At 36.7% G+C, this 136,263-nt stretch overlaps 21 protein-coding genes and 1 long non-coding RNA gene across 59 annotated transcripts in view; 9 read left to right on the top strand and 13 right to left on the bottom strand.

Annotated features, from left to right (window-relative positions):
- The window catches only part of LOC107272946 (mucin-17), a 172,351-nt gene extending 160,065 nt beyond the window's left edge, over nt 1-12,286 (bottom strand). For 5 of the 6 annotated variants that reach the window (XM_015750644.2, XM_015750645.2, XM_015750647.2 and 2 more), the window contains exons 1-2: nt 10,657-12,286; nt 8,332-9,780 (exon numbers count right to left, since the gene is read on the bottom strand). In XM_015750644.2, the coding sequence (XP_015606130.1) occupies nt 8,332-9,686 (1,355 nt within the window). In that variant the 5' untranslated portion in view covers nt 9,687-9,780; nt 10,657-12,286. Of the gene's footprint in view, nt 1-8,331; nt 9,781-10,243; nt 10,427-10,656 lie in introns of those variants that run through there. The other variant, XM_025090265.1, reaches the window with a different exon arrangement.
- Nucleotides 12,287-13,212: 926 nt separating this feature from the next.
- LOC107272948 (dnaJ homolog subfamily A member 1) lies at nt 13,213-17,188 on the bottom strand. 2 transcript variants are annotated; one of them, XM_015750655.2, is made up of 5 exons: nt 17,030-17,188; nt 15,748-15,936; nt 15,369-15,657; nt 14,950-15,289; nt 13,213-14,870 (listed from the first exon to the last, which is right to left on the bottom strand). In XM_015750655.2, the coding sequence occupies exons 2-5, from the start codon at nt 15,877-15,879 to the stop codon at nt 14,441-14,443; spliced, it is 1,191 nt and encodes a 396-aa protein (XP_015606141.1). In that variant the 5' UTR covers nt 15,880-15,936; nt 17,030-17,188; the 3' UTR covers nt 13,213-14,440. The 2 variants fall into 2 exon arrangements, with proteins under 2 accessions (XP_015606141.1, XP_015606140.1); XM_015750654.2 differs by having other exon boundaries at nt 17,034-17,187.
- Nucleotides 17,189-17,337: 149 nt separating this feature from the next.
- On the bottom strand, nt 17,338-21,617 carry LOC107272947 (protein regulator of cytokinesis 1). 5 transcript variants are annotated; one of them, XM_015750650.2, is made up of 12 exons: nt 21,534-21,617; nt 21,422-21,474; nt 20,433-20,565; nt 20,174-20,272; nt 19,948-20,088; nt 19,738-19,854; nt 19,333-19,650; nt 18,986-19,209; nt 18,718-18,862; nt 18,486-18,644; nt 18,189-18,407; nt 17,338-18,122 (listed from the first exon to the last, which is right to left on the bottom strand). In XM_015750650.2, exons 2-12 carry the CDS (start codon nt 21,457-21,459, stop codon nt 17,715-17,717), a joined length of 2,001 nt encoding a protein of 666 aa, XP_015606136.1. In that variant the 5' UTR covers nt 21,460-21,474; nt 21,534-21,617; the 3' UTR covers nt 17,338-17,714. The 5 variants fall into 5 exon arrangements, with proteins under 5 accessions (XP_015606136.1, XP_015606139.1, XP_024946037.1 ...); XM_015750653.2 differs by lacking the exons at nt 21,422-21,474; nt 21,534-21,617 and adding an exon at nt 21,013-21,161; XM_025090269.1 differs by lacking the exons at nt 21,422-21,474; nt 21,534-21,617 and adding an exon at nt 20,941-21,157.
- A 745-nt stretch (nt 21,618-22,362) lies between these two features.
- On the bottom strand, nt 22,363-24,522 carry LOC107272954. 2 transcript variants are annotated; one of them, XM_015750663.2, is made up of 6 exons: nt 24,340-24,522; nt 23,972-24,206; nt 23,765-23,894; nt 23,121-23,605; nt 22,670-22,820; nt 22,363-22,586 (listed from the first exon to the last, which is right to left on the bottom strand). In XM_015750663.2, the coding sequence occupies exons 1-6, from the start codon at nt 24,378-24,380 to the stop codon at nt 22,462-22,464; spliced, it is 1,167 nt and encodes a 388-aa protein (XP_015606149.1). In that variant the 5' UTR covers nt 24,381-24,522; the 3' UTR covers nt 22,363-22,461. The 2 variants fall into 2 exon arrangements, with proteins under 2 accessions (XP_015606149.1, XP_015606148.1); XM_015750662.2 differs by having other exon boundaries at nt 23,121-23,894.
- A 185-nt stretch (nt 24,523-24,707) lies between these two features.
- Nucleotides 24,708-29,174, top strand: LOC107272953 (DNA replication licensing factor Mcm2). Its single transcript, XM_015750661.2, has 15 exons — nt 24,708-25,087; nt 25,262-25,437; nt 25,532-25,695; nt 25,764-25,846; nt 25,923-26,105; nt 26,179-26,390; nt 26,498-26,690; nt 26,797-27,000; nt 27,080-27,311; nt 27,392-27,642; nt 27,734-27,898; nt 27,998-28,303; nt 28,376-28,558; nt 28,634-28,789; nt 28,878-29,174. Exons 1-15 carry the CDS (start codon nt 25,085-25,087, stop codon nt 29,004-29,006), a joined length of 2,640 nt encoding a protein of 879 aa, XP_015606147.1. The 5' UTR covers nt 24,708-25,084; the 3' UTR covers nt 29,007-29,174.
- A 176-nt stretch (nt 29,175-29,350) lies between these two features.
- On the bottom strand, nt 29,351-31,535 carry LOC107272958 (zinc finger CCHC domain-containing protein 10). 2 transcript variants are annotated; one of them, XM_015750669.2, is made up of 3 exons: nt 31,347-31,535; nt 30,809-30,952; nt 29,351-30,633 (listed from the first exon to the last, which is right to left on the bottom strand). In XM_015750669.2, the coding sequence occupies exons 1-3, from the start codon at nt 31,379-31,381 to the stop codon at nt 30,351-30,353; spliced, it is 462 nt and encodes a 153-aa protein (XP_015606155.1). In that variant the 5' UTR covers nt 31,382-31,535; the 3' UTR covers nt 29,351-30,350. The 2 variants fall into 2 exon arrangements, with proteins under 2 accessions (XP_015606155.1, XP_015606156.1); XM_015750670.2 differs by lacking the exon at nt 31,347-31,535 and adding an exon at nt 31,192-31,325.
- Nucleotides 31,536-31,705: 170 nt separating this feature from the next.
- On the top strand, nt 31,706-32,419 carry LOC107272957. The gene is made up of 2 exons (XM_015750667.2): nt 31,706-31,854; nt 31,949-32,419. Exons 1-2 carry the CDS (start codon nt 31,723-31,725, stop codon nt 32,366-32,368), a joined length of 552 nt encoding a protein of 183 aa, XP_015606153.1. The 5' UTR covers nt 31,706-31,722; the 3' UTR covers nt 32,369-32,419.
- Nucleotides 32,420-33,173: 754 nt separating this feature from the next.
- LOC107272956 (keratin, type I cytoskeletal 10) lies at nt 33,174-36,879 on the bottom strand. 2 transcript variants are annotated; one of them, XM_015750664.2, is made up of 4 exons: nt 36,468-36,879; nt 35,602-35,767; nt 34,268-34,508; nt 33,174-34,153 (listed from the first exon to the last, which is right to left on the bottom strand). In XM_015750664.2, exons 1-4 carry the CDS (start codon nt 36,498-36,500, stop codon nt 33,745-33,747), a joined length of 849 nt encoding a protein of 282 aa, XP_015606150.1. In that variant the 5' UTR covers nt 36,501-36,879; the 3' UTR covers nt 33,174-33,744. The 2 variants fall into 2 exon arrangements, with proteins under 2 accessions (XP_015606150.1, XP_015606151.1); XM_015750665.2 differs by having other exon boundaries at nt 33,179-34,153; nt 34,268-34,493; nt 36,468-36,868.
- A 7,500-nt stretch (nt 36,880-44,379) lies between these two features.
- LOC107272939 (RYamide receptor) lies at nt 44,380-57,362 on the top strand. Of its 2 annotated transcripts, none has more exons than XM_015750634.2 (10): nt 44,380-44,877; nt 50,465-50,588; nt 51,507-51,709; nt 51,766-51,914; nt 52,804-52,925; nt 54,190-54,407; nt 55,146-55,246; nt 55,569-55,659; nt 55,758-55,876; nt 56,005-57,362. In XM_015750634.2, the coding sequence occupies exons 2-10, from the start codon at nt 50,480-50,482 to the stop codon at nt 56,264-56,266; spliced, it is 1,374 nt and encodes a 457-aa protein (XP_015606120.1). In that variant the 5' UTR covers nt 44,380-44,877; nt 50,465-50,479; the 3' UTR covers nt 56,267-57,362. The 2 variants fall into 2 exon arrangements, with proteins under 2 accessions (XP_015606120.1, XP_024946024.1); XM_025090256.1 differs by lacking the exon at nt 44,380-44,877 and adding an exon at nt 48,105-50,391.
- On the bottom strand, nt 51,992-52,865 carry LOC107272945. Its single transcript, XR_001539092.2, has 2 exons — nt 52,693-52,865; nt 51,992-52,076 (listed from the first exon to the last, which is right to left on the bottom strand). It is a non-coding gene; the product is annotated as an uncharacterized LOC107272945 (long non-coding RNA).
- Nucleotides 57,363-57,648: 286 nt separating the features above from the next.
- LOC107272943 (protein aveugle) lies at nt 57,649-58,788 on the bottom strand. 2 transcript variants are annotated; one of them, XM_015750640.2, is made up of 4 exons: nt 58,377-58,788; nt 58,210-58,287; nt 58,010-58,123; nt 57,649-57,921 (listed from the first exon to the last, which is right to left on the bottom strand). In XM_015750640.2, the coding sequence occupies exons 1-4, from the start codon at nt 58,485-58,487 to the stop codon at nt 57,745-57,747; spliced, it is 480 nt and encodes a 159-aa protein (XP_015606126.1). In that variant the 5' UTR covers nt 58,488-58,788; the 3' UTR covers nt 57,649-57,744. The 2 variants fall into 2 exon arrangements, with proteins under 2 accessions (XP_015606126.1, XP_015606127.1); XM_015750641.2 differs by having other exon boundaries at nt 58,373-58,783.
- A 512-nt stretch (nt 58,789-59,300) lies between these two features.
- Nucleotides 59,301-61,218, top strand: LOC107272942 (PEST proteolytic signal-containing nuclear protein). Its single transcript, XM_025090263.1, has 3 exons — nt 59,301-59,452; nt 60,043-60,245; nt 60,381-61,218. The coding sequence occupies exons 1-3, from the start codon at nt 59,416-59,418 to the stop codon at nt 60,624-60,626; spliced, it is 486 nt and encodes a 161-aa protein (XP_024946031.1). The 5' UTR covers nt 59,301-59,415; the 3' UTR covers nt 60,627-61,218.
- An 81-nt stretch (nt 61,219-61,299) lies between these two features.
- On the bottom strand, nt 61,300-62,334 carry LOC107272944 (40S ribosomal protein S26). The gene is made up of 3 exons (XM_015750643.2): nt 62,212-62,334; nt 61,455-61,763; nt 61,300-61,382 (listed from the first exon to the last, which is right to left on the bottom strand). The coding sequence occupies exons 1-3, from the start codon at nt 62,212-62,214 to the stop codon at nt 61,350-61,352; spliced, it is 345 nt and encodes a 114-aa protein (XP_015606129.1). The 5' UTR covers nt 62,215-62,334; the 3' UTR covers nt 61,300-61,349.
- Nucleotides 62,335-63,585: 1,251 nt separating this feature from the next.
- LOC107272938 (protein FAM102B) lies at nt 63,586-89,492 on the bottom strand. Of its 6 annotated transcripts, none has more exons than XM_025090253.1 (11): nt 89,182-89,492; nt 88,310-88,349; nt 84,296-84,943; nt 71,901-72,021; nt 71,060-71,250; nt 70,749-70,954; nt 70,434-70,653; nt 68,961-69,608; nt 67,684-67,833; nt 66,623-66,828; nt 63,586-66,532 (listed from the first exon to the last, which is right to left on the bottom strand). In XM_025090253.1, exons 3-11 carry the CDS (start codon nt 84,439-84,441, stop codon nt 66,411-66,413), a joined length of 2,010 nt encoding a protein of 669 aa, XP_024946021.1. In that variant the 5' UTR covers nt 84,442-84,943; nt 88,310-88,349; nt 89,182-89,492; the 3' UTR covers nt 63,586-66,410. The 6 variants fall into 6 exon arrangements, with proteins under 6 accessions (XP_024946021.1, XP_015606115.1, XP_015606114.1 ...); XM_015750629.2 differs by lacking the exon at nt 88,310-88,349 and having other exon boundaries at nt 84,296-84,502; nt 84,584-84,943; XM_015750628.2 differs by lacking the exon at nt 88,310-88,349 and having other exon boundaries at nt 89,182-89,485.
- Nucleotides 89,493-89,642: 150 nt separating this feature from the next.
- LOC107272937 (rab GTPase-activating protein 1-like) lies at nt 89,643-100,629 on the top strand. Of its 4 annotated transcripts, XM_015750625.2 has the most exons (17): nt 89,656-90,106; nt 91,148-91,326; nt 91,601-91,772; nt 91,873-92,071; nt 92,150-92,333; nt 92,417-92,782; nt 92,851-93,126; nt 93,195-93,363; nt 93,445-93,686; nt 93,752-93,940; nt 94,017-94,142; nt 94,211-94,396; nt 94,476-94,650; nt 97,578-97,768; nt 97,853-97,912; nt 97,989-98,180; nt 98,265-100,629. In XM_015750625.2, the coding sequence occupies exons 2-17, from the start codon at nt 91,156-91,158 to the stop codon at nt 98,481-98,483; spliced, it is 3,117 nt and encodes a 1,038-aa protein (XP_015606111.1). In that variant the 5' UTR covers nt 89,656-90,106; nt 91,148-91,155; the 3' UTR covers nt 98,484-100,629. The 4 variants fall into 4 exon arrangements, with proteins under 4 accessions (XP_015606113.1, XP_015606112.1, XP_024946020.1 ...); XM_025090252.1 differs by lacking the exon at nt 91,148-91,326 and having other exon boundaries at nt 89,652-90,106; XM_015750627.2 differs by lacking the exons at nt 97,578-97,768; nt 97,853-97,912; nt 97,989-98,180; nt 98,265-100,629 and adding an exon at nt 95,713-96,155 and having other exon boundaries at nt 89,643-90,106.
- Nucleotides 94,163-106,244, bottom strand: LOC107272936. Of its 3 annotated transcripts, XR_001539091.2 has the most exons (8): nt 105,870-106,244; nt 105,087-105,334; nt 104,796-104,978; nt 102,199-104,729; nt 101,870-102,118; nt 96,086-96,375; nt 94,543-94,735; nt 94,163-94,413 (listed from the first exon to the last, which is right to left on the bottom strand). XR_001539091.2 is itself a non-coding variant. In XM_015750623.2 (6 exons), exons 1-5 carry the CDS (start codon nt 106,122-106,124, stop codon nt 101,916-101,918), a joined length of 3,420 nt encoding a protein of 1,139 aa, XP_015606109.1. In that variant the 5' UTR covers nt 106,125-106,244; the 3' UTR covers nt 94,610-94,735; nt 101,870-101,915. The 3 variants fall into 3 exon arrangements, 2 of the variants coding, with proteins under 2 accessions (XP_015606109.1, XP_015606108.1); XM_015750623.2 differs by lacking the exons at nt 94,163-94,413; nt 96,086-96,375 and having other exon boundaries at nt 94,610-94,735; XM_015750622.2 differs by lacking the exons at nt 94,163-94,413; nt 94,543-94,735; nt 96,086-96,375 and having other exon boundaries at nt 100,756-102,118.
- Nucleotides 106,245-106,311: 67 nt separating this feature from the next.
- LOC107272940 (uracil phosphoribosyltransferase homolog) lies at nt 106,312-113,770 on the top strand. 8 transcript variants are annotated; one of them, XM_025090257.1, is made up of 8 exons: nt 106,313-106,561; nt 106,806-106,848; nt 107,692-107,841; nt 107,996-108,140; nt 108,393-108,523; nt 108,968-109,031; nt 113,027-113,123; nt 113,201-113,770. In XM_025090257.1, exons 1-7 carry the CDS (start codon nt 106,422-106,424, stop codon nt 113,107-113,109), a joined length of 756 nt encoding a protein of 251 aa, XP_024946025.1. In that variant the 5' UTR covers nt 106,313-106,421; the 3' UTR covers nt 113,110-113,123; nt 113,201-113,770. The 8 variants fall into 8 exon arrangements, 7 of the variants coding, with proteins under 7 accessions (XP_015606123.1, XP_024946025.1, XP_024946027.1 ...); XR_003061368.1 differs by lacking the exon at nt 108,968-109,031; XM_025090259.1 differs by lacking the exon at nt 113,027-113,123.
- On the bottom strand, nt 107,887-117,571 carry LOC107272941 (SH3 domain-binding glutamic acid-rich protein homolog). Of its 3 annotated transcripts, none has more exons than XM_025090262.1 (6): nt 117,257-117,571; nt 116,645-116,827; nt 116,350-116,496; nt 116,160-116,197; nt 115,865-116,076; nt 107,887-108,712 (listed from the first exon to the last, which is right to left on the bottom strand). In XM_025090262.1, the coding sequence occupies exons 1-5, from the start codon at nt 117,299-117,301 to the stop codon at nt 115,869-115,871; spliced, it is 621 nt and encodes a 206-aa protein (XP_024946030.1). In that variant the 5' UTR covers nt 117,302-117,571; the 3' UTR covers nt 107,887-108,712; nt 115,865-115,868. The 3 variants fall into 3 exon arrangements, with proteins under 3 accessions (XP_024946030.1, XP_024946029.1, XP_015606124.1); XM_025090261.1 differs by lacking the exon at nt 107,887-108,712 and adding an exon at nt 112,928-113,222; XM_015750638.2 differs by lacking the exon at nt 107,887-108,712 and having other exon boundaries at nt 113,620-116,076.
- A 326-nt stretch (nt 117,572-117,897) lies between these two features.
- On the top strand, nt 117,898-123,319 carry LOC107272951 (ATP-binding cassette sub-family B member 7, mitochondrial). 4 transcript variants are annotated; one of them, XM_015750658.2, is made up of 11 exons: nt 117,898-118,217; nt 120,215-120,466; nt 120,554-120,761; nt 120,841-121,007; nt 121,086-121,364; nt 121,428-121,602; nt 121,670-121,827; nt 121,902-122,065; nt 122,141-122,270; nt 122,332-122,607; nt 122,682-123,319. In XM_015750658.2, the coding sequence occupies exons 1-11, from the start codon at nt 118,041-118,043 to the stop codon at nt 122,931-122,933; spliced, it is 2,238 nt and encodes a 745-aa protein (XP_015606144.1). In that variant the 5' UTR covers nt 117,898-118,040; the 3' UTR covers nt 122,934-123,319. The 4 variants fall into 4 exon arrangements, with proteins under 4 accessions (XP_015606144.1, XP_024946039.1, XP_024946041.1 ...); XM_025090271.1 differs by lacking the exon at nt 117,898-118,217 and adding an exon at nt 118,734-118,868; XM_025090273.1 differs by lacking the exon at nt 117,898-118,217 and adding an exon at nt 118,749-118,766.
- LOC107272949 (lebercilin) lies at nt 123,227-127,510 on the top strand. Its single transcript, XM_015750656.2, has 9 exons — nt 123,227-123,362; nt 123,439-123,668; nt 123,783-123,892; nt 123,953-124,107; nt 124,186-124,404; nt 124,481-124,600; nt 124,671-124,906; nt 124,974-125,028; nt 125,219-127,510. Exons 2-9 carry the CDS (start codon nt 123,607-123,609, stop codon nt 127,130-127,132), a joined length of 2,871 nt encoding a protein of 956 aa, XP_015606142.1. The 5' UTR covers nt 123,227-123,362; nt 123,439-123,606; the 3' UTR covers nt 127,133-127,510.
- Nucleotides 127,511-127,516: 6 nt separating this feature from the next.
- Nucleotides 127,517-130,445, bottom strand: LOC107272952 (decaprenyl-diphosphate synthase subunit 2). Its single transcript, XM_015750660.2, has 6 exons — nt 129,731-130,445; nt 129,512-129,640; nt 129,218-129,419; nt 128,871-129,137; nt 128,614-128,769; nt 127,517-128,525 (listed from the first exon to the last, which is right to left on the bottom strand). Exons 1-6 carry the CDS (start codon nt 130,042-130,044, stop codon nt 128,370-128,372), a joined length of 1,224 nt encoding a protein of 407 aa, XP_015606146.1. The 5' UTR covers nt 130,045-130,445; the 3' UTR covers nt 127,517-128,369.
- Nucleotides 130,446-130,758: 313 nt separating this feature from the next.
- Nucleotides 130,759-136,254, top strand: LOC107272950 (transcription termination factor 2; the record flags this gene model as incomplete). Its single annotated transcript, XM_015750657.2, has 10 exons — nt 130,759-131,181; nt 131,267-131,445; nt 131,523-131,812; nt 131,877-132,324; nt 132,415-132,537; nt 132,619-132,836; nt 132,916-133,414; nt 135,530-135,873; nt 135,953-136,120; nt 136,201-136,254. Coding segments are annotated over exons 1-10 (2,508 nt in total), but the record flags the coding sequence as incomplete, so codon positions are not given.
- Nucleotides 136,255-136,263: the final 9 nt, after the last annotated feature.

Here is a 136,263-nt window from a genome sequence, read left to right as displayed (position 1 = left end):
GCAAGGGGTTGCTTTAGGGATACTTGCCAGGTGGACAAATACCAAAGGAAACGCAAACCTTCCAGAGCCTCGCTATACAATAGCGTATCCAGGACACGCGTTAACATAAAACAAACATAATTATTACCCGAGCGTTTGCACCACTGCCTAAGTACACACCGTTAATGACAGGATTGCACTGAACCAACACACAGTGAAATCGATACAGTAAACTCAAAAATCCTCTTTAGTACGTATTTCGGATGAACAAAAAAAAGATAGACGGCGCCACTGTGCAGGAATGCATAAGCGTAAGCGCCAAGCATATCGACGGCATTTCGATAAAGAAGAGAAAGTGGAAAAAGCAGAAGACGTGTACAGAGAGCAAGGAAGAAAAAAAAAAGATAAAAGCTAAAGAATAAACGGGCAAGAAAGTCTGGTTATCTACGTAGAAACAGACCGTCGTCGTGCCAGTAGCCCGAGTCGCGTTCCTAAGATAAATAAATTAGTCAAGAGCGACCTCTCTCGGGTAAAACGGTGAACTCCCGTAGCCGAGTTAGGAGCGATGAGAAATAAAATTAAACAAGACACATGTAAATACATCTTCCTCGCATTATATCGGAACGTATAATCGTTTGGCTTCGAGACACGTGAAAGGATGCAGAAGCATCATAGTACATCAATTTCTTAAAACGTATCGCGAACGTAGTATAAAATCCATACCCAGTTCGTTCACTTCTTGGTTCGTACCTTCGTTCAGTATGGATTATGTTTACGTGGGTGGCTCGTTATCGCCAGAAATTATCGTGGCTCCTACGCGTTTAATTTAGTCCGTCGCTGACTACGCAATAATAACGTTCGCCTCACTCGTGTTTCGACGTGGATCGATCGCAATGGCCGGCCCGGTACGTCGTAATACCATTTCCCTTGTGTTCCCTGTTACGTCCACGCAAAATAGATTATTGCAGTAGGAACGACGATGAAGAGGTCACGCCACGGACAGTGAAACGTATATACCTTATACAGTAGGCGTTATTGGAAGTATCATGAAAAAGTACTTTGTAATTTTTTCTTCATAATCATAGAGAGTAACGAGCCTCGTCGTTATACAATTATAAAAGGCACTTGAGAAAAAAGAAAAAGGCATTCGCGCTCTGCTCGTGACGCCATTGTTTATATTGTATAGTTATTTAATCAGAGCCAGGGATATAATCGCGCGGCAAATACCCAGGTGTGTACTCCCGATGCTATCTTCGGCTGAAACATGCCACGCAGCAACTCTGTACAATCTGTACGCTCGTAAATTACCTGCGCCAGTGTCGTTCTTGCAGGTACCTTACCTACCGACAGACCTACCAACCGCTCCGAGACGCGGGTTCCTAGTAATGTCAGGAAACTCATATAGGAAGTATACTAGAGTCGGATATATGTATAACCTATATGGAGTTGACGATACGCGAATCCGCATATACGTATACTATACGTGTACTGTACGTACAGCGTATAGCGATCAATGAAGCCGATGCATTTGGGAACGCACAAAAGTAAAATTAGCGTCGATTACTCAATAGGGAATGTTTCGAAAGTAACCCAAGGTCGTAACGAAAATAGCAGACAACTGGGCAAGCTGGAGACGAACGATGGTTCTTTCGTGAAGATATATCTATTTTACGCGTGATTTTAAAATCGTGACTTGTTTCACGATTCACTGATTTACGAGCAGCCATATTGCGTCAGTGTGCTATACGAAAATTATATATTGCATGTACATCCTCCTAGTAATTTAAGTCTGAAAAGAGCGCGTCGAGCGACCTAATAATTGCGTTAACTAATTGCATCGGTTTGTTAGCACAAGAAACGCCGGATCAGTGTTTCTCAACCGGTGCAGAGACTACCACGTGTGACATCCATGTACGTAATTATCTTATGACACGGTATCATGAAACGTCACGAGAGATTTATGATTTATCGTAGTTTACGTCCATCGCGAGTGCGTTAGAAATAAGCTTGACGATCTCGAAAGCTTTAATTCTGAGACCCTCGGGCGTTATCACGTTACACCAAAGTAATCTATTTCACATTCCATCGTATAACTCATTCAACACGACAATGCGCCTGACCTACATCCTACGATTTACAGTGAAAACGAGAAAGCGAAAGAAAAAAAGCCCTCAGCACTTACGGGCCAGAGTCAGAATAGTCTGAATTGAGTTCCACTCCGTAATGCGAACGTAAGTCGCATACAGTGTGGCTTGCAGATTGTACTCAAATAGCGAGTCACGAGAGTTTCCATCGGCATACGTGATCGGGCGCCACCTCTGCCAATCCTCCAAGAAGGAGGACGCGATAAACACGCGGCTTCCCAGGTTGAAATAGCCCGATCTCAGAGCCGCTATTTCTGGTTCTCCCGCACCCTAACCTAGAGGGTCACCCTTCTAGAGTGTTCCTACAGGACCTTATCTCAGACCTTCCCGGGGCAGATTCGTCGCGGTAACCAAGTACCCTTTGCACGTATGCCCCCCGCTGCTAGGTTGACTCTGGCCGCTTTTCCATCATCGGGCAACAATACGGTAACGAAATAAACCCCCAATAACAGGATTGTGGTGAATTTTTTTTCAGATTCGAAAATTCCCCGAGCGGGAATCGAACCCGCGACCATCGGGATCGTAGGCTCGAACGCTAGCACTCGTACAACACGACCCCGTAAATTATATCGAAACTCAGTCCCATTAAACGCTGAAGTATATAAAGAAAAAGAAACGAAATAATTCTCATACGCGCAACACGCACTCCGGCAGTGCAAAACGCAATAAGTCTGCCGACGCATCGTAGTCTCTGCACGCTACTCTTAATCTCCGCAAAACGTCATACTGTTTTATGTGGAAGTCCACTTACGCGAGACTCGCTTGCACTATAGGCGTCTCGGGATGTTCTGATCGATTGACGTATTACGTGCGCGGTGGTACACGATCGTCGAGATAATTATGACACCTACGCGCAATCGCGTTTACGTAATATTATAAAAAAAAAATAATGACAGGAAAGAGATAAAAATATAGCGAGTACATTGAAAAATGGTAACAGGACTCACGGTTATAATTTAAGAACGCGATTGACGTTGCGCCATCGCCCAATATCTCGACCAGAACTTAACCCAACGTTCGCTCAACGCCTAACAAACCGTCTTGCAATACACCGAGAGGATTCTGAAACTTCGAGGTACTCGTTGGCAAAGCAGTTGAGAAGTTTTGAGAGGACTTACTCTCGCTCGAGATTGGACCCGATCAGCGAGAAGCCAAGTCCAACTACCAATCCCTGTTATCTAACCGATTCCTCAACGTCCATTAGGACAGCGTCTTAGCATCTATTCGTCGATAAGACCGGCGGCACGATAAACAGTAATCCGTTAACCTACCGCGATTTCTACGCAAGAAGGAGCTCGACGAGCAAGCGCACCTACCGGCACATAGCGTAACGTCCATATACGGAGTAGATGCCACCGCGCTATCGCCAGCAATTATTCACAGAGAACAGGTACGTCGGAACAGGCAATTTAATGGAATTAAAATAGAAGATAAATATCACACGTTAAAACGGCCAGGTAATTTAATAATTCCTGACGTTCCACATGTGATCGCTCTTCGAAATTTAAATCATCCAGAGATCACACCGGATGCGCTTTCCCCGTTTATCCTCGCCGAGAGCCGTCGCCTACGTGAAATCCTCGTGAAATATGAAAAATTCTTGAAACGACAGAGCCTCGACGATGACGATGCACCGTTTTCTACAAGGTTGGTATAGGTTACGCAACCGTAACAAATTGTCAGTTTAGACACGCGGCTATGAGGCACCTGTAGCGATTTCCGTGACGTGTCCAACGCCCCGGCGTATTTAGCGAACGACTTGACGAGTCATTAAACGGAGAACACTGGCAATTAATTATCGCGTTTGCGTAATCGCGGCTCGGCCGCTTCGGCGGTTGGGCAGCTTACGCAACTATCGCTCATTCTGCGAGAGTTTCCCCGTCCCCCTTCGCCTCCCCCATTCGTACGCCTATAAGCCTCTTCCTCTCCTGGTACCGGCGATGCGATGCCACGCCGTACCCACACGTGCTGGTGACCTTATTTTTCTGACTGTCCCCGCGAACGAGTTCGCGGTCCTCGTTACGTAACCGAACGTAAGACGCGTTACGTCGTCGGTATCAAATTCCAAAGACCGTCCGGCTCGATCGGCAGATCCCTCGTGTGGTAGCGCATCGTACTACCAGTCACCGCAGAAACCAGAGATAATCTAGCGTTACGAAGCTTCATTCCCAGCGCCATGTAGATCCCAGCACATATGCAGATATATATATATGTAAATGAATTTTACATAGGGATCCGGGTGTAAAGACCCCCGAGATACTGCACTACTCTGAAATCGTTGTCTGGGACGTGTTTACGCGTCAGATATAAAAGTCATGGGATAAATCGTAGGCAAGAGCGACGGAGGCTTCGCACCGGAAGAACGGGGGGAACGGCGGCCGGCGAGAGACGGACGGAAGGTATACGTATAAGAGGAAAGCACGGCTGGCTTAAAGATACGAGGAAACGCGATGCAGGGAGACAAGGGAGGGCTCTGGGTATTATAAATCAAGGAGGGAGCCGTGAAGGAGGACTCGGTAAAGGCTACGTCGGTGTCGGAGGATGAGAAGCTGGGGGAAGAGGGAAAATAGGAGAGGGGGGACGGTCATGGTCGTACATCACCGCTCGTATTTACGACGTACCATCGTAAATCAATGATCGCACGGACAGCACGGCTCAACAAAATTCCTTCCCGTTCCTTTCCATTCCGTTCCGTAAGTTTCCTCTTCTGTATTCGGTCTATATGGTTCGCACGTGAGACGTGCTTGTGCGATTCGAGCCACGTCAGGATTTATTCGCCACGGGACGTGCAGCCGCGTACTCGATAAGAGAGTACGATAAGGCGAAGGAAAATCTTTAAAAAACAGTATACAGTATAACACAGGGAAATCGAAGTAGCCAAACGAGGGCTACCCGGTAGTTCGAGAAAGACGAAGAAGCACGAGGGAGAATAAAAGCAGGTCGAAAGGGGAGCAAGTTGATGTCGCGTCGTAGAGGGGATGATAGTGCTGTTTGTCGAGGATAGACAAAAAAAATGGTCCAAAGGCAAAAAAGAATACGAAGTTGTACGAGGGACAGCCGGGGAATTCCCGTAGTGTTTGGGACTCGTCGCATCCTCGGGGTATCGGAACGCGTCAATATTGTCTGGGGTAAAAAGTGAAGCCAGGTTTTGTTGATTCAGTCCAGAACGCGGAGCGTCGAGGAACGTGGGGTCGGGTCTTGTCCGAGAGAAGGCATTGTTTGCCGGGCCTTTAAACGTCATTTAAACCGTGACTCCTGACTCCTGGATCCCTCTTACTCCGGGCTGCCCGGAAAGGATCTTTTTAACGAGGTTTAGGCATAGAGCCAGACCCCGGACCTCCGGGATCCAGAAGCCGTCGAATAGCGTGAGCGCTACGTGCCATTGCCCTTTACGCTTTATTATGAGGGGGCTCAAGATCGAGGACCCGATTTTCTCTGTCCCGGCTAAATACAAAAGGACGAAGGACCCACCCGGCAGCGACTGATCCTTCCTTGATCCGTGGAAAATCGTGTTACGTAAACGAGGGGCTTCCGCACGTCCTACCTCGTGACTCCAAGTAGAGCAAGGTGGAAGGTAAATTCAAATTATCTTACGAATTAATCAGACTACTGTGTAACGTTGTTGCTCTATATCGAATTATCCGTAATGTTCCAGCGATCATCGATAACAAGAATCGCACAACGAAGGAGCTATCGGAACACCAATAAGATAAAAAGTATCCGACGTACCAAAATCCTTTGGCTAAAGAATCCAGCCAGAGAGAAAGATGCGATTGAGCTTTAAGCACTGTGAAAGAATATCCTATCCTCCGTCGAGGAAGCCAGTCCAGGGCTCAAGTATTGGGAGAGGAACCGTGAAATTCGGGAAAGTCAGGCGAGCCAGGAAGCGTCGAGCAGACGATCGACAGGCCAAGGAGTACGGGCGGGCGAGCGAGCAAGCTCATAGACGGACAGACTCAAAGTCGACTTGCCAATAAAAGTCGTTCCGCAGCCCGACTACAGAGAGAGAGGAGGAATATCTGGAGAGAAAGGAAGCGCGTTTCGGACAGATTCCCGAGAAGAAAGAGCCATAAAAGTACAATGAGAGGTTAGAGCGTCGAGGGTGGAGAGTACGTCGTATGGCGGGAGGACGGCGAGTGCCTCTGGCAAGCAGAAAATCCGAGTTTTCACTCGCCCGAACTCGGTACTGTCTGCGTTACGTTCATTTCGGTGTCGTAAGCCGATGGGGGGAACAGGAAAAAAAGGAGGACGAGAAGAACCAGGGTAGGTTATAAAGAACAGACAGAGGGATATGGAAGCCCACGAGACCTTTTACAATCTTCGCGTAACTGAATAGAATAGAGCGAGGAGGAAGTGAGGATGTGAAGACTGAGAAGGAGGATGAGGGTGAGCAGAAGACCCTTGAACTCTCGGACTCACACGCACGTACTACTGCCGTTCTGTTCTCTCTCTCTCTCTCTCTCTCTCTCTCTCTCTCTCTCTCCCTCCTTTTAGTGAATGCCTGAGAATGTCAGAGCCAATACGATCCTCGCCTCTGTCTGCCTGCTCACAACTCTTGGTGTGCCGAACGAGTTTTGGGAGTCGGTTGTCTCACCGCCATCTGCCAAATGCCGAACCAGCCGCAGCTATTTCTGTCCGATTTAACTCGAACCGATCTTTGTTTCCGTGATATACGACAGGGAATTACTGTCCAAAATGTATCCCTCCCACGGACGCGAGCAATTCTTTAAGCGTGATAAGCTGTCCTCACTGAATTTCTATCAGTCTCCTTCGTGTATACTTGTCTCTTTTATACATATAAGTATATTCCAACCAATTGTGCTACTGACAGATTTCAATTTAGATAGGTTCGTCCGATTGAATCTTTATGTATGTTACTTATCATTGTACTCTTATTATTCGTATGTAAATTGTGTAGCCGACCTAATAAATAATATATACACCACGAGAGAAAGACTGTTGTATCGTTTCGATTGCCTCGTCTCGAATGGAGAACCACTGCTCGGAGTACGATACGACGAAGGTCACTTTCAAATTCGAATCTCCTCACTTCCCCGTTTCAATTACGACGAATAGTTTCTTGATCGAGCAACTTTTCGATTGACTCGACAATTTTTTACGGAACCACACCGATTCCACGTCAAATTATCGTACCCATTATTCCCGACACACGATATGCATGGACTAATTCCCTCTTGATTTGCCAAGTATACATATATATATACGTTCAGTATCATTCACGGTAAAAATTGAACGCCGACGTTCTCTAATTTTTTACTTTTATTTTTTTATTATTTTCTTTATTTCTCTTCGTTTTACGCAACGATAGAATTAATGTTTACCAGGAAATCCCGATTAAGGCTCCCTATAATCCAATCGAGTAACGCGCAGCCATTGGCGTACGCACGACATGGCTATTTACGGAGGCCCTTCTTCTACTTCGCTCGCTCTTTCATTTTCTATTTCGAAATCTCATCCGGGAAGCTCTTACCCGATTTCACGAGGCCGCGGGATACTGAAATTTTTGGCAGGGCATATACGCAGCACGTGGGTCGAGATCAAAGAGTGGAAGCCATTTGGTTGGTGCCACGGATACGACTCTGATACAGCTTAGAAGTTCGGTCAATAATAGGAATACTAAATGGGCAATGACGCAATGGTTGCGATAGAACGTGAAGTTAGACCAAAAAAATTTTATTTCTAATTTCGCATTTTACAGGGAGATCTGGACGATAGATACCCCTGAAGAATTTCAATTCAAAGAAATATCAAATCGACTGACGGTCGACCAAGAGTACTAGGAAAGATGCACAAAAGGTGTGACGGATTTTAAAAAATTTGCTTGCTCAAGTAGAGACGTTGCTTCGTATATTACTCATCGATTCGCGAACCTTAAGAATGGCGCCATCTACAGGAAGAGACAAAATCACGTCTATCCGTGAATAAGAGCGAGACACGTCTGACGCGTGCCGAACTCTTCTGTCTACGAGAACCGCGTGAAGGCTATGGTAAAAAATGAGAACCTCTGGGAACACAATAGTTTTAAGTAGTGTGAAATCTGAGTAGGAAATACCGAACAAAATATTATACGATCATATTGAGAGATACGTAAGCTCGTTAAAAAAAAATAAATAAATAAAAAATAAAAAAATTAAAAAAATTTAAAAAAAACTATAAATCAGATAACTGAAGGTTTAAGTATTTTTACCTGATATATATGATGACTCCGTTGGTACATATCCTCTTCCATCCATGCGGAACTGATATCGATGGCTGCTGTTGCTGTTGATGTTGTTGCTGCTGCCTCTGCTGCTGGTGCTGTTGCTGTTGCTGCGTAACCGCACTACCGTTCATAGTTAACACAACATTATGCTGCAGGTTGCTTTGCGGCAGGAATCGCGCAGCCTGCTGCGCGCACACGCTACCAGACGAGCTCGTGTCCTGCGAGTGATTCTGACTGTCAGGACTGCTGAGACTACTGTAGCTCGACTCCGCGGTATCGGAACGTACAGAGTCGCAACGAGTAACGGACCCGGAGCCTTGTTGAACATCAATAATGTCCTGCACCTGATGATTCACAGCGTTCGTTGCCTCGCACTTGACACTAGCCCCGTGTATCTCAACGGGATTCCCGGAGTAGAGTCCGGCGCTAAGGGTAGTCGTGCAGGTCTCACCGGTTTGCTGAACGAAGGTTATCCTCGCGTTCTCGTCGAGGATCCCGACGCAACCATCCGCCGGTGCATTAGACGGCGCCAGAGCTATCCTGTTAACCGGTGAGTATGCCTCGGGCATCCGTGCCACCGGATACGCTGCTGTCGGACAGGACGCTTCACCGGCGAGTCTCTGCGGCGCCCTCATGGGAAAGCCCTTTCCTAAAGCATCCAGGGCGGCGTTCACTCGCGACGTACCGGCGTCGTTAGCAGCGAGGCCCTCCACGTCACTCTGAGGAGCAGGACTCTTGCCATCCTTGGTATGGCAACTTGTGAGAGTCCCGAGAGTCGCCTGACCGTTTGTCAGAGACGTCTGACGATAAAGAACACCGTTACTGCCTGTAACGATCGTTCCGAACCCGGTGTTCTCGACATCCTCGTAGATTCGGGTACGCGTGGTGCCATCACTCGCACGACCAGGAGTGCTTGGGTTGCTCGCCGAGAACTCCAAAGACTTGACGAGAGCGCGATTGACGTTAGCGGTGACGTTAGCGGTACAGTCAGCGTTACCAGTGGCGTAGGTCTTCGTAGAGAAGGCTAACCCGGTATCCTGTTGCAGTATACCGCTGTACGCTGTTTGCTGTTGTGGGGTCTGTTGCTGTTGCTGCTGCTGCTGCTGCTGTTGTTGTTGTTGCTGCTGCTGCTGCTGATGTTGGGTTTGGGACGGTTGTTGCTGAGACTGATATTCAGACGTCGCGGCATTCTGACCGATCGCAGTCGCGTACGCGAAGTTCTCCCCCGACACGTAGACTAGAACGCTGTTCTGCTGGATGCCTTGCGCCGGCTGCGGATGATGATGGTTGTGATTCGGGGGAGCAGGGTGAGAGGTTGACTGCTCAGACTTGCCGGCCATGGTCCAGGTCCAGCAGTGCAGGGCGCCGCGCCACCGACATCACTGGTACACACAGCGCACGCCTCCGACGCTCCTCTAGCCCGTGCGGCATCCTCTGCATATAGAAAGATATAGCCACGTCATTACTCCGATTTATCCTCCGACTTAACATTGATCTTTCCCGTGACTCCGTATACGATCTGCGACCCTATTTACTGTACACTCGTTCGATATATTAACCTTCCGCAACTTTTAGTACCTCTAATAATTTCTTTAGAGACGCAGACGCGTCGCCGGGACTGAGTAAGCGCACTCCGACGAAAAGACGTATTTTGCACACTAGGATTTTCTAAAGAAAACTTTCACGATACAAGGAAATGAGTCAGAAAACAATAGACTTTCTCGCACTCGAACTAAACGAGTGAAAGCAATATTAACATGAGCGCAAAGTAATGTCGACTATAAAGTTTAAAAAATAAAAAGAAGTACAAAGAATATAAAGAGTAAATTTAGCAGAATATCGCAGGTCGTATAAGCAATTCTAAAGTTACGCGCTATGCTAAATTGAAAATCGATACCGTATAGATGTCAGAAAGCATCAAAATCAACCTAATCCCGGGCTGCCTCAGTTCACTAGCCATTATTTCACGGTAAACGGTTTACGCGCGTAGGCCGTCGTGACGTTAACGAGCAAACTGCGTCTCGACGCTCTTACGGGCGTCGTCGATCGTTCGCAAGGCCAAGACTCGAGGCGACAGGTCGCTCGTTCAACTGATCATTGTGGAAATCGTATATTCCATACAAGCCATGTACATACAGAACATATACATATAGAACATATACATATAAACAATATTTATAAAAATGCACATGAGTCAAACTAGGAACGCCTAACGATACTGATAATTTCAAACAAAAAGTGGACTGCTTAACAAGTACGTAGTAACTAGTAGTAGATCAATAGTAAATATGACATGAAACGTGTAACAACCTGAATTGCGCATTTGATGCATATGTACAAACTGGTCCGCGAATAACGAATCCCGTTGACATCACACACGAGGATAATTTAACACGATGCACGGCACTCGATTAAGCCCGACCAGCACCGGTAGTAATAACAGCAGCAGACGTTACGATGTAGCAGCAATCACCAATACACTTGAGATACTCGAAAGAAATTCGAGGATGATAATAATGCGTTTTACAACGTTGTACTCATGACGATGTTAGTGCCGCCACGTTCCAATCTAACACCGCACTACGTCAAACGAAGATAATCGAGTCCTGTAGGAACAAGGACTAGTATGCCACACGATGCTCGCCACAGGAGCAACACTGGACCACAAAAGGAGGCCAGCACAAGAGACACTGTCACAGCCGAATGACAATTGCGAATGTCGAGTTGTCGTTTTGTCGCCTACTCGTTATGTCATCGACGTGCAGCGACACATCACACACTGTCACTGAGAAATACGCCGATTCGATCTCGTGTTACGGTTATGTTGTTACAATAAACAGCAGTACCGCGAAATCGGTTAATTGAATCACGAGGTCGATGTCATCTCGTCGCGTTTGTTAATGCACGAAGGAAGGAACAAGGTAAAGACGTAAGTACGGAGCGGGAGGTAGAAAGGTAGAGCAAGGATATATCGCTCGGGCGTATACGCGTATATGTCGCGTATAGAGAGAGACAGAGAGAAAAAGAGAGAGAGAGAGAGAGAGAGAGAGTTAGAGAAAGAAAGAGATAGACAGAAGAGAAAGAGATAGAGAAAAAGAGACCGAGCGTTGTTTTATGCGATCGTAGTAAATCGTGTTGTTACACCGCTTTTAAAATCGCTTGTAAAATGACGCGCGCGGTAAGACTCGCGTGTAAAACGCACGGACGGACGAGTGTCGTGTTATGACATCGGTGTCATCGTCGCACCACCACTTCCACCAGCACCACCACCAACCTCCTCGTCGTCGTAGGAACTCGGGTTAAGTTAACTAACCCCCTTCGAGTCGAACACCTGCGCGGGCCGCGCTCCCGTTTTCACCGAACCTCACTTCTCAATCGCGGAGAAAGCCACGAATATCGCCGATAAACACTGGCGCGTGGCTATCTTGCACCTCGTACGCGACACGCGCACGTCTTTACACGCGAAAAACTGCTTTGTCGCGGGCACTCGATAAAAATTCCATCCCGCAGATGCTACCCGTACGCTGTGTTTTCGCGTAACTGATATTGGAAAAATATGGCTCCCTCTGCATACCCAGAAACCTTTGCGGCATCTCGACGGCTGGCTTTCATGGATCCATGATGCATTTCACAAAAACATTGGCCCATTCGAGCGATCGCATCGCCATCTGCTTTCTGTTCAGTCGTACGATAAAGACCGACTCACATGTGTACTTTTTCCTATTGAGGCAAATTTAACGTTACACTTGAGACGCGAGCTATTAATCGTCTATATCTCATTACAATAGCGAGACCTTTTTAGATGAATTCTATTTCATTACATCGACTTATTTTTCTTTTAATTATTTTTATTACTAAATGTGTTATTAGCAACGTGATGTTTCCAATTATTTAGAATCTCCTCAAGTACTGAAAGCAAACGCCTTTGTAACATGTTTATCGATTACTTTTGAGTACTTGGTAAATTGATTTTTTTCCTATTACGCATAGGAAATCGAAAAACATGCATTCTAATAATTTAATTGTTTTATAAATATTGAGAATGTATAATGAGAGGACGGATAAAAAGGATTCATGATGGTATCTGCAGTCACGTATATTTTTGCTAATTTTATTTAAGGTGTCTAGGAGAGATAGACTAATCGATTACCAATTTATCTATTATAATAAATTAAATTGTATGATGAAATCCAGCTGTTACCATGCTTTTATAACCGCGGACGAGTACACGGACTTTCTTATTATGACAAACAACACAATGATGAAGACTAAACAACGAATTATTTTACCCAATCACTGGGGAAACACAATTTCTGCAATACACGTACTAATTCAATTGACATATCTATAATGTGAAATCACGATGAAGTCAACACACTGTATATGCCTTGAATTTCGGAAATATATTCTATAATAGATCTAATGAAAATCTTATGCAATTAAAATTTTCAATTAGATGCGTACTGTCCATTATCCGATTAAAAGCCTTCTCCCTTTATTTGAAACACCAAATACTCATGTACGTATTATGCTCAAAAATTTGTAGCACATGTACCGAAATCATTTTTAAACGCGTACAACCGTCCACACATGATACCTTCACTTGTTTTATTTCTACCTTACCATTTAATTCTTTTCAATTGAATTTCTAATTGTACCACTGCGCGTTACGAACGTAAAAATTATATTGATACAAATAAATAATTACTGTGTATATGGAATAGAGCTTATCTCTTGCATTATCGCCAATAATAAAATGAATTTCCACCTATTTCTTTTAAGTAAAGGATAAAATACAACTTGTTATCGCATTGTTAAGAGTGTAATATATAAATGAAGGTCCATCAAAGATTGAGTACTTGAAAATATGAGCAATAATTTTGAATTTATTTTATACGTCAGTCATCAATGGTTAGGGACAATGATCAGCTTTTTGAGATAATTTATATCATCAAGAAAGATATTTAGCATTATTATTATTACATATGAAACCCAATTAAAATTGTTTGGTTCATATGTTCATTATAATGACATTCTTGCAGGAACTACTTTCGTAAAATTTATCGCGAATAGAATTTTCGAATGGGTATACAATCAATATTTCTTTAAATTTCATAGATTATAGAGACAATGTTTGTTCGTAAACAATATTTTAAAAAGTAGTTTTAAATGAATACCAACTGTGACTAACACGCTCTCGGTAGAATATTCAAAAATGTCTTTCTGTATGAATACGTTATGTTCTGCCGTATACAACAAATATCTATGAATCATACTTTTCGAAAACTTTGTTCAAGTCAACTAGCGGTTAACTTATCAGGCTATACCCCTCGTGAATGTTACTTATATTATTTTCTAGGATGAAAAGCATTCTCTCATTGAACATGCCACTAAGCATATGAATATCGAATGCGTAAACAATTAAATCAAGAAGGACCATTTTTCAAAAATACCAGTCAATCAGAAAAACGCAGTGTATCGTACCATAAGAACGGACATTTGACCGCGAGTCAAATTTCGTTATGTAATAGTTAAACTTGGCTGAAATTGTATAAAAGCCCTGTGAGAAAGTTGCCTCCATACAGAGATAAGAAAAAAAAGCCGATTTATTGATCCAATTTCAAGCATAGAAACAAATCAATGATAAAAAGAAAAAGACCAAAAACGTTATCGATTCATGCTGCCGATATAGGGTGCGGGAAAGTCTTCTCTCTTCCCATTTCTTCACATGCATTAAGTTTTACAAATTCTCGCTATTACAATTCGACAACAATACGCGCAACATAAGTACAGGACACTCGTACAATACCACGATGCAGCGCCAAAAAGCGCTAATTGAAAACATTGAAATTGAATAAGATCTGAAAAGCTCATGTGGTTGGTGAACATACATAATGATATCTCTTAATGTTCGTCAATCTGCGCATATCAGGACACCGACCTGTTGTAATAAGCCTAAGTGCACAACTAGATGCGAACAAGGTATTCGGTGATCGTATATAGTCGTATCATACGTTCGTTTGTCCGTTCGTCGGTAAGGGAAAGAAGATGTAGGGTAGAAATGGACCTTTACGTTTAAATTAACTCGATTAGATTAGTGCGAGGCACATTGGACACGAGATGGACCCCCTTCATCTTCTTCGTATGCCGGTGGCGTTTCTCTCCGCCTTGATTCTTGCTCAGGGTCTAAGTCTGTGAGTACAACTTCTTCCGCGCTATCGGGAATCATCACTTCCTCCCTCGGCGGTAAGCACTGCTCCAGCGTTGGAATAACTGCTGGGTCGATGATTTTCGGAAAATTGACCGAAAAGTGAATGATAAGACGACCATGAGTAAACGGATCCCTATAGACAGGCATGCCCTCATTCATTATGCATTTTAATTCTCCATGTTTCGTTACGGTGCCTGGTAGAGCCGTTATCAGGAGATCCCGACCATCGAGAGTGCGAATCACCTTCTGGAAGCCGCACAGCGATTCGACAAGGTCCAACTGCATACGCATTATCAAATCATTTCCTGACCGTCTATAACAGTTTACGTAAATTATTAACATCATTTTTTTTTGTATTCATTCATGTGAAGAATGATATTTTAATTACTTACTTGAAAACTTCATGAGGCTTCTCGTCAAGAAGAATAACAATATCACCTGGTGCCAAATCGGGCTCCTGATCACCCTCGCCACTGAATACGATCTTTTGCCCATCAGCCATACCCTTGTCTACGTGAACTTCAAGAATTTTTCTATCTCGTATGGTCTTCTTACCATTGCACTGTTTGCAACGATCGCGTTGGTTAATGATCTCGCCCTGACCTTTGCAATCCGTGCACATGGATTGCACTTGTTGCAACATACCAGGACCTAATTGTTGGATATGCAATCGTACGCCATTGCCTTGGCAAGTACGACATTGCTCCACTGAACCTTTTTTACCACCGATTCCTAACCAGGACACATGTTTATTATGACATTTTCGAATTATGCATAAATGTTAATACAAATGTTCAGATATATTACCAACCTTCACACTTATCACAGATTACATTCTTTTGCAAGGCTAGTTTACGAACAGTGCCTTTGTACAGTTCTTCTAAAGATACTGACAGCTGGTGAACAACATCTTGTCCCCTGCTTACTCGACTACGGTGGGCTCCAAAACCGCCCCTGAAGAACATGTCAAAGATGTCCATAGGTGATGAGAAACCACCACCCATGCCACCTTCCTTCAGAGCTTGTTCTCCACCTTGGTCATAAATACGCTTCTTTTCTGGGTTGGATAACACTTCATAGGCTTGAGAAATTTGCTTGAACTATATATGTATTAAAAAAATAATTTTGTATCATCCTAAATACTGAAGATAAAATCAAGTTCGCATAAATTAGTGAATTTTTCAACCAACCTTTTCTCCCTCATTGGGATTCTTGTCAGGATGGTATTTTAAAGCAAGTTTCTTATAGGCCTTCTTTAAGTCTTCCGTTGTACATCCAGGCTTTACGCCTAGGACGTCATAAAACGTAGTCTCCTTCACCATTTTTTCTTCAGTTGTTGTTTAGTGTTTCTTGTATTCAAAACTCAATTATATATAGACCTGTTGAAATTAAAAAACTATGGTTTACCAATAACCTTCATTTCTCAAATAATAAAATTAAACCAAATATATCTCATAAATATTTAACAATTAAAAATTATTCAAATACAGAATGAAAAAGATGCAAACAGTTCTAAATAGTTTTCCGTTATTATTAAGCACAATAACAGAATTTAATTTAATCCCATGATGTGAGTAAATCTAACGAAAACTGTTTAAAAGCATAAACGAAAGATTTCAAAATGGCGGAAGACTGTGTTTTATCATCCACAAAACTCTAATACCCAGTTATTGCCAATGCCATGGCTCAAGTAGCGCAAGAGTAAAAAAAGGCAGCATTTAATCATCTATATGAATTAAAAATAAATTTAAATATATACAAATGCAAATATATATATATATACACGATTATTAAAGCAGTGACCAAAATGCACGAGGCCCTTTTCTCTTTCTTTCGTTCATTCATTCATTCTTAAACAAAGAAACGACCACGCTTTCTAGAGCATTCTGCTACCTAATGACTATCAAATATTCGCGTGACAAAGCATATTTCCAAATTACAGAAACACTAGAATGATTACAAGAACACAGAGCACCGTCACCCACGAAATCCTCTGTGCTTTTCACAAAAATGTAAGAGGTGGAATCATACTAATAGATGCTATCCTAAAGCGGATATCCCATCAGCTGAGCATAGAAGATGCTTTTCACGGTGCGTTAGTTTACCAAATCCCCCATTGCGCGTCCAAAAGTTTTCCGCACGAAGAAATATCGGAGAGAATAAAATTACTAATGAGAATAGTGCAAAAAGAATAATCCTGAGTCAGTTCGATCAAATATATTTCGTAACTCGTACAGGATCTACAGAAATTATTTGGTAGCCTTCATCAACGACCACTTCCCGTTCGAGAAACGTCATTAGTGCGACTCGCGCACAGCTACGGCTTGGGCAAGAACCTGCAACGGCCACGACCTCGACAGCAAATCGCTATGGAGCGATTCGCTGTTTCCTCAAACTATTGATCCTACCAAATGATATTCTCATAAATTGTATAATTTACACGCGATCCTGTATTTACAGTTACACTCTTACTTGCCTCAGTGCAGATTCCGTGTGCTTGAGAAGTGTGACAGAACAGGAACGTATATTACTCACTCCTTGCAATAGAAGTTCACGAACTGTACTATTCGTTGTATCTTCCTACCGATATTCCCGTTTCGCTCACGTTCTCGAAACTTCCTCCCTGGCAATGAACGTCATACGGACTCCAACCAATCAGCTTCTTGTGGAAACGCTTGCACTGCTATGACTATGTAACGGTCATCTTCGAAAGCATTAACCGACTTCCATGAATTCAGGTACTGTTGGTAAGGTCGTTTTTAAAAACTTCAGATCAGACAATTGTTGACGAATTATTTTTTAATTTCATACATTCTTTCGTTAAAAAACAAGTTGCCGCATTTGCACTTATTAATAGGACTTATACTTATTTGTAAGAATAAAATTACTTTTCACATCTTATATAAAGTGCGTTGCACAGCTACGCAATAGAAAATTGTTAAATAATAAAGTAATATAAGCAATGTCTTCTTGTCGATATCAATTTTTAGAACTTTTTTTTCCATTTAACATAATATAAAAGGGTTACTATCATAAATTAAAACTTAGATATCTCTATCTTAATCAAAGCTTATATATATTTTGTTGATATCAGGGTTAAAAAAATGTTTTGTATCCTCTGATTTTAAATATTATAATCCCATAAGATTTAACGGCGTTAAAAAATAATAGGCAAATTACTGGGTGCGGTGGCAAGTCGTGGCGTGGTGACTATTCTTGGGCTGCGCGGTGTACGAGATACAGATTGATTTCCTACTCGACTTTGTGATTTATTCGGCGTATTAAAATTATGTCGCGGACTTGGAACAGTCAGGCGGCTCGCTCTCAATGGTTTTACTGGCGTTTTTACTGGTGTTTTCGATTTCTGTTTGTTGGTTACATTATTCAGTAAATGTTCTGGCAAAAAAGAGCTTCGCAGTTCTTCTCTTTGCTCCAAATGCTCTTGAAAACGTCCATACGATGTATCTGTCACATTCATGGAACTGGACTTTCTCTTACGTCTTTTTTCAGATGGCATTGTTTGGGAATTCCTGTTTCCAGAATTGTTGAATATTCTCCGCGATGCCTAATGAAAACATTGTTATAAGCAAATTTACCGGATGAACTTTATTGTTATGTACAATACCCTTACCCTACTGCCTTTTTTTATCTTTGCGGAAATCACTTTCGGACGATTTTTGTCACTGCTTGCAGTGCGTTTCTTATGCACGGAACTTATTGAAGATGGAGTGGGTTCGCAAGGCAGCTTCCGCTTTGATGAAGCCGGTGTTAAACCGGCCACACCAGTTCTGCCTGGTGTACGTTTCGCAGAGCCTAATTGTGTTTTATTATTTTGATCCTTTGCATGCTTCTGAAAAATAACATGTTCGTTATTAAATCATGTTTGATTATGTTAATAAATACTGGCAAACACATTTGTTGAACTTACTCTAGCTTCTTTCATGGAAGCCTTCGACTTCTCGTAATCTTCCCATGTCTGTTTAAGAAAGTCAGCTAATGGTACTCCGTTAACAGTGAATACGGTTCCATTTTTTTCTTCATATCTGTCAGCAAAGTTATTTAACTTTTCCTCGATTACTGGTAATTTCTGAGGAGCAGTACATTTTTATATTTTCTTGTATTACTGATAAAAAGAAATTTTAATGATCAAAATTATGTACCTTTTGAATTTGTTTACGTTCCCTTTCCTCAGCAAGCAGCTGCCCACCGCGGTTATTATAGCGCCCCGGATCACTAGCGCGCTGTTCTAATTCTTTTATTTTTTCCCACAGATTTTGTCGCTCTACCAAAAGTTCGAATGTTGACCTAAAATATAAAAAATATACATCTATTACATGTATAAGATAGAAAATAATATAATAAAGCTTAGCGATAAATTCATTCTTCAATTAATGATTATAAATTATAAACAAATTCAATATAACTTACTTATTAGCTTCATAAAACTTGCGAAGTTGCTCAGCTTCCAATTCGTGATGGAGCAATAAGTCCTCTGTATACACTTCCGAATGAAAGAAAACAAATTCCTTTCGCTGTTCTTCACTATATTTACATAAGTCCCATAAATCCTGTATTTGTAATCGAATTTTTTTTATATACTTTGCCACGTTCTCAGTCCTTTTTTCTTTACATCGCTTAATTTCATCGTTCAGCTGAAATTTAAACTCTTTAGAATACACTCTTTTGTACGTTTTTCTCAATCTCAACAGATTTTACAATGATAGCAAACATGTAACAAAGAGTCTTGATATATTAATAAGTTAATGGAGACTCACAGCAGTTAAAGTTGTGACATTGTAATCGGGATACGTCTGGAGAAATTTTTCGCACAAATGTTGAGGCTCTTCTAAATATTTCCATAAAGTTATCAATTCCTCCCTCTTTTGTTGAGCTTGAAATTTGGCCTCTTCAACCTGTTCTTTCAGACTGTCTCGAAGTTCCTTTAAATTGGCCATGTTAGTGCTTGTGTAAACGAAATTCTCATCATCGTTACACACAACACGTTCAAAATCCAACGACGGTGTGATTCGTAATTCATCCATCATTTTAATAATTGCGCGTCGCGTGTCTCGGAATATACTTTCTAGTCGATTCTATAAATATGCATGAAATACAATTTCATCAATGTTAAATTCAAACTATGTATGAGTGAACCAGTTAATAGATTTCAATTGTCTAACCTTCTCAGTTTTCTGTTGCTCCAAATATTCTTTAAATTCTTGAAGCTCCTCTTCAGTTGGAACCACAGAATGTAATTCCCTTGGCGATGTACCAAGACTGTCGCAAATTTCAAGTTCCTGAGAAGAATTATTCATGAGCATATCAATGAAATTGCATAGCATAACAGGAATAGTATCTCACATAAATACTATTTGTTTATTGTAACTTACAGTTTCTAGTAACTCATGGAAATATTTAAGTCTCCGATCTTTAATGGAACGCAGATGATCAACTTCAGATTCTAATGAGTTACGCATTGGCAATAGATTCACATATTCTTCATCGATGCTGTTGTCTTCCAATTGAAGTTCCTAGCAAGATTAAAAATTTAGATAATACTTACATTAGTTACATTCAACATTAAATAACACCACAATTGTCACTTATATGATATACCTTGGACAACTCTTTTTTCTTGAGATTTAAATCTTGGATTTGTTGTATAAATAATTGTTCCTTCTCTGTTGTTTCTTTTACCATCTCCTTCAGTAACTCCTATCATCAAATTTAGATTTTTTTAAACATAATGACTTCAAGTCACAAGATTTATCTATTATTGTTTTTATTAAACATATATTGAACATTTTGACATAATAAGTGAAATATCAATAATGATTTACAAATAATAATTCTATATATAATTAAACAGCTTTACCGTTACATGATTATGTACAGTGGTACAGAAATATCCCTTTGCTTCTTCACTATAGCCAATCCGATCCCAAAGTTTTTGTAGTTTTGTACATGCTTCTTTCAATACATCGAAAGTATCATCAAAGCTCTTCTCCCTACAGTTACAATTCAATGTTAAATACTAATTTGCTACATTAAAATATAATATATATATTCAGTAAAACTGCAGAATACATTTTCATCTTGAAGAGCTTCGTGTACAAATTTTTATTTTGCTAAATATTTGAATATAATGTAAATATAAGCCTCACATTGGTCAGAGACGTTTGATTTTAACGTGTACGTTTAAACTCGATTTACTGCGCGATGAGACAATGGAATACTGAAATTTTAAAGGTCATTCGAGTTTAAACAATAAATCGTATCTGTGTAATAGAACCTAGATTTCAGACAATTATTTTAGCCCTTATTTAGTATTTTATATTAGTGAAACTAACTATAAGATTTATTAGCGTAAATATAAAACTAACGTTGGTCACCGACATTTTATTCCAACGTGTACGTTTAAATTCGATTTACTGCAGAGAGAATCCGGTACTTGCATTTTTTAAATAAACCGAGTTTAAAGAATAGACAATATTTGTGCAATCGAGCCTAAAGTTCAGGCAATTGCTTAACGTTTACTTAATTTTTACTAGGAAATCTAATTCTAGAATCCATTTCTAGACAACAAAGATGACTGAACAGGTTGTACCATGTACATTGTGCCAAGTAATGGTTCTCAATCATTTACGTCTCTCACAAATAAATTAAGATAACGATTACTCAAGACTTTCCTGTATAATATCTAAAGAGTGGATCGACTAAGTTGCTTTATAAAAATTAACAACACATTGATAATCCATTCGTTTAAAAACTAATTTCTTAACTAAAACTTTAACATCAGGGTTGACATTTAATGGCATCATGCCGTTTCTGTACTTTGCAAGGGGTAAATACAATTTTACATACCCAGGTACACTCTCGTCCATAGCTATCTTCTTCTTCATACGCGAAAGAAAAACCTAATAATAATAAAAAGGAATCTGGTACTTCAAAATCAATAACGTTCTGATGCACTTACATTTGGAATGGAAACTTTGGACGGTTTACGGCAACTAGAATCAACGCTTTTCTTTTGAATTCATAACGAGCTATGATTGGTGAAGATCATTGCTGAAACACGCAGGCGCCTAAACTTGAACTTTCACGTATTCCGAAAGGCAATTATAATAGACTTCAAACACCATTTTTATGAAAGAAGACGATGGGGTTGTTCATAAAGTTGCTACAAAGGTACTAGAATTTTTTGATCTCTCTCGCACTACAGTTAAAAGTGTGTAGGTATCTTTCTTTCTTAAGAGTTCAGATGGCGTTACGTTAATCATAGATAGATATAGGATTCTTCTCATAAGCCTGCCTCTTTATGACTAAATACACAGAGGAGATATTAATCATCAACAAGTATTAATAAGGAGGTTCTGGAAGGGGTTAAGGTACTATTTCATGGACGCGAGTACCTTTAAAATGCTATACAGTTAATTTCAGACAAGGAATGCACGGAGGATGGACCCTCTTTATCAATGCCTCTTCAGTGCCAAATACCAAATATTCGGTTTTAACTGGGCGATCAGCTATTCAGATACTAGCATTTTATAAATAAAAGGAATTTACTTATTCATATCTAAAAATGTTTCCATCAACTTCATGTTGATTGCTTGCATATGACGTGTTGCTGATACACACTTTTCCAATTCCTGCAAAACCTTTATTTCGAAGTTTATCCGCATTCTTGTGAAATACTATGGTAAATGTTACAGGGTCCAGGATAATAAAGGTATGAAGGGAAACCAAAATTTTAAGCGAATACATTTTTAATCAAAGCCTTATATTTTGTATTAAATATGTGCTGAAATAGTAAACAAAAAAAAGCAAATCTCTTTACAGTAAAAGAAAGTGCGATTGTAATAATGATCATAAAACTTATATCCTGATATATTTGCTCAAAACCATTAAGTTTGTTTGCAATTAAGCTCATGTTTTTTAATGCGATGCGGGAAAAATTTACGTTTGCATAGCTTGCATTGAACAAGTTCTGCTTTATGCTTTTCCCAGTCAACTTCAGGTTCATTAATATCTGTAAAGATAAATTTCAATATCAGTTTTATTGTAGCAAAACATATTTTTGTTCATAAATAAATATCAGGAAAATAACTATACCTAGCGGGGGTGGGAATTCACCAATATTTTCCATTGCTTGTGAATCTGTAGGGGTGTCAGATTCATTGACTGTCCTTGAATAGTTTATGCTTCCAGCAGGTGATCTCAGTAATTGGTGTCGTGGTTTCATAGGATTAAAACTTTTATCTAACTGTAAACGAAAACAAATATGACAATTTAAAATAATTGTAACAACTATTATTATATTACAGTTTTGAGACTTTTGCAACCATTGTACATATAATTACAATTGGCTTTTGTGTTGGAGCCATGTGTGGAAGTTTAAATTTTCCGTTGTTTCTCACACATTACAGCTTGCTTTATCAGGGCTTGAAAGACACTCTGATACCGTCCAATACTGTATGATAGTATCGTCAGACACGACTCCAACCCCAAGGCTAATTGTAATTATACTTTTATCATATATATTTATACTTTCATATAATTATACCTGGGAATTGCTTCTAACTAAAATATTTTGTTCTTCAGCAGATGAATACGCAGATTCTCCAGGTGATCTTTCAGCTTCAATTTTCGTTTTAGGTTTTTTGTTTTGAGTAATGTTCTTGGATACATCATTCTCATCAGCTGTACTGATAACTTTCACACCTTCAGATTTTTCAGTATGTTTTGTCTTGTTCCTTACCCGTCGTGTGGCTGGTGTTGTATTTAATAATTTTTTAAATATCTTTGAGTTTTTCTGTGGCCCTCCTTCTTTTAAATTGGCATCTTTTTTTGAAGGATTTTCTTTGAAATTCCCATTTTCTGTTGTGTTTATCTCAATAGGCTTAGATCGTTTCTTTCTATTTGTATTTTCAGGTAGACTAGGAGTCAATGTAGAATTCTCTTCATAGGATCTCTCTTTCTTACTGTATTTCTTTTTTCTTGTATTTCGTGTCTCTTTTGGTTTGTTCACATCTTCTACATCAGTCTGAACTGTAGAATCAAAATGCAAAGTAACTCTAACATCATTAAACCTAATCATGTCCTCCATTTCATAATTATCATATTTGACTGAATTATCTGTTTCGCAATCTGGACTAAATATACTCCTAGATGTTTTAACTTGCTCCAAATGTTTATCATGCAACTGACCATTTTCAATTTCCTTTAAGATATTTGAATGTTTATTCTTTATTTGACCATCTGCTGAATGCTTTGGAATTTTTGTTGAACTTTCTTCCAGTATATTATATTTTTCATGAATATTCTCATTTTCTTGCAACTGAAAATATAAAAACAACATATAAATAATGGTACACTGAATTCTAAAACTAGTTGATAGAGAAGGACAATGCATACTTGATTTCGACATGAAACATTGTTGCATTTACACAAAGGTCCACAATGATTATTCTTTTTAACACACCCACAAATCTTATTTGAGCAGTTGCCTTTACAAGTGCAACCTTTTATATTAACATTTGGAGATGCTGTCACTATTTTACCAGTAATTTGTTTCAAATTTTCATTCTCCAATTTAAGCAATCTCAGTTCTTCCTCTAAACGCAATATTATCTTTTGGGCATCCTCCAAACTAAAAGATAAGAGACACATAAATCAAAATTTAAAATTAATACTGTAAGTACCGCATATTGGTATTTTGAAAAAAAAAATCTTTGCTGATGTTGCAGCTTATTATCATGTATTACAATAAACGAAACTCTTACCGACTCTTTAATATCGATTTTTCAGCTTTTTGTGAGGCCATTATCCATTTGACTATAATAACTATGCACTTTCAACAACAGTCTTTATTAAATTTCACTCGTTTGAATTCTACATTTACACCTCTGACATTGAACGGTTTAAATATCCTGTGATCATAACCGTCATCCGCCCCGAATCGTTTAATAGGCATAAACAATATGATAGAGAACCTGCTAAAGAGATAGGTACTACACAAGAATGTCGGTTTGCCTTACTCACATGCAAGTGGATATGATTGCTGGGCAAAGCCAAACCAAGAAGTCCATTGCATAGTCACCTTAAATTCTCAGATTTAGGGATCCTTTACAGCTGTAATGGACGGTCGTACAACTAAAATAAATCAAACACCGATTGACCCAGAATTTGATATTGAACAAACAATAAAAGTATCAATTAAAAGTCTAGTTCTTCATTTTTTACGACAAGTTCAATTAAGCTGTGAACGCTTTATTCTACTAGAATTGACCAATCGCTCCCTGTTATACGAAAGGATCCCATGAAAACCTTTTGCTCTATTACAATTATTTTATGAACGCATAAATCTGTTATTTCTCATTTTGCCGCCAAATCTAGTACTCCACGATTTTGTTAGAATAAACTTGTAAACTTGTCAGTGCATGTCACTACATTATTTAGTTCTTAGAGTGAATAACATAAATATAAACAGTTGAGTTGTAGTAATTTGCACAACTATCACGCTAAACAATGGTAAATATTTTTATTTTGATTATTTAAGAATATTGTGTGTAACTGGTCAGCAAATAAAATTCTGTAAACCTTCTTTTTAATTTTCAGTAACATATTTCTATTTACACACATATATATATAATGATCGCTCCTTTTATATCAAATACACTTTATCAAATGCATTATGTTTTTTAGAGTCAAGCAAGCTCTCCTGTCCGATCGGATAGAAGAACGGATGCAATGACATCTCCAGCACCAGATATTGATGAACCATTTGAGGACGAAAGTGAACTGCTTGGTGGAGGAAGTCAGGATGATGTTCCTCAGGAAGAAGAAGAGGGAGAGGAATTATTTGGAGCTAATATGGAAGCGTAAGTTTCAAAGGATTTGTATGTGCTCATGTTCAGAAAAGGTGGTCCTTATTCTTTGTAAATATTACTACTATCAGTAAATCATCTCTTTTAGGGATTATCGGCCTATGCCTGCTCTTGATCGTTATGATCCAAATATGGTTGATGATGAAGAATACTCAGAACTTTCTCAAGGAGACCGTGTTGCTGCTGAAGTAGCAATGCGTAAACGAGATCGTGCAGCAGGCATTATAAGAGATGAGAGAGATTTATTATATGGTAAGTGTGTTGCTGCCATAATATTTTAATTTGAAATTGACCATGTTACATCCTTTATTTCTTTATAGAGGAAAGTGATGAAGATGAATTACCCACTCATAAACGACGTTTGGCAGAAAAAGCTGCAGCTGGAGAGATGGATGATGTGGAGGTTGGTTTACTACACTCTCTTTTATTATATTTATTTCATATGTCATTCGTACAAATGATAAGTCATTAACTTTTAGATGATTGAGTCGATTGAAAATTTAGAGGACACAAAAGGATATTCAGTCAAGGAATGGGTTCAAATGTTGGGACCTCGTACAGAGATCGCTAATCGTTTCAAAAGTTTTTTGCGTACACATACGAATTCAAAAGGACAGTATATGTACAAGGAACGTATCCGTCACATGTGTGAAAGTAATCAGGTACATTTTTGTGTATACAAGAAATCGTGATCACTGGGTTCTTCCTATATATATACTGATTACTCTCTTACAGTCAAGCTTTGTGGTTGAATTTCCAATCCTTGCTGGTAAAGAGCATGTTTTGGCTTATTTTTTACCGGAAGCACCATCTCAAATGTTAGAGATATTTGATATAGTGGCCAAAGATTTGGTTCTAACTATTTTTCCAAGTTATGAGAGAGTCACATCAGAAATTCATGTAAGAATATCGGAATTACCACTTATAGAGGAATTACGTACATTCAGGTAAAAGTTTAAAAGACATCCGTTCATTGCATTACAACTGTTCTTTTTCAATATTAGTTGAACAAACAAGAGTATCATATACTTCATATTATTTTTATCATTCACAGAAAGTTACATTTAAACCAGTTAGTGAGAACTCTGGGTGTTATAACTGCAACAACAGGAGTTCTGCCCCAGTTATCTGTAGTGAAATACGATTGTAATAAATGTGGTCATATTCTTGGTCCGTTTGTTCAATCTCAAAGTACAGAGGTCAAACCTGGTTCATGCCCACAATGTCAAAGTATCGGTCCCTTCACGGTCAGTAAATTTACATTCGTACAATGAATTTCATTACCTAATGTCGTACCACTATTTCATCTTCATTACCCAAGATATAAATCATCTATTACATGAAATATTTCAGATCAACATGGAGCAAACCATATACCGTAATTATCAAAAAGTAACAATTCAAGAATCCCCTGGCAGAGTACCAGCTGGTAGAATTCCACGAAGCAAAGATTGCATTCTCCTATCCGATTTATGCGACCGTTGCAAACCCGGGGACGAAGTAGATATCACTGCCATTTATACCAATAGTTATGAAGGTTCCTTAAACACAGAGCAGGTAAGTTAACAATATTGTTTCATTTTATATAAATCCATATTCATATTAACAAGAATAATCTTATATACATTTTACACAGGGTTTTCCAGTATTCTCGACGGTATTACTAGCTAATCACGTATACGTGAAAGACTCAAAAGACATTGTAGAATCTTTAACAGAAGAAGATATTCGCAACATTCATGCATTAGCCAAGGATCATCGTATAAGTGATCGTATCGTAGCTAGTATAGCACCTTCAATTTATGGTCACGATTTCATCAAGAGAGGCCTCGCATTAGCGATCTTCGGAGGTGAATCAAAAAATCCTGGTAAGTTATTTTTGATTGAACCCATCAATTGAAACGCTTGCTTCCCCTCCAACTAATGAATATCCAATCCGGCCATACAGGTAACAAGCACAAAGTTAGGGGCGATATAAACGTCCTAATATGTGGCGACCCTGGAACGGCCAAGTCACAATTTTTAAAGTATATGGAAAAGATTGCACCACGAGCTGTCTTTACAACAGGACAAGGTGCTTCAGCAGTTGGTCTAACTGCATATGTCAGACGATCACCAACTACGAGAGAATGGACTTTAGAAGCCGGTGCATTGGTACTGGCTGATCAAGGTATCTGCTTAATAGATGAATTTGACAAGGTAAAATCTGCTTGGTGCAATATGTTATAAATCTTTTAATGTACCTTGTTCTACGAATATACATATCTAAAGGGGAGATATACGTTTTTAGATGAACGATCAAGATAGGACCTCCATACATGAAGCCATGGAACAACAAAGTATTTCTATTTCAAAAGCTGGAATTGTCACGTCACTTCAAGCCAGGTGTTCTGTTATAGCAGCATCAAATCCTATTGGTGGACGATATGATGCCAGCATGACATTTTCCGAAAATGTATGTAAACGAGAATCTCCTTACGTTATGCTTGAAGTATTAAACAACATAGTATTAGTAAAGAATATAATAGTAATGGAAATATATTTTGATACTTAGGTAGATTTATCAGAACCCATTCTTTCACGTTTTGATATTTTGTGCGTCGTCAAAGACGAAGTAGATCCCATGCAGGATCAGCATTTGGCAAAATTCGTTGTGAATTCACACATTAAACATCATCCGGCTAACACGGATAAAACTGTAACTGAAGAATTGAATACATCTACCAATGACTTACAAATTCCCCAAGATCTTTTGAAAAAGTATATTGTATACGCGAAGCAAAATGTCCATCCTAAATTGACGAACATGGATCAAGATAAAGTTGCAAAAATGTACAGTCAGTTGAGGCAAGAAAGTTTGGTAAATATCTGCTGTCTATAATTATATTTGAATGTAACGAATTTATGTTTCTGATAAGTTTTTCTTCTACAGGCAACTGGAAGTCTTCCTATAACAGTACGTCATATTGAAAGTATAATACGAATGGCTGAATCTAGTGCAAAGATGCATTTGCGCGATCATGTATTAGAGGATGATGTGAATCTTGCTATTCGTATGATGCTTGAAAGTTTCGTCGATACACAAAAATATTCTGTCATGAAGAGTATGCGCCAGGTCAGTCATAGGCTTGGAGTTTTCAGATATCATACTTGCACACATTTTAATGCTAAGCATTTCATTTACTTGCAGACATTTCAAAGATACTTATCTTACAAAAAAGATCACAGTGAACTACTGTATTACATCCTACGACAACTTACTTTGGATACCTTAGCATTTCAGAAAGCATTACATGGCGGTCGAGTTACTACAATTGAAATTTCTGAAAAGGATCTGCTGGACCGGGTACGCATAAAATAATGATTCTTCTACCTTCAATGTTTCAAAATTGATACTTGGTTAATAACATGTTTGTCGTTCTTTGGCATTTCAGGCCAGACAAATCGATATACATAATCTGAATCCATTTTACGAGAGCAACATATTCAAAACAAACAATTTTGTTTACGTTCGGAACCGAAAGGTAATTGTGCAGACACTACCTGAAGCTGTTGAAGATTGAACATCGGAAGAAGTTTACCATATATTTTTTTAACGGCAGCGCATAATGATGTATACAAAATTCATTATAACAAAAATCTCCACTTTTAACGATACCACTCAAGTGCCTTTCAAACTTGTATGTAATGTTCACTATGCAATGTTTTATAAATACTGAGTTTTTATAATACGCATACAAAACTTAACATTTATTTTTACCAAACAAATATCCTGCTACCATACCAATATATGGTCACAAAATTATAAATATTGCATTTAACACTGAAGAACATACAAAAATAGTACAAAATTTCTATACTCCATCACGAGGTCATAGTTGATCGAACTTTGTTATAAGTCCTAATATTTCACTTATAATATTGTTTATTAGCATTCGTTTGGCTAACTCTTTACCGGGCTAGCACCACTTTTTTTTATTTATTATTACAAGGTATTAAATTAATCAAGAATGAACTTATATGTAACATCGTATATCAACGCTTCTAGCATCATTATTTCGTATTCCCATTATAAAATATCTAGTATCACATGTTTAAATATCGAAGTGCATACAAATATTTTTACGGGACAAATATATTTATGCCGGTAACAGTAAAAAATATCAGTACATTACTAATGTTATATGTGTGATAATTTTGTTGTAAAGATGTATATGTATACTAATTATTAACGCATAGTTGCAAAATTGATATAGTAGTATGTTTTATAAAGATTAACATAAATAGATTAAAGTGTCTTTTATTAAAAATAAAAGTGTGTACCATGAAATGTAGATAAATTATAGCAAGTACTGTATCAAAATTACATACTCCAGAACGATTTCATTACAATTTATTGTCATGTAACAAATCATAGTAAAATTTTACATATAATTTGCTGCTATTCAATAGTACATTCTTTCATTTTATATAGTTGAATGTTATATAGTGTATTCTAAGAAATGTTTGTATTTTTATGCAGTGAATCTTTCAATATCTATCAATTATGTATGGTTATCAAAAATTCTGGAAATTTTTTTCCCAAAAATGAAAGTTTCATTATTTTTCTAATTTTGATATATTAATCAAAAATGTATATTATATTTCTTCAGCATTGAAATATGATGATGTTTACAACCTATTATGCTTGTGATACTACTATTGCGGATATGATTTCTATCTTTGTTAGGAGAACAACAGCAAATCACTTTCTTTAAATTGTACTTTAATTTGAAATATTGAAAAATTATTTTGTAGGATTAATATAATGCATAATTTCAGTTTTATTGGATAATAATGACAGTTAAGATAATTCTTTTATGTAAATCGAACAATACTCATAAGACAAGTGGCAGTATTAAGGACTATCATCGTTTCTTTTTACGAGATCTATCAGAAGAACTAGTAGTGCTACTACTGCTGCTGCTGCTATCACTACTACCACTACTACTACTGCTGCTAGTGGTACTAGTGCTGCTACTGCTACTGCTAGTACTAGACACGCTTTCATTAGAATCTGATTCACTATCCGAAGGAGAGCTATCACTATCAGAACTGTCGCTTGATGAATCAGAATTATTAGAACTGCTTGATTCTTTCCTCATTTTCTTTTGCTTCTGTTTCTTCTTTTCAATAACTTTCTCTTGCTGTCTGTTATTGAAAAAAAATATCTTTAGTATTATTCTCAAGTGTTACCTTACACACTAAGTTATTCTAACATTGTGTAATTTTATTTCCCCGTCTAGTTTACATTCATTTGATATAAAGCTCCATATCACTTATTCACATGTGCAGTGAAATAAAAAATATTATTTATAAAACTTACGGTGCATCCTGTTGTTTTAATGCTTTCTTCAATTGAGTAGTACGGGATGATCGGTGCAAATACTTTCTTTTTCCTTTGCATTCATAACTCCAATGACCCACCTCTAAACATTTTTGACATCGCATTCCTTGAGGATAAGGATTACTGCAAACAAAAAATTATTTAGCAATATAGTCAATTTCTATCAATATTTTTGTATTCGGTATCATTTATTATCGTCTATTATAGAACTATATAATTATAATTCAAATCATATATAATTTCCCAATTTGAAACATCGTTTAATTGCAAATGTAATAAACTTAGGTTACTTTATGGCACTACAAGAATTAACATTGTTGTTGTTTCATAAATATAGCAAAATTATTTAAAATAAAAGTAACCTATGATTCGAATAAATATGCCCATAATATACATTTACTCTACAGAAACAAAGAAATTAATTTAATCATTAGATTAAACTTTCAGATATCATATAACTCTGCGACGAGTATAGGCCAGTAAGGTGGTGTAATTATCAACCTTTGTATGTACATACGTTTTTTTCATCAATTTTATGCCGTTCCCGTACATGGTGACAAGTTATATGTTCACAAATTTACTTAAAATTCGTGAAGTTGCTTGTGCTGGAATTAGTCGAAATAATAAAATGGTACATTCGACGACCAGGAGGTAAAGCACGCGATAAACATGCGAAGTTAGCCACGCTATGTCAATTATAAGTTTGTTTATGACACCCCGCGCACAAGGCGGTGAAGAACAGGAAACTACAACGTCTTCCGGAAATGCTGAAAGTAGTTTAAATATTTGTATCCCATATTGTCATAAACCTATAAAATGTTATTGTCAATTTTATCATAATTTTATGTTAATACCATTTTGCACTTTAAATTACATATACGGGATTTTGTGCAATGTGTGCTTTTCACATTAACGATCTTGCTCTGCAGAGCATCGAGTTCAATGTGACAAAAGACTTAGCTGCATTCGGCGAGATTATATTTCAACAAAAGCAGAAATCTCTGCTAGACAAGAAGCGAAAACTTGTAAGAGAATGAGCATGAGTAGAAAGTACTACTTATATAAAAATGATACAATTATAAATGTTATATATTTTTCTAATGTTAAATACTCCTGTAGAACGAGTTACACTTAAAAGTTTGGAACAACGAGAATACGATTTGCGACGATGTTTGGAAATTCAGTCAAGAACATGATTTTTACACTATCTTAAAACAGTACGACGATGCTACAGAGAAGCGGAATGAAAAAATAAAACATGGAAGGGGTAAATACGTAACGGACAATGAAAAAAAAAAAATATTTTATTCATTGTTTTTGCATAAATATTATACAGATATAGAATGGGTGAATATTAGTGAGCTGAATTATGAAATAGAGGCAATCGAACAAGAAATCTATTATTTAACTGAAAATGATTTAAAACAAAAGAATTTAAAGGAAGCGTTGAAAGATTTGGAGTTAGCTCAACGCTTTTCGAAGGAAAATAATGATGTCAAAAGGTATTTATCTATTATGATTGGATTACGTAAGAACTAATCGCAATGTCTCACCATATGAAAATCATTCCATAATGAGTTTCTTTCCATAATAAAAATATTAAATTATTTTTAGTCTACTGCGTGCAATAGAGAATTCACGGCAGGAAATACTGGCAATAGAATGTGGAATAGAGAAGTATATGAAAGTAGAAGAAAATAATAAAATTATATTACCCAGTAATAATTTCGACATCAAAAATGAAAGAGTTCTAGATAAGTCAAAAGAACCTTACAACAATTCTCGAAAAAATATCTCCAACAATAAAACAAATATAAGCGATGACAATAATATAATCGCAAAGAAAAAGCGTAAAAAAAGTATTCCACTTCCAAAAAATATGTCAAAGTTGGAGTTTATGACGCCTGCTACAGTAGCAATGAATAATAACGTGGAAATTAACACAGCAAAAAATAAATCTAAACTATCGTCGGAGCATAAGGATTTATTACGAAAATCTTCTTACCTTGAAAAGAGAAGTAGCAGAGATAGAAAAATATTAGGGAATTCACCAGCTTCGAGCGACCAGAAGTCTTTTATCTCAGCAAGTTATGGAAAACATGATTTTATTACGGCCAAAGCAATATTAACAAATAATAATTCAATAAGAGAAAAGAACAACAAAAACACTGTACAACACGCTGTATCTCGGAAACATATAGGACCGGTCATATTAAGTCCATCAAGCTTTTTAATTGCTCTCAAAAACACTATATCCATAGAAAGCTATAATGATAATGAGTTTGGTAACTCTCATCGAAACTCTGAAATTAATGAATTTACCAAGCAAAGCGTGAGCTTACAATTAACTTTGTAATATAATATAAATGTTTATTACTCGATTAACTATGCATGAATTTATAACAAACCAGTATAATGAAGTCATAAAGACAAACTATACAACTTATGTAAACGGTATATCTTATTTCAGAATACAAAAGCACTTATCACATCAAGTAAATATATCGTCAAGAAGAGGAGTATTATTTCGTTGAAATTAGCAGAACGACGATTAAAACTGGCTTCGGTAAAGTAATTTCGAATGATTAAGTGTCTAGACCATATATTTAATAATCATTTCCATAATCTTCCAATTATATCTGTACTAAACTCGTAGTTCTGTAAACACAAACAAAGTTTGTTACGATTGTAACCGTGTTTAAATTATCTGTATTTGGCAATTAAAATGTAATTTAACCTAAAAGTTGTTGAGAAATTACGATCATTCCGAATATATTTCATAACTTTAAATGAGCATCATCATGTAAATTATACAATTTCATAGAAATTTGTATTCGGAGTCACTCGTTCAACTACACTTAAAATATGAAGATTTTTTATCAACGTCCATTAAATTTAATTTTCTCCAGTATGTTTTAAGAGTAACCCCGATATCCAGATGGGTAGACATTGTATCCTCTGGATGTACTATATCCTCGGCCATAACTACCAGTACGATAAGCATATGGATCATAACCACTGCCTGTACCATAGTTGTTTCCGTAGGTACCATCAATGCCCCGACCTTGGTAGCTGTCATAGTCGTTGGTACCATATCCATCGTTTTTACCATATCCAACATAAGTACCAGACCCACCGTAACTCCCATATGGTGGTATAAATTTCTGACCACCATAGCCTCCAGGCCGGCGATTAGAGGTTAAAGAAAAGTCATCATATCCTCCTCCATATTGTGATCCAGGAAGTCCATATGCGCCTGCACTACCCCCATAAACTCCTAAGTCGTCAAAACCAGCAGCACCGGTAGAACCGTAATAACCGTAACTAAGGATTACAAAAACGATATACGATATAAAGTTTCTGGCATATATGTATATCTGTATAATACAATGCAATCTTTGCATAAAAAATAATCAGTAGTATAACAAATAATTTTACCCAGTATGGCCACCACCAACAACTCCAGTGCGAAGTGGATTCTGATAACTTCGATATCCGGTTCCCAAACGTGTATCAGGATACGCAATAGAACCTCCGTAAGCAGAACCTGTACCGATTCCTGGATAAACACCGTAAAGTCCTACACCAGATGCAGTAGGGAGGCTACTTCCAACACCGTAACCACTAGGACCGTAACCACTGTAGTCTCTACCGATAAGAAATGCTAGAACAGAGGAAGCTTTTACAAGAACTATAAAATATGTACACCAGTTGCCTACAATACTTGTTTGAACACAAGCTATTGTGAATAACGAGTGTTGTCTCAAGAATGGAAGAATTCCCACGATCTCTTTTAATTTAAATATGGTTCCATCTGTGTAAAGTTTTTGAATATGACAATGATAAAACTCATAAAGTCATAAATCGTAACCAATTGCGAACAAAATGTAAACAGAACAGCTTGCAAAGGTTTTCTCGAAACGTAATTAAATTTACATGAGATAAAGATAAGTAGATAGAGAATAATATGTATTCGCAATTAATGGCTTCCCCCAACTTGGCTAATGAATAACTGGGATTGCCCAAGAGAAGCAGGTTTACTCCAACTTCTCGTATAAAGTTTAACGTTAAATTGTAAAAGACAAGGACAACAATTATTATCGAAGAATGTGTGTCAACGTTGGCATATTGAGTTATATGGCAAAGGAAACGGATATGACGTCATGCATACTGGCAGGTATATAATTAATCAACATAATAATTGACCGTGATGTCATTATTTAATGATCCAGATCCATTATATTTCTTGTACTTCTTTTTTATCACTATATTTGCACAGTGCGTATGTCTGAGAAAAAATTGCACAATTTTTGCACTATCATCCTGTGTCTGTTCAAGATTAAAAATATTTGTTGCATGATATTTAGCTTCCTATGGCCATTCATGGAGTATATATGGAATTAACTACACATGCTTGTAAAGCTAACTATCATGATGACGTACGTGACAGAAATAAAGGAATAAACAAGTATAACTTTATACAGAATATGACGATTATACAGACTTTATTGAATTTATGAAAACTAGATGATACACTGTATAGAAATCAGGATAAAAGAGATGAACTCTCAATACTGATTATACAAGAGATTTTTTTGATATCCGTTAGGGCAGCAATTCTATAGCCCGAAGAGAGATCGATCACTGTTCAAGGAGATTAGAGCTCTTTCTTTGCTCTTTATCCCTCTGGGAATTTTCGAATAAAGACTAGACTTAATCTTTGAGAATTTTAAGAATTGCAGTGCGCTATTAATAAGAAATGTAAAGCTTACTTCTATCGCTAGCAGACACGTCCAAATCCTTAGATTTGGTTAAATCCTTAGCAGAGTCCTTGAGAGCATCTTCGACTACTGGGATACTTGAGAACGTGAACTTTGAGGATTCTTGAGCATTAATTTCACTCCTCGCGAAGGCTATTGAGCAGACTAATGCGTAAGTCTGTGGATATAGAAAAACGCAAAGAACATTAACGTTAAACGAAGCATGCAAGTTTCATCTGTCACGGTCGGTTTTAATCTGAACAACCGAGGACGTTCTCACGGTGTAATTTTCTCTAAGTAAAGAATACGGCATAGATTACGTACGAGGAATATTTCAAAAAATATAGATATAACGTATTACGTACCAATGACGACAGTTTATAATGAACGATATACTCGTTCGATATAAGAATCGTGGGATCGATAATCGCACGAACGATAATAGCAATTTGAAACGAGAAGTGTCAGAAAAGATATTTCAAGTGTACGTATAAGGATTCTTATATGGTATAAAAACTGATATGCTCTATACAAAATAAAGTGAATGGTTTTTACCTTAAGCTAAAGATAAGATATACAAATATGTAAACCAGAGTTATGATTGAAGGTATCCAGTAAGATTTATATAAAGAAATGGAGCCGATCGAAAACGAATGAGCGTTAAACATCCATCGAACATAACGTTTCAAATATAAAGGTTCAAAAACCATACGTTTCTCACAGGCTGTTTCCTCGTCTATCAAATTATATCGCATAGTACGGGACTGTAACAACGTGAAAATCAGACTGGAAGAATCGCGCATTCATGAGAAAGAAATGAATTTTCAAAGAGGAACGTCAAGATAAATCATATATATAGGGAAAAAAGTTTTACTTGCCAACAAGTGCCTCTTCATGTTTGCTACTCCCATTGGACCTTCAACTTCTTACATCCGATTTGACTTTTCAGTCAAATTCCCTGCGTGCGTCCAAAATTGAATTCACAGTTCCTAGCTCCGTTTTCTTTTATCTCCGTCACCTTGTCACTCTCTATATATGTATATCCTTTTATTTAACTGTATAAATCTTACATGGCAATTCCGTTCTTTCCCTGAAAGTTGTCTCAAATTCTTCTTTATATACGCTCTTTCCCTCTCTTCTCTGATCCCACCTAGAACCGGTAATACTATGAGTTCTCCCATGCGAGCAACTAAGGCGTAACCTCTTTTTGAATGCAGTCATCCATCGACAAGGTCATCCTCTAGAAACAGGGCTTGGCTTTTCACAAATCGGCTAAACCGTCTCGACCAGCCCGTGGGAAAATCTCGACTGACTCGACATGTATGCACTAGACTCTTAGTCATACATACGTTATTTCTTTGTTTAACTACGTTCCGTCGCCTCGCTCCCTGACAGCTCGCAAGGCGAGCACCAACGAACTGAATAATTAAAGCAATTTCAACGTAATCAGAACGAATGAATATAGTGTAAAATGATAATTTACAGTTCAGATTAGTTTATATCAGACACATTAAAACATATGAAACAAAAAAACGTATTATCAGTAAAACCCACTGTCCGTAATTCAATAGGTAACTTAATGGGTTACTTTTTGCTGGTAACTCTGGATAACCTTTTTACTCGGACCCTCCAAATTCACGCCCATTAAGCTTCTAACTAGTAGCAAACTCAATGGGTTCTCTTCTACGAAGTTCTTACGATTTAACATCTATAGGTATCTGCCACTCTACCTTACGTCAAATTTTCTACTCCGTTTTCTTTAATGCAGACTCATAGCGATTTTTGAGTCCACATTCTCGACGCTGTAAGCTAACACTCTTGCCACATATCCTGCCGGAATGAGAATTTTATCGATCTCAAGACGCTTCAGTCACCGTCGTTGCTCTCAAGGTGGAAGAAACATGCGACTCATTGGATATTACGAACCGTTACTTCCTGTCACAAGGCGTCCTGTTCTCAGTCGTATTATAGATAGATATACATGGTTTATTTTTCATGGAATTTTATAGGCGTTGACTTGTATGTACCGCATAAAACATTAAAATACTATACAATATAGACTCAGACTTCGACTCGATCAATTTATATCACATGGAACAAGAGTCACGTCTGTTTGAATAAAACGTAAAAGTAACGATATTCTATTTTAGTATAGCTACTACTGGTACCATTCCATCTCTACGTAGACAACAGGTGTTTTATGAATATAACTATTAGAGCTTAAGGCAAGAAAACAGAGAATGAATTTCAAAAGTTCAACAACTGCTTTCGCAATTCTTATTTTTGCATAAGCCTTATCTTTTATTCTTATTTATTTTCAACTTGAATGATAGTGAAAGGGATACGTATCAGATAAAGATTCAATTTCGGAATATGCCTGGAGGCCTGCCTGCAACATGATGAGAATTTTTCGTTATTTTTCCCGTAAAATTCATGATAAAATTCACCGTACGAAACAGTAATCGTGGGACATCGTTATCAGTTTATTACTTATTGCTTATAACACACGATATTTTGAATGGCTGCAAGTAAATTTTACAGTGCACATGGTAATAGTACATTATGATACAAATAAGGGAAGTTGGTAATTCCTGACGAGTGTGACGTTTGCTGTTCGAGCGAAGCAAGATATTTCCCGCACACACTGAACTCATCAAGAATGGACCATTTTGTGTTTGTTTTTTGGTGCACAAACTTTATGCAACATAGTACGGAAAGTTCGCAGTATATGCACTAAAAAGAAGCACAAAATGGCCAATTCTTGATAAGCTCAGAGTGTGCGGGAATCATCAAGAATGGACTCTATTGTGCTTGTTTTTGGTGCATAAACTGCGAACTTTCTGTACAGTGTTGCAAAAAATAGTATACGATACGCGTGCGGGTTGGTGATTCCTACTTCCCACACTTGTATCATAATGTACTATATTCGCAATTTTTGCTGCTTTTCACGGTCAAATTTAGCTAATTCAATTAAATATTTTCTGTTCTTTTACCTATATTTTATATCCTATCGATATTCCTAGTGTCTTTCGGAGGGCAGTGCTGTGTCATAGTGCAGGGCCCACCTGAATGTCCCCCTGGATGGAGTTCTCGGCTTTCACGGATCAGCTGAACCAGCTCCGGTAAGGACCCCCAATTTATTAATAGGTGGAGGGATTTCGATTTTATAACTCTAATTCGTCCTGCTACGTTCTTGATCAATTTCTCCCTGTTTCCAGCACTATTTACCTGACGATTACTCCGACCCTCTCTACCTCAACCTAGCAGCCTGAGCTGCTGTGCGTCTTCGTAACGTTCGCTCCCGTTCGTGCATCCAGTTGCGTTTCTCGATTTCACGCCTTCCCAAAAATCGACAGGATTCGTTAAGCTATCGTCCTTTTTCATAGGTTCCGTCAGATTTCTCGTTTTGGCGGAGTTGAGACTGCTCCATCTGAACTTCCAGGTCATATCGGCTCATCAGGTCCCGGTGAAAGAAAGAATTGGCTGCCGTCCGCCTGGCATGTCGATTCATGGACGAAGGGTGAACGGCCGAAGGTGACTTAGGTTAGTTCTCGGTTTTACGTTATCGGTATCGAGTAGAGAAAATACGTTACATAGCATGATAGAATAATGGTTCATCTTCGGAACACATCATTATAATATTATCTAGGTATAATAATGTCGATTCCTTGAAAATTAATTTTGTTAATGACAGAAGCTACTTCACATCTTTCTACGTGAGTTTCTGCTGGCTTCTATCACATTATTAAGAAGGATTAATCTAAGGGTTCGTACCAGTAGCAGTACAAGAACCAAAATCGCTGAAGTGTAGTGAGTTGAACCTTTTTACGAACGGAAGTTATAATTGGCTTTTAAAGTGCTTTAAGCCCTGGAGGACATTTTATCGTTTTATTTAAAGATAACGGCATTGTAGGGACTTGTATAAGATACATGTCTTAAGATAATATCAAAAAAAGGTAAATAATATGGAAAAAGACTATATATATATATAATATATATTCCATATATATAATATATAATATATATATATATATATATTCCACTCTGCTTCTAATCATTCGTTTTTAACAAAGTTAATACATAAGTCTAGAGGCCAAATTCGGAGGAAAATGCTTATCATGAAAGAATTTTGAAATCAGTTGTCGTTTTCAAGTAGAAGATCATAGGAACAACTAGACAAGGGATGACGTGTGGTCAATTTCATTTTTTTTAAATATTCAGTAGGTCTTCGGGTACTTCACGTGGAGCGACTAGGATTAAAAATGATGCCAGCTAATGTCAATTTGCCTACTAAAATAAAAATAACTGTAACAACAAAATAAAATACGCATTCAAACGAAGTATAAATAAGAGGCACATCTTTATAAGAGATATAGCAAACGCTGTAGAAATTACGAAAGTTTGTCTGGAAACAAATTTGACTATTTGTCAGAGAATCTGGTAATCCAGTACTTTATCAAGGTATTAACTTGGAAGACCTACATAGTCGGTTCATATTTAATATAAAGCTTGTCCGATCCTATACAATAACATGTAGAATTCCGTAAATTGTATTGATATAACCATAATTACTTTTAGGATCGTAATTAAGCATGGGACAAGTCTATTCGGAATTTCTAACAAATTGTCCATTACCTTAAATTATTCTAGCAACCTAATCGAAACATGATAAATCCAATAATGCGCTAGATAACAACTTTCATTAAGGATACAATTAACCCTTTGAAATATAGTATTAGTTATGTCAGGGGTACCACCTGGAAACTTTATAAAGAAACAGTAATTTAAATTCGATTAAAGCAAAAATTGGTATCCGGAGGTTTTAAGATTTAGTGAATTCGGATCTGAATTAAAAATCTTCAAATTCAAATAGCTGATCCAATATGACGGACCTAAATTAACCTTTCGTAGCAAGAAATGTTCCTTCATGTTCTCTTATCTCAATCATCATCAAACTCGATGGTCCAGGACTTTTGAGGTCGCTGATTGCAAATTTGAAGTCAGAATTAAAAAATTTTTTAAAAAACGGATCCAATATGGCGGACCGAAATGCAAAAAGTTACTTGAGTTCGATGAATTTTTGTGGGTTCGCTTATTACGAATCTAAATTTGTACTTTTCAAATCCAATATAGCGGACACATTATAGAAAACTTAATTGAGTGGAGTTCAGATTCATAATCAAAGACCTTGAACACCTCTGAACACGAATTTTTATAAGTCAGCTTACTCTGTTTATCATTCCAGCCCCTCATATTGGATTCACTAATTTGAATTTCTGAATATTGACTTCAGATTCATAATCAGCAACTACAGAAACCTCCGATAACTAAATTTCAAGTGAATCGTATGTAAAGATAAATGTATGCTTCAAAGAGTTAAGCATAATTAGTCAAAAGTAAGTACTACGTCCATTCTGATTTCGTCCCTATGAACAGGACCTAGGACTAATACTTGTGTATTCCGAACTTAAGCGGAACTTGTACAATATTCTTTTTTCGTGCCACAGAGAAAAACGAAATCAGATTTTTAAAAAATCGAATTGATACTTATTTGTTATCACGAGTTGCTTACTCTATATACGATATCTTCCATATAGTCTAATTTAATCTCAATCTTCTTACCATTCTCATCCCCTACTCAGACAAATACATGTCCAAAAGTCATCTTTAGGACGTCTTAAGACTACTTCTGTGCCATTAGACGCCTTAAAGACGAATTTTAGACATTATGTGTTGTGCGGGTATAGTCCTTAGAAACATTAATGGTTAATCACTTTGTTCCACTAAGCTGTAAAGAGACATTACAAAAAACAGAATGCCATAAAATAAACACGATACTTTCGTAATTGTTTCAAAGCTGTGTCAAAAATTCCCTCGAGACTGAATATAAAATTTATATCGCCAAACCGTAAACTTCAACTTCAGACCCTTTTTATAATCTTACTAAAATATCCAGTTTTCCATAATTTATAATAGCGAATTTGTTGGACATTTCGAAGATCCTGTGTCTTATACAATTCTATGTCACTTCTCATCTAATTCCTCGTGTGAGAATGTAAAATATTTATTTTTTGTAAAAAATGCTCAAAGAATACACCGTGATTTGTCGTCAGAGGACACCTTAAAATATGATTTTTTAGACGTATGACTATAAAATTATCTAAAAATTTAAGAGTGACGTCATATCTAAAATATTTTCAAGAAAAGGAAAACCTATTTAAAAATATTTTTCAGGCAGGTTAACAGTGCCATCTCTCGTCAAAAAAGAGCCAGACGGCCTTTTCTTTGAACATTTGTAACAATATTGGTTATATTAATACTGTTGTAAATACTATTTTCCGTCTAACCCGGTGTGTCACTCACCTCATTTCTAGCGCCTCACTCGTACTATCACGTAGCTCTATAAGTTGAGTCGTGTAGCGTGAGGGAAATGCTGGTAGCACAAGCAGGTTGATTGTTAGTAACTAAGGTAAGAGCTGCCTAATGCATTTTTTCACTATATGTATAATTTTCAATCCCATTGTTATTTCACTCCGATTCTATTTTACTTTCCAACTTTCGCATATTTACATGGATCAGTGAATTCATTTAACCCGGGAACAGTCGCGCGATTTTTTTTCCATTTGAAATGCATTGAATTTGGATGTTTCAGATATCCCACTCCTGAGATCAATACATAGCACCCTTCAAGTTCCATGAGCCATCCTTTTTCTCGTATCATGACAATAATGTGTTGTAATAAATTATTCTGCCCCGAATTTATATGAAAATAACATAGGATCTGAGCGTAGCACGCCTACCTCTAAGTTCTTTGACATTAATGCGTTAAACATACAAGTAGACGTGTCGGAATGATAATGGAATAAGACAATAGAATTGACAAATGGACATTTTTGAATATAGTTATATATTTCAGTGAATATAATGAAAAGTCATTGCAAGGTCTCTTGAAATTTTTATCTATTCATGATAACGCTCCGGTATACTTATGAACTCAAACGCTTGATGTTGTGGCAAACAAAGGTAGTACTACAAAACTTCATATAACCGGCTTACAAATAACCTTAATGATAATTAGGAGATTAATTATATTAAAAAAAATTAATGAACAGAAAGAGATTAAGGTTTCAACTTCACAATTAATGTGAATCAATCAGGTCCAATTACTATCGAATATCATAAAGTCAATAGAATAGGCTTGGTATGTTCATCACTCGTGTCTAAACGATGACTTGATGATGGAACAAATGACATCTACTAAAATTGAATCTATTTTCTTGAATGCTTCTTCGCAAACCTGCGTTAATAATTTAATGTTTACGATCTACATGAGAAGGGACTTGGATCAAACTCGTTAAAGCTTACCAGCATCTTCAATATGTCTAACGAGGTTTAACATGGTTAAACGTCCCTGTGAACCCTTCCTACCCCCGAATCTACCAACCATCTCATTTGCTGGATTTTAGGCTTCGTCCCGCTGGGAAAGACAGGTTATCACTACCCCTTAAGTGCCGACACTTTTTATTGCTCTGATTATCGATCCTACATAAAGTTGTATCGAGAGCATGTCAATGTAGCCTGTTCACGTTAGACACTGAACGTCAGTTTTTCTTTTTGCTTGTTAAATGGATTGCTTTGAGAGTGAAGGACTAAAAATATAGAGGAACATCAATCTTCTTATCTCTATTTAACTTGATAAAGGGTTCGATTAAAGAAACACTGCTTGAGCCTCCAAGTTTTTTCGAGTCAACGTTGATATCGTTCAGGAATGCTAAGGTGTTGATACCACGGTTGCTTTCAAAGAACCGATACCTTTCAATGTACAAATAATTATCTGAATTATTAGACGTTTTACGGCATGGACATTATGTAATTCGATAACGCCATGTGGAATGCACGAATGTCCCTCGCGATACGTCATTTAGCTGCTAGTCGGTAACACGCTGAAATTTCGAGAAACATTGAAACTTCAGTCTTCACGTTTGACTTGAGCAGTTCAAAAGGCCAAAGGTACTAATGACGGGTATGTGGCTGGCTCAAACAGAGAGAATTATACAAATGGACTCAAACGCGAAAAAACGAGGAGAAACGACAATAAAGTTTAATTTTCAAGTTTCTCATATCATATATTGATATAAATTTTGACTTACGAATTAATCAGACATTAAAACTTGATCTGTCGATATACTGTAAAAGTGAAAAGTATAGTACTGCGGTTGTCAATTGATCGACCATCTTCATTAATTATCCTAGAATGCATCGTTTAATCTTGAATATTTATTACATCATTTTTCGTTATGATTTCATCTTAAAGAAAAAAGCAGACCCACTAAAGGCTCAGGGAAAAGAAAAGGTAACAAATCATTGTTGCAAAACCTTGTACCTGTCCATAGCCTTGATTTATCACAATAATATTAAATGAGTGATTCGTCGGAGAAGTACAAGAAAAGTTTATCAGTGCCAGAAGTAGGAGAGAATCATTCATAAAAAAATAACTTTGAAAATGTCCGTAAGAAGCAGTAAGAAATAGAACGTTACGAACACCTCTTGTGAAGTATACTGAAAAAATGTACGAAAGCGACGGGTGGTCTTTGAAAGTCTACATAAAAGATAAATCGCTACGATTAAACATAAACATCACTAAAGTCTGGAACGAAAAACTTAGACCTAGAGGTGTATATATACATTAGATATAGTCGAGTATCGGCAAATGCAGAAAGTCCAAGAGGGTAAGGGGCTTGCGAAGCGCAGGTTTATCGAGGGCGCTACGGTTTCCTCGAAAAGCGGGTAAGTATCTAGCCGACACGGGTACGAACACGAACGCACACGCCACATCGAAAACCGAGCGCACCACGGCACTTCGTCCCGACTTCTCGACTCGCGCACTACGCCAAGTTCGTTCTGTACGGATCATCGCGCTCGATTAGTCGCTGTGCCACAACCCCAAATATCATCAAGGATCACCACGTAGTAGATTGGATTGTGACACTTGAATATAATGGAAGGGAGTCGAGAACTGATCGTTGTGTTAACTTAGGAATGTCTGGTTACATGTCAAAGATTGTCACCAGTGTTGAAATCAAAAGTAACACATGTGACAAAGATCATGTATTATTAAGACATAAGTAAACGCAAGTGCTGTGAAGTATGATAGTGAAACGGGACAGACTATAGAAAACGAAAGTATAATGGATTATATTTCGAGAACACGGAGCTTATTTATTATGCTTCATACGTTTATATCGACGATGCTGTTGCATTCAACTTGTTGGAAAGAATAATCGTGAGGTAAGTAATATGTTTCTTACGCTGTCAGAGAAGAATAAATCTTCAGTTACTACTTGGGAAAATTTTTCATGAAAAATGTGGCGATGAAGTTTCAATAGATATCGACGTTAACTTGAATTTTTGCAGTTGATCGGTAGTTAGATATGTACGTGTGTATATGTACTCTTACCTATTCATTGAAGGAAAACGTACTAGTGAAGTTAGCATATATAATCCAAAGAAGTATTAAGGAAAATTGTTTAGTCAGTGTATAGTTAAATATTAAAAAATTGTATCCAAGTATCTCTAAGAAGAATTTTTTAGAAGTTTACGATCCCACTTTAACATTACTCGAAGGGAGAGAAATTAAAGTGCATTTTTGAATAATAAAAGCTACGAACTACTCCGAATTTGAGGAACCAAAAATCTGTGATTAAAATTAATATCTTCAAAGTTGTAAATTACAATAACTAACGCGAGTAAGCACGTGAATTAACATTGATCCTTGAACTCGGTTTGGCTGGCATAAATTCGTGGTAATCCGTGAATACGATATTCAAACAGGCATCTTTTAACGATTAAATGTCCAATAGATGCGTAAATAAAGTTAGGAAAGCGCAGAAATGCGCATAATTTTTCACTAATTTCTTACTTCAAAAATTACCTAATCTCCACCTCGAGTAATGCCGAAACGAAATGCTTGTAACAATATTAGATTGTCATCTACATAAAGATATAAATATATATCGCTATATATACAAAACAAAATACAGGTAATTCAAACAAATTGATAATTAAATCAAAAATTAAAAGAAGCTTTACTTTTCATGACAATAGCTGCCTGCCAAAGCATAACGATGACGTCTACTTAGAGACCAAATATCTATGGAGAGACAGTACAACAGCATTGCCGATTTACAAAAGTGGCTCTATTAATTATCTTAATTACATTCGTTGCTACGTTAATTAATTGGCCAAAAGACATCTTTGCCACAATAAATGATTACAGAACAGAATAGATCCAATTGAGCCATGATGACCTAATACACTAGACAGCATCCATAGAATACAGCGGTGTATTTACGGTTCATAGAAATTCTGAGAGTTGTACATAGTCAAACAGATTAACAAAACGTATTTCCTTTGAGGTTCAAATAATTTAGTACTTGCAAGTCAGTGAGCATACAGATAGTCACGGAACAGATCAAAATAATTATACACATCGTTTATTTCGCAAACTGATGCGATGTAGAAAATTTCTTTGAACGAATCAGGTGATGTTTCAATTTTCTCTAGGTAAACTTTCTTCTTCAAAATAACTTTCAGTATAGTCGCTTAGGACGAAGGTTGGAACTCTCGTTTGTCACTGAATATAAATGGTAATGAGTCTAGAAAAGTGAAATTTACCATAGGTGCTTCTCCTTACACTTTATGTAAGGGCCATTTTATTAGCTGAACGATAACCCTCCCTATCTTATCCTTGGGACTCTAATGGAAAACGTCGATCAGAGTATGACATGCACTCAGTGTCATGACGATCTGTCGATTTATGAAGAATAAAAAGTGGTGTGATCGTTTGGTATAAAAAGAAATTCTTCGTGATAATCATTATCCTTTTGACATCTCTGACACTAAGTGAACGCAATATCTGATGCTTTGCTCGACTACATAACTCAAGAGACATGTTATTTACATTGCAGATTAATTAAGTCACTCGACATTATCCAAGATCTCCTCCTCTAAGATGCATTGATCTATTCGATACGACGTCTTTATAATATCTAGAGCCTGATAGACACTCAATGGTTTATTTTCGTTATAAAAGAGACCTCGTTGTTCATAGTCTTGTCTCTGGAATGCCTGTTCTTAGATGTCAATAATCGTTTGGTATACTCATACCATAAGATATATCTTATAGTACGATATCAATATATATTAGATATCGTATTAAAATTTCTTGCGCACCTACGTGAAAGATTAAACGGAGGTATCCACTATCCACTTGATTGCATGTTAACGGAGGAGAAACGAGGAGATAATTCAAGTAGAAAGACGTAAACGGTGAAATTAGATGAACCGTCGTAAATCCATTTTATCATGCAGTGCGTGCTCGCGAAATCCATTACGTGTATCAGTGTGGATGGGCTAAAAACGCGAAGGGTATGAATTCGTGCGTCGTACAGTGTGAAATTGTCGGTGCGAATTGAGTGTATAGACTCGGCGTAATTGTAGCCGGGAGAAGAGGGCCCATGATATTAGCGGGCACGTGTTAACACGGTAAGCAGCTTCGGTTACTTTCATCACAGCTTATTTTCAGTTCTCTTCACAAAACAAGCTAGAAGACTAAGGATTGGCCCACTCGTGTAAATCCATGTTTAAAATTACAGAACACTCTGGCGTCTCTCAGTAACATCCAATTCAGTCGAGCAATTCTTTTTTTTTTTTATTATTGCATTTTTAGTACCTTTAGTTAGGGACTATTATGCTCAGTCGAGCAATTCTAAGATGCTTCGGTCATTACGATACTTTAGACTCTAAGTGACATATTGTATTCTGTCAAAATAACCTGATTTTCCTTAAATCAGCAATTCAGTTACTTTTACAGTTAAAATCATGGCTATTGATTTTTCTCATCAATTTTCAATGATTCATCGAAATTCATCTTTTTGTCTGTTGTATCCCACTAAAGAACTTCCTAATCAATAGCTAATATCTATGATAAGCTTTGAAGGGGCGATATGGTAGTTACATTAAATTTCTGTGAGGCACTTATGCGTGGTGAATAAAATATTGTACTTTTATATTAATGTGAAATTTTCGACACGCTTACAGAAACGGAATCTTATTACAATAAAAAATTTAAATTAAAAAAGCCGAAACAAGGGATATGAAGGCGAAATGTTCAGAGAGAGGGGAACTTCTACGAGTAACTGTCTACCTACCTCAATTGAAGATAAGCTGAATGTGATGAGCTTGCAAGTTCGGCAAGAGCTTGACTCTGTATACCGTAGTATTACCCTCTCTCATAAATATTCATTTTAATGCCTGCCAAGGCGAACAAACAAGTGTTGTTTCATTTTCCTCTCTTTTACATTTTTCCCTATTCGCTGTCATATGTTATTCGAAAGATCAAATAAAATTATTTACGTGTTCAGAGACATTGTTTTTTATTTGCATCGAAATAATAAACTTTATAACCATATTTTATTCTTCACCATTCAATGGAACTTTTAATAATAAGATTTCGCATGAAAATTCCTCTTCGACGTTTCTTACGTAATACCTTCGATGCTACGACAATTTGTAGAACGTGGTTCACGTAGGACTTGCAATAATTCATTGCATTTGATTGGCAAATAAATTCAATTAAAAGCACTCGTTGGGTTTATGATTTTAATTAATCTTATCCAATCTGACTGCTCTTAATTAATCTAAGTAATAAGTATTATCCAAGCTATAGTTATCTGATAAATTGGCTATTACCAGCAGGTAAACAGCTCGTTTGCATGAAATATAATATAAGTATGTACCTAATAAAATTATATTTAAAAAAATAATTAGATTTTATACACGAAATACGCAGATTCGTCAGGTATAATCATTTTATTTTAGATTATAAGCTAAAACTGGATTACTGTAATATTCATGTTATTTTAACCGCAATGACTTATCTCGTTTTCATGAAGTTACCAGATTCAGCGTTTTACATGAACGTTTGTTATTACTCATAAGGATGCTTGACCCAAAAGTTTTGCCTTGCTAAAGCCAAAAGGGTGTGTGCTTACTGAAAATTCTATGTTTGTACGACCTTCTACTTCTAGTGTCGCGATTTGTACAAAATTTAAAAGTTCCCCACGTAATTTATTACGTCAAGGTACATATCGAAAAAAAAAGAAAAAACTTACCAGACAATCATTTTGATTTTAATAATTAATGGCTTCTACATTGTTATCGGAGTACCGAAAGAAGCTCGGCATAAGTATTATTACAATTGCATCAAAAACAACACGAACAAGATATCGGATTCGAAAAAGGGACGTAAGCTCTTGTGAAAAAGACAATAGAATAGACGCGTAAAGTCTACTGTTATAGAAACGAGAAACAATAAATTATAGAACGAGAAATAGCACGTTTATGTGCGTTAAGCGTGTGAAAGAAGCAGGAGGTCGTAAAACGTTATGTTTTCGCTAGTTACCTGCGCGCACATTTGTAATTTACGATAACACGTTTGAGCGAGCTTACGTATCTAATACCTTTTGCTATTAGTGAAATTACTCAGTAGGTAACAAAACGTAATAATTTTCACGCGTCTTGTTGACTCTTCATCAGGGGTCAAATTAAGCTGATTAAAATATATAGACGAAGATTCGTTGCATACTTTTGCATGAATTATCATACTAGTATCCTATCAATGTGGCTGAATGCAACTTATGGATGGTAATAAAACGCATTCGTACAAACAGAGCTATTTAAAAAAACTGTGGATAATTCATTTCATATTGCCAGTAGAAATGAAACTCGAATCAGCCAGTAGCAGTGAGACTTGGTGAAACACATACATATGTCATATCAGCCCTTCTATCGAAGTGAATTCTAATACGTTCTCGCTTTACGAAATACTTCCAAATTCTGTTTGCCAACGGTCCCCATTGATTGTCACAACTTCACGTACCATACATTCGGTAACACCCTAGCATATTCGTCCCTTCGATCGATCGGATTGGATGAAGGCACTCCTTTTTTTTTCTATCTCACTGTATGTCAGCCATGGGAAATCATTCCATCCAGTCACGATCCTACATTCAATTTTACATCTCGGCTAAGCATTTTTGTCAGCAATTTTTCAACGATATTCCTGCATTTTTTAATTTACAGGGATATAAATATGATTTATGGATTATTCAATTTTTATTCGAGCGCGACAACTTTGAGATGTTTCTTTACACAGGGGAATGTGAATGTAATTCTTTATTATTTATATACCGTAAAACTGTTACTGAGATACTGTGTACGCGATATAGTCGTTGCGGCACGTAAAAAATTACAAGTTTCACATAAAACGGACGGTTTTAGAATTGTTGTTAACTAAAGTAGTGTAAGTAAAGTATCGATTCAATAATCACTCAGATAGCCTTTACAAATTAAGCTTTCATCCACTCAATCACAGCGGGTAGAGAAATTTCGATTATTTCGAAGTCGCGAAACTTCGGGAAGCAATTTAATAAATGAAAAAGATATTAGCGGAAGGTAAATAAAGTTTGGAGAGGTTTGCTCAGTTGTTTCCGAAAATTCCCTTAGGTAGCCTTATTAGTCTTGTCTTGTCGTGAGCAATATTTCGGTAATTTGAAAACATCAACAGATATTCGTTGATTACTCCTTTGCCACCGTATAAAATAACAGTTAGGATGTTTTCAAGTATAGCAGGGACAGAACATTTGGCAAATAGTCTCCTGTAAAGGAATTCAATAAGGTTTCGAAATTCAATTTAGGGAATGGAAAATCCCTGCCTTCTATAGCTCGAAGAATAACGTTTCGGTAAAGCTACAAGGAAAATCTTCTTTATTTATCAACGTAAGTAAGAAATGTATAAGTTTAAATATTATTTCAGATCTCCAGTGGCAGGATGAACTTCTCGTGGTCTCCGGAAGATGGAGGACCTGATGCATTATGGCCAGTAATGCTCAACTCTACGTACTGGAGTGGAAGCAACGCAAATTTATATGACGATTATGGTAGGTTGCTTAAATAATTAATGTTATTAATATACATATCAACCTTGGGTTGTATAAGCTCTAAAAATTCTATTAATTTCAAGCTAATTTACTAACCAACTTATTACCGTGTCGATTAACTGTTACCGGGGAAAATTCCGCGAAGCAGAGATATCACAAAGCCTCGCAGTTTTATGCAGGAATAAATTTGACCGAATGATATATGGCTACTATAGTGAAATATTGAAACACTAAATTGTGTGATAATCGTCACAAAATGTTACGTCGAAGTGAGAAAGTATTCAAAGACGATTCACTTTTTTTCACACGAAGACAATTTAGGAATGTTAATGGGAAAGTCTCGAGCTCTTTTCCCCCGTGTTTCGCCCTTGCGAGGGACATTCGACCTTTTCAAGGTTCAGAAAGAATATTTGCAAAGTACGTTAACAGCAACTTCCTGTAATTACTACACTCGTCAATTAACATAGTTGAAACGGCGTAATCTCAGTTGAACGAAAGATAATCGTAACGATATTTTTTGTCATCGGAACGTAAAAAGAAATATCATTGATCTTTATGTTTTTAGTACAACACAACTTAATATCACGACAGGTCATTAACACGCGAACCTAAAATCATGGTAGAACCGTCATTTGTCTCGATTAAAATATATCCCTTATAAAACATTTTATTGTTAGAAGTCAATTATTATCCGATCGATTCACAAGCTCAGGCTGGCATATCAATTGCTATAGGCAGATCTCATTAACGCGATATACGAAGACATACTAAAAACTGATTTGATTTTAATGATTTGGCAGTACTGTCAGTCGAAAGTTAAAAGAAAAAAAAAGGGTGGACAATATCTAAGATAATATCTTCTTGCTGCAACGCTAAACTTCATCTCATAAGTAAAACAATTTTTTAATTCGACATTAGACGATCTCTACGACGTACCAGCTGGTCTTATAGCTTTACTGAGTGTCTGCTACGGAAGCATCTCCGTTCTTGCTGTTCTTGGTAACTCCTTGGTGATATGGATAGTTGCCACTTCACGTAGAATGCAAAGTGTCACCAACTGCTTCATCGCCAATCTGGCTCTGGCTGATATCGTCATTGGACTCTTTGCTATTCCATTTCAAGTAAGTTTCCACTTGTCGAATCCGAACAACCAAATTATACTCGCGCCTTTTAACAGTTTCAGGCTGCCCTTCTGCAGAGGTGGAATCTACCGCATTTCATGTGTGCTTTCTGTCCGTTCGTCCAAATTCTCTCTGTTAATGTGTCCGTGTTCACTCTGACTGCCATCGCGGTTGATCGTCATCGCGCAATTCTGAAGCCTCTCAGGTACGTATTTCTCATTCTTCCTGATTAAACCTCCTTTTGTCAGCAATTCATCTTCATGTTTTATTTGTCGATTTGTGAAATCCACCATCGATCAGAGCTTACGTCGTACGAGATCGACAGTTTAGTTGCTCGGGGTTATTACGAGACATCTTTCATCATCACCTAGATGAAAGAATGTTATCGGTCATGTTTGACATTTATGACACAATCATTCTTACTGATTAAATTAAATTCCACAGGAAACTGTGAGTGTTTCGATATGCATAAACGAGTTCTACCTAGTTTATTGACATTCTGTCCGTGCTTCCCGTAAGTGCAAGAGAGATGGACTCATTGGTATATCCCTATGTAAGAGAAAGACGGACACAATGCCCGACTTAAATTAGAGGTTTACTATTTATTTTGCCAAAATCACTGAATTGTCTGCTATATATCGAACTGTCTATCTCGCTTGCTTTTATATGTGAAATGGCAATAAAAATAATTAATTTATGATCAAAAAGTACTCTATGACAGTTCTTAAGTTTTGCAGACACGATTCGGATTAATATAGCTATAGGAGTGTTTATATACCTACTGCATATAACAAGTATAGAATTCATAACCATTTTGCCTGAAACACCCGGAATTCAGTTTGTGTATTCAAAACATTTCAAGAACAAAATTTACTACCTTAGAGTGTGTCGTATACTCTTAGTTGTAAACTCTGTATATATATTACGCAAGTTAATGTGAGAATATTCTACGAACGTAATTTCTTATTGAAGAAAGTTATTACCTTATTACAGCTCCCATCTTGAATATTATGATCACGACGTATTCCATTCTAACAATGATGGCCAAGTTCTATGTCGTTACCCGTTTTCCGAGTTCTTATTGTGTTTTTCAGTGCCAGGCCGAGCAAGTTACGAGCAAAGATTGTCATTGCTGGTATTTGGTTGCTAGGCGGTGCTTTGGCTGCTCCGATGGCAGTAGCTCTCAGAGTAGTAATGGTACCGGAAAGTGCAGGCGGTGAGTGAAATCCAATTTGAACTGTGAGTAGATATAGTAATCACGGAAGAAGCTCACTTGAATTGCCCGAAAAATATTTATTCAATTGAAAAATCATTTATTCATAATCATTCGAATTACAATTAACCCACTCTTTTAGAATTAGACTTTCTCGACTTCCAATAACAAAACTTTCCATTCTTCAAGACTTTACGTGTACCTCATTACCCGTGAGTGGTTAGTTAGATAACCAACCACGGGTAAACAGAGAGAAATGCAAACATCTATTGGACACACTGCCAATCATCCGACCGAAATTTGCATCGATCGCCCCCTTAGCATTGTGGATTCCATTTACATCCCTATGGTTTACCCCTCGTAACGGGATACTGACAGGCTTCGTGGTAACGAGTAGAAAGTTTCAAGATATCTTTAACATTATCCAGGATATATAAATCCGATAAGAATCCCTTTCTGCTTTAAGAAAGATATTTATCAAACGTTAACAGGATCAAATATACGTGAGATAGCGAGGATGAACAACAAATTTAATTAAGTCTCGCCATACATTTCTCACAATGAAAAACATCGTTCCAACGTTCTTTTTTACTTGTACTCTCAAATTTTATTCTATTACTTAGTACCAAGCATAAAGCCACGATTCGAGATGAATGAAAGTAGGAGGAATCGCTTGGGTTTCAAGTTAATTTCGACGGCTCGAGTTACTCTTATTCCGAAGTACTTTCCTTCACTGGGTTTTCATCAAAAAAAGAAACTTCTTCCACCTTCGATGCTTTTCTCAATTGTCTGAGAAAGGTCATTGTGTTACGTAAAATTTTAAAAATTTCCTATAGGTAGTGATCATTTTTAAAATGATGAACAAGGGAAACATTAATTGGATGTTTTTATCAAATTAATTTGACCGACGGTTTTCGGTAGCTTGCAAGTTTCAAATACTGATTTTATCTAACTAATCTTCTGATATTTTAAAATTTTTAAGAAAAAGTTTCAGGACGAAATATAATATGGCACTAAATTTGCCTAGTAATTAACAATTCGATGTCTTGATTAACAAACACATCGTCAGAACATAATTATAGTTTCCTAACTTAGAACAAAGTTATGATAATGCTCTATAATCAATGAGGACCAAAAGCTTGATACATTATAATTACTGATGCATCAACACATTAGTTATTTTGGTACCCATTTGATGAATGGATGAAAAAAAGCAAGACAAGCTTCATATGAGTCTATTTGATGTATAATAAATTTCCAATTACAGTTGGCAGACTACGCCTCAAGCCATTCTGCTGTAATGAGAATATGTCAGAGAAATCGATGCTCACGTATAGAGCTTTACTGGGTTTTCTACAGTACCTGACACCTTTAACAGTAATATCCTGCGTGTATGCGAGAATGGCTCTGAAACTTTGGGGTAGCCGAGCGCCAGGAAACGCTCAAGACTCTCGTGACGCCAATCTTATGAAAAACAAGAAGAAGGTAAATTATACTAGTTTTTCTGTAGGTAAGAGGAAAACGGGGGAATAAACGGGTGATAATAGTAAAAAAAAAGTAATACGATCAATTGACGTAGAGATACTGGAAAATGGAACATTTGAAGAAAATGAAAATTGTTTTTGTACTGTCGCTCATAGCTGTCGTGTTCAAGCAACTTTTTATATCCTAGTGTCTTGATAATATTGCCGTAACTGCCCTTTATGACTTCCACCCTCGCTTCATTCAGGAATAACGCATTTAATTTCATCTTGACAATTTCTCGAGTTACTTCGTCTGAAGAGCGTGGAACGATGAAGATAATAACATTTCCTCAGATTCCATTGTAACGGTAGTTACTTATCTCGTAACGTATGCGAATTATTTTTTCGAATAATGCATTGTAATGAAATTCTTTAGTGTTAACCATTTGCCTTTAACCCCTTGGGCGACTAGGAATGTCTCACTGTTTGTGCCCGAAACCACAGAAAAAGAAAAGTAGTTGAATTTCCATGAAATATACGTCATCAACGTTTTTTGGGCCGCTTATTACTAATTTGAGGTAAAATTGTAGAAATGAACAATCTGAAAAGTGGTATTTTTATCTGTGTTGTTCCTTCGGAGACTTTTTCGTTTACATTTTCTCCTCCTATTTGTAGCATGAAAAATAAAGATTTTCTACTCTGATATTTTGATTGGATTAAGTTTAATTATACTGAAAGAAGTAATTTAATTTTTTAACAGGTTATCAAAATGCTGGTGATAGTGGTGGCACTCTTTGCGATTTGCTGGCTACCATTGCAAACGTACAACGTGCTGCAGTATTCGTATCCAGAAATAAATGAGTAAGGCATTGAGATACCTATATACAAACCCCAAAAAACTTGTAGGCTTACATAACAGGACATAAACATGACTAAACCTCCTTAATATAAATCATTTTATCGATTTTTGCGTTCGATTGTCAAATTAATAACAGTATTGCCTAGAAGGATAACAAGCTACTTACTGTGGATATGCTAACATTCTATACAGATATTCAAAAAAAATGTGGAATTTTGGATACATTAAAACTTTTAGACATGAATTATACAGACTTGGTGGGAGAACAAGTCAACAAAATTATCCGGTGTGTTAATTTCTCAAGAGTTAAATAAATGATTTCAGATACCGCTATATCAATATAATATGGTTTTGTTGCGACTGGCTGGCTATGTCAAACAGCTGTTACAATCCATTCATATACGGCATATATAATGTAAGCAAAAAAGAACACTACAGAGTAATAAAAATAAGATCAAAAACATAGCCATATGATGGTAAACAAAATTTCAATATTTTATTCATTAATTCTAGGAGAAATTCAAACGAGAATTTCAACAGAGGTGTCCATTCAAATCGCGAAAATGGTCATCCAGTCCTCCTACAGACAGTTTCGACACGGATAAGACACAAAGTACCAGAGCGTCTATAAGGTAAATGATTCATTTTCATGCCGCCATAATTTTTTACCTATTCAATACCGTACATGAAGTGCGCCCATTTTTATACATTTTGAATAAAAATATTATCATAAACTAAATTTAAACCTTTTTTATCCTAGGTATGATTGGCGAAGACCAGCCTTAGGAGGATGTCCAGCCACTGCATCTTTTTATCCTGGTGTATCTGTACGTGGTCCATCCCTAGGACGTCTTGAAAGTAATACTAGAGCTTTAAATGCAACGGGCTGTTTCATTCGGAATGGACACTCTAACTACCAGTCAAACAAAAAACATGCAGAAAGATCTGCTGAACTTTATGTCTTCCCTTCAGGGAGACACAAGCATTCGCTTAACCTTGTCTCTGAGGAATTATGTCTGTAAATTCTTATTTCTTCTCTTTGATCCTCTGCTGGGCATAAGGCTTCAGAAGTCTCAACGTAAAAGTGCTAAAACACTTAGAACCAGCAAAGGATTGAGCTTTGCGAATAGCTATGCATACTTTGAGTTTAACCCGCGATTCCCTCAATACAATTTATTGAATTACAGTTCAATAAAACATAGCAGAACAGTCGAACAATTGGATTCTCAATAACTTTGTCGACACGGCTGATGCTAATTGTTTGACACACAAATTTGTCAGTTAAACGGTACATAAGAGAAATTAATGTAGCTATATTCCATGTATGGTTCAATTCAATTTTGTACCTATATTCAACTTGATTTAATCGAATCTCATAACTTTTCAAAGTTCATGACTGTGCAATTTGAAAATATAAGATGTTACAAGATGGCATTGACCTCAAATTATATTAAGATAAACCTACGTGGAAGAATGTTTCAAGGTTGACAATGACCTTTAGTGAGCCTAAAGAAAATATTAACAATAGATGCGAGAATAAATTCGATCTCATATGAGAATCATGGCGATTTCTGTGACCGAATAACTTTCCGCGCTGTACGTCATCAGCTGTGGTGTCACTGTTATGGGCGACTCGATTTTGGGAGACGAAGGAAATCGAAAATTATAATTCTTATCTGTAATAATTACATACAAATTATAACTATAATCTGATCAAATCGTTTCACTGCAGTACAGGTTTATATGCTTGACAATATTCGGGACTCCGTTGAAACACCAACAAAAATTGCATCTTTGCGCTCGGAAACCTTAATAACATTTGAATTATTTTCTTTATCAATCTATTACTTTTAAATTATTTTTTCGACCGAATAAGTTCCATGAATACTGCTCATCCTGTAATTTTGTATCAAGTTCCTATTAAGTTTTTTTATTATTAATAATATATAGAACAAAATTGTGGAGGACTTGATTTGTTTGAATTGGTATTTTACAAATCGGATAAGTCACTTGAGTAGACATTTATACGCTGTTCTACGTCTTTGTTCTAGTCAATATATAAGTGCCCTATGGTCATTGGTAGTGTAAATAAAATATACTGTGTATATTAGTCCAGAACAATAATGCTGTCCATTTGAATTTTTTCCTTAGCAATTCAATACTCATTTCTTTAATTAGAACTAGTTGTACAAGTAAAAGAATGTTTTCGATAAGTATCAGTCAGATACTTTTGCATAAGCTAACCAGGAGACTGTCATATTTTCCTATTTAACATCCATACTACTGCGATTGGATTTTACCTTATAAAAACTGTGCATCCTGTTTACATGAGTTTACACTCGTATAGTATAGCACTGCAATAAAGAATAATATGTGAGAGTTCAAGGATAAATCATATGGAATATTTAAAAATGGAAAAAATAATGGTGATTTATTTAAAATAAAATATCAAGGATGTATTGAATACAATTATGAAATTCTTAGAATAGTAATCTCTGTCTTAGTCATAATTTGTATTATTGCGACGTTCTATATCACGTATCTCTAGAATATCCGTTTTTAGATGTAACTTCATGATCTCTCTCCAGATATCCATCCTGTGTTCTTCACTGTCAATGCCCAGTCGTAACAAAATATTCTCATTTATTCTGAGTAATGCTCTTCCTGTTATATCATGCTAACACATAATAAAGTATATCAATTAAAACTGTTTACAGGCCATAATCACTTTGTTTATCTTATCCACTGTAACGAGCAAAGCTTACATATAAAAATTTTTCATGATAAAGCTGATAGTAGTCACTACAATGCCTTCGTAACCATTTTTGAACATCAAGTACATTCCACAGATACACTGGACGAGGTCTGGCAGTTTTATTCTAAAGCATAACACAATAATGTAAGAGAGAAAACATGTATTATATATACTTCCTAACAAATTAAATGAGTGTAAAAGCATTCTCACCTTGGGTCTATTATATGGGCTAACAACTTCCTCAACCATTGCTATTCTCCACTCCCAGCAATATATACAAGGACAAAACTAAGGAATATTTGTTATACCGCTCTTATCATAATTAACGAACATGGTATAACCGTTATATAGAAATAATGTTTACACTACATACATACAACTACTCTGAACTCATTGCACTTTGCAGAAGTACGAGGAATGAAAAATAAACTCAAACGCGTGGTTGCAAAACAATCATCTTCATGTTCCTTTTTAGCTTCAACCCTCATACAGGGCCAAGTGCCAGAAAACAAACATTATACAACTTCTGTACCTGTGTGAAATTAGCGGAACTACTTTGAGTTTCATAATATAAAAAATTGTAATCGTTTGTTTGTAATCTGTAGGTGATTGTTAGATTAATTATAACGTTTGTTAGACATTATTTTGTTTGTTATTGTGAAATAAAAATTTTGATGTGAGGATTCTAAGATTGTTCGATCTTTCGATTGAGGATGAAATGAAGGATTCAAGTGGGATCCAGGAATCACGTCCGTCTTCTCAAACGTTACACGATTGGTTCATTTCCTCTAAAATCTGAATTTGGAAACGTAGTCGTTGGACATATGTACCTGCCACATGTATGTTCGAAAATGAACCGAGGCTACGATGCTCGCAGCACTCTCGGCTGATCTTCGAACGCAGCTGTCGTAGGTGTGTTCGTAAACCTATCATATTGTTTATGTTTGTTACGAAAGGTGGCTGGCGACCCAATCATAAAATTATGCAGTATGGAGGGTGGGGATCATAAACGAGATATTAAGTTTTTGTGTTTTTCAGCTAAATAGACAACCAACAAAAGTCTTAATTAATTAATTCGTGTCCAACAAACGATTGCTCATCCATTAGTACCCAATTGAATCCAAAAAAATAAAAAGAAATTGTCCGCTGTCTTCACATCGAAATTCTTATTTCCTAATAACAAAAAAAATAATCCCTAATAACGTTATAATTAATCTAATAATCTTCTAGAAACGGCAAACAAACGATTAACATTTTTTTAAATATGAAATGCAAAGTAGTTCTGCTAACTTCACAGAGGTGATGCTCTTTTGGTAGCACTGAAATTCAACACTATTGGTAGGACTGTCCTAATATCGCCAAATTACATACTTCAGATTTATCGTCGTCTCCTCGCAAGCTCGCAAATCCGCGAAAATGTCCAAGAGGAACTCCAGCAACGATTACAGAAAAGGTTTTATTCATTTTATTAGTAATAAAACTGTTCAGTTCTGGTAAATCGTTATTTCATTCTGTCGTCATATTCCTATTTCATGCTATACATACTTTAATATGTTTATTGATCTTACTCGACATACACAATATATTAATTATTTGAAAAAATCGCTAGAATCCAAAGAAATACACGTGAGAAATTAATGAACTAGTGTCGTTGTGATTTATCATGGGTCTGCAACCATTTGGAAAGTATCGAGCGCTTTAGGGAACGTATGTAACCATTCTATAGCCATAACAAAATTCTCACGATTGTATATTGTATAACGTTTATGGAAATCATTAAATTTCGTATTGGTATTAACTAGTTAAGATTTTAATGTTATATTTTATTTTAATATAAATGTTGTATATTACAAAGATAATATTAATTTTGGAGCACACAATGTAATTGTTACATTGTTACCTGATGATAGCTCGATCACTTTTAACACCTGAGAGAATCCTAAGAACTTCATATTCTGAAAAGAGTACAGCTTAAAAATTTCTGGTTATTAAGTCAGTGGCGTTTAACTTGATCTGAACTTTGCCAGTGTTTGACGTTGTCAGGGTCAAGTGCCTACAGAGCGGAGGATGACAGGGAAGACGAAAGAGTTCGGGAAAGATCACCATTGAGATCAGATGAACGTCGAGATTCCAGCAGTCTCTCTCATCTAGAAGCCAAGAAGCAAAAACTGGCCTTTGGCTTTGGAAAAAAACCTATCAGTGCTGAAACCAAAAAGGGGATACAAATCAAATTAGGATCAGCATCGGTTAGTCTTCTATGCTTGAAAATAGAGACATTTACTAAATATAATCCCACAGGCTTAAAGATACTTTCAAAATAGTATAATTATAAAAAAAATATTTTGTATAATTATTAAAAAAGAAAAATTTTTCTATTTTAGAAGCCTATTTCAAAACCAGCAGCTGTTCAGAAGCCAACAGTAGCATCAGTTTTTAATGCAGATGATGATGATGAGGAACCTGAAGAAATGCCAGCAGAAGCTAGAATGAGAATGAGGAATATTGGGAGAGAAACTCCAACTTCTGCAGGTCCAAATTCATTTGGCAAGACGAAACAGGGCTTTTGTGACTCAAAGAAAATCTTTGAGAAGACATTGAAGAAAGCCATGGAAGAGGCTAATAAATGATTCCCTGATAAACGACGTACCTCACGGCTGTTAAATATATATTAATTTAATATTTACAATAATTAGAGTGAGTCCTGATCGTTTTTTAATCGATCATAATTCATCGCGATTATAATTAAGGAGTTAAACTTTTCAAACTGGAAATACGAGCGTCCATTTGTTTCCAATCTATCTTTCTTCTCTTTTTCCGTATCTCTAATACGATTATAAAAAAAAAATTCTGCAATGTTAATAGCAGTCTCTAAGACATTGTCGAATTAGATTGCATAGGTAAAGTCTCATACAAAAAGAAAAGAGAACAACCAGTAGGCCTGCTCTTTACAATGTCTGATAATTGTATTTATGACATTACTAAGCCATTGTATTTAACACATATATCATAAAGCAAAAATTAATTTTAATAGGTGAAAAGAACTTGATAGAGTTTGTTAATCGCGACGTTTGTGTAAAACTTCTATCGCCTGTGATCATGACGAAATACAGAAACGGTTTTATGAATTACGGATTTTTGCATATAGACATTCATTGGAATCTTGAATTAAATATCATTAACAAATCACTTAAAAATAAACGAATGATAGTTAAAAAGTAATAAGGTTTATAATATTATGACCCTAGTTGATATGGAGAAGGTAACAAAGTGCAAATAATGAAATATATTGTCCAAAAAATCATTAGTTTTATGTGGTTTTATTTTGAATTAAAATATACACATAGTGCAAATCACTTCCTGTTCTGCTGTCCCTGGCGCAAGTCCTGCAAAAAACATTGGACAATTAATATAAATTTAATTATTCACTTTATGATCATTAAACAAATCAAAATTACCCTAGGGAAACTGCGGACTGGAGGTGTTCTGATACGACGATCAGCCTTAGACCTGTTACGCACTACTTTGGAGTGAATAGCACATGAGACACAGTAGTGCAATTTTGCATAGAGCTTGGGAAGCTGATAGGATGTGTATACACTAGCCTCAGTGATATCACGGACAGCAGCAGCTTCCACAATATTACGGATGACGAACTTCTTAATCGCCTTATCCTTTGGAACGCATCTAGCGCAATTGGTGCAGCGTACAGGGTTTACATGGCCACGGCCATGCTTGGCACGTCCCCCGTTTCTTCGTTTACAAGTCTAAAATTATAATAATATTTATGTATTAAAACAACAATTAACAACAGAGAAAATACCCAATCATAGTAATCAGCCGTCAAATGTTTCAGGTTAACAGTGCCTATACAGTTCTTAGTATGAGAATACTATATTATTAAGTAATGCATAGTTCACTTATACTTCAATTTAAAAAAGGACAACGATATCACAACTCTCAAGCAGTTATACAGTTGATTACTGAAGGAAATGTTAAATTTTTGCTGTAGGCAATCATAGTATATCGAGCCACATGGTTTGGTCTTGTATACATCAGTCATATTATAATAAATATCGCCACTTTAAACCGCACAATTTCTATAAAACGATAAATATAATATTGCTTTTCACTTTGAGTACTAAATTCACTCGAACATTATTCGCAAAACTACTACATTCTTTAAAATTATTATGAAAGGCAAAATTTAGTTACCATTTTCTTGCGTTAGCCAACAAAGAGAAGCCGGAAGCCTGTAATGGCTGCCAAACTGGGGAAACATAACTGCAGTAGTCAAACGATCTATTTACTGATTGTTGCCCTGAAAACTTTGTAAAAATATTGCATTTCCTGTCGAATAATTTTCCAGAATTACTTCAATACAATATTCATAAATTACCCATTATGAAGAATAATATTGATTTACATTGCATTAAAAACCACATCTAGGGAAAATATGCAATAAGAAAGCAACACTGTCTAGTAATAATGTGACGTCATCAAATCAAAATTTGTAACTAGATCATATTCCAAATGCTCCAAAACATCTTCGTGAGCTCCGTGAGACGCATAAATTTATACCGGATGGCACCATCGCCATATAGCATGGACTACGTGATCCCTACATCAAACGCATGGAGACTAAAGTAGAGGAGTCCCATCTCTAATAGGGGAATCAACGAAAAAACGACACCAGAAATGCGTCGAAAATAAGAAATTCACTATTTTGCCGATGTCGTCGCTGTTGTCAAGAACTAACCTATATATAGATATAGAAGCCATGTAGATTATATATATACATGTATATCTTTTCGCCCGGTACTCTCCCCACCATCGGCGGTTTCACTAGCGGAGTCAGCGCCGCAAGTGTCGTTTCGAGCAACCTCAATTTTAACAGCTTTTCGGTGTCATACCTTATGTACAGAGATGGGACTCCTCTACTCTAGTCTCCATGATCAAACACGTTGAAAAAAATGTTCGTTCGAACAGACAAAGAAGGACTGAGGTGGCAGCCAGTAGCTCTCCTTTTCTAATGCTCCCATTGGCTACGTTTTTTATATTCTCTTAACCAAAATACTAGTTTATGCTCCATCCCTATATTTCTATGCATATGTTTCCACCATGCATGGTTGAAATAGAGTTAACTAATCAAGTTAGCTTATGCCGCTCAAATCTCGTTTTTAATTGGTTAACTCTATTTCAACCCTACACGGTAGAAACATATGCTATGACCAGAATACAAACGCTTTAGAGTGCTAGCGGGTATAAATCCATGTACCTCGCGGATATCACGCATTTGCTATAATATACTCGACCAATCAGAAACGTGAGATTGGTTTCAGGGCTCCCCGCTCAAGTGGCGCGTCGACACCGAAATAAAACTAAGATCATGCAAATTTAATACTAACTACTATTATCAGTTATCACTATTATGAAAATTGGTCCATTTGGTTTAACAATTAGAGCAAACTATAGGAAATATTTTTGTTGAAAAATTCCATAAACAATACATAGAATTTAGATGAGTTATCATTCAGTAACCAAATTTGTTTAGCAGGTAATTAAGTGGGAAAATGAGAAAAACGTGGCTCTGATTTTCATGGTGTTATTATCAGCACATGGAAGTTCTCCTTTTGCATAGTTAGATATACGGAGTGTCAACAACGGTAAATAATAGAAGTGGATCCAACAAGGGCCGCGATGGGCACGCATTGGGCCATAGTGTATTAAACTTAAATTAATAATATTATATAATACAATCGAGTAATACAGTAATAATGGGTATTATTACAATATTGTAAAATATCACAACAATTAATATTTGTCTCGTGTCAAATGAACAAAAGACTGCTCCGTGCAATGGGTATACGCAGATTTGTTTAGGGGGGATCACACAGAATTTTTTACTTTAATCTATCTTATCATTTAATTTCGTTCGAAATCGCCTTACTTTACTAATCGATAAGACAACCATTGCACGGCATAGACACCCATTAGGTACCGCAGCAATAAAGGAAAAATATATATATAATTTTATATACAAAAGAGGAATCGCTCCGTATACTCCCAGGCATTTACCTTGTTGCTGTTGTTGTCTTAATATAATTCCTAAATAAATTAATTCTCATTCGAAAACGTCCACTGGTTTTAATTAACGACAATATCAACCCTCGCGTCATAAACAAAGAAAAACGCACGGATATTATTGTAAAAATAATTTAAAGCAGATGACGATAGTCATCGCAACTTTACCGTGACATTCTTTCACAAAATCCGTGCATACACGGTATGTCTGTGTATTTAACTTCCGCGCAGCTTTGATAATGCAATATTGTAGTACTGTAACTCATTAAGCGTACAGGAAGGCCGTGCGGTGACATATATACTTGCCCATTCTCCCTGTATCTCCTTTCAATAAATTAGGGCGAGAGAAATGAAAGATCCTAGCCTTTTTTCTTCAAAAATCGGTTTAACAATACTGTTGTTTATTTTCTCCGACAAGTGAAAATAGAACCGTTCGCCTATTCACGCCGTCATAAAATACAGCACGGGGATCGTCAGTCACAAACAAAAAGAAAAAGAAAGAAGCCAAGAATCCGGCGAACCCTCAACCCTTGAAAATAAAACAAATATATAGTAAACAAGGTTATCCCGTGAGGGGCTCATAATTCCTAGTGCGTCAATTCCATCTTCGTCTTATTTCTTCATAATTTCTTGCTATTGTTGTTTTATCCAGAAAGGTGATAAATGACCGGCGAAATAATGGCACTCAGGTATGGTTTGGAAGGTCGGCGCATGGTTGCACGATGATGCACAATACAGGATGTACCAAAAATCACCAGCCACAGTCCGACATACATAATGATTGTTATACCTGTATGGAATATTAACGCTTGATTTTACACAAGAGCGCCAATTAATCTTTATTCTTCGTTATCAGTCAAGAGTCACTATTTAAATATCCTATAATACTGATCTATAATAATAGCATTCGCAAATGACAAGCTATAGCAGAAAATAAAATCCTATCTGCGCCAACACGAACTATACTGCGTCTTTAATTGAAAGGTGCATCGGCCACGTTATTCACTGACATGGCGTGTGATTCGTGGCTCGTCCTGTACGTACAAAGCACGTTTGTAATATTTTTCCACGAAGTGGTTGACACTTTAAATAGTTTCTTGTCTTTTTCATAGAGTTTTCATTTCTTGTTTCTAATACAGGGCGAACAGGGGTTGGATTCGCGCACCACCCACGCACGCACGCATACATATTTCAGTCACGCATCCCTCTCACACAATCAGCCTCCACAATATATAATCGTAATCGACAGAGCAGTATAGTGTATTCGCCGTAATACGTAGAACTCGCATTTTTATAGAACACCAGCTATTTAACTACGTAACAATCACTACGCTGTATATACAAATTGCTAAAGAATAGCTGGATTGCACCAACCGTCGGAAAGATAGTCTTGAGAAAAAGCTCCGGTAGCATTGATGAAGATGATCAGACACAGCAACAAATATAGTCTCGGTTATTCGTATCTAATATTGTAGTCACTGATTCCGAGTGTTAGGAATCAAAACGAGACGGGGACGACACGAAGATCAAAGAATCGAGCCGAATCGCAAAGACAACGTGTAAGGAGGTAAGCGTTGGTGCAAGCGCAGCATTATTCTCTCTTGAATATATTAGTTAACACTTACGGACTCGAACGACAATTGTCGCAGCCAAATCCATTATAGTACAGCTATTATTGTTTCGTACTCGTCGTAATACCACTCTAAGTATTGACTAAAGCTCCTCAAGGCGGTAACACGGCAGGCTATGATGAGGTTATCTTGTGCTCCGTCGAACAATTGGAAGAGAGTAAAAAGCCCCATCTTGTCTTCTGTGTGTGTGTCTCTCCTTCTCTCTATCTCTCTCTCACTCGTTAAATAAACATTATTTCTCTCTCTCCGTTCACAATATGTCTCTCTTATATTAAGCTTTCTTTGTCCATCCTCTTCCCTAACTCTCCCTAACCTCCAGAGCCTCGCTTAACCATAACTCATACAATGCGTCGCTTATTTAAGTTATAACGAGCCTTTTAGTTTTCATTATACCTCTTTTTCGCTACGTGTAACTTGTGTGTGTTTTTTGTGTGTCTCTAAAATAAGTAAGCTTTCGGCTTCCTTTAGAAGATCCCGAAGATGCCTTTCTTAAACCTTGAGCTCTACGTACACTTCCTCCTGGTTTCTCTTCACTAACGGAGGAGCCACTGTTCCTTCATTTTCTTTAGTTCAGCATCGTCTTCGTCGTTACTACCGGGGCTCGCAGGTCTCATAGACGAGTTCCGGTACCAGAGCCAGAGAGAATGTCGTACCAGCGGCTGGACGTGTGTATTGCCGCCTGGACGTGTTCACTTCGTGTTACCTGTTATTCTCCTCCATAACGACCTGCTTGAATACACCTGCAGGCATTTGGCTCTTGACTTCGTGACTTCCTAGGGCCGTCGTACCATCCTTTCCAATGAACAGTTGTAATCCCGATGCTAAAACGAAAGGTGGAAAGTAATATTAATAAAATGGATATAAAAAATTATAACTATTGTCTCCCTTGTCACAATAGAACGTCTACTCACTTTCAGCACTTTCGAGGTCGGATTGCTCCAGATTTGTAGCCTTGAGTAGTTCATCGATAAGAGAGTCGGGATTCGGCCTGGTTACTTCGACCCTACAGAGAACTGTATTACCAGTACCATCCTCTGCCTTTTTTCTGCGCTCAAGAGCAGCCTTCGCCCTGTCCAAGGATCCCGTTTCGCTCAGTCCTGATCCTCCGGAGGGATTTCTACAGCGTTACAGATAGAGATATAAGTCCTGGCAGTCATTCAGTCGTTTCATAACGTAAAGAACACAGGTGAAAGAGTGACCGAGCGAGTGAGAGAAAGTGAGAGGGAGGAAGTGAACAGTGAATTCGAATTTAATTATCAGTAGTTCGTAAAACATTAGAACAGACAGTCAATGAAAATCAGTGCAAGATAGTGCTTCGTCCAGTTCAGTGGTCGCACTAATGCAAACCTGAAGTAAAACCAATAAGAATTATAACGAACCGTAATGAAAAGCAGTATGGTAGTAAAAACAAAATTACTAATCCAACGCAAAGAGTGATTGATGCAAATCCATAGAATTCAAAGAATACACATGCAATGAGTGCATGCACTAGTTCATAAGAAGTATGCACACAAAGGGTCACGACAAAAGGTAGTTTAGAGTTCAAGAGAAGTCAAAGCACACTTCTGTGTTTTCCACGAATCGATCAGCTTCCATGAAGCTTTCCATCGATTATAGCAGTGTTACATATACATGTAAATATTTTTCGTGCAAACATGGAAGCCTCTCGATTAAAATCAATTAAGCAACGTGATACAAGCTCGCTGGCAAGGATAATGAGAAAAAGCTGAGGCTACACTCAGAGGTAATAGCATAGTAGGACTTGGGACGAAAGTTAAGGAAAAAAAAATTCTCCAATCGAATAACTTTTTAAAGCAAATCCGAAATTGATTTAAAAAAACATTTATCGTGAAATACGAGAGGCAAGTATTTTTTTTCGTATGAAAAAAAAGACATATATGAAGTGACGTAATAGTTGACTTTCGTACAAAGCCCAGGGCGTTATATACGAGACACGAAAGCATGGACTGACGGTGGGGTTATGCTGTTTCGGCGCTGTGCAGTTGCAGGTGCGACTTCAGGTACTCCTAGCGAGGACTCTTCGGAGTCCGGGCTGGTTGCAACGGTAGCCAACTTGCCCCCAGCCCCATCCAGCAACTTACGATGACCTCCGCCAATTCCCCTGCAAGGATTCAAAGCCGTCCTAACTAGAGAAGCCGTCGAGCTAGTGAAATTTCGAGCTTTGCACGCGGACAAATCCAACTTCGTCCGAACGCCTCCACCATTTATGAAATCAATTAACACGTTCGCCGTGACACGCGAATCAGTCAACAATTTAAAGCTATGATTATTACGTGTACACGAAACTGTCTATACTATATTGACAAACATGTGTGTACACGCAGCGAACGTGTTAGTCCTGATACGCCTGACAGATATTAGAAAAACATACAGGTATATACCTGGTGTATTTATATATAAGAATTTCATTATTGGTGTTTCTGTGTAAAGTGTGACATTTTATTAAAGCGTGATTTCGTCAATACGCAGACGCAAATTAGCCATGAGTTATGTTAATGCACGCTCATGCAATTAGTTATTAGATGTGAGCGATTGAGGAAATTTTCAAGTCGCAGCATGTATCTGGTACTATGGAAAGTAAGGGAGATAAACAGCCGTGTAAAAGCTTAGCACGGGGGTCTCCCGACTATCGTGACCTCATATCCTATGCTTGTACCCCACTCTATAGAAGATCGATCAAACAGAGGGACGGAAACAAAAGCGACTGAAGGGATATGAGAAATCCAGGGACGAAATTAATCAAGACACACAAAAAAAAAGAAAGGCTATCCACCAGTAGATTCCATCGCGATACGAGGAGATACGACTGAGCTGCTGGTTAGAAAACTCGAACGGCTCGTACCGCTATAGAAACTGGTTAGACTCTCCATTAACACCGGATATCACGACCGCGTATTTCTGTGACATGCTGAAAAAAATTAGTGAGATGTCGAGGATCGATAGAAAATATTCAAAATTTATTAGAAACGGTCGTTATATCCGCAGAGAAACACACGAATGCGAGAAACTAGCAGTAAACACGGCAAACGAAGAAAGAGAGAGTAGAGTAGAGAGAAAAAAAGAAGAGAAAAAAAATAAAAATAAAAAAAAATGTTATTTTTGTCAAAAGTAAATAATGGACGTGTACTGTTTATGCATGTCTTTCTTTCTTTCTTTCTTTTTTTTTTTTTTTTTTTTTTTTTTTTTTTTTTTTTTTTTTTTTGAGAAACTCCATGATGAAGGACCTACCTGAGGGTCTGGCCCGCCGTCGCGGAGAGAAGCGAGGCTCTGGGAGTGTCAGGCCTATGAAGAGGATCTGGAGAGGATACTGCCCTAGCCTGATCGACGAGTCTCAAAACGGGACTGGTTTTGCCCTTCTCGATGCAGTCGCAGGTTTTGGAAATACCGCGCCAGGCCGCGTGACCCAGTTTCGGTCTCCACTGACCCGCGAGCTGCGTCGATTGGCCCTTATTGTCATCCCGGTTTGAATTAGCGCGCGAGTGCCGCAACTCCGCGGGACCGCCATCGATCTCGTCCTTGGATAGATTATTGTTCTCTTTAAGAGTGCCATTCGCGAGATCAGCGCAGTTAACGACGGCAATGTTCACGTTCACCGCTGCGGCACTCGAGGCTTCGCGAATCTTCCCCATGTCGTGCCTACGCGAGGATATGGGACTGGAGGTCGACCAGAAACGGTTACGTGGATTCATCAGGGTGAGGGAGGGTGAGGGTGGCGACATGGGATATTGACTGGTAGGTACACTGCTGCTACTATTCGTTGTGGTTCTCGTTACGTTGGTACTAGTTGATACGGATTCGGGTTTGGTTAGATTGGGCTGATGATTTTGGGAGGGAAGGGTTGGTAGGCGTGGTGCCCATACCGGCCAAGAGGGTGACCTATAAAGATCACAACACAAATATCGTTCAGCATGCAAAATCATAAAACATATATATTCCTTACGCTGAGTAATAATGCTCGAAAGAATACAGAGGATAGAGTATATAATGAATGTCAAAGTGATAGATTTCGCGATTTGCAAAAATATAAGAGAAACGACAAGAGTAATCGATATGTGAATGTATCGCTAATGGCAACATAATCATACAAGAGGGATGGGGTGGACTGAAAATAAGACTGAAAAAGAACATATAGTTAAAATATATATATATATATAGAGAGAGAGAAAGAGAGAGAGAGAGAGAGAGAGAGAGAGAGAGAGAGAGAGACAGAGAGAAAAAAAAGGAGCGAGAGAACTGAGCAAATATTTTCTTTTAGCTACCATCCGTGAGTATCGTCACAGTTCCGGTATATAAATATGCATCTTGGACTCGCAAATATTGCAAATCGACAAAGCGACTAGCATCCAGCCTCTGTGTTAGTTCGACGATCAAATGTGTAACGTTAGTATTGTTAGTAATTACGGTGAAGGTGTGTATTTATCATTTGTTCCATCCACTTTTCCTCACAATTATTAGTATCCTAAAGTATATAGTCGGTGTATGTACAGCGTCGCGAGGATAGCGATAGTACGGAGATAGTCATTAAAGCCGAAAAGAGATATTAATGTACAGAAATGTCTGGCAGAATCCAGTAAGTACCAGGGTTATCCCCGTCGACATTGTGTCTCTCTAACAATTTGATAAGACCAAAATGAGAGTCATTTTCCCTTTCCTTCCTTCTGTATGGCAAATCACCCGACTCTGCCTTCCATCTATTCTCACCTGATGTGTCCACTATCGCCGCTACTGCTCTGCCGACTGTGCTGACTGTGCGAGTTCAAGGATCCGTATCCTGATCCTTTGCTGAGCTGACTGGTATTGCTACTGTTGCGTGAATGACCCGATTCCGTGTGCGCTTCGGTCAGACACTCAACAGGAAGTGACGTAGGTACTATTTCGCTGAGTGTCATAGGATCATAAGTCTCCGTACCACTCAAGAGTTCTAAAAGGACAGAGCCAAATAAAAATTTCGTTATATCCTACACCAAGTGTAGAGAACCAAAGAATAATAATGGTAGTATCAATCATAGGATTTACCGGAGGAAAAGAGGGCAGGCCTCTTTTTCGGAAGACTTCCAAAACCGCTGCTGGCACTAGCTATACTTCCGGCCAAGGAACCACTAGATACATAATCGTCACGATTACTACATCTTTCCGAGCCTATCACTTCGTCACCTGTGACACCAGGTACACCAGGCACTCCAGGAACGGCTAGCTGAGTGTGCTTCAACGAGGGCGATGGTCTGAAAAGTCATGTTTCCATCAGACACCATTCACTGATTTCAATTATACCAGTAGTATAATTGAAACTCTTTAGGATTGTTTTAAGATCAATAGCATTAACATACACTTTGAACAGGATATCTCCAGACAGCATGTTCATCTTGATAGCTACCCTTAGCATGGAATTGTCCTGTCGATGCCTGGCGTCGTATCCTTCCAGTAGGCATCTTCTTCGACAAAGACCAGCCCCCGCGAATTCCGCCAGGTTCAGATCGGTAAAGCCGAGTTTTTGGAAGGACCTGCCTCCCTTTAGTTCCTGCAAACGATAGGAGCATGAGACATAGGTGGTAAGCGAAATCTGATACGTTGATCGATGAGTAATTCGATACCGCAATCTAAATTAACTTTTGGACTGCGGAGATTAATTAAGGCAATGATCTAATGCATAATCAGTAATAATACCGATGATACCTCGGGACCCCGATGACCACAAACCATGACATAATACAATTTGCAATCCGCGCCTATGTAACACGCATATTCTAAATTCAGCCGGATCATTTATATCAATTAATCACGAAGAGCAATTCCATGGGTCATGACGCACAGGAAAACTCGCGTGCGGATATCGAGCTGCTGGTATATAATATACGATTTCGTCGTTCGTATAAATTAATTAAATAACGTTGCCTAATGACCGGCTGGTAAGAGTTCCTGAAAACGTTTGACATTTCACATGCGCGATAACTCTCATGGAAAGTAGCCACTTAGGGGCAAAGTTTCCAAAAATTAATGAGCCTTGTAGTTGACATTAAAAAAAAATCACCGGCAAATCCGGTATTTCAAATACCCGATAAATAAATGTAGATATGCTAAACTTCGAAGTTACGTGTAAAAGTTAATTGGACGCTTTCGATACACAGTAGAAAGTAAAAAAAAATGTTATAAACAATCATTAAAAATTACCTTTCTCACGGATATCCTTAAAATGCAAGGATCCAGGACTCCGGTCGAAGCATTGGCACTCATCTTGCAGACAAACTCGAATTTTGCGTTCCACCTCACGGTGTGTTCTTGGACCTCTTCCCTGAAAGATTAAAAGAAGCCAAAATGTTAAAATGAATTTAGCAAGAAACCAGCCACCATTACATTAAGAATCCTTGATTGATTTTCCGCCTTTACTGTACATTGATATTATTGTTATTGGCATTGAGTAGAAGCAAATGATTCATCATAAAATTCGAAGACCTTGCCAAGGAAGTTTAATAATAAATCTACGTCAATGAATTATCGTCCCGGTTACATCCACTTCCGGCACGCTCGTTTCCGCCCATAATTAGTGTAAACGAAAAAAAAAAAAACTTTTTTTTTCTTCCTGAATTCAAAAATAAACTCCAAGCTCAATCAGATCTCTGTGACGGTAATTCCCTGGAAACAAATAGCCCAATTGTGGCTGGTGTGAGCGAGCTGGAACCTGGTGCCAGCACAACGCTAATGCCTTAACGAGATTAGGCATTAGATGAGAGCGACTTAGTCTGATTTCCTGCGATAGACTCGCGACAAGCATTTAGCAAGAACAGTCTATCCATTTTGAATATATCAAGTAGCTACTGCGAAACTAGAAAACGATAAGAGACTTGAATTTGCGTGGGCCTAGCGTAGGACTGCTTGTTACTCATCAAGCGATGACATTGTCGGTAACGTAGATAACGTAACTGGGTAACATAGAAACAAGATAGACATAATTATCGTTAAGAAATAATATTATGTAAAACAAGAAGATACAAAAATTAGGCCAATGACAAATATATGATTTATTGAATAGAGAGGAAAAAAGATATATTAATTGAAAGGCCATAATCGACTTTTAAAGAAGGACGTGTCCCAGCATCCTTTCCGGAGCTGATCGCACATCGTAACATCAATGAATTCAACTATCCATTGAATATAATAATACGTCGAGTGTATCCGGCTGCGCGGTAAAGATTATGGCCGACAGTCCCTGCCGTACCGACTTATCAGGACGTAAACCAACAAGGAACGTTTCATCTCGAGTAATATTTTCGAGACGTAATAGCGGCGCAGCAGTTTCATTATACTTGGAAAAAAGTTCTCGATAATAATCGAGCTCGGGCCGATTTCTGAGAAGGATTCCTTCGAGTGTTCTCTCAATACTCCCGCAGGATGTCCTGGTTAAGCGGCTTGTGAGAGGCATTAATGAAATCACACTAGCGTACGAACGTAGGAGGACACCCGGGTCAATTATTTCACCGCGGAAGCTTCGGGCGCGATACGTCAGTTTTACAGTACGGAACAGGGGTGGCTGAGAAAGCATTGTCTACCCGAGACAAGCCAATTACCGTGGAAACCAGGCCACGGGTAGCACCGAGCAAACCGAATCCGGTTCGTTTCATACACAGTGGACTCAAACGCCACTGTTGGATTTTCGTTGGACTATGACAAAAAAAAATCATTAACGACTAACACGGAAATGATCCGAGCTACGATAAGAATGCGTAAACAAGAAACGCCTTCGTTTAGATATTATTTTACTTTTGAACGATATAGGGTGGTTTATGAGTGTCGCCATTACGAAAGGTTTAAGTACGACTACAACGTTTAGTTACGAACTGTCGCTTAGCAACGTATTCAAAACAAAACGTTTCTGCTATCTCTTCGTCTTGGCGAGGAAGACACAAAATTTGTATCGACTTAATGCAGGCCCTTTCACATGAATCGAGAAAGAATGAAATCGTCTTTGAATCGCGTATTCCTGGGCTGTCGTCTATGGATCTGTCATCTACGTCATCTAAATAAAGAAAAGATTTTGCCTGAATACATATGCACGGGTCAGTCTGGAGTTTAGCGAGATTCTAGGTATACAGGACTTTAGGACGATATGCGCCACGTAAAGTAGCGATGATCTGATGAAGAGAGAGAAAAGGAAAAGGCAGACGCACAATGATCTCGCAGTCTCTCCCGTAAGAGTGAGAGTCGCTCGGATCGTCGGAGACGAATGAGAGATGGCCACTGCAGTGCCGGAGGAGAGTTCTCGCCCGTTTTAGCGAGTCGTTCCACTGCTCCAAATATGTCGGTCGTGTTGGCAAAGACTCGATTCTCATACGCGAGAAAATGCAGGCTTGCTATATACATTATACATATATACAAAGTGCAGCAATCACAGTACGATTCTTTCACAAGCTATCAATTCGTAAAGGACGATATAAAATCCATTTAATTAAAAACTTGTATGGAAATCCAAAAACTTTAATAATTAGTTGCAGCCAATGTTCAAATCAAGTTCGCACACATTCGAATTTCACGATACAGTAACAAGACTATCCTATCATCCATTTAGTGATAGTCCCTATGACCTTTGGCGATGAGAATTATTTGAACCTTTATTTTTGCACTTTTTTTTCACCGAGCGCTGAGTATATTAAGACTTGCGTGTTATACCGACGTCGTTTAAGGGATCATCACAGTGTGACCGCCCGAAAAATAGCCGATTTTCTCAATTTTTTTTTAGGTGGATGGAATAAGGTAATCGGTCTAATTTTTTTTTACAAATTGAAGCACCTATGAAATATACAAAATGATTTTTAAAAAATTTCTTTATGTATTGTTTAAGGTTGTTTTTATTTGTGGAAAATTGAATGGAAAAAAAATGGTGTTCCATGGTGGCCAGGATTGCGGGCGCAAATTTTACCTCAAACAAAAATTTCAAATGGTTTATAAATCTGTAGGAAAGCCGCTATGCTCCTATGGAGGCTTTTTTGTTTTTAGTGAAATTTGAAAAAATGGCGTCGGTTTGAACAAAACGTATAAAATTTAGCCTTTTTCCGAGTTTTTCGTAAAAAAAAAATAGGATGATTTCAAAATAAAGAAACAAGCTTTCATAGCAACATAAGAAATGACGTGAAGAATGTTCTGTTAAAATTTCAAATGGATAGCTAGAAAATTCTTCCTTCGGAGTGGCCACCGTTTTGAAAAACACCATTCCGAGAAAAACGCGTTTAAAGATCGGAGTGCGCCAGGTCTGACCGTCCAATCCCTTTTTCTAAGAAAGGCTGTAGCGACCGAAATAATTCGAATTTCGACATAAAAATCGGAGAGAATGTTTATAACCGTGCATACTATCAGATAATGAAAAGAAAAAAAAAAATCGATTTTTTGAAAATTGTACACTGTGATGATCCCTTAAGTGAACTAAATACGGGTAGTTTCAGAAATCTTTCTTTCCCTCCTTATACCCGCAGGCATTCTCGACTGCAAGATGAACTCTTTAGAAGCGACTATAATAATAGAATTAAAAAGCGTGTGTGAAATAGGGTAAAATGGCGGTTCGGTTGTACCGACGGGACAAATGCTAAAAATGGATCTTTTTTTTTACATGCGAGATTACATCTGGAAACCACGGAGCAATCAGTTTACGTGCAAGTCGCGTATTCAGGCTGCAAAGTGTTTTTCCACACGTGGCGACAATTGCATGGGTGACATTTGCTAAATGGAGATCAGCGTTCTCGTAGATGTTAGGTAAACTTGAGTAAAAAGTGAACGGGCGTAACCTGAAAATTTACAAGGAAAATGCATAAGCCGGGATTACGGGCAGTAGGCAAACAGACGGTAAACTTTAATCTGTAGTCTCTAATGAAATTTCCAGTCGTGGTTTAATAAAGCTAAGAGATTAATAAATCTTGGCGATATCGCGTGGGCCTGGAAACCCACCCTTATCTGCTCTGGGTATTATACCGTAAGAGTCAAGTCAACTCGTATTACCTGACCAGGTCGATAATCGTGTTCTTTTACGATGCCCCATTACTAAATGGCAGAACTCGATTCAAATATACTATATGTAGGTACAGTCGATTCATCGAAAAAAAAAAAATAAGTACGCGTCAAGATATCCCAGAATGCAATGAAAACGTATTATTCTTACTTTCGAAAAATTCACAACTCTCGTTTCTCATTTTTATACATAGCTCCCCTCTGCTTGATTTTTCCGACCCTCCGAAGCCCCGTTGGAAGCTATTACAAAACTAAATGACACACTATTCCGTGAAACAGCCTTGAAACAGCCTTGCCCACGGCTACGCATTTTATCCACGTAGCAGACAGATAGCCACGTAGCACGCATAGAGCAGATTGTGTAACGGGCATTACGAAAAAAAAAATATATTTATTCTCGACGACCAATTTCATTGGTTAACAATGACGTATATATCTGCCGTTTGAACTTCTGATTAACGCGTCGATAGCTAAAAATCAATTTGGAATCTGTCTACGTTACAGCTATATGTATCTTTATTATCTTATAAGATTATCACGAAGCCGCCTTGTTTTTCGCACTGTCAATCCAGAGCTTAAACCGTTCACCATGTTAGGTATAGTATCCATAGTAATAGCCCATGCGCACAATGAAGGTAACTGTAAACCAAACCAGCGTGACGTGTCAAGAATTTATCGATAGGAAGAATTGACCACTGCATCACGAGCAGACTCAGCTATATGTATAGCTCGTGGAATATCCGAAAATTGATTAAAGAGAAGTAAAATATACAAAAAAATTGACATTTTCACGTTATACAAAAGACTACTGTAAGAATGGCATAAATTTCGCAGCCTCTTATGACGTAAGCTCTTCAATCAATTGAAATTTCAAATTAATCATCGACGTGAACCTTGACCTTGAACTTTCGTTATCATTTGTCCTGCCTCCGTAAATTCTATTTAGCAGGTCGCAACGCCTACGCGGGATCATTAAAACAGTATATATAGTACGTGTGGCGAATATGTAAAGAAGGATATTTTCCTTAAACGTCTTTGTTCCACTCGAGACACGCGTAAGCGACTGTAATTTTTATTAGTCGTTTATCTGACATTATACCTCTACCACCGCCATATGGAACTAGAGATGAAACACAGAATCTAAACGTCACTGGGCGGATCCGTATAGAATAGTAAATAGACACATTCTTGTCGACTAATTAAGTATACAGTTTTTTCAAAGTTAACATAACACAGCTTACAGGTCTATACTATATGTATATATTTACTTACACGTGCTCACACGTGTACATAAGAAACACGAACTCTCGTAAAGTTTGAGGATAATTTCGTGTCAGGCTCGTGCATCCCATATAACGCAATGGACTATTATCGAGTTGGCTCTAATCGAGTCGCACGCGTCTAAATTGGTAAAGAGAAACAAATAGGAACCGTTACGCTACTGGTTTTAAACTTAACGCGCTACTTCCTGAATATCCCACCTACTACCACCAGAGCGCGCACGTGGTCTACTGTCTAATAATAAGCAGTAATAAAGTACATCTAGAATGCTTGTAGGTACCTAGCTACTTCCTATTACTTCCTACCTACCATAAGAAATACGACAATAAAGACCGCTATTACGTATACGTAACACGGTATAGAAAGTAAAACAGAAATACCGATATATATATCCATAAAGTCTTCCTTAGGCGCGTTCGCATCGAACTCGTGTCAATATCGTAATTGACATATGAATTCCGCTGGCGTCCATCACGAACGACGGAGGTCGTTGGCATGGACGATTCTCTGAAAACTTTAAACAGACCATAAACCAGAGTTTTAACTCGATTTTCGAAACTGCCTTTCTCTCGAACTTTATACGGTTACGCCTAGCTTTATTCTCTTTTTTGATTCGCCTTACTTCACTTTGGCCGAGGCCCGCTCCCGCTTACATAAGCCAATTAGGAAGGAGGATGAAAAGTGAAGGTGGATATGCAACGTGACGATTATGCCACGGTGCCTTGGTGAAATTTCCCCCCAAGCGAAATTCAGGGAAAACAAAAAGAAAATACTTATGTACATGGCCAAAAGGATATTTTCATTGGCGCTTACGAAACGGTCATAATGTATGTATAAAGTATCGCGACAATGACACTGGTGAAATATCCGCCCGATGATTACGAAAGTCTCCTAAGTCACGAGTATGAAAATATTTCGTTAACCAGTAAAAAAAAATTTTTTAGGTTATACAAACACGAAATTTTAAAAATCTCAAAAAATAAACATTAATTATGTTATCAATTTAACGTATTGTTTAACATCGGTTGCCACACACCACTTATGGGCACTGTGACTGGCATATACCTTTCATAGCTGGCAAATTTATCTGTCAAAAAGCTGTTAAATTTGACACCTTGTTGTTTGTAGTGTTTACACAAGAGCCGACGAGCAAGCTGATAATATACAATCGTTATCAAAGACTCCTCTTTTAATGAGGACACGGTCAACGAATACGGCGAATAGCACGAGAAGAGTTAAGGCGCCACGCCATTGCATATCTCTTTAAAAGGCAAACCATCGTGGGACCAATCGATGCAGTAGCGACTGTGTTCGACTTTGGGCCCAATGCCAAAGTAGCAGCGGAATCGCCCGACCCAGACAAGACATTCTAATCAAGGCTGCGCGCGACTTGTCGCCTTCCTTCAATCCTCGATCAACCTTCCACCCATTTAATTACGAGATAACGGAGACACAACTGGCGCGTCGCCGCGAACTCGACCGACTCTTGCAAAGGTGATACTACATGATCACAAGGAAATGTGAGAACTCGGTACGACCGAATTTCCATTGGGACTTAAAAGCACGCGCGTAAACGTTCCACGCGTTACATACGGGCTAATAATGTTCCCCAAATGATAATGCCGCTGCCAGTAGTGTAAAATAACATGGAACGCGCGAGGGCTCATGGGATTTTCTCTATTCCACGTACACAGCGAAAACCCAGATGTAAAGCGAATGACACGTATATCATAGTTTCGCCGTTGGCATTGAGCTTTCAATGTAATGAGATATTCCGGTTGCCTGAAAAGTTGTTGCGATAAATTCGAGCGAGTCTTGGATTCCAATAGGATTGTGTCAAGTCCATAAGTATAAGTTGCATCATCACCAGTTGCTACTAGGAACAGCCGCTGCTGCCCACTTCTATGCAGTAATCGCGATACGCGTAGTGTACGCTGGGTATCTCACTGTATACCGTGTATAACTATATACGTGCCGCGTTTAGAGTCGAAGCGTTCGGTAATTTCGTCGCGACGACGTTTCGCCGAGATGTCAAGAAATAAAAATAAACCTGACATTGGCAATGGGCTGAGAATATTACGAGCGACCGTAACGATTAACAAGAACGTGATTAAAGCAAAAGGTGTACATTTCCGTTGGAAACTGAATGAATTGAATTAATGATACCTCGTGCAACAAAATGTCGTTATAGGTATCGGTTGACTGTGTTAAGGACGAGAGGCAATGATACGGAAAAAACAGGCAAAAAAGTAAAACCAAACTCGAAGGCCGTAGCAGCCTAATGTACTAAGCACGTGTACGAAAAGTGACGGCCATTGCTGCCCCCCCCTGCCGTTGCTATGCTTCTTATCCGTGGTACCCACTAATTATTTTATCAAGTCGTCTGTCTGGACAGACAGATATACACCTTATTTATGTATTGTGACTGTGTGCTGCTTATGAGTACACACGTGATGCTTGTACTTGTAAAGGCATGACGATGGAATTAAAAGTACGATCAAATGTAAAGAAGTTCAGTATACGCGATATCCACATTACAGCAACCTGATTTCACTTTACGATAAACGTGCTGCATTTATAAACGACATTTTGAGATCAAGATGCATAAAAAATATATTATATTTTTTGACTCGGTTGAGTTTCCACGTGTTGCTATAAATGATATAGGAACTTTTCGGGTATCTTTTTTTTTCTCATCCGGTGATAGTCACGGCCGTCTATCTGGGCGTTTTTTTTTCAATGGTCTCTTTTTTAAATCATTTTATCTCTCTCGCTCTCTCCACTATTTCCCTCGAGTGGTATCGCATGTCGCGGTTGATCCGGTGTTTTCAAAGTTGATAGACCCTTAGTGGTTTCATGATGCGACCGATACGATTTACAGGCGAGGAAACGAAGTAGACAAAGAATACAGAAAAAAAAAACGTACCGAGTAAATGACTAACAGCGCGCTAAAGATAGACATTTCCAATTATTGGAATCGGTAGCTAACTACAGAAGGGCGTAGATACACACTGTTAGACACTCTATCGACGTGTATTTTGCTATAAACACTGGGTGATTTTTCGAACGGTTTTCGGACAAGCTAAATTTAAGTCGGTCAGCTATTAAAGAAGATGACAAGGCTCTCTTTCTATGTGGACCTTATCGCGAGCTCGTAAACGCTCCTCGGTATTTCCTTTGCGCTTGAAAATGGCCGGCCTGCCGTTTCTCATGAACATTATCAACCGATTAATGTCGACCAACGTACTGCGCGAATGCTTTGTGATTAAAAGTAGAACAAAAAATACGTACGAACAAATCAGAATCAAAGAACCCGATAGACGTCGCTACGCTAAATCAAATAAGTCAAAAGCGTCTTTCATGCTTGGTCCAAGAATGAGACCCATTATGGTACCGGCCAGATTGCCTATAACTCAGCGAAATATGTAAAGGCAAAGAAACTCTATATAACACATATACTAGTTACCCGGACGTGCATGCATGATAACAATGTCCATGAATGAAATTTTTCGAAAAGATAAGCGACACGAAGCAAGGTTCTCTTGTAACATTGAAGAGGGATAGTGAAAAAAAAAGGTGTAAGTAAAAAGGATGATCCACAAAAAGCTCGTATAAACATCCTCGATGCTGTCCCACTGCTCTGAAATATGTATGAACGTAAACACACGTGAAAGCATATAAGCATAACTACATAACGTGGACGTATATAAACTGAGTCAAGGTACATGGTCGAGACTAAGAAAAAGTCGAGAAATAAAAAAAAAATAAAAAAAATTATTCTATATAATCATCAATGACGTCAAGGATCGTGAAGTAAAATTGGACTTTTTTATCTTTCGTATAGGTTAAACTAAAGCAACTTAGTTGTAAGCGTGCGTATTAAAGTATTCACGTGCGCTCGGGGAAGCGCGTACAGTTAATCTATGATTACAGGCTACGTGTATATATCAGGTATATATATATATACACATGTATACGAAAAGACGTAGTGGGTGGTGAAGTGTGGTGAGGCCACAGTTTGCGCATACGCATCTAGATGAATAGTATTGCGAGCGTGCAAAGTGGCGAGGCCAATCGATAAAACACGCGAATGTCAAGCTGCACGTGAAACGACCTATATAGGTATTAGCCACAGAGCGCCATTAGCCCATAGCCCTACGGGATAAAGGGCGCCGGAGGCTTTATTCTTGTGAGATAACGGCACGCTATATAAATATACACGGTATATCCCCTGGACATTATAGTGATGCAGAAGATTGGCCAGGAAGCGCGATTGGCGCCCATTCCTTCCTTGGCTTGACCACTGTCGTGTGTATATACACATTCCTTGCGATCCTACGTATATAGTTCAAATATATCTACGCTCGCTACTCCTAGAAATATAGATATGTTCATTAGAACGGATATGCGGAAACTGTGATAATTTTAATTCAGTTTCCTGCTGGCGGTAACACTTTGATGTGGTACGTTAAAAACCGTTGGTTTATGATACTGAGATATTTTTGTATCCTGTTATCTTCTTATACTTCACCCTGTGCTCGGTCAACGTGATTGCGGTTATCGTATCACAATGATATGGGGATTACGAGATAATTCAATGGATTGTATGGTGTGTGGGAGGGTATACTATTATTTGGAGCGAATGATGGATTTAAAGGAAGTCTTGCGGATTATACAATATAGTAATGGTAGACGATGAATATTCATCAAGGACGAGTACAAACCAATAGGTTATTTTCGAAAATGGTTCTACCCATTGCGGTGTATACGGTAGCATGATGCTTATGACAGATCCCCTTGGTCGGTAATCCCAGGAAAAATTAGGTTTAAGGTAATTTTGGGATAAGGGAAAAAAACAGTTTGAGAATTTATATGGGGAATCAAAGAGGGGAGTGTCGTTAATGATTTTTAAAATTGAAAGAAATTTTTCGCGGAATCTATATATGTATATAACTTTTTTTTCTTCAATAAAAATCAAATAATTTAATAGAGAATCTTTTTCGGTTCAATTTCGGCCAGTCGCCTTCCTTCTGAATGCATTGCTATATACGGCAGTTATGCGAGCTCCAGGAATATCGGCCTATAGCATAGATTTACCATCACATGTGTATAGTACACACGTGGTCGCAAATAGGCATACCCGTATTTCCAAAATTGAATGCATTCTGTAATTTCTGTACAGTAAACTATATTTCCAACAGTTATGCATTAATATTTAAGTATTCCCATACTGGTGTGTCATAATGCATAGATACATGTATCATGACATACATATATCAAGGGATAATGGGGTGTTTCCTCATCAGGATTGGTGTGAGGTCCAGGCTGTCCCTAGGGAACAGGACATTGTCCATTATTGTCCATTATTATGCTTTTTTATTGACAGATAAAGTCCCTCCTCCCCGCCCCTTCGACCCTCTGCTACACCCTCTAGAAATTCTACGTCACGAACAAGTTCAAGGCCAACGATAGAAAAAAGAAATCATATCACCCCAGACATAGGATGCGGCACTGATTGCACTTGCACGATACATGACATTTTAATGCCCCAAGTACTGGAACATGATGTTACAAATCTAGATATCCAGCCAACGTACAAAAGTACACGAACCTCTAGCCTGCATGCCACATACTATTATTTTTCATTCAATTATAAGAAAAAAAGAATCAATGCTCGACGTCAAAGCAAACCAGAAGTTAACCAATTGACTAAGAAAACAGACTCTAAAAACATCTACAAAGGAAACCCCTCGTACAAGAATCTCCATCAATAAACTATTAATGGCCAAACGATAACTCGTATATGTTCCCTTTCAAAGTTTACTTATCACAGCTATAAAAGTCCTAAGGAAAGTAACGATAATCCAAACAATACAAAATTTATACTAGCAACGTATCCATCCAATGAGTTTCAATTATGTATACACGGCAACCGGGATTTTCGACTTTCTATATATACCATATCCAAACAGTATACAGTCTTTATGAAATCTCTAAATACATAGGTAAGTATACATATATGGAAGTCCAAACACGATACATGTACGTGTATATTTAATAGGCTTCCCCATGGAGTCTGGTGTAATCAAACGTTTCCTCTTGGACGCTCGAACCTCTATCCTCTATCCTATCCGCCGTTAACTATTTCACGCAGGGACATCGTGCGCGATGTCGACAGGACATTGTTCATTATACTTTTTTAGTATAGCCCAATACAGCGCATAACAACAAGTTCGTCCGCGTGCGAAAGCATCGGTGTATATATTGTCCGAGTTGATGCTGACGTCTCAGGGGTGATTATTAAATAAATAATTTACAACACTCTTACGCGGGAGCATGCAAGTTGACAAGTTAATAAATAATACAGAGACTCCCCAGTTCGCATTCTATTTTCTACTCGGTATCCCTGTCACATATAGACCAAACATTTCGTCTAACTCCTGGAGTAGCAAGTAAATACAATTGCTCGCTTTGGCTAGGAACGCCTGCGGCCACGTGATACAAGAGTAACGACGATAACGGTTCCAAATGGAACTGACCAAGCGACACAATAAAAGTAACGCGCGAGTTAACGGTTCGCAATTTTAAGAAGAGTCCTCGAATCTTCATAGAGAATACCTAAGATCGGTTCGTGCTACAACATTTTAACCACCCGTCTGCATAGTGCAATAACGTATGTACAAGGCTGCAACGAACGCACGTCTACTCGTAAGACAGTATCGTTAGCTTAGTTTATAAATATTTCCTCATTAAACGTACGTTAATTAAGCGAAAGACTGCTCGGTTACTAAGAATTAATTTTGATCTTCTTAGGAAGAAATCGACAAAAAGATGTACATACATTGCACAAGGTATGTCACGAGTGTACAGAAAAACATGTTGAAGAGTTGGTACATAATACCAGCCGGTTAGAGACATCTATAGGTATAAATGCGTGCCAGCCTGAATCTACGTAACCTACTCGACTACGTAACACGCAGGTCTGAACAAAAACACGACTCGCTGCTGCTACTGATAAGGCAAATGCGACGTGTCACTCGCGAATCGGTTTTATCGGCCAATTAAAAAGTAAGCCAGTGCATACCTTGACTCGAGCACTCGGTTTTGAAGATTCGCAAATTACAGTCTATCCACGAGTCAAATTCAAAGACTCGAGAACTCTTTTATATGGAAACCCGTAATAGGACGGACCTTCCAAAACGTACGTTACTCGTGGATAGACTATATGACCGAAATGCATCCACGTGGCATAACGCAAGCACCTATTGCACAACAAGGACATCTGGACTCACCTAGTGGAATGATCAACGAACGAACCGCCGTCGAGTAAACGAAGTTTTGCGAATAATACAGCGCTCACGAAAGGCACGGCGGTTAGTTCCTCGAGACCGACCTCCACGGAGAATTTGTACTTCTTCTTCTTCATCATGAAGGCCATCTCAGGTAGCCCCGGGCACTTCACTTTGACGAGCTTCGGTCTTGGGAGCTTCTTTAAGGCCCTTCGGAATTTCACAAAAAATTTTTTGTCTTGCTCTAACCCTCCTTTTGTTTATCCCCCGACACACTGTTAACACACTTACCCCACTGACACTAGAATTATAGTTAAAACCAGCTCGTTGTTTACTAGCGGACTAGTTTAATTTACTCTTCTTTTTTACAGCCTCTTCCGTATCTTCGTTCACGGCATGACGATCAATTTCATTGGTTTCCACTATCCAATTATTTTTGGATTTCTTCTTGCCGAATGCTATTATCAAGTCAATGATGATTATGATGATTACCCGGTTTATGAACTTTGAACTTCTAGAGGATGAGGAAGATCCTGACGAGGTGTGGTCGGCATACTGCTTCTAGGAACGTTCTGCGAATTCTTCTTTTAATGGCCATTTTTGATTGTGGACTCCTGCCTTTTATGATACACCATCGTTAGCTGGTTTACGCTGAAACAGTTAATTCGGTAATTAGACTAATAATCGTGAAATATAATAGGTTCAGTGTTATTATTATCCGACTGAAATGTTTTATACATCTTGTAGATAAAAAAGTAAAGTAGTTTTTATATATTTTAGTCTCTTCTGAAAATAATTATAAAGGTACGATATTTGCTTGAATTGAGTATATTGTTATGCCGTCATGAGTTCTTTAGGATCACAAATAAATAGTTGCACTGATTTGGAATTATATAGAGAACTATTATAGTTTATTGAAGTTGGTATAATGTAAATACTAAGGTAACACAAAGATTTAATAGGAGTAGGCACGATGATACTAATTATTCACAACTATGAATACGCTCCAGGACTTCGCTCTTAGCTAGGAACTTTGCGAGTGACCGCTGTGGCTCACAAGGTGGCTCTCCGCTTTAATCTTAACGCCTTATGCATAGTTTATGCCTCACGATAGGATTCGTCGTATAGTTAATCTCCAGACGCAAAGTCAGCATTAGACGAATGCTGACCCTATGCATTAGGGTCCGGGAAGCTAGCCCCCCAAAATTCGATAATTTCGGTTCCATTGTTTGTTCTGAGTTGTTCTATGTTTGTACTATATTGTTCCAGAAAAACAAGTTTCTCAATTAAAATTTGTAGTGGTGAGGCGAAAGAACAGTTTTTTACCGGAACCCCCCACTTATGGAAAATCAAACTTTTTTTAGTTGTTCCAGGTTGTTCTAGGTTGTCTCAGGTTATTCTAGGTGTTTGTAGATTTTTCCAGGTTGTTCGAGGTTGTTCGAAGTTAGCCCCCCATAATTCGAAAATTCCGGTTTCGTTGTTTGTTCTGACTTGTTCTATGTTGGTTCTATATTGTTCCAGAAAAACAAGTTTCTCAATTAAAATTTGTAGTGGTGAGGCGAAAGAACAGTTTTTTACCGGAACCCCCCACTTATGGAAAATCAAACTTTTTTTAGTTGTTCCAGGTTGTTCTAGGTTGTCTCAGGTTATTCTAGTAAAACCAGGGAAACACTGGAAAAGCGGAGGAGGACGAACGCTCTGAGAATAGCATGTAGATATAGGACCATTTCGAATGATTTCCAGGTTGTTCCAGCTTGTTGTAGGTTTTTCTAGGTTGTTTTAGGTTTTTCTAGGTTTTTCTAGGTTTTCCTAGGTTCTGGGTCTATCGATGATTGTTCTAGATTTGTATAGCGATCGGATAATAGAAACTAACTTAGAACAAGGTAGAACAACATTCGAAATCGGAACTATACAATGTAGAACGATTTTATATGTAAAAAACCTTTTTTTTTTGATCCCATTCGAGTATTCTTCACTTAGCGGTAGTAATATTTTGGAACAGTATTTAGAACAACTAGAACAACCTGGAACGACAAAAAAAAGTTTGATTTTCCATAAATGGGGGGTTTCGGTAAAAAAAAACTGTTTTTTTCGTCTCACCGTTACAAATTTCAATTGAGAAACTTGTTTTTCTGGAACAATATAGTACAAACATAGAACAACTCAGAACAAACAATGGAACCGAAATTATCGAATTTTGGGGGGCTAGCTTCCCGGACCCTAATGCATAGGGTCAGCATTCGTCTAATGCTGACTTTGCGTCTGGAGATTAACTATACGACGAATCCTATCGTGAGGCATAACAATATACAAAATTATAGAAAGTGTATCCTTTTGTTCCGTATCATGTCAAGTAATCTGACGTCTTGCGTCTTAATAAACGAATAAACTGTTTCCAGGTGTCAATATTTCAAAAAGTGTTAACAAAGCAGCGTTAGTACTGAACGTCTCCTTATTAAATTAGTATCCAAGGAGATTAGGATGTGCTTAAAATTCAAAGATTTCAAATAAAACCCATTTTAAATAATCGTAACTCCGAATGTCAAATTGATTGGACAGAAAACGACAAATTTGTTATTAACCTTATTATATCGAATCTTGAATGAAAAACTAACGAAAACAATTGGACAGGAACAAATTTCGATTTAAGTACCAACGATCAGAAACTAACGAAGGAATGTATTGATTAAGACGACTGGGGAGTTACTTTCTAACCTCAAAGTGGACTATCGTAATTTATAAGAATATAATAAATTCTCGTGCGAACGTAGTGCACACAGAAGTTTGCAAGCAGTATTGTTATTTCTATAATACTTTTACGCAGAATAATTGCGAAATGAAAGAATGAGACGCATGTAATGTTTTGAGGTGACAAATATTAATACTAAAATTTTACAAGGGTCTCGTTCCGTTATTTAGCAAATATTCCTTAAGAAAGTGGCATATCGGTAACCGTGGAACTTGGACAAATCTGCGTGCACTCGTGTTCGATAAAAAAGATCCATTTATTCAGTGTAATTTGCGATTTTCGCAATTGTAAATTCAAGATAGACGTTTGCATTCTCCAATCGAGTTACATAGATGTAATGAATTTCAAAATCTTCTGGTCATTTTTAAATTCAAAGTTGGTATAGAACTTCTAAACGTACCCAATAAATCATCCATTTTACACTAATAAATCATACAAAAGACTGATAAGGTTCTAAGCGCGTGATAACACTTTCCCCTGAACACTGAAAATCTCGCATACTACGAGACTTCAAAAGACGTTTTCAAAATCGGTGAGGGCAAATAAAAATTTGTTTTTTAATTATTAACAAATTGAAATCCTTACAAACCAAGTGTATATAAAACGTAGATATCCAACTTTAGTCTATCCACGGGTACAGGTTGATATTCAGGGGACACTGGTATATTGAAAATCATGAGGAAATGGCCCCTCGAAAAAAAATGTAATAGGTAGACATACTTCACACAGTGAAATTAGCAATTTAGATAATTATTGCACATCAATTAGTCATATGAAGGCAGCGTTAGTACTGTACCGTCTTTTATTCCACTACTAATGGAACATCCTGAACGCTTATAAACGATAAGAGTTCTAGAAGGTGTATGGAAGATGGTCGCAATTATTTACACAGTACAATAAGAAAAACGTAAATGTACATTAAAGACTTGATAATGGCAATTGTACAAATCGATAGGAACCGTACTTGCAAACAATTAATCATAATACGTATATACGTAGAATAACAAATAATGGAGGTGCGAGAATGTCTCGTACGCATTTATTGTTTTCATTTACTTTTTTTTTTTCTTTTTTCTTCAATGCCATAAAACTACTTTCTCGTACATTAGGAGCAATCACCGTGTCAGAACTAGATTATACTGACCCGAGGTTAAGTTAGTCGAATGGTTTATATTATTATTGGCTGCCGTGTGATAGTTTTTCAGATGTAAATTCTCACTCGCAGGAAAACGCAGTATTTAGAACAATTAGTAAGGAACGTCACTCACGTTAGACTGTATACACTAATAGCGGCAGTCATTGTATATTCTTGAACGATGGCGATAACACAAATAAAAAGTTAATTAACAGGTTGCCAATGGTTGTAAGAAAAACAGAGAAGGAAAAACACATTTAATATGATGCTGATCATTATTACCGGTTGTTCAATATGATTACATTATTGTTTACGATCGAAAATACAATTGTCATTCGGTAAGCCGAATAATGTTGCACCAAACGATAAACCAACATTCATTACGTATGTACAATTTTCATAATATCCTCGGGAAGAAAATGGATGCACCGTTCAAGCGTAGATGAAATATCCACGTGCAAGAATTCAGTGAAAATTAAACGCGAAAGGCAGAGCAGGAGAAAGAAAGAAAGGCACTGCCAAGAGAAATGGACTTTCAGAACTGGAGAAAACTGGGAAACAGCTGTCCCGTGATGGCAGGTGCAGTCAGAGAAGTGAGCCATAGATTTTATAACCTAACAACGAGCCGCTAACGTTTGTCAATATGTAGAATGCCTGCAGCAAAGGAATTAGAGACTAAATGAATAAATCCCAGAGTGAGCAATTTATGAGTAAAGACAAAGAAAATTTTGTTCTCGGGAAAGAGAAGATCTGTGAGAATCTTTAGGTAATACTTGAGCAAAGAAGGTGCTGTTAGTGATATCGAATTTCGGATGCTCTATATCTCTGTGAATCTTGACTTGGTGTCCTCAGTAACACGGACATAGAAATGAGTACGTATGCAGTCACATTAACATTCTATCCTCCGCAAAGAAGTCCCACTGGAGATAGAAGTAGCAGTAACAACAGGAAAGAGTAAAGCAGCACAGAACGGTTGTAAGCAGTGACAAAAAATTTCTAGCTCACCCGTACGAAATCTTGTGAAAATTATCTTTAGTGTACGTATATTGAGATCCTGTGCCTTTAGCCACATTCGCACTTTCTTGCATTTAACATAATTCGCGAGTTTCACGTAAAAAGTGTTCCCGGAACGCGACGCGAATTTGTCTCGCGTTATAAGCAGGTACGAAGTCGTCGAATACGTAGCGCTCGAAGAACGGCTGAGAACTGACGCGTCTTCGTTTTTCGTCTTGACTGTCGACGCGACTGCCATCTGTAGTACGCCTCTGGAAACTGCACATAAAGGCGGATTCCAAACGAACTCACTTTTAAATTTTCCTCGACGTTTCATGAATATCCACTTAAAGTATATGTAGACAGCGTTTTTGGAAATTACAATACTTTATGCAGATACATCTTTGGGAAATCCAAGAGAAATGTATTTCGAGGATATGCAATGAGGAGATTTGCAATTTTCATCCTGTTAATTGAAAAAATAATGGTGCTACGATTTGTCAGAATATGTTGCTTTGTATTTGCCGCTTTTTTAGGCACCGAGAGAGCTATACTCAATTTCCGGAATCTTAGTGACCAAATGGCTGATGGTGCGGTCGTTTCTGTCAGTGTCCTACGTGTTCTATCCGCAGAAAACATGTAAATAGTTATTTAGGATCGAGTAAGTGAGCCGCCGTGCCATCAAACGAAACCTGATATTCTCGTAAGATATTTAAGGGTGCGGTTCATTGATGTACGCGAACCACGCAATCCGTCGGAAATGTCCTCGAGGTTTGTCTGGTATTAAGAGAGCACTATTAATTTTGACGTTCGACGAGGTTTCTTCACGCAGAATCGGCACATAGGGAGCCAAGAGAATCGTCGCCACGCGGGTATGACTGCGTTAGAATGAGAATCAAATGATCTGACAAGACTTCGAGCCATTTACAACATTCTGGTGAGACTAGATCCCTGTGAAATATCAAAACATATTCGAGTGTTTCGAATTATTTAAGCTCTTGTCTTTTATCTTTATTTCTTTGTGCAAATGCACTCATTACATTGCGAAATCTCTACTTGCTTGAAACATTCCTTGAACTTTATCAATTACCATTATATGCTCGTGTTTGTCACCGATAAGATTTTTATCAGATTGTTTTCGATCAATATCAATATTTATAACAAAGCCTATATCCACTTCTTCTTGGCGGTGTGATTTTTCCAATACGATTCTCTTCCAAGATTATTTTCCTTCTCATAATTTATATGCTTAAGTAATACAAAACTGTCTGATTAAAATTTCTTAGCTCCTAATATTCTAACCACATTTCTTTATTTATCTTTCTGATAATTATTATGGTTTACATAGTTTTCGCCGGATATCCGATATATCTCAACTGGATAATTTAAACTTTAACAAACTCAAATCTTTTATCGCAAAAATGCATGGATCTCATGTTTTCGTCTGATTAAAGTAGTCTGACCTAATATATATACATATATATTATCCGTAGTGACATAAAAATAAAATCATAACAAAACATTCCGTATTCTTTCAGTGTTCTGTTAATTACTCATAAAAAATACTCCCACATCGACAATGTGTCATAAAATTGTTAAAGAGAAACAGCCCCCTGTTTGTTTCTTTTTATTTTTCTGTCCGCAATTATAGCTATATGTATGTATTGTTATTCGTATTAAAAGCGATACAAAACAGCCATCTAATACGTTTCACGATCACGTGTCGATTGACAATGCTCCATTATTATATGTATATCGTATGCTTTTCTTCCTACATATTGTTGCGATTTGCCATTATTTCATCCTCAAGTTGCGTTGCCATAAAACTATACGTCCGATAAATGCGTCATTGCAAGATGCACCATTCGTCATTCCTTAGGATTCGTGTTTTCTTTGTCGACGCAATAATGCAACTCAACAGTACACAATGTAGGTGCAATGCAATAATGCGTGGGTTCAATGACAATAAACTTTGCAGGCTTAGTTATGGAGGATAGCATGAGCGTCAAGTCTATGGAATCAGTGGCGACCAGCGACGAGTATGAATTCGTAAGCGAAAAAGGAACAAGTAAACAACAACAGACATTGCCGGAGCCGCCGACATTAAAAATTGCCAACAACGGAAATTTAGAGGATTTACAAAATAATCTTCGCGAGGTAACTCATTCCCTTAGGATTCAGTTTAAATAACTAGGACTTATTAATTGTTACGTTACTTTTTATTATTTTGTGTGGAATGGGAGATGAATTGCTTAGGTGATAAGAATTATCGCTACATCTAATACTTGTTATAGGCCGTCTTAATTGTTTTAGTGAACAACTTTGACCATGCGTTTTTTCTTTATCGGATAATTTTATCACATTCCAAAGTTCATTTGAATTTAATAATCCACGTGATTGATCATAATTCGAAATGAAATACTAATTTCAGGTACTGACGGAAGATTCGAAGATGGAGGCCAGCGAGGTTAAATTAATAAGCAGCAGTCAATCACATCAAAAAGTAAAGAAAGTTGGTCAGAGTCAGTTTTATGAAGTGACACCATTCGCGATAACTCCAGAAAAGCAGGACGTTATGAAGCCGGATGATTACACGGAGGAAGGTATTACAAAAAAGAACAAATTGAAACTGAGCAAAGGAGATACTTACTGTTCGGAAATTTCAAATTTACTTGATAATTCAAAATGAAAACTCTGTTGTAGAAATGACTGCGATATCGGACATGCAGCAAGAATGCACTGTATTTAATGGCGTAACTTATCTTGGTGCAGCTGCAATAAATGCACCGAAGTCGGAATGCGAAATACAGCGGAATATGAATATCCTAAATGCTGAACAGACTCAAAATCTTGGAATAAAAGTATCAGTTTCTGTTCCAAGTAGTTCACAGGGCTGCGTGGTGTGAGTAAATTTGAAAAGGAAAACATTTTTGAGACTGATAAATATATCGAAATTCATATTATATATATAAAATTGCAGGCTCTATGATGCCGCTACACAGCAAGCTATTGCGCATTATGAAGTGCAGCGTATTTTATTTTATGCTCGTGGTGAAAATAACGGACCCTGTGCAGCGTGTTTTGCGTTCACGTGGTCTCACGGTGATACTTTGGAATCCGCCATATTTCAGTGTCACGTTTTCCGGTGTAATATCCCTGAAGCTGTAAGTTGATACTTCTTTTGTTTCAGTTGATCAATAACTTGTTGAGTAAATTATTCAAATGAAATATTTAATATTTATATTAGGTCGGGCAAGTGTCGGCATGCTTTGCAAAAGCTTTCCAGAGGATTCCTAGATCTATGACAAATTCTTTGACTGGAAGTGACTTCAACGGTTTTAATGCCGGTAGCGAGAAAGCCAATTCACGTGTATTCATTTTTGAAGTTTCCATGGAAATCAAGGAAGAGGACGGCAAGGGTGGCTTCAGCACTGTTCCCAAGGACAGAAATTGCTTTAAATTTCGTTGTAACGTAACAAAGCAGGTGTGTCTAAGTATTCAGCAAGTGTCCAGTAAGGAAGGTGGTGTCGCTCTTGAGGTAGAAAGATGCTTTGGCGTTCTTGTCAGCCCAGGAAGAAACGTCAAACACAGTGATATGAGATTGCTGGAAATGGTAAAGACTCTTATAAAGTTTTATAATCTTTTGATTTGTATAAATGCAAGATTAATATTTAATTTCAGGAAGTAAGTACAGGACCAATAGCCCAGGAAAAACAGTGCTACAATATATGTGGTCGGTGGGATCCTGCAGATCCTGCTTTAGAAAGTCTCAATTTGGAAACAACGAGAGAGGGGAAAATATTTATGACAGTAGCAGTGGATTTGGTTATACGTGGAATTCGCGATCCAGTGAGATTTGTCATAGAGACGCCCGTTAAGATATTCCCACAAAACGAAAGATTTTGGTACTTCAATAAGAGAAATCTTGTGCAACAATTCTATCTAAATTCAAAAGAGGTCAGTGTGCATCTACAATGCGTATCCCTGATACTAATTTCATGAATACTAATTGTATATTTGCACAGATTATATCTGGGGACGGTGCAGATATTCATTATGAAGTTCAAAGCATAGAGACATCTGGCGAGTTAGATAGGAACAGATTGAATCTTGCTTTGAATTTGGCGTCTCTAATAAGATCCCCGTCTCTTACTAGTATCGACACTCTTACTCCTAAAGAAGAAATAGATTCTGGTAAAATATCATATATAGATTTTAAATAATTTTAACATAAACGTCATAGGATTAATTTTACATTGATTCTCCTCTTTTCAGATGGTGATGAACCTATGTTGAGCGGAACTGGTGAAGTATCTAAGGATTGCTCTGCCGACGAATTGGCTAGTTGGGCAGAAGTTCTCGACAGTTGGCACGTGAACGAACAGCGTCCAAAGTTACTGACAAAATTAACTAAACTAGGAATTCCTGAAGCACTGCGCGGGGAAGTCTGGCAGCGTTTAAGCAATTGCGACAACTCACTTGAAATGATGAATAAATATCGAACTCTAATTACTAAGGTAAGCAAGTCATTAATAACGATTTGCAATATAACATGTTTATTGGAAAAATACTTTTTTAATAGGAAAGCAACTGCGAGAGTGTTATTCTGAGAGACATCAATAGGACTTTTCCAGCGCATGATTTTTTTAAGGAAACTGGTGGTCTCGGTCAGGATTCCTTATATAGAATAAGCAAAGCGTATGCTGTTCACGATGAAGAGGTCGGATACTGTCAAGGGCTCAGTTTTTTAGTTGCCAGTCTATTGCTACACGTAAGAAATTTCGAATCTTAAAAATACAAATATCTCATAATCCAGACTGACAAAAATAAATGATATTTGTGTACAGATGCCAGAGGAACAGTCTTTCTGTGTCCTAGTGAAACTCATGTATGATTATGGCCTTCGGGATTTGTACAAAGACCGATTTGACAATCTTCATATGCGTTTTTACCAATTAAATCGATTAATGGAGGTACGTTATTACGAAATTGCTTAGTTTTAAAAAATAAACGGTTTTTATTTAATATCATAAAATTTTAGGACCAACTTCCAGAACTCTACAAACATTTTTGTGATCGTGGAGTAGAGACGCATATGTTCGCCGCACAATGGTTTCTTACGTTATTTACTGCCAGATTTCCTTTATTTCTGGTATTCCATATTTTAGACGTATTTCTACTCCAAGGGCTTGATACGCTATTCCAAATTGCTTTGGCATTGCTAATGGTAAGAAGTAAAATTATCTAAATGTGGAAAAAAGTAATACCCATTACGGTCAAATAAATTAAATTCATATATTTTTCAGCTATGTAAGAAGGAACTACTTCAATTGGATTTTGAAAGTATATTGAAATATTTTCGTGTCCACTTACCAAAGCGTTGTCGCAACGAGGAAATCTCTCGTTACGTGATGAAGCTTGCCTGTTCAGTTACGCTGAAGAAATTGAAGAAATACGAAGCAGAATTCATGGCGCTAAAAGGTAACTTCATCTTCTACGTTTGACGCTTGGTATCTCCTCGTCGTTCCTAAAATCCCATGTATCCTTCATCCGCGTGCGTTTTAATCTGTAAAAAGACTTAAGAATAACTACATGCAGTTCCGTACTAAAATGAAAAATATTTAGAATAGTCATCACTGAAAATACGTAAAAGTCATTTTTTATTTACGACGGCTGTGAAAGTTCACGAATACTTTTGATATTTAAACTTTAGAGGACGAGTGGATTTTTTTAACATCTACAATTTTTGACTTGGAATCTTAATATGCACGCTAAATTCATACTGTATAAAGAAGATGAGGCTACAAGACTGACTGCCCGCCCGTCTTCTAAAGGTTAAAAAACTTTAAAAGTTGAAGTATACTTTTGATATTTTTATACTCAAGACTCCTTTGGCTTTAATGGATTAATTAATCTTATTATTAATGACCAACTGAAAAAAAAACCAAAAGCGTTTCGCAAACAATTTTTGGCTTTGTAGTAAAGTCGTGTAGTACTTAGTCTAAGAATTTAGTATCTTCCTATTCTCCACTTTCCTTTATTGGGGAACTTCGCGAAAAGTATCGATGATTGCCCGTAGTCATTATTGTTAAGATCTTATATAAACACCTTTCGTTTATTTAAACAAATAACATTAGAAAGGGCACTCATCGATTCTTAGTATCGTCTCGTAAAAGTAACTACTGTAGTAAGCTTAATCCCTCTGGTAGAATTAGTATGCATGTCTCGTACCATTGCAACGCTTCTTTAGAATTGTAAGAATAATAAAAAAGGACAATCTAGTCTCTAGACGTAAATAAAAATTAATTTCACATATATGTCTGAGTTCACCAATGTAAATCAGATAAAAGAAAAAGAATCTGATTTCATCCTTGCTACGGCACAAAGTTACAGTTTAATCAAAACCCGATGGTGATGGACACGTCTGCTGGTGGATTCGTAATCTCGTTGGTTGCCTTACGTGAAAAGGAATGCTTTTACGAAATAATTCGTGGTACATTTGTTATTTTTTTCTCTTCTTAGAGAACGAAAACTCTTTTGCAGAGCAAGGTTCAACGAACAGCGCCGGATATTCCTCCTGGAGCACAGGAGATATCGTCCGTATGCCGTTAGATAAAATTGAGAAATACGGCAGTCAATTAAGTAATTACATTAATCAAAGATTCAGTGGATATGATTTTCCAATGTGGAATTTCGAAATGGCCAATTCATTCTGACCAGAACTCATTTCTCTCGAATTTACCTCATGAAAGCATTTACCTACCATTCCCGCGTATAACGTATTGACAAACGTATGTTGTAACAATGTCCATCATTTCATATGAAAACATATATATTCATAAAAGCGCGCGAACATTCGAATTGTAGGAAAAAAAAAAGTTAAACCGTAAAACTCAACGTCAAACGATACTTGTACCTTTTTTTAATTTATAATTTATTTATTATTATTTGTTGAAATAAAGCAGTCCTTTCTTTTCATACGTCTCTTTGTAGTTTTATCAATTGCACCCGTTCTTTTTCTCTTTTACTTCGTACTGTCATTCCTCCATGTTCCATCATCCTCCTGCGTATCCTGTGGCTTTGGAATGTACATTTCATTTTGCATCATGGGGAATGTAAAGTGCATGATAAGTGTTATCAATGGATGAAGAAATTTCATTGATTGACCTCTACAGGATGAACTAACTCACTAATAGTAATTGAGTACTGCAAAGAAAAAAAATTAACTATCATTGGTTACGCATTCATTAAAAAATTGCGTCAGACGCTGTAACGTTTACAGCCATTACGAATCGTTTCACGTCACTAAACGGGTACAAGGAAGTCGTCATTACTCAAAGTCTTAACAACATTGTACATACAATGGATAAGGCATCCTTGTAATCTACGCGAAATTTAAACATGCCAAATGCATTTAATTCTGTACTCGTAATGACGCGCATTCAGTTATGTTTTTGAACTCGGTGATATCCTCTTTCTTTACCTGCGGTGGATATAATTTCTGCAGATATTCACGTCAAAGAAAACATTTCTGTCACCTACTATCAAGAAGATACTTCACGTATGACAATGCATGCGGTATCCGTTTGAAAAGGTGTATAATTTCAAAAATCCGCAGTAAGTTGATCCAATAGCTGTTTTCTTTTATTTTAAATTCACATCAAGTAACCGCTTCGATAATTTTTTTTATCTTACTTGTTGCGTGATCCTCTTTTCACCAACCATGCGAACGCGATCAATTCCTATTACGAAATGATCCTTACGAGTTCGGTGAAAGTAAAATAGAACGAGATTCAATAATGATTTGCTCTTTTCCATTATATGAATAACGTCGAGTAGATTCTCACTTTATGCGAAATCTGAACTTTGTTGTTGTTCCACGTGCAACGGGATACCGAGAAGGTATCTATCGCCTGCAACAACAGCAGTTTAAAACGAGCCGATATTCTCTTTCGCAATAGTGTAAATACACTGTGCGCCTTGACAGTGTACCAAACGCTCGATTAGTATCACTTGGAACGTATTACGATACGTACGCGACACGTATCCCGGACATGAGTTCGATTTACGTACTGAGAATAGCTAGAAAGAGTAAGAGATTGTCATTGGTATTATAACGTATATAATTATAATAGAGACACAAAGTCCAAGTTTCAGTTGAAATAGAAAAGAAATATTTAATTTGTATGCATGTACCAGATGCGACATTAAAATTAAAAATAAATATATTTTTACTGTATTCCCTGTTGCTATAGTGAAAGCGAATAATTACCATGTGTAACCTCACGTTTTTATCGTTACTCGATTAGATTTATAATTAGGAGAACAATGATTGTAAACGTATGTGACCAAAAAATATGAAACAGTTGAATGTGCAGAGACTAAATGTGGCACGTGAATAATTGCAGAAGCTCAGGAAGATGCCGACGAGTACAGCAACGAGGTGGAGCAACTTCGTGGCGCGGTCACGAGGAACGAAGAGGAGAAACAACGGCTGGAGGCTGAATTGAGTCAAGTTAAGGAAATGCTACAACGTGAAGTAGCTAGTGCAGATGCTAACAATCGGCGTAGCGCAGTGATAATAGCAGAATATAAACAGGTAATTGTTTATGCATCGTTTGATAAACAAACAGACCTTCGCCGTGTTAAATGTATCTAATTACTGATGACGAATGAATTTTAGATTTGTCAACGCCTGGAGGATGATTACAATGCGGCCAAGAATACGCTGAGTGACCTCCGAGTGAGTCGATATAAAAATTATACAAGTATGGAAAGTCAATTAATACATTTTTAATATTAAACTTCTCTGTAACTAGAGTAAGGTATCAAAATGTGACAAGTGCAGAAGTTCCATTACGGAATCAGCAAGCGTATTGGCAGATATATCACATCCACTGGAGAATCGAATAGATCCTATGTTACACCGAGCCCAGGAGAGGGTACGAGAATTGGAATTGGAATTGGCCCAGACAAAATTAATGCACGTGGAAGCTGAGTGTAGAAATCAGGTAGAATAACAATTGTTGTTCGTGCAATTTAATTACGTTCGTTTAGAACAATTCCTACTTCTGTTCATATCAATTTGCATTTAGGACTTGACTCATCAACTCCATGCGACTGCATCGGAGCTTCAAGCAGCTCGCAACAGCTGGCCCTGGTTAAGCAAAACGTTATCCAGTATAAAAGAGGCTGCTAACAAGAGGGAAGTTATGGGAGGTAACGTAGTGCGCCGTGACAGTGCACCAGGAGGTGATATGCATCATCATGCGATACATTCTCAGAGTCGAGACAGTCTTAAGGAAGTGGTGTGATGCCGTAATTACTCCTAGAGTAGTACAGGAACAGAGAAAGAGAGAGAGAGAGAGAGAGAGAGCAAAAGAAACACAAAGGTAAACAGAGCAAAAAAAGTAATAAAAAAAAGAAGAGTAAATAACCAAGAATGTTAGAACAAGAGGGTAGTAATGAAGAAGATACACTTGGTACCGGACGCTGAGTATTTTGAGAACAAGAAATAAAAGAAAACTATTGCACGTGTGACTTTTCGTGTCTTCTGTGTGTACTCCAATATGAGCGTTTGCAGGTGTATCCATGAATGAGTGTGTTGGAATACTCAGTGGCTGGTAGCGGAATCGTATATAACGAGTACATGTTTATAGCTGCATGTAATAATGCCGTCCTGACGTACAAGTAGCAATAATGAAGTAAAAATGACGGCCGAGCACGTGTACGTCAGTTTAGGCAGAGAAAACTTTGGTGATCGCTTACGACTCAATCTCATGGCGAATAAGAGTCAGAGCGGCTACACTTTATACGTTCTCTATTGATATTATTCGAAAGACATTATCGTTAGTCACTTTGTTACGTTTTACAATTATATTTCTTTTGTATCTAATACGAGACACGCGTATATGACTGTAAACTGTAATTGCACCGTGCGGCTATATTTAAGTATGATTTAAGAGTCTCGGGGGACAATGGGAAAAAAGATACGTTCTCTTTTCTTGTGGAACGAACGTCTTATTTTTTTTTTTTGTGCACTCTTGGGAGTATATTTGAAACTGTTGAGTAATATTTCTAGGATAAAACCTGGATACTATTTCTTTTTTCTCATTTACTTTCCTTCTGGCGGAACTAGTCTGACGACGGTGACGTCGAATTTAATATGGACGTAACGAGCATGCGTTTGAATTCCCTTTGTAGGATATAAGACAGATTTATTTAATTGTTCTTATACTTCTTTTTATCATATATACATATATATGATTCTTTTGTATCTTTTTTTGACACTTCACGATAGGCCTCTTGCATTGTAAATTTGTTTCTTCATTCCTCTTACGATACAGTTTTCACGACAAGTCTGTCTTTGTTTTCCAATCGCTCTCGATCGTATGATAAAGAAAATTATTTTGCACGATTCATGTGTAATAAATAAATATTGATTTGTAACGATTACACTCTCCCTCACCGTGCTTTATATTATTTCCAATAATGCTTTGTTTTGTACAATGTTTCCTATCTTTGGGCCGTGTTCGACTAAATGTTCTCTATACAACAATATTAGAGCCGTGCCATTCCAAGAATAAATCAAACAATTACACAATCAAACGTGCCATTACTTAGTAGGAACAGATGATGAAAATATTCAAATGTAAATTGCAAAATCTTCATACGAACCGAATCGTCGTCCTCCGCGTATATTGTTCTTGCAGAGCTTCTCTTTTATTAGTTCGACCATTTATAAAAGTAAGATTATCCCACGTGCGTTGAACACTTTTCACCGCTATATTTAAATAAAAAAAAAATAAATATTCCGTTTTTTTGTTTTTGCGATAGCTACCATTATGTATAAAATATAATAATGATAGCACTGTAATCGAGCCGATACCATAGCCATTATAAATATTCGTATATCAAAAAAAAAGAAAAAGAGACAGAGTGTGTGGGCGTATGAGTATGTATGAATGAAAATAGAGGAAAGACAGAGAAAGAGGTAAAGGACCAGAAGGGATGAAGATAGCAGGAAAATTGCGTGACTTCAATAAATAAACATGTAAAATCGATATGATTAAGAATAATCAATATTGGCAAAAAAGGGAAAACTGTCAACTTTCTGTATATAGAGTGAATAAGAGATTAAGTGGGAGTTTCAATGTACACACGAAACGAAGTAAAATATATAAAACTTGAAATCGAACGGAAAAAGAAAGAAAAAGAGAGGCAAAGGGAAGCTGATTAGGAGGCTCATCAATTAAGGATGATTTCCATGACGTTAAATAATATGCTAAAACTAATCAATCGTGTAAAGATTTAGAATAACCGCCTGTAAGGATAAAGAAAAAAAAAAGTAATTGAGAGGAGGAAAACAAAAACCGGAAGTAATAACGAAAAAAATTAATTGTGACATTGTACGTCCTGTAATTTCATTCCATTATTACTGAAATAAAGAAAAGTACCAAATGTTGCCTATGAGTCAATATATATTATAATTTGTTTCATCATTTTCAGCCTCTCTACGTTATTTGTCGTTTTATTTATTAATCGTTATTTGTCATCATGGGTTTTTATCATTGTTTTGTCTCTAGCTTACGTAACTCATATTTTTATTGTTAATATTATTGTTGTTGTTATTACTATCCTCTTTTACGATTAATCGTACATTCGCTAATAGAACGATATGCAGTATCAGTCTTACGATAGAAGGTAAATTTTCTTTTAATCCGTTACCAATCTAGAAAACATTAGTCAAAACTTTCAATAATCTCAAGCACAACCCGCACGCGTTTAAAAATAAACAAATAGAAAATAAAAACATAGAGAGCAAATATATTTTGTATCGAATCGTAACAAATTCATAAACTCTAACAAGTATCCACTTTGCCGTGGAAAAATAATAGAGTGAAAAAAAGTATGCGAATTAATGAAACGTATATAATATATATACATATATATCTTCACGCAGATAAAAACTAGAAGTGCGCAATTGCACGCAGAGGAAAACTAGCGGTATAGAAAAAATGGATCCATGATCGTACGAAAATATATTGTATCGAACGAGCGACTTTGTCATCTTTGGAATATTTTTAGTTTGTCTTTCTTTTCGCTCTTTTTTTCCGGCTCGCCGTAGACGCACGCAAATAGTTTGATATGTCTTATGTGCTGTTCTTAATTATACGTTTAAAGAATACAAAAAAAAGAGACTAATAAGTAACATGTCAGTAACGGCTAATTTTCCATTTTTTTGGAAGAACATTCGTACGCAGTTAGACAAAGATTTCTCCGGAAGCTCGCTAAACGAAGGCAAGATCTTTTCTATGGATAACGATTAATTATTTATTACTGTAAACGATTAATCGTTATTATCGTTAATATAATTAATCGTTATCCAAGCGTGTGTATCGCGTATTAGAAAAAAAGATGAAATGGATACCGTGTATTTCGTGTAATACGAACTTTCAATTATGGACTACGACAGTTATATTTATATTATATTTGACAAATACGCGCTAAATGAGTTGCAATCTACTTTCGTATATTCATCGATCATTCAAACTCCCTGACGTATTGTCAAATTCTCACCACATTCACACAACTCGGAAAGATGAGCTATAACAAGATCAAACCTTTGACAGTAACAAAGAGAATATCACATTGCTTTTAAAAAGAAAGGAAAGCCAAAAGCCTTCGCTTATGTACATACAGGATTAGGGACAGGTTCTCTGTGTAAAGGATGTCAACGAGATGTTTCAAGGATCTCCACCAGCTCCCCAGTCTCTTGGTAGATTTCCTGGATTATCATCTTCAGTGTTATCACTACTTGGTGTCGTTGCATCGTCTACGTCGTCGTCGTCGTCGTCATCCTCATCATCCTCCACTACGCTGTCCTCTTCGGAGGAACTACTATCGAAGCCTTCATCGTGGTCTAGATTAAGATCTGGTGCATCTCCACCTGAAGTATAAAAAGTATATTTTTTATAATCCAAGTAGGTTGTAAGGACTTTTCAATTTATCAGGATCTGATTTATATACCTGCAGGTTCATCAGGTGGGTGTTGGTAATTTAAGCCACCCTCGACATCCACAGGATTAGCCATTTCTAAAATACGCAGTAGCCACAATGGAAATCCGTTTTCTAGGACGTAAATGTCGTTCTCGTTCTCAAGATCATTTTCTAATACGTCAATCAGAGGTTGAAGATCTTCCACATCGTTAATCCCTACGGCTATCATGTTATTTCCTTCCCCGTCTCTGTTGTTATTAGCGAGGTCGCCATTTTCAACCTCGACTAGCTCCAGAAAACCTGGTCTAGGTGCCTCCGCTACACTGGGTGATTCAGAGTCAGAAATCCTGTCGTGTGCAATACTTGATAAGTCGTTTTCAGGTGTTATGTCTAGTGCTGATGCTGAGTTTGGGTATCCAGAGTCCATAATCTCTGGCGAGAAACTATTTGGTGGTGTTTCTAAAGCTTCCGGTGAAATTGGCTTGACTTCGGCGATTTCTTGTTTTGAAGCCGGTCTTTGGCTCGCACATGGAATTTTTGATTCTTTCGTTGAGACGGTGTCCGCGATAAGAACATTCTTGGAACACGTTTGGCAATTACTTTGATTGTTTTCGGATTTCGCATCCTCTTCCGGAATGAATATACATTTTGAATCTTTTGAAAAATCATTGATGTTATTCAACAGGGTGTTATTACCATCTTGACTAGAATGTTCGTCTAATTCACACTTCTGCGTTATAATAGTTTTACACCGACTATCAGCTTCCTTCGATTCACACATTCCTGCAAATGTATCTTCAGGAACGTCACTGTCAGATGTGGTCTCTTCCGGTTTGTCAGAAAAATCATTTCCGCCTTTTAATGTCACACATTCTTGTTGATACATAGGGATACGTTCATTCTGATACCATTTTTCCATAATTAGACTACTGGATTCACTGGTATTACTTAAACCCAATAGAGAAGTTTGACTACTATTTTCTAATAAATTTTCATTACTGCTGGATTCCATTGTTGTTCTACTAGAAGAAAGTTGTGCTTGTTCTCTCTCGCATAATTGTTCCTCGAGTAAAGCTGTAGTACTCTTCATAGGTTTTTTATCTTCTGATTCTAGGAGAACTCGCGGAGAACTAGTAAATTGTGGTTGCCCGCTTATGTCACTGGTAATACTATTTAACGATAAACTTTGCATAGGATTTGCTTCGTGTTTTAAATGTGCGTTAGATATACATGAATACTCAATAGATTCCCCATTTCTAATTGGCAACTGTTCGATGCCATTTTCAATATGAATTTCGTTGGAAATCGATGGCACAGAATTATCAATGGATTTGGACTTAAGCAAAATTGGCGGAAACAGTAACTTAAGACCGCTACTCGTTGTCAATTGTAATGGCCGTTGTGGTTGAGATGTCATCCTGTCGTCATGGAGATTCATTTTATCCAGAGAATAAGTTGTACCTCCATTAAAAACCTCCTCTGAAAGTCCTCTGTTCCTCTGAAACGCATCCTCCGATTTTTGCTTGTAAAATGGATCGTCTGTTGGCTCCGTTTTCAAGTAAAAACTTACTCTGCTTTCTTCTCCTGAGAAATAATTCTCTCCGTAGCTAGAAAATGGCATTGATGTCATAACAATTGGTTCTGATTGTAAACTGGAATTTGAGATATCCAAATCATCCAAATCTATTTGATCCAAACCTATAGTTACGGAATTACTAGGTAATTCCTGCTCCTCTGAAATACTATGAAAATCAACTGGAACAAAATCCTGTACTTCATGATTATCATGCTCCATCTCCATATAAGGATCAAAATGATTTCCTTCTTGAGTACGCTGTGGATCATCGTAAGTCTTTTCTATGACGAGTTCTTGGTCGAATTCATCCAAACCTTCATCGTTATGATCATAATAATTAAGACTGAAACGATTCAACTCATCTTCTGCAAACCCGCCACTATATTGAACGTTAAAGGTATCCCCCTGATCCATTTCGTCGTCATCCCAATTTTCTTCAGGCACAGCATTATTATCATAATACTCAGTGGGAACACTAGATTCATCAGTATTCCATTCATCGCCCCAACGCGGTCGCTCGTGGTCCAGAAAATCATCATCATCGAATGCAGATTCGGAGAACACGGAACGTGCGGGCACCAGTATAACAGGTCCTTCTGGTCGATCTACTATTGTCCAACCAGCGTTCACCAAAATTTCTCGAAGTAACTCAGTGGTGATACAAAAAGCCACTAGTGAATTCATAAGTTTATCCAGAGCAAGTTCCTCCTCCTCTACTCCACATAAATATCTAATATAATAGGTTGCTGCATCCAGAATCTTCTCTTCGTCAGAACGATTGTCCATTTGAAAAGGATACTCATAGCAGGCAACTTCCTTAAATAGTCCTTCTGATCCAAGGATCCACTCTTGATTGATCTCTTCTCGTCTGTGAAACACTGCCATTTGTGAACAAGAACCACAGTGCTCTGTACCTGCAGGACCATCACCGATCCCTTGGATGGTCACCTCATAGTTTGGATACCTGGCGACGATGTTCTCCGCCCTGTAGATCAAATTAACCAACGATTCTAACAGATCCTAATCCAGAGGATCTCTTATTAATTCTTACCAGTCGCGGAATTGTTCTCTGCTCCATTCAAACTTGTGATCAGGATGACGAAATCCACTGAAATTATCGAACAGGACATTGAAATCCGCATTAGGAGTGGTCACAACGACAACTCGAGGTTTGATGTATCCAAAAACATTATATGGGAAATCCATTAATGTATCTGGATAGAGATGTTCGATTCTGAAGTAAAAAAAATTATATGTGACTAACATGTCTAATTCATTCTCTTATTGAATTCATTATGGCACATAAATTCAATTTATGATTTCATGAAAAAACATGACATACAGCTCTATACAAATAACAGCATCACAGTTTTCCAACTTTCGATCAGCATGTGTTACACTTCCTTCATAAAGACGAATTGTCAATGGAATTGATCTGGTATGTAAGAAATCAGCATGAAGTGGCTCAACTCTATGTTTGTATGTATTCAGTATTTCTTTATCTATGTCAACATGTAAAATTTCTTGGATTCCAGGAGTATTCTTCAAATAGACTGAAAAGGCCAATTCTGCACAGCCAAAGTCTACTACCTATAAGAGTAAAAGTACATCTAATTAATGTGCCACAGCAAAAGTTTACTCATAAAGAGCACAGTGACAAGTATAATCTCATTTATTCAAAGGGATATTTTCAACAAACAAACACACTCGAGTAATATATTTGTTTAAGTGATATTCATATATAACATTCAGCAATATCTCAACTGGCATTCATCGCAAGAATAAAATAATTTTACATGTAAGCAGCATAAAGAAATATAAAAAAAGAAATAATCGATAATATCATTCGTAAAAACAAGTGACAATTACTGTTCTTACGCATAATTAAAATTTGTTACCATAACCATACACAATTTTTTTTAATTAAAAAAACTCCAAGGAAACACAGTATCAGTAAAAAGAATCATAGCCATCGAAAAATTCTAATTACATTTGAAATATTGAAAATAACATCGTCTGCAAGCCGCGTAAGAACCCGCGTACATGCGAAGGATGTGGGATGATTAAAAAAAACAATGTTCGTAAAATCATAACAATAAAGTCGAATAATAAATAAATACAATACCTTTCTAATCTTTCCAGAGTAACGCTCACTACTAAGTACATTTTGAACGGCGACATATCGTTGTACGTAAACCGGTGGATAAAATTTCAAACCCATAATCTCGCATTGATAGAACTTGTAATCAAAATCGTTCTCACTATTCTCGACAATATCCAAGCTGATCTCTTCCTTGATAATAGTCGCTCGTTTACCTTGGAAAGTATTGTAAATGATTCTCCCCAGAAGATAAAGCACATGGAACAAAACGATAATCATATCTGTTTCAAATTCTCAGGGTATTCTCAGTTCGCCCGACGTATATTTCGCTTCTGACATTTCTTTCAATGTATCACGGCCATGTTGTTACCGCTTCAGCTTTCAAAGATAATCGGCAGATTGCAGTCGTACTCGTTTCTCGCTAGGGATCCTAGAAATACGTTTATAAAATTCTAGGGGTATTTTAAGTAATATCCATGTCTTCCTATTGGATGTCCGATGACAGAAGCATTTCGCAGTCTGCTCCAGTCTGCTTCTTAATGATAAGGGCAGACGAAAGTGCCGATAAATAGCAATATGGGTAGTGCGGATACAACGACAGTTGGCAAGAAGCTGATAAGTGATAATAATGATACTGTCGAAGAGTATGGACCGAATCTCAAGATTTTGCCATCAAACGACCAGGTTAAGGAGTTGCAAACAATCTTGCGGGATAAGTAAGTATTAATTATGCATTCGTGGTAAAATTATGATTCCACCTCACACTCGATTATTGCACGTCTGTATTTCTTATTTTATATACTATTTTTCAACATATTTTAAATTCTATACCGACATTCACTCATGCAGAATGTGGTATTCATGTAAGAGGATGGCATAAGTAGCACATGGCGCTGATATTTCCTGGAATATATATTACTAAGAAAAAAATGCATTCCTTGTTCTTTGTTTCTATTCCAGGAACACCACCAGAAGTGATTTCAAATTCTACGCTGATCGTTTGGTAAGATCAAATGAAGATCAGTTATATCCTTCGGGAAATTTGACTTATTATGTTGCACTTAGTGATCACGCGTTTTTGTGTGTATGTGTGCATGTGTGTGCAATTTTTTTCTACTTCCTGCTTTTAATTCAAGGTCATTTCCGGTTCTAGTATTATATTATTATTTGCGATTTTAAATCTTTCATGATACACATTTTTTACTTCGTTATATAGTATTAACTAAATGATATTCGTTTATTATTAATTAGCTAATTGATAGCGCCGTACAATTGCATAATGTGTACGTCAATTGATCATTTAAATTATGCAATGACAAATTTGATCTACAATTTAATTTATTTCACTTGCTCTTCTACTTAGTCATCCCTGAACGTGACCATGTGCTTGCACACACGGTACCAATGCGCGATTCATCTTTTATACTCGTTATTTACGCGAGCGATGACTTTGATTAGGAATGCTAAATAAAAAAGGTTGTTTGCAGAAGTGTCTGCTGTTTGTATACAAAATAAAAATGAAACAGTATTCGGCATAAGGTAAAGATATTTTATTTCCTAATGAAAAATCTCATGTTTTCACATTCTTTAATTCATCGTCCTATATTTATAACTACTTACATGTTATTAATTTAAGTAATTCATTATCTCTTAACAAATTTGTAAATGTACGGTATACGGTATTTGTTGTCTTGAATTATCGAGTTTTCGTCTAAATTATTTAAATCATAGCCAACACATTCTCTTTTTTTTTTATTACATAGTCCTCCATCAGTTTCATGAGATGATCAGTTACTACTGATTGCACATATTTCATTATTTATTATTAAAAAGAATTTTGTTCCAGATTAGACTCGTTATAGAAGAAAGTCTAAATCAATTACCATTTTCAAAATGCGTTGTAACTACGCCAACTGGAGCAAAGTACAAAGGATTAAAGTACCAAAAGGGAAATTGTGGAGTTTCTATAGTAAGAAGCGGAGAAGCTATGGAACAGGTACTGATAATAAATACATGTACAAATAAAAAAAGAAGAATGAAATTCCCTTATTCTTAAAAAAGAACGTTTATTTGATAAAGAATCAACTAACATGGATGTCGTAAGTTAACGCAAGTAGAATGTTCTAGCCATTTTTTCCCGTTTATTGCAGGGCCTGCGGGATTGTTGTCGTAGCATAAGGATCGGTAAAATATTGGTTGAGAGTAATGCCGACACGCACGAGGCCAGAGTTGTCTATGCAAAGTTCCCGGACGACATATCTGAGCGAAAAGTGTTGTTAATGTATCCTATAATGAGTTAGTATCAGACGCAATAAGCAACATTAATTAGGATTAAAATACAGTTAGGATCTCCTTATATTGGTTACATCATTAAAAAGACCAACGCCTGCGCCTGTCGGTCTGTTCGATTGCTCGACATGGCGCATGTAATAACGTTGCTTATTCAAAATTTACAAACATTGTCTGATTATGCATATTTTATGTAAACAATGCGATGACCTTAGATAAGAAACACTTAATAACGTTCCGCTTTAAAATGATTTACAGGTACTGGGAACACTGTGATAAAAGCCATAGCTGTATTGAAAGAACACAATGTGCAGGAGGAAAATATAATATTATCAAATTTATTCTGTACACCAATAGCTGCCAAAACTCTAGTCACTGCCTTCCCTAAGGTATGTAAAATTATTATTACTTGTCTAAATGGATTTTTGTTTGCTCTTCGTTCTCATTATTAGTATCTTCGCCATACGTCACTGTTCTGATAGATTCTAACCAGGCATCAACAAATTGTATGCTTTCTTCTGCTTGTACGCCGTAGGCGCCATTATTTGAGAAAATCACATGACTGGTCCAATGGAATACTGTTTCAAAAGATATGTTAGTTTGTCTTCAGATCGAGTCTCTTTTTGATTAATGCTAATATAGGCCCTTTTAATCTTTACTGTCATGTAGATATTGTGGATTGTGTTAAACAATTGTTTGTTTTACTTCTTAGTTTGCTTTTTTCTTTTTATATCACTTCGCTCGGCCGTTTCGAATATACATATATATATTCCAATTTACTTTAATAATTTGAAACTCGTCTTGAGAATAAAGCTGAATATTTCATTTTCCAGATGAAGATCTTAACATCGGAGATCCATTATGTTGCTCCCAATAATTTCGGACAGAAATATTTTGGTACGGATTGAATTCATTCAATTAATTTGCTAGTGAGAATTTAAGCTAAGCTAGAATATAATTGATTAAGTATATGAATCGTACACGTAGCGAAAGGGAAGTTATCGAAATGTCAGTGCTTAAAGCGGATTGACGTATTGTCGCAATTTTCTGCAAAGTCCAATATATAATAATATGATAAAAGAAAACAACTCCTACTACCTCTGAAAAGTGACAGAAGTAAAATACAATGCTCAGGAAGGCATACAAAAAACTAAACGAGCTACATACTCGTATTTTTTAGGAACGCATTTCAATTTCAATATTTAAATATCCATTCATTCATTCGTTCACTCATACGCATACTTACCTCAAAGTGAATATTTTTTACATGATCTCAAATGGCAGACTATACATTATGCAGTTATTATACAGCCGGAAATAACACAGCAAACTTGTTAGATATATTTCAATATAAAGGCAAACTCCTATTATGGTCACGCGTTATTTATGTATTCAAAACTTATTAGCAAACGTGTCTCCAAAATGTGTATTCCCTGATAAACTTAAAGTATTATTCAATGAATCCGCAAGGTCCCAAAAGTAGCGAGTTGCGGTAGTTAATTATATTATTACTCTAATCTTTTTTTTTAATATTTATTTTGCACCTAATCGCATAGTAATGCACTAGACTTACTAATTTTTTTTAGTTCTCAGGGGATACATAAATATATTTTAATTCGCGTTCTCAGTGCGCTATCGGGGTGACTCTTTTACACTGTATGTCCTAAAAAGATGATCCCTCCAACTGAAAATAATTTTTCGACCACAGGCAATGACAGTTCTTACATAAATATAAATGGAGGTCACTGTTTGCGAATGCATCTCATTAATAAATGCAAAGGACATTTCGATAATTCGCTTTTCCACGTAATAATATTTTGTAAGACTGTACGTAGTGTAATGTCACTTGGGGTCGACTCACGAGGAAGATTTTCGAGCACAAGAGATTGAATAAATGAGGGAACAAATGTCTCCTGTAGCCTCAAAATGAATTAAACTGTCTCAAGGTGAAAGGGTTTGCGAACACCAGCATCGATTCGTTGACGAGAAAAGACAAAAGTAAATTTTGCAAATTTTTTAATTCTCTACACCAAAAACGCCACAAAGGCCCACGAGTCCTGTCTATTAGGCCGCTGTCTATGGCAATATGTCTTTAAGGTGTTCCTTTCGTTCAGGATGTCTGGTGGGAATATTGCTTTTGCACGAAGCAGTGCAAAACTTATCATTTCTACTTATCATTTTCTTTTAATTCATTTTTTTCTGTATGTTTGTCCTATTGACATTTATTCCCGTATCATTTTATCAGCCATGAAAATGTATTCCTCGCGGGAAAGCTTTCCGCGATCGAAGCCATGTCGTGTTTTTCCTCTTTCTAATAAACACATACATATGAATAATTACGTGCAAGTTCAGGTAAAATAACGCTATTTGGCATAACATGTAAACGCGCTATATATATACACAGAAAAAAGTATAACCCTTACCCTCGCGGTAAAACGATACTTGGCTTCGAAACGCATACATACATATTGCATTCGAATCCAATACACCTTTTATAGTATAATTATCACAACTATGTGAACACAACACTAATGGATTTTCCCTTTATTATTATTTTATCTTGTCTCGATCCTTATGTTATCTTATCTTTTATTTTATGTTTTTCTTTTTATTCTTCACATTGTAGGCCGAGGGTTGTCTTTTGCACGAGTAATTGTTAAACTGGCATAATATTATAAAGGGATAGGCCATTAATGGCAACTCGGATTTTTTTTACAGTATATTAGCACCGTATGCACGTTTTATTATTGAACTACATAGACACAGGTGAAGATTGGAAGACTATAAAGCATCACGTTTACATATTCACTCAAAAACATATAGAAGAATTTCAAGAAGCAATTAATACAAAAATATTTCTAAGCTATACGTCAAACTGAAAATTTATTCTATGCTAAGTTAAATGGCAACAGCTTTTTTTTAGAACGACCTCACGGTATCCGGAAGTCGTGTCTAAACTTTTATCGTTTAGTATTACTTAAGAAAATAATGCCAGTGTTGAATCACCAGGATTTATAATGATCGATAGATGGAAGTTATCTAACGATTTAAAAATGATAAACCGATAAATAATATGATCTCCTGATCATACTACCGTATTATTCAAAATCTTGTTTTCTCTTTCTATTAATTCTACATGCAGGATATTTTCTAAAACACCTGACTAGTGCTAAAATACCGAATGAAAAATGTCAAAGAACTTTTGTACGAGCATAATATCATTGGATATCATATTGAACCTTGAAACCTTAACAAGAAAAAAAGCACACAATAGACAAGATCTTATTTTCTGATAATGCATAATACGACTTTGCCCTGAATTTTTATACATATAGCAACTTGTACGCGTTTTCAACGTCAAACATAAATAATTAATTTTATAAGTCTTACCATTAGTTAATATCAGTCACGTGTGTATGAGTATAGTGTGTGCGTCGCGTTACCTTGTGTCGCTTTTACTGTTACAGTAATAATAACAGCACACAAAGTTCAAACAATATACCGTGAACAGGCGTATAATATGTCCTGTACGTACCGAAGCCATTTATGTACATGCATATACGCGAGGGAGAAATAATGCGTGGAGGAATTTTGAAAAAAAAAAGGGAGACGAAAATTAATTTAACGTTGTTCTTAAGAAACATTACGAGTCAGAGCACACATTAATTGTTGTATCTTTCTTTGAAAATCATACATACCTCAGACGCATATTCCGGTGGCTGTTCCAGTTTAGAATGATTTCTTGATTTTGATTTTTACCCCTTTTTTTTATATCAACTCCTGTCGCAAAGAGAATTGTCACGCGTGTCATGTGTTCAGACGAGATAAGAATTCATGTGAAACAAGCATACGTGTAAGACGCATAAGTCTGTACGAGTGTTCAATAAGTTATTATAGCTTTAAGCATAAAGAATCTATGTTGCGCACCCTTGTGTGTTTGTTTTCTTGTCCTGCATAGAATTGAAAGTAAAAATTGCCAAAAGAGAAAACACGCAAATGCTTATTGCATCTATTCTTGGTGATGACAATCGTTTGTCTTTTTCTTACATTTAACATTCTACACCAGTTTTACATACTTTTTTATATAACCTTCTAAGCATATAGTCAACGCTTTTTATTTTTTGTCATGGAACGACATTTACTTGCATATATGATAATACATTTTGTTCAGAGTGAATAAAAGGAGTGTATTTTTATGAGAGCTGTCAGAAGAACATAACCAGTCAAAATATTAAATTGTACGTATGTCTGGCGAACTTATGAATTCTAATAAGATAAAGATAGGATAAAATTGAAAAACACCATTATCAAATACGACGCATTAAGTATTTGCGGATATTCTCTATGTAATTTAATAAGAATTCACAATAGTTGAATTATAACAATTTGTACGTGAAGGGCTTAAGGCAACCTAGGAAATTCGTGGCAAATGTGTCACATGAATAATTAGCATGTTGATCAGTCGTAAAATAAGAGACAATTTATGTGCAAATAAAAGTGAAAAAGGTAATAATCCAAATACCTGTATAAACACCTCTACTCTACGTATCATTAATTTCATTGAAATTCGAGAACTATTTTGCACACGTAGTAATCTCTTTTCATGAGAATCCTATTCTTTCCAAAGCCACGATTGCTTTTATCTTGAATCTAGTAATGTCGATAAAAATTTACCCGTATCGCTATTAGATTATATCATGAAGTGTTACATTTTCTAAGAAATATGTATGTTTCAGTTGCGATTCATTATTAATTAATTTATAGGACGTATATGAGTTGAACACGTAGTCCAATTAAGAATGAAAGAGAACTTTTAATTCTTTAATCCCAGAAATCATAGATTGCATAAGAAAGAGGAAAAAAAAACATGTTTCGCCATTGTTATTTTTCAGGCACTGAGTATCACGGTGTAGAAGTTACGTCGAACGTACAGAAGACAAATTTCGCAAGACGTTACAGTTATGACTCGGATTAGTTGGTTATTTTAATGTTGGTTATTTAACGATCAGCTTTCCTTTATCGTAACCATGTAGATTTTGATTCTTGAATTTTTGTTTTTCTTCGAGATTCCCTTGCTCTATGAGAAAACTTAAATAGAAATGGAGACATAGAAAAGTACATCGTCGAGAAGCTGAGAGACGGCACTGTAAAACTGGATTCAACGAACAATTTTAAATGGGAGATTGACGTTACAATAATTAAGGACAATGTTGCAAAGATGTATTTTGTACGTATTTCTAATTTACCGTTTTATCGTGAACAGTGTTTCTTTTTATGTAGAAAATATGAAGATGAATATGATTGCGTTTTTCTTTTACATTTTTTACACAAGTACCTCCAAGGTCAATATTCAAAATCATTTTTTTTCTTTGCTACTTTTACTCTTCTTGCGTGGATGAGTGCTAAATGAAACTGAATTGTTCAAATAACATGTGAAGTCTGAGTGAAACAAATAAGACACACAAGATCGTATGATTCTGCGTGATTAACTTGTATCGATGTATTTATTAGTAAATTCATATATGTATATATAACAGTGATCCGTATGATACATATCAAATGTATAATGAACCTTGTAAATATATGCGTGTATATTTTCATAATAATGCGATGCGTTAAGACTTTATTTCGTAGAACTTCTTTAAGTCTAACAGTCATTTTTTTAATTCTCTATTCATTCGTTACTCTTTCCCTTTTATTAGCGTCAGTCACGGTACGATAACTGCCGTATAAAAAAAAACATTGTTGAAATTCTATCACGTCTTTAGGCATTTAACCTTATCAAAAGAGAGGGGGAGAGAGGAAGAAAAAAAGTAAGACAATTTGGCTTCTCTTTTTTACGTCATTGTTACACCCACCTGTCCTATTAGATTCTGAAAAAGCTTTACTTTTTTTCTGCCCTTCCTCTTTTTTTCTTGTAACCTTAATCAGTTTTACTGTGTATATGGACATTAAAAAATGTTTAGCTTCTATTAGTAATAAATGTAGTCTATGTAGCATTCTTTTTCTATTTTTATGTTTTACCATCTCGTTTGGAGCTTCTTTTTTTCCACTCGGAGGCCGTGCAAATAATTCAACGTAAAAGCCAGGTGGGTTTACAACGGTATTTAAATTATTAATTCAATAGTAAACAAAATACGACTAATAGAAAAGAAGAGAAATAACGATCGTATCAAATTATCGGGATACCAGATAATTATTTAAACAATAAGCAATACTACGAAATACTCCAAAAATTAAAATGAGGTTATTTCTACAAAATTTTTAAGAACTGATACGCCCGGTTCTATCACTTTATGATTTCTAATGGTGCGTGAAGCGATAAATGTACATGTAATACGTATTTTCTGGCTTTTCTCTGCTCCTTTGTTAACACTTGTTATCAATATGTTCATGAGACAGAATTATAAGGACTCCTAGCAAATCTCTATAATTTCGTATATCCCTTTACGTAAGCGACAATGCGTGACATCAGTGTCGTTCAAGAAGTATTTTTACTTGAAAAAAATATTTGTGCTTGTCATTGTTTTGCTTTTACAGTGAATACAGATATAAAGTAAGCAAGAAAGAATGATAATGATCATTTTGATTGATTATTGAAATTCCTTTTTCTTTTACTATTTTTTATGCCGAATTTCGACCGTTACGTGAATTTTGAAACCAACGATTAAAATGAATTTTGAATAAATTCATAGAACGAGAAAAGAGAGGATAAAAGAGTGATAAAAAACGAATTGAGCGAAAAGGCGAAATTGAGCGAAAGCTCTTTAAACGAATTTTTAGACAAAAGTCGACGTACTTATTCATTTCCATATTTGTATTTGATCGGACAATCTTTTCGTATTATCTAAAAATGTTGGTTAACCGTAAAATCTTGAGCACCGAATCTCTTATACACGAGAACGCGATCTAGCGTGAATGGCGAAATCTTATAAGGAACAGTGCGAAAATATACAAATTTTAATCAACCGAGACATATAGTACTTTTTTTATAAAGCAGACCATAAATATCTACACTGAGAAAATATTAGAGATAGGATACGCGTGAAGGTAATAAGAAAGACTGGGTCGAGAAGATAGGACAATACTGTGGATAAGCAAATGAAAATCATAAAAAAAAAAATAATCCGTTAACTCTGTACGAGTTTCGAATAACATTTTATGATAAAGCGCAGAACAATATTTAATAGTCTTTTATGCCATAAATCGACTTGACAACAAAACGCTGTCAACCCACCGCCATATACTTTCGAAAACAACGAGGAATCCTTGGAGACTGGGATATGTCCGTAGGAATTAATATAGTTAACGAAATGATATAAAACGAAGTATGTTTTAAGAAAGCGGTTTATGAAGGTATCTCGCGTAACTAAGCAATACAGAATACAAAATGAAGATGCAAAATGGTTTCGAAATTCCCGTAGGAGAAACGAGAATACGAAAATAGAAAACAGAAAGACGTTTGAATTCACGTTCGTGTCTATACATAATTTGCGAATTATACGACGGTTATTTGTATTCTACGCAAGCCTACTTGTAGTCTTCTTTCTTAATTTTTAAAACTTTATCCGAGTTGTTTAATTTTTCAATAATCAATAAATTTTAAGCTTTTTTATCGCTGATTAAAAGAAAAAGCGAACAGTGCAGAGACAGCTTTATAAAATAAAGATGATGAATAATATCAACGGACATCGCGAAATCCCAGCTTTTAATTTTAAAGTGATATTTACTTATCTACTCCTCCTTCTCTTGATCGTCGGATTTCTCCTCGTTTTTATCGCCACTTTCCTCCATTTGTTCAGCTTCTGTCTCAGAAGTGTCTTTCGCGTCGCTTTCGTTAACCTTTGTATCGTTCTCAGGTTCTGCAGCAGCATCGACTTCACTAGGAATATTTATTTCGGTCTCCTGTTCTTGACTTGTCAGAGGTCTCCTCTCTTCCAAACTGTTTCAAATAAGGACATGAATTTTGAGTCCATGACAATGTTTGTTGTCCTTAGAGTTTGTTAGTTTAAAATCTTTTTTCACCTTTCAGGCTGAACCGTAGTATCCTTATCTGTAGATGGCTGCAAAGAAATAAATGAAATTATTAATTAAGATTAATTAATAGCATTTAAATAGAAATTTCTAGGGCTTATATAAGATTATTTAAATATAAAGACAGGGGAAAAAAGGATATTTTAAGCTTCAAATGGTACCGTTTGGATTGAATATATACCTCTCGACTGGATGCATTTCCATTTTGCTGAATGTCTTTACTTTGTGATTTATCCAGTGTGATCTCTGCAGTACTAATAGCTGGTGTTACCTTCAAGAACTTTTCAAGTTCATCTATCTCATTGGCAAGATCAAAATCTTCGTAATCCTAATTAAATAATATTATACAATGACTGTACACATAATATACAAATCACAAAGCTGTACATTAAATGAATAAATAATATACACTCAGGTCACTATCTATACATCATAATAAGGCAGAGATAAATAAACTTCAATTTAATCTGAATTACCCCACAGTATTCATCCTCGTTAAATATTTGTGGAGGCAGAGGGTGTTTACTCTCTTTTGCGTTACTATGAGTTTGCATAAATTCTTTTTCAGATTCCTTTCCTGGCTCAGTAATATCAATCACAGTATATTCGACATTCTTACTCTCAAGAATCATCAAGACACGTTGCTGCCTTTTTTTTACCTGAAATCAATTAATTAAATCCTGTACACCCAAAACAAATTTTCGAGGATCTAAAACTGATTGAAGAAGGCTAAAAGGACACTCCAAAAACATAAAAGAAATACGAAACAAAAAGATTTATCGAAAAATCCGAAAAACCGCAAAAGGCATCCTTATCATAATAATCTCTTTGTGAGTAATAACTGACTAACGATAGCTTTACCACAATAGACTATGATTAATCGTAAGCTTCTCGCAATAAGATCTACAGTTATAATGACGAAAGTTGTAATTATCAAATCGATTGTAATCTGATCCATAAGCATGTATCGTGAAATGTCATCATAAGTTAGTTGCAAGGCCACAAATTAACACTGGCCAAGGTTTTGTCGCATTCTGAATCTGTATATCAATGAAGCATTTTGGGTCCGTAGAAATTTTGGCACTCACTTCTTTATTGCCGCTGATCCCCGATATGTAGACCTTGACGACCATCGTTGCCCGGGGTAATTCTCCTGTCAACCGGCACGATAAAGCACCCTCGCCGAACCTTCCTCACTGGCTAATTTATTGGTAAATAAGTAGTAGCGGTACCAAACAGCTAGTTATGGTCTGACGACGGCTCAGTAGTAGCAAGTAGCGCTTTGGCTCACCACGAAACGAAAGCCTAGCCTAGTATCTATCTCTTCTTCTACTACGTCGCTGTCTCTCTCTGGCTGTCCAACGAAGTAAATCTGTTAGGCGAAGCTAATGAATGCTTAAGGTTGTTTTATGACGTCACAGTTCACTTTCTTGAGATCACCTACATAAGGCTTGCTTTTCAATCAAGCTTCTGTAAGGTCCGTTCGTGCAAATGGTTTTACGTGTCCGGACTATTATAAATGTATTCGAAAATGAGCCGAGAGCGCATAGTATGTACATACATACGCGTGGCGTGGCGTCTCTGTTTAATGCATTAATTTGATCGAGATACCAACATGCTCTCAGCGCTCTCGGCTCATTTTGAAACACACCGATACTGCTCTGGAGCACTGTTATGTATTCTTTCCAGAAAAATATGTAAATAATTCAGAGTAAATATTGTAGCGATTTTTATGTGGTGGCCATTTACAAGCCTCTGCTGAGACTTATTTCGGAGCGAAGACTATCATCTGATCTTATATTTTCCATGGTGTACTATTATTGGGGTGTACTTCAAGTCAATAGTTTAGTACTCGACAGTATTCTATGAAACATGTTGGGTCTAATTTTGTGCGGTCGTCTGGTACGATTTGCACAAAATAATTCAAGAATTAGGATTGGTGGTATAAAGAAGTTTTCAAATTCGGCTGGCAAACAGTTAATATTTTCCAGAGGACAACGATATTCTGTTCCTAAGTGTTCGGCTTCGATTTCAGTCGCCGGAATTAGGGTAATATTTATATCTCAGTTCTACAAGCTGATCTCTATATGTATTTCGTCCTAATAATCCAGACTTCACTGTTATTTAAATAATTTTTCTAATTCGATGACGTTTTGCAGTTTTATGATGTAGGATTGATTTTTGTATTCTAATACCTTTGAAGATAATATCCTAAGGAATTATAAACATAAAAACTCACTTATGCTGAGAACAAGTATCTTTGGACAAGTGGCAGAATGTTATCTATTAAAAGTCATAACCGATCTAATCAATCATAAAACTGATGCAACACATTATTTCTCACTGTCATATCAGTACAATTATTAATAATATTGATGTTGGTTTGCAAATAAATAATATTACTGAAAAAAAAATTGTCATACTTTTGCACTCGGCAGGCATTAAACTCTCAGAAAATAATTCTTTATTTGAAAATGATGAATACTATATAAATATTTCCTTATTCATTCTACAGATTTAATGCCTGCTGTATAGCTATGGGTCGAACATCAAGAAAACGTCACAGAAAGAAGAGAAATCATTTAACTGAATTAAAAAGTCAGGATGAACTTTTTCAGCATTTAATAGAATGGATGATGTCCAATAATTGGCAGCCAATTTGTGATTTAATGCCACATAACTTTCCTGATACTGGACGAGGTTTAAAGACTTTAAAACACATTAACGCAAAAGATACTTTAATCAATTTACCAAGCAATTTGTTAATAACAACTTCCACAGTATCAAACAGCTTCATTAGTACAATCTTCTCAAGTAAGGAAAGCTATGAGGCTCAGAGTGTATTAGCTGTATTTTTGGTATTTGAAAAACATTTAAATGAAAGATCTGACTGGAAAGTATACTTGGATATGTTACCAGATCATTACACGAATCCAGATTTTTGTACCGAAACAGAAAAATCATTATTACCAGAGTATATCTTAGAATACCTAAGATTACAAACAAATAAGGTCAAAAGTAGTTATTGTTTGATATTAAAGTCTATAGATCTTTTAAAAATGTCTGAAAAGCACATTTGCCCACACTGTAATATATCTTTACATAAAATAGTACATTATTCCGAATATAAGTGGGCATATTATACAGTCAACACAAGAGCCATTTATATAGATGAAAATGTAAACAAAAATTGTAGTATAAATATTAGGAACATAAATAACATGACTTTGGCACCTTTTCTTGATATGTTTAATCATACATTCGATGCTCCTGCAGAGGTACACTTGATTATTGATGATTGTCAAAAAAAATTTTATCAACTTAATACATTAACATCATTCACTGCGGAATCCCAAGTTTTTATTAATTATGGTGCACATAATAATATTAAACTATTCATTGAGTATGGGTTTTACATTCCTAAAAATCCTTTAGACGAAGTCTTTTTTGATATTCCAGATGTACAGAAATGCATTAATATTTCCAAAAAGAAATATAGCTTTCTTAGAATAAACGATTTTCATAAAAACATGGGATTTACTTGGGATGGTCTTAACTATAATGCAAAAATTGCTCTATTCGTGTTAAGCACAAATACAACAAGTGAAACATGGAAAATGAAGATATACAATCAAGCATTTAATGCTCAGGACACAAATAATATAAATATACTAGCTAATCAAATTCAAAATATAAAACACAAGGAACTAATAAGTATATTAAGCAGTATGCAAAAGCTAACCAAACCAAGTTTAAGTTTTCAAATTGCAAAAAATATAGTAGATGAGCACATCTCATTATTAAATGAATCATTGAACAACCTTAATATCATGCAATAGGTTTTAAGATTTTATTGTAAACCAACTTTAAACAATTAAATCTACATTTGTGAGTAATTTTAAGTGTACATATTTTAAATATATCTTCATCTTTCCTGGAACTCAACTCTATGTACTACCAAGAATAAACCATTCATATAAAAGAATTATTCACATCAAGAATTAATTTTATAGCACCACAATGATCATTGTCTCTTCTGTGAACAGTGCTGCAGTGGCAATGTTCTGGACCGAGCGCAGAAGAAGAAAAATGTTCCTCAATCGAAGTCCGTGGTCACTCCGGTTAAATTAGCCTTGGTAGTGGCCGGGCTAACTGGGGCTAAACCGGGACAACAAAAGCGTAACTGCTTCCATCCAGGCGTATCTAGCTTGAGCCGCGAAGGAATAAGCTTCCAGGATCGACCCCCAGTTACCAGTATAGAAATGGTCAAAGGAATGCTTAGTTATATATGGCCAAAGGTGCATCGTCATTTTTCATGAGATCAAAAATAAGTATAGGACACTAAGGACATGTTATAGACATTTTTTTCTCTTCTCTGTTCCCAGGATGATCAGGAAATTAGAAACAGAGTAAAATTAGCTGTAGGTCTATTGGTTGGAGCCAAGCTACTCAATGTCGGAGTACCATTTATTTTCAAATATGCTGTCGACACATTAAATGCTCATTCAGTAGCAGCAGGTGGAGAGGCGATTTTAAGTATGAATAGCGCTCCGGAAACTGCAGCAACCATAGGAATATCATTATTGATTGGATGTAAGCATACCTAGTGCCAATTCTGTAATATTTGATCGACGGACTGGATAGAATGCACTTATTATTCTCTTAAAAACAGATGGTATTGCTCGTGCCGGTGCGGCAGGTTTCAATGAGCTGCGAAACGCAGTTTTTGCAAAAGTCGCACAACATTCGATTCGTAGAATTGCGAAAAATGTATTTTTACATTTGCACAATTTGGATTTAGCATTTCACCTTGGAAGACAAACCGGTGCGTTGTCTAAGGTAAAAATCTAAAGATTATTATAATTAATAGATGGTTTTCCACCTTTATATGTGCTTTTTTATAACAATTATTTTCAGACCATAGATAGGGGTAGTCGTGGCATTAATTTTGTACTCTCTGCCATGGTGTTCAATATAGTGCCTACTATATTCGAATTAGGTTTAGTAAGTACGATATTGGGTATAAAATGTGGCGGAGAATTTGCCAGTGTTGCTTTAGGCTGTGTTGGAATTTATACGGTTTACACATTGGGTGTCACTCAATGGCGAACGAAATTTCGGGTTTACATGAATCAAGCGGAAAACGAAGCCGGGAACAAGGCGATAGACTCGTTGATCAATTACGAAACAGTGAAAGTAAGTATTATGTTAAATCTATCATAATCGCAATTCTGTTATTCATTTCTTTTTATTTCTTAGTACTTTAATAATGAGAAATTCGAAGCTGAAAAGTATGACCAGTCTTTGAAGAAGTATGAGGCAGCTTCTTTGAAGACAAGTACCAGTTTAGCATTGCTGAATTTTGGTCAGCATGCAATATTCAGCGCTGCACTCAGTTTGATAATGGTACTGGCTGCAAGGAACATTGTTAATGGTAAGAATGATAGCGATGATGTTAAACTAGTAATTTTATAATAGTAACTTCATTTCCTTATATACAGGAACAATGACTGTTGGTGACTTGGTAATGGTAAATGCATTGTTGTTTCAACTATCCGTCCCATTAGGTTTCTTGGGTTCGGTGTATCGAGAAGTTAGACAAGCTTTTATAGATATGCAAACTATGTTTACGCTAATGACAATGGATCCTACTATTAAGGTGCAGTAAAAATTTACTTCCTTTTTTTTATTTTAATGTATAAGGTTTATTATTATTCGTTTTTGTTTAAACAGAACAAAGAAAATGCCAAACCATTTAGTATCACACCACAAAACTCTGAAATCACATTCAAGGACGTGAATTTCCAATATGTGGAAGGCAAGAATATTTTTAAGAATCTTAGTTTTACCCTTCCTAGTGGAAAGAAAATTGCCATTGTCGGTGGTTCAGGTTCTGGGTAAATTATTTACGTCATTTTGCATAGCATCTTATATAAAAAGAAAAAATTGTATAATTGTTGTATCGGTTTCAGCAAAACGTCAATCGTAAGACTGTTATTCAGGTTCTTCGAGCCAAAGAGTGGCGAGATTTTGATAAACGGTCAAAATATTCGCGACGTCGACCTGGACGATTTGCGAAGATCCATAGCCATAGTGCCACAGGTCAAATGATATAAATTAATATTAATACTGTCATATCCCATAACAAAATCATTGTTTTCAGGACTCCGTGTTGTTTCATGATACCATTTTCTATAATCTCCATTACGGAAACTTAGCCAGATCTGAAAATGACGTTTACGAGGCGGCAAAAATGGCGAATCTTCATGATTCTATATTGAAATGGCCTAAAGGATATCAGACTCCAGTTGGAGAACGTGGTTTGAAATTGAGTGGTGGTGAAAAACAAAGAGTAGCGATAGCACGAGCAATTCTGAAAAATAGTCCTATTTTAATATTCGACGAAGCTACATCATCCTTGGACTCCATAACAGAAGCTGTAAGTTAATATTAAAGCTTGTAATTTTATTCCAAAAAATTCGACATACATTCATGTTAAATTGTTCTCCACAGAATATTCTAGAGGCTCTCCGACGAGCGACTACTGGTCGCACTTCCATCGTCATTGCTCATCGTCTGTCTACAGTGATGGACGCCGATGAAATTTTGGTTTTGGACAACGGCTCTCTAGTTGAGAGAGGCACGCATAATGAGCTATTGGCTATCCCAAATTCTCTTTATGGTAAATTATGGGAGGCGCAGCATATGGGCGTGATAAAACAAAAGAATGAAACTATTAAACAAAGACCAGAAGGTAGTGCATGATTCCAAAATAGAAGGAAAATGCACTCTGTCCTGTCCTGTCTACTATTTCATTAGTGATATTTACAGTAATATAATAGCGTTAATGTACAGAAGCACGCGCCATGTAGGCGTGTGGTGAATTTGTACAGTATTTTCAGGAAGTACGATAACGCTTGTTAAACAGACGAACAGCTCTTCGGCGGTTCTATGAAAGATGCAAGAACTTTTCTGTAGCGGGATTCTACAGTGAGCAGCATTACTCGAAGTAGTATAACGTTAATAACGGATAATTGGTTTGTGTAAAAAGTAAAAAGAAAAAAACAACTATAAAATACGAGGCTAATAGAAAAGTCCTATGTAATATACGCATGAGTTGAAATGGAAAAATAAAGGATTTTAGTTATGGAGATGAACAACTGATTTTTTTTATTCATTACCAGTTAATTGCCAGTAATAATATATTCTTACGACAGTATGAAAAATAGGCTAACTTCTGAAAAACGAAGTAATTATCGATTAATTTCAGCCGCTGACTGGTCAGTTACCCTGGCAACCTCTTAAAAAACAATCATGGACGCCTGTTGGGGCAGCAATGTGTTTCTGACACGCTGAAGAAAACGTGAAGATGTCGAGGAGTGACTTTGACAATTACAGGATAAGAATGTAACGGAATAAGGTGGTGCCTGTTTGTAAAATGCAAACCGAGGTGCCGACTCTGCCCGTAGTGTGCTTGGATGGATTAAAGCGTTCAGCTAGGTAAACTCTTTGGTTTGTTCTTAAATGTGAAAAAGACTAAGATCTAAAAAGTTCTTTTGATCTTTGTGAGACAAGGAGAAAAGAAATAAAAATGGTTTCCATGAATATTTACAGGAAACAGAACAACGGAACAAGATCATCGTCAGTAGCTGTCAAGAATCATTCACCATGTAAAAGTGCTGCATATCTTGTATCAAATCGAAAACAGTTACACCCATTACTCGGTGCGTACAAGAAATCAAAGGATTTGTAAAATATTTCTCTTTAATGTTGCATAATAATAGGTGGGCCATATAAAAATACGGTACGTATCTATTCTTTGTCGGAGCCCTTAAAGACTGGTAGCAAAAGTGCCATAGGGCAAAGAGTAATGTCTGCAAAGATGCTACGTGTCAAACAACTTCAGAATCAGCTTGCAGACGCTCATTATCATCTGAATGTAAGTAAGATACAAAATATGTATAATTTTAATCATAGACCGCATTCTATATGGTATGTACGAATTTCTATTTATTAGGAATTGGCGAATGAGAATAGATTATTGAAAGCGTTACAAAAGAGGCAAGACTGTGCTTTAAGACGTTACGAGGGAACCAATGCAGAATTGCCGAGAATCATAAATTCGCACCACGAAGAGCTTAGAGTATTGCAAACTAAGTACAAAAAGCTCAAAGCTCAGCATAAAGAAACGTGTGACTTACTAAAGGAAAAAGAAAATGAACTTCATTCACTTCAGGTGATTTTTAACTATATCAACGTTTTTATTCAATATTTTATTAATTTCAAGGTATTTTCATTCATCTTATCTTCAGACGCAAAATAAACATTTGCTGCAATTGAGTAAGGATCGTAATCTTGGCGAACGGGAGAAGCTGCAGATGCAAGTATCAGATTTAAATCATAGGATAAATTTGCAGCAGGATACGATACAGGTAGATATTCTAAGAGCAAATGATTTCTTTTTAATTTTCATATGAATCTAATAATTATTGATTCGATCAGACGCTCAACCGGAAATTGACTTTGGAAACTAAAAGCTTGAAGCATCAATTGAATCTAGAAGTCGCCAGGCACAGAGAGACACAGAAACACTTGCAAGAATCTCTTGAGAAGCTGAAGACTTTAGAAGATCTTCTGGACAATAGAGAAAGAAGATTGTATTACAGTGGACAATTACCAGTTTTCCATAAACCGAAAAACATGGGATCTCAGTCTCTTACAAATTTAGCCGAAAGAAGGTATCAAGTGGGAAATCAAAAATTTCTAATTTTTTCTGTAATAAAAATGTTTCCACATTTCCAACAGCAACGCGATAAAGACAGCTAGAACCAAAGGACAAAATACTGATAATGATTTACTGGTAAGAATGGTTAAATAATTCAAATTAACACGTTGATTGCCACGTCAGTCACGGGTGAGTGACAGTGTAAAATACGTGCACTTCTAAGCCGCGCGCGTGGCCTGACGGGGATTTCCTTATAAATTCGCGTGGCTCTCAACGTATTAATACTTCATGAATAATTACTCAAAATACTACAAATTTTCTATAGCCAATTCTGGCCGAATCGGAATCCATGGACCATGTAAAATTTGGGAAAACTATACCTACGTCAACGGCCGATTTATTACCGCTATCGCCGAAAACAGAAACAATGGCGAATCTTCACCGCGTAAGAAAATTCCGACTTCAAAAGGCTTCAAGTAATCGCGACGTATCCACAACGAGAAGTAAAGAAAAATCAAATGAAAGAAGAATCGAGGAAAATGGCGAATCAGCTGAGGTGTTGAATTCTGGAGGAACGCGAAATTTCGCAGATATGATGGCACAACGTGAGGCAAATGATTATGAAAGAGAATTACGAAGATTCGAGGAGAATTATGAAAAAAGAAAAGGTCATGGAATTTACAAATTACCCAAAGAATTAAAAAAAGAATATGGATATTCAAGTAGCGACACAGACAGTGAAGAGACTAATAAAGCTCAAGATCCATCGAGTAAGTCAAAAGAATTGCACGCAAGATTGATAGATAATGAAGAAGAGAGCTCAGATATCGACGATAACAATGATAAGAGAAGAACTCCCCGATTTTTTAACAATGATACCAACCATGAAAGATTCATTAATCAGGAAATAATATTCAGTCACGAATCCTTGTCGAAATTGTCAAAGAGCTCGATTAGACAAATCTATGGGAACTTTGAACATAAAACCGAAAAAAGATACGCAAGTATTTCGGAAAGTGAGTCCGAATTGGAAATGGAGTCAGGACTAAAAGAAGATGGTGAAAAATGTAAATTTTTACTAAGGCCTGTGCAGGATGATAATATGGTGAAATCGGAAAAGAATAATCTAATGGAGGAATTTTTTAAATATGACATAAACGTAGCAGAATCAGAATCAGAAGTAGATAAAGAGGAATTGGGAAACACTCAAACTGGATTAGAAAATGTTAAACAGAAGTCAAAGAATTTTGACATGGGTCAAGAAAGTGTTTCAAGGGACACTTATGACAATGGTCATCAGCGTCTTATGGACATTACAAAATCCTGGAGTGAATTGCAAGACAAGATAATGAAGGAACGTGAAATATCAGAAAGACAATTAAAAGCTTTGGAAAATAACGCAGAAGATTCATCACTTAAAGTGAAAGCAAAAGACTCACTATTTTTCAATGATAATATTCACACTGATAAGATGTCTTTATCGGATCTTTCAGTTTTAGAATATAATGCAGCAGACAAGGAGTCTCATTTCAATAAAGTGGATAAAGCAAAGCAATTTGTTACACAAGAAAATATGAATGTTACTGTAGAAGCAAATACATATAAATCCAATGAATTACTTGAATCACCAATAGAGTCCGGCGAAGGAAATGCAGAGACTGCTCCGAAAGATGATTTTGAGAAAGTACTAGAGAGTAAAGCACGAAATTTTAAAAATTCTGAAGCAGATGAATCGTATTTAAACAAAATCGAGGAGGAATTGAGTAAAATAGATTCTGTCCAAGGTAAACTGTCAAGTTTGACAGCAGAATCTGACAGGAAAGATTGTGTTAATTACATCCTAAAAAGTAGTATAGAAATAAGGGAGAAATTAAACGATTCCATAAAAACAGAAAATTTGCAAAAACTTTTGGAAAATGCTCAGCATGTATCGGATGCTACAGAGGGAAAATCTAGTAAGGGTCATAAAGACGAAATGTCAAAAGAAGGAAATTCATTGAGTTATAACAAGGAAAAATTGTTAGCAGCCATGAAGGCGATTGATGACAATGAGAATATTGAATTTTTGGATAATCAAAAATCCCGAAGGAGCAGCATTTCGAACAGATCACAAATTACTGAAAATCTCTATCGTGGATTACCTAGTCATGCGAAAAAGAAAGATGATCTCATGAAGGAAATATTTGGTGATGTAAAGGTCGAAAGTAAAATGCGTAATGGCTGTAGTAAATTACACTGATATAAAACAAGTCCTTTTTCAAAGAAAAAAAAAGAGAAAAAACTTAGTGCACGAGACATTCAAAATATATAAATAATGCACTGTTAAATACCATCTTAGACAGTTTTAATTATTTAAAAAAAGAGGATTTTTTCTCTTTGTATAAATTTCCCGTTGAAAAATATAAAACATTATAAGATCTTCGGTTAATCAAGAAAAGATTCGGTGTTTGAACAAAAATATTACAAGATCCTGTGAACAATTGAATATAACAAAAAAAGTTTGAAATTGTACATATTATACCTCGTAACGTGTACAAAAGTGTTGCAATAACAAAAAAAAAATAAAAATGTATCACAATTCCCCTAGAGGCAAATAAATAATTTCATACGCAATGAATACTACTTGATGTTGTCTTTTTATATTTTTGTTTCTTTTGTGAAAAAATACAAATTTGTTTACTATAATATAAATGTGCCATATCGCCCGCACGAACACATCTCATTCTTAGGGAATAGGATTTGAGCATTTTAAAATATATTTGTTATTTACATGAGGTTAATGACATTAAAAAAACTGCAGTTGTTAATGATCAATATTTTTAGTAATTAATAATTTTAATAATTTCTATCATAAACAACCCTGCCCGAGAATCGGAAATAAAAAGATTGCATACCACCCGCTGGAATTTTATTATTTTTTTGAAATATTTGTTGGCCATGTGATCTATTAATTTGGTATCGTAATTAGTAATGTTAAATTCCTCTTGCTATGTCAAGACTTTACCGCCACAACGTATAGTTTAAAGATGAACAGATCTAATCACCATTTAAACATATTACTAAATAAATAATACAAATAATAAGTACATCATTTAATAAATTCTTTCGCGGTAATGCCCACGTATATGCATCTGTGTCCTACACGATAAATGGTGCTATTCAAATGTGAACACAATATAATATATACAGAGTATCTCTGCCATATTCATTTATCCTTGAGAGATTGTACAAAATATTAGTACAAAAGTATCAAGGATTTAATGAATTTTCTAATTGCACAGAAAGATATTCAATAATTATGATCTATAACTCTGTTTGCATACATTCGTAATTCAGCGATTAACAATACACAACAACATTACGAAAAATAGTTGTAAAAAAATTAATGTTGGACGGATCATTCGAACTGATTTTTGGGCGATTCGTATCTACTCACATTGTCATCGATTCGCCATCATTTTGAATCCTTAATACTTTTAATAATCTCCCATCGCTGCTATAATATTCGACAATGCTGTTCTTGCATCACTCTCCTCGAAGACGTTTAGGACCTCCATAGCTTTTTGCGAATGTTCCTTTTGCAGTTGTTTTGTTAATTCAACTCCAGGACCTGTCATGATTATGTCATGAACCTGAATCAGTAAAATGCCAAGAATATTAAAAGAATGTATTACACAGCATCGCTATAAAAAGTAATGTCTTCGAGAGAAATACTATTACCTTAGCATAATCCACGTTATGTACAGACTCAAGTCCCTTATCTATTTCTGTTAAAATCGTTGGATCATGCTCAATATGAAACATCACAGGTGCACAGCATAGGCTAAATGGTATAGAATGATCTTTGCCGATAAAAGGACCCAAATCTAAACACGCCTGTTAAAAAAGATATTTGTGTGTATTTATCTTGATCCTTAACCCGTATTTAATACCGAGTAAAAAACATCTAAATGTTCAATTATAACATATTGGTCTACCTGCCAAGCAAGGGCTAAATGCTTTCCAAATTTATACCCTTGTTCTTGCACCTCGTTATTATGTCCAGCTAGTTTCAATGTACCTTGACAGGATTTTCCAAGTAGCGCGCCTGCGCTTAACACATTTTGTAATGTCCATTCTTTCACGGCATAGCCATTACGATCTAGTGGCGGAATCGGGGGTAAAGGATTATTTTGACTATCGCGTCGTCCAATAAATTCTGCCTCAGCCAAGTCCCTCACAGCACTTGACATCAATTCTACTAACTATATAAGAATGTATTTATTTTTATTGAAAAAGCAAGAAAAATTATCAGTGATGATTTATCAAAGTGTTTGTTGCATACGTCCTGATTTCTGAGGGCTGCTAATTCGGCACAACTATTTCCTAGCAAGTAGTCACCACTTAATAAGGCTATTTTATTACCAAAAGTCATGTCGTTCATTTCCGAAGCCTCAGGGTATACCCCGGGATGTATATTCACTAAGCCTTTATGAACAACGTGACTGGTACGTATCATTTCTGTTACTTCTGCTAGAGCTCTTTGACTGAAATACCAAAAATCAGTATAAAAACTGTAAACTAATAACAAAATATATATACTAAGCGCTTAGTGATGAGATGACATCAGATTAAATACCTATAAAGAACACCTGCAGCTTTATCTTCCTCCATATCATCAACATTTAAATGTCCTGCTGCTTTCGATATTAGAAGTACAATAAGGCCCCAAGCCTGCATATTATTGCGGCCATTATAAATTAAACTTCTACAAATAATTATGCATATTATAATACAATTAACTAAATAGTTAAAAACACAAAAATATAATATTACATAATTAGCAGTAAGTTCTTACTTGGCAGTTTTCAACAGTGGATGATTAGATCCCACAAGCTTTCTCAAATGTAGTGCAACATTAGCAATTTCATCACTAAGAAGCCATCGTAAGCTAAGAAATGATGTCGGATAGCCCACAATCTTCTCAGCTTCAGAAACTGCACGGTTCCAATCTGGTTTCTGACTTGCAGCAACTTTAGTAGCAAAACTCCTGGTTGCACCAGGACAGAAGTCTCTTTTGTCTTTAATTAACAGATGATATTTATTGCATAACAAGCCAGAAATCGCGTTGCCTCCTCTCAACACCACGGAAAGCGATTTATTCAAAGCCATCGTTATTAATCAGGCGTTTTTTATATGCGGGAAAATTCTTTTCGCTAAGAGGCTAACATTGGTCGTGTTAATAACCGTGAATTCTCAAAGTACTGACGTCCTAAAACTTTCTCTTCTGTCCTGATTTCCTTATTATAACCTGCTTCCTCCCATAACATAGCTATTTCGTAGTACGTCACGAACACGTGGTAACACTATTAGAAAGCTGTCACTGCATTCTAAGCATACCGAAGATTCTTCGAAACTTAGGAATACATTGTTTTGTTATTAACAAGTTGATAAAAGATATTTCCTATCAGCCTGTAAACGGGCAGATGATACAATTTTAACTACTGATCGCTACACATGTCGCGCAACAGCCTAGAATAATTTTGAAGTTTGACGATAAAGTATTTCGACAAAGTTGCCAACATTACAAAAACATAGAAAATAAAATTCATTACAATCAAGGGTGTGTTCCGTAACACACTGTAAGCACTTACAGCATGGCGCTGATAAAGTATGCCGTGAAAGTATTCCGAAATGATGTGACGTAGTATGAAGCACTGGTAGCAGAAATGCCTAGATGAAGGCTTCCTTCAATCTCCAAGGCGTCTTAAAACTAGTATGCTGCAACGAATTTCGGAACACATTTTACAGTACTGCCAGTGTTTACAGTGTGTTATGGAACACACCCCAAATTAGCGCAGTTTTGTGCTGAACGCAGCCATTGTCAACGGTTTTCAAAGTGTTTGAATATCAGAATTTGGCACTTCGCCCTCTACGAGGGCATAAAGCCACAAGGAACAAGAAGAAGAAGAAGAAGAATGTCAGAAGTGAAGACTCACCACGTGAATCGTCTATCTGTATCAATCTGCATCCATTCATTTCAATTGCTTGGGAATAGAGAATATTGAAATTTTAGAATTCTACGTTTTATTGTAACAGTGACAAGTTTTATTTGACCGGTTCAATGAATAAAAGAGATAAAAGTGATGTGCTTCAGCACGATTCCCAAAGCGTTGAAAAAGATATTATTTTAATATCCGATAGTGAAGATGAGGATACTAGTCATTACTTCCAACAAGCACATGAACGATGGATTATCGACGGCAGTGATGAAAGTGCTCAAGATGATGGGAACAATATCGTCTGCGAGTTAGTAGATTAGACTTATTTTCTTGTTTATTACACAAAAGTTATGATCATGACATTAATTGTATACCATCAAATGTTTGTATAGAAATACTTCAAGGGATTCAGAGCTCGATGAAAGCTTTCCAAAATCAAGAAGTAACAATGGACGTGTAGTTAAACCATTATTTGATGACAAAAGTGATGAAGAAAATGTTAATTATACTGTAAGCGATAATGATAGTGTGCATGATGTTGAACATAACAATGGACATGAAATTAACAATGGTAATTAGAAACTTTTATTCTTATATATATATATATATTTTTAATATTATACAATTGCGTCTTTATTCATGATTCAGATTCTGACAAATTAAATATGCATGTTTTTGAAAATGAAGATAGTCCATCTAATGATAAGCCAAAGAAAAAAAATGATAGTGTATCCTCAAGCACTTCTGAAGACTCTTATAGTAAATCAGCATCAAATCTTAAGAAGGAAAGTCCAATACAAGATAAGTTTCCTGATCTTGCTATGTCATTTGCAAAAGAAGAAATTGGTGTTGGTAATGTAGATCCAGTTATTGCACAAAGAAGAGCAATGTTAGTTTGTAATATGGAACAAATCAAAAGTCAACTGACTAAATCCAAGGTAATGCCAACAATTAACATTTTGTTTTCTACAGTGTTTTGTGAAGCAACACATTTTCTTATAGTTACTATTGAGTGCTGCCAATCTTAATTTACTGCCTGATGGAGGAGAAAAGTTGCGGCAAAGTATATATTGTCAAGAAGAAAAATTGGCAAAACTAACAGATGAACTAAAGAATTTGCCTTTGACAAAACCAATGGCTCTTCCTCAGTCTGAAAGTATCGCAGGAACATCTAGCCAGATTCATTCTATAAAGAATTCCTTGAAACTGGAGGTATTACCTCCAACAGATAAACTACTTGGCAAAAAAGCTCAGGAAACTTTGGATCGAGAACGTACATTGACCATAGAAAGACTGGAAGATCTTCACGCATCCCTTGTACGACGTCCCACAGACGATCAGGCAGCGACTGATCCAAGAGGACTGAAAGTTTCTTTAATGTCTCATCAACAGCATGCTCTTGCTTGGCTTCTCTGGAGAGAGCAGCAAAAACCTGCTGGTGGAGTATTAGGTAAGAAAAAGTGTATTCAGAAGTATGGAATTCATAAGTAGTTGTCTCCTTTTGTATTCTTTACTGACCTCATTTTCTTATTTCTAAAAGCTGATGATATGGGTTTGGGCAAAACACTAACAATGATTGCATTAGTGATGGCATCAATGGCACAAGATAAACCTGATGATGATGATGACGATGATGATGATGATGACGATTATAAATCGATATGTAAGTAAAACGATAAAATATTCCTGCTGATAAATATATACCAAGGAATAATATTCATAAATTATAATTTTATCTGTGTAGTGCATAGAGGAGGAACACTTGTTGTTTGTCCACCTTCTTTGTTGTCGCAATGGGAGGGGGAGGTGAATAATCGGTGCAAGCGTGGAATCCTATCCGTAAAGATTTACCATGGAAACGATCGAGAAACTATTTCAAAACGACTGGCACGAAATGATATGGTTATAACCACTTATCACCTAGTTTCCAGAGAATATAAATCCCATTCTGTACTTTTTAAGGTAGATCGAGGATAGTGCTATATGTTACATTTTCTATTAAATTCAAAATACTAAATTAATATAATCCGTTTAATTTCAGATTAATTGGAAGAGAGTGATTCTTGACGAGGCACATGTAATAAGAAATCACAAAAGCCAAATATCAGAGTCTGTTTGTAATCTCGTAGCACGTAGGCGTTGGGCATTAACAGGGACACCGATTCAGAATAAAGAAACGGATATGTATGCTATCCTTAAATTTCTGAAGTGTTCTCCATTTGATGATCTGCGAGTATGGAAGCGCTGGGTGGACAATAAAAATGCAAGTGGACAACAAAGATTAGCCACGGTCATCAAAAGTTTAATGTTGCGTAGAACGAAGCAAGAGTTGCAAGCTAAAGGCTGCTTAAATAATTTGCCAGATAAATGTCTTGAATTGGTAGAAGTAAATCTCGATCCGGAAGAACAGTTGGTCTACGAAAAGGTTCTAGTATATTCAAGAACCCTTTTTGCACAGTTTCTTTCACAAAGAGCGGAAAAGGACCATACGAATGAACTAAATGCTGGGAAATATGATAAACCATACTTCATGTCAAAATGTAAGATATTTCCTATTTTAAAACATAGTCTTTTACAGACAATCGTTTCCAATAATTTTATAACTTTTGGAAGCGGGAATGGGAGGAATTTTTCAAAAAGAATATAATGATTTTAGAATTTATGTTGTATAGAAAAAAGCTTTATTTCTCCTCGATGCACTTGAAAAATGTAATAATGTATCTTTTTCTTAAGGAATAATTTTTGTCTAGAGATAAGAAAATAATCGTCATTTTTTAAAATTATAATGTATATGGGCTTTCAATTTTTTTTACAATTAAGACACGATTTAAATGTATGAAGAAAATTCTTTTTATGTATTTACATTTATGATTTTACTACAGGTCGCTGCTGACGTCGGTACCTTCGGGAAAAACCTCTCGATTGCGGCAAAATTAGACTTCGTAGATTAATCTGAAATAAATCGAATGGTTTCTTAATTAGTATAAGTGTGTCTATTGCCAGTAACTCCATCAGACGTTAAACACGAAAAGTTTTTACTTTAAACACCATAAACTGCGAATAAAGTTCATCGATAATCGGTAAACAATTTTTAACTGCGCACCATTGAAGCACTCGTTAACTTTATGGTTTGATAGCAGTTCCTGCAATAGCTACAGTGATACAGGTTGAGAATCCGTTCGATTTTTTGTTCCCTATCAACCTACGAGCTGTAATTTCGCCACCATTAAGATTTGTCTTCCCGAAGTCATCGACTGTAGCGTCCCTTGTAAAAAAATGAAATGCATATACATAAAAAGATTTCATATACTTCAGAAGTGTCTTTATGAATAGTAGTAAATTTCAAGTCTGTATGCGTATGGTACAGGTTTAACAAAAAAAATTCCAGGATTTACATTATTTTTCAAAGAATTACATTCATTTACTATGCTATTGGAATATGTTTTTTTTTTTAGCGAATGAAAATATAATAGCATGATTAAAAAAAAACTATCAATTCACTTGCTAGTTTCGCTTATGATTTCGCAATTTTTGTTTGGAAAGAAACAAAATTAAGGAGGAAATAGAACACGCTATGTGTATGGGTGAGTTGTCACACAAACGAGGTCCAAATCGAGGAAACTGCACTAAAAAATCTCGACAGAAGGCACTGTCAATTAATTTAATACACAAAATTGAATCCTTCTAATGAAACGTCTTTCCCTGTGGAGTTAAATTTGATTTTTCTCCGATTTGTGAGTTTTCTGTCGTTGCGATTATATCTCGGTATAGATACCCAATGCTATACTCTGACGTTGCACGCGGGTTGTGCAGATACTTGTCCGTGCACATCAGAGTACAGCATCGTGTATCTCGATATACAATTTACATCGAAAAACACTCGCAATGGCAGTAAACTCAGAGATCGTAGGTGCCTACGTTTTTGCCGACACCTCACTCTGATTGGCCAACTTTAAACGGCTCTAGCATGAAGACTAAGCATCTTTGAATAAAAAGAAGATAATTTTTGTGATCAGCGATGCTCCTTGAACATCGCGGTACCCCGTTAGTAAAGCAATTTAGGGACACCCTGTATGTTTCCTCAAAAATAATTTATAAACTTTAACTCCACAGGGAATGACGTTTTATTAGAAGGCTTCAATTTTGTGTACCAAATTAATTGACAGCGCTTTCTGTCCAGATTTTTGGGTGAAGTTTTCTTGTTTGCAGCCTCGTCCGTGTGACAATTCGGCACACACAAATTGCCTATTCCATTATGCTTAATTATAAGAGGGGAATGGAATATTATAAGAACTAGAATTAAATTTATAATTATTCACGTGATGCTACCGTACGATGCATTTAGATAATATGTATTGCATAAAAATATGACATTAGAATTGTGCGACAAATATGTTCCAGATTCATGATGAAGTAATTTGCTATACCGTGACAGATTGAATCAAACAATTTTATCTTACGTTTTGACATACTTTTTTCTCATATTTTTTTAGTGCAATTAATCAATGCAATGTCTAGTGGCATAAACTTCCTGATATTTACCTACCATATTTTAATTTTCTTATTTAATAAGAGACTTTAGCAAGACCATTGGCCTATAACAAGGGTAAACAAGCAATTATTATAAAATAAATTTTGTAATATTTTTTTAAAAGGTAAAACAACCCAATTCACAAAAGCACAAGATCAATTGCTCAGTCTTCATGCGGATGTTAAGGCTCACCAGATTTTGGTACTTTTATTAAGATTACGACAAGTTTGTTGTCATCCAGCTTTGATACATGCCATGTTAGATCAAGAGGATGTTGAGCAGAATGGTATCATTGATAATGATGGTGTGGATACGGATTTTCTTTCGAAAGTGAATAATCTTACGATAGATACTATGAATGATAGGGATGAGGATAAAGACAAAGAAGTTGGAGTTGACGAAAGAGTAGTACAAAACTTGCTTACTTCAAAAAATCCAGTTTTTAAACCAGAGCGTCAGAGTTCAAAGGTATAGTTTATCCAAATGTATTCAGTTGATTTTATATTGTGAATGTTTTTGTATGGTTCTAAATTCGTAGTTTTTACAGATGAGGAGTGTACTTACCATGGTACAAGAAATTATAAATAAAGGGGATAAAGTTATCGTTGTGTCACAATGGACTAGTATGTTGAATGTTATGGCAATGCATCTCAATAATTTAAAAGGGGCCACTTATAGAATATTCTGTGGATCTGTCGCTGTAAAAGATAGAGAGGTGCAAATAAATACTACGTTTTTAATTTCACATTAATATTGAATGTTGATTTACTTGTTTCTCTCTTTCTGAATGTCTAGGAAATAGTAAACGCCTTCAATGAGGAGAATGCTGATCCGAAAATTCTGTTGTTATCTCTCACT

Source organism: Cephus cinctus, unplaced genomic scaffold, assembly GCF_000341935.2.
Source record: "Cephus cinctus unplaced genomic scaffold, Ccin1 Ccin1_scaffold1333, whole genome shotgun sequence".
NCBI lineage: Eukaryota > Metazoa > Arthropoda > Insecta > Hymenoptera > Cephidae > Cephus > Cephus cinctus.
This window is presented reverse-complemented; position numbering and strand designations above follow the sequence as displayed.

What these genes read in the sequence shown, in the direction of transcription:
- LOC107272948 (XM_015750655.2), bottom strand. Translation starts at nt 15,879, where the DNA reads ATGGTGAAGGAGACTACGTTTTATGACGTCCTAGGCGTAAAGCCTGGA. An exon ending in AATCTGTGATAAGTGTGAAG is followed by an intron (nt 15,290 to 15,368) that starts GTTGGTAATATA and finishes TGTCCTGGTTAG; the next exon opens with GAATCGGTGGTAAAAAAGGT. An exon ending in AAGCCTCATGAAGTTTTCAA is followed by an intron (nt 14,871 to 14,949) that starts GTAAGTAATTAA and finishes AAACTGTTATAG; the next exon opens with ACGGTCAGGAAATGATTTGA.
- LOC107272947 (XM_015750650.2), bottom strand. Translation starts at nt 21,459, where the DNA reads ATGAAGAAGAAGATAGCTATGGACGAGAGTGTACCTGG. An exon ending in CTGTACATAATCATGTAACG is followed by an intron (nt 20,273 to 20,432) that starts GTAAAGCTGTTT and finishes ATTTGATGATAG; the next exon opens with GAGTTACTGAAGGAGATGGT. An exon ending in AGATAAAAAAAGGCAGTAGG is followed by an intron (nt 18,123 to 18,188) that starts GTAAGGGTATTG and finishes TGTTTTCATTAG; the next exon opens with GCATCGCGGAGAATATTCAA.
- LOC107272954 (XM_015750662.2), bottom strand. Translation starts at nt 24,380, where the DNA reads ATGGCCTCACAAAAAGCTGAAAAATCGATATTAAAGAGTCG. An exon ending in AAATCGATATTAAAGAGTCG is followed by an intron (nt 24,207 to 24,339) that starts GTAAGAGTTTCG and finishes CTTATCTTTTAG; the next exon opens with TTTGGAGGATGCCCAAAAGA. An exon ending in ATGTTTCATGTCGAAATCAA is followed by an intron (nt 23,895 to 23,971) that starts GTATGCATTGTC and finishes TTATATTTTCAG; the next exon opens with TTGCAAGAAAATGAGAATAT.
- LOC107272953 (XM_015750661.2), top strand. An exon ending in TTTGGAGCTAATATGGAAGC is followed by an intron (nt 25,438 to 25,531) that starts GTAAGTTTCAAA and finishes CATCTCTTTTAG; the next exon opens with GGATTATCGGCCTATGCCTG. An exon ending in GCATGACATTTTCCGAAAAT is followed by an intron (nt 27,899 to 27,997) that starts GTATGTAAACGA and finishes TTTGATACTTAG; the next exon opens with GTAGATTTATCAGAACCCAT.
- LOC107272958 (XM_015750669.2), bottom strand. Translation starts at nt 31,381, where the DNA reads ATGTACGGGAACGGCATAAAATTGATGAAAAAAAC. An exon ending in ATAAAATTGATGAAAAAAAC is followed by an intron (nt 30,953 to 31,346) that starts GTATGTACATAC and finishes TTTTGTTTGCAG; the next exon opens with TAATCCTTATCCTCAAGGAA. An exon ending in TTAAAACAACAGGATGCACC is followed by an intron (nt 30,634 to 30,808) that starts GTAAGTTTTATA and finishes TTTCAATAACAG; the next exon opens with ACAGCAAGAGAAAGTTATTG.
- LOC107272957 (XM_015750667.2), top strand. Translation starts at nt 31,723, where the DNA reads ATGTGTGCTTTTCACATTAACGATCTTGCTCTGCAGAGCATCGAGTTC. An exon ending in TAGACAAGAAGCGAAAACTT is followed by an intron (nt 31,855 to 31,948) that starts GTAAGAGAATGA and finishes ATACTCCTGTAG; the next exon opens with AACGAGTTACACTTAAAAGT.
- LOC107272956 (XM_015750664.2), bottom strand. Translation starts at nt 36,500, where the DNA reads ATGGGAGTAGCAAACATGAAGAGGCACTTGTTG. An exon ending in ACATGAAGAGGCACTTGTTG is followed by an intron (nt 35,768 to 36,467) that starts GCAAGTAAAACT and finishes CTATATCCACAG; the next exon opens with ACTTACGCATTAGTCTGCTC. An exon ending in GTTGGTGGTGGCCATACTGG is followed by an intron (nt 34,154 to 34,267) that starts GTAAAATTATTT and finishes TGTAATCCTTAG; the next exon opens with TTACGGTTATTACGGTTCTA.
- LOC107272939 (XM_015750634.2), top strand. Translation starts at nt 50,480, where the DNA reads ATGAACTTCTCGTGGTCTCCGGAAGATGGAGGACCTGATGCATTATGG. An exon ending in TTATGAAAAACAAGAAGAAG is followed by an intron (nt 54,408 to 55,145) that starts GTAAATTATACT and finishes ATTTTTTAACAG; the next exon opens with GTTATCAAAATGCTGGTGAT. An exon ending in TCATATACGGCATATATAAT is followed by an intron (nt 55,660 to 55,757) that starts GTAAGCAAAAAA and finishes CATTAATTCTAG; the next exon opens with GAGAAATTCAAACGAGAATT.
- LOC107272943 (XM_015750640.2), bottom strand. Translation starts at nt 58,487, where the DNA reads ATGAGGGTTGAAGCTAAAAAGGAACATGAAGATGATTGTTTTGCAACC. An exon ending in GCCCATATAATAGACCCAAG is followed by an intron (nt 58,124 to 58,209) that starts GTGAGAATGCTT and finishes GTTATGCTTTAG; the next exon opens with AATAAAACTGCCAGACCTCG. An exon ending in ATCATGAAAAATTTTTATAT is followed by an intron (nt 57,922 to 58,009) that starts GTAAGCTTTGCT and finishes ATTATGTGTTAG; the next exon opens with CATGATATAACAGGAAGAGC.
- LOC107272942 (XM_025090263.1), top strand. Translation starts at nt 59,416, where the DNA reads ATGTCCAAGAGGAACTCCAGCAACGATTACAGAAAAG. An exon ending in CAGCAACGATTACAGAAAAG is followed by an intron (nt 59,453 to 60,042) that starts GTTTTATTCATT and finishes TGACGTTGTCAG; the next exon opens with GGTCAAGTGCCTACAGAGCG. An exon ending in TCAAATTAGGATCAGCATCG is followed by an intron (nt 60,246 to 60,380) that starts GTTAGTCTTCTA and finishes TTTCTATTTTAG; the next exon opens with AAGCCTATTTCAAAACCAGC.
- LOC107272944 (XM_015750643.2), bottom strand. An exon ending in CAGTCCGCAGTTTCCCTAGG is followed by an intron (nt 61,383 to 61,454) that starts GTAATTTTGATT and finishes TGTTTTTTGCAG; the next exon opens with GACTTGCGCCAGGGACAGCA.
- LOC107272938 (XM_025090253.1), bottom strand. Translation starts at nt 84,441, where the DNA reads ATGGCCTTCATGATGAAGAAGAAGAAGTACAAATTCTCCGTGGAGGTC. An exon ending in TTCGTTGATCATTCCACTAG is followed by an intron (nt 72,022 to 84,295) that starts GTGAGTCCAGAT and finishes TTAATCTTTCAG; the next exon opens with GGAAGAGGTCCAAGAACACA. An exon ending in GGAGATATCCTGTTCAAAGT is followed by an intron (nt 70,955 to 71,059) that starts GTATGTTAATGC and finishes ATGACTTTTCAG; the next exon opens with ACCATCGCCCTCGTTGAAGC.
- LOC107272937 (XM_015750625.2), top strand. Translation starts at nt 91,156, where the DNA reads ATGGAGGATAGCATGAGCGTCAAGTCTATGGAATCAGTGGCGACCAGC. An exon ending in GGTGTAATATCCCTGAAGCT is followed by an intron (nt 92,334 to 92,416) that starts GTAAGTTGATAC and finishes TATTTATATTAG; the next exon opens with GTCGGGCAAGTGTCGGCATG. An exon ending in ATATGAGATTGCTGGAAATG is followed by an intron (nt 92,783 to 92,850) that starts GTAAAGACTCTT and finishes ATTTAATTTCAG; the next exon opens with GAAGTAAGTACAGGACCAAT.
- LOC107272936 (XM_015750623.2), bottom strand. Translation starts at nt 106,124, where the DNA reads ATGATTATCGTTTTGTTCCATGTGCTTTATCTTCTGGGGAGAATCATT. An exon ending in ACTCTGGAAAGATTAGAAAG is followed by an intron (nt 105,335 to 105,869) that starts GTATTGTATTTA and finishes TTACTCTTATAG; the next exon opens with GTAGTAGACTTTGGCTGTGC. An exon ending in GCTGTTATTTGTATAGAGCT is followed by an intron (nt 104,979 to 105,086) that starts GTATGTCATGTT and finishes TTTTTACTTCAG; the next exon opens with AATCGAACATCTCTATCCAG.
- LOC107272940 (XM_025090257.1), top strand. Translation starts at nt 106,422, where the DNA reads ATGGGTAGTGCGGATACAACGACAGTTGGCAAGAAGCTGATAAGTGAT. An exon ending in CAAACAATCTTGCGGGATAA is followed by an intron (nt 106,562 to 106,805) that starts GTAAGTATTAAT and finishes TTTCTATTCCAG; the next exon opens with GAACACCACCAGAAGTGATT. An exon ending in TAGTCACTGCCTTCCCTAAG is followed by an intron (nt 108,524 to 108,967) that starts GTATGTAAAATT and finishes TTCATTTTCCAG; the next exon opens with ATGAAGATCTTAACATCGGA.
- LOC107272941 (XM_025090262.1), bottom strand. Translation starts at nt 117,301, where the DNA reads ATGGTCGTCAAGGTCTACATATCGGGGATCAGCGGCAATAAAGAA. An exon ending in ACGAGGATGAATACTGTGGG is followed by an intron (nt 116,497 to 116,644) that starts GTAATTCAGATT and finishes TTATTTAATTAG; the next exon opens with GATTACGAAGATTTTGATCT. An exon ending in ACTACGGTTCAGCCTGAAAG is followed by an intron (nt 116,077 to 116,159) that starts GTGAAAAAAGAT and finishes TATTTGAAACAG; the next exon opens with TTTGGAAGAGAGGAGACCTC.
- LOC107272951 (XM_015750658.2), top strand. Translation starts at nt 118,041, where the DNA reads ATGTTGGGTCTAATTTTGTGCGGTCGTCTGGTACGATTTGCACAAAAT. An exon ending in TGCAAGGAACATTGTTAATG is followed by an intron (nt 121,603 to 121,669) that starts GTAAGAATGATA and finishes CCTTATATACAG; the next exon opens with GAACAATGACTGTTGGTGAC. An exon ending in GTCGGTGGTTCAGGTTCTGG is followed by an intron (nt 122,066 to 122,140) that starts GTAAATTATTTA and finishes TATCGGTTTCAG; the next exon opens with CAAAACGTCAATCGTAAGAC.
- LOC107272949 (XM_015750656.2), top strand. Translation starts at nt 123,607, where the DNA reads ATGCAAACCGAGGTGCCGACTCTGCCCGTAGTGTGCTTGGATGGATTA. An exon ending in GGATTAAAGCGTTCAGCTAG is followed by an intron (nt 123,669 to 123,782) that starts GTAAACTCTTTG and finishes GAATATTTACAG; the next exon opens with GAAACAGAACAACGGAACAA. An exon ending in ACGCTCATTATCATCTGAAT is followed by an intron (nt 124,108 to 124,185) that starts GTAAGTAAGATA and finishes TCTATTTATTAG; the next exon opens with GAATTGGCGAATGAGAATAG.
- LOC107272952 (XM_015750660.2), bottom strand. Translation starts at nt 130,044, where the DNA reads ATGGCTTTGAATAAATCGCTTTCCGTGGTGTTGAGAGGAGGCAACGCG. An exon ending in CCACTGTTGAAAACTGCCAA is followed by an intron (nt 129,641 to 129,730) that starts GTAAGAACTTAC and finishes AATTATTTGTAG; the next exon opens with AAGTTTAATTTATAATGGCC. An exon ending in GCTGCAGGTGTTCTTTATAG is followed by an intron (nt 129,420 to 129,511) that starts GTATTTAATCTG and finishes TTGGTATTTCAG; the next exon opens with TCAAAGAGCTCTAGCAGAAG.